Here is a 144,179-nt window from a genome sequence, read left to right as displayed (position 1 = left end):
CAGTGGAGTATTTGTTGTAAGATGGGAGGTTACTAGGGCAGACTGCAGAATGATGGAGGTGATCCAGCTAAAAGGAACAAACTAGGGATGCAGGAAACAACCTAACTTGGAGTAGTGAGAGGGATGGGAGGGGAACTGCATGTGGAGTCAGTGCTGCTGGTAGGAACAGAGGCTCTTCATCCTGATAATATGAATAGGAGGGAAGGAAGGATGGGCCTATGGGAAGGTATGACTGCTGCTTTGATGATGTGGAGGGGAAAACTTGCTATGAAGTTGCTTTTATTTTATAAGTGTAATATGAGGCCAGGTTATCTGCTGAGAGCAGAGGAGGGTGGAGGATAACGGGGCAGAGGAGGAGGCTGAATGTGTGTCTTGAGGTTTTGAAGAGAGAAGAGGAAAAGTAAAATAGTAACAGTCATTTTGGAGACTAGGGACATAAAAATGGAAGGATTGCAGAGAAGTAACTAAAATGGTCAGGTAGACATGAGGGTTCATTTGAGATTTATGGTTATGAATTTAAACTGAGACCTGTCAGCATGCTTGTGGATTTTTCTCCAGCAATATCCAACTATTTAAGTGAAGTAAGTGAGGATATAAGAGATAATAAGAGCACCAAATCATATTTTTTCAAATATTTGTATTTTTTTCTTCAGAGGCACTATAGGAGTCTAAATAAAAACAGACAAGGTATGTGTTGCAAAGCCTTTAATTAGAATGTTTGTGTTTTTCAAACATTATGCATAATTTCACATTTGTGATTAGTTAGCAATTATTTCAATACTTGTAAGCTCATCTACCTCAGATTTAATCATAATACATGAATGAAATTAATCAAATTAAGGAACAGCAATTTAGAAAGAAACACACTTTAAGAAAACAAAATTCTCAACTCAGGCAGTCTGTTTCTAGCATTTGGTATTCTACCCCTTTAAAAATTTCATATCGCCCAACAAAAAGTGGTTATTTTTACTGTTTTTGGAGATGACTGAACAGATGAAGGCATCTGATGCTGCTGGTATTTTGCCCAAGATCAAGTGAAGATAACCTTTTGTTATATTTTTTACTTAATATTGGACATACTCATATCATTCAAGATTAAGTCTGGGTTATTTCTTTGATAAGAACTGAATGTACTGGAGATGTATTTGATAACCAAGGTTTTAGATAAATTTGCACCAGTATTAGCTCTATTTGCAAACTGAAAACTGTTGTAGGCTTAATATAAAATAACCACATTAGTGAACATTACGTCTCTTAGAAGAAAGGCCATATTTTGCTCCTGCTTCTGTAAAAATATTATTTCTTTGAAGGGGAAATAATGGTAGTGTGATCTTTCACTTAATTACTACTCCCTTAATGTGAGAAAGAGACAAAATGAGCTAAGAAGGAAAATTCTGCAATTACACTCCACAACCTTGAACATACTGACTGACATCTCTGTTTTGACAGTGATTTCTCCATGCCACCCTGTAGAAAAAGATGAAGCAAATGGTGAAAGGTTAAAACATATCTTCATTGTAATATACATACTTCACACCCCTTGGGGAAACAAAATATTTTATCAATAGATAAAATAGTAAGATAGACTCAGTGATTGCTATTTATTAAATGAAGATATGTATACAAAGTACCTCACTCCTACCCAAATCTCTCAGTAGAGCATAGAATGCTGAACATAAAGATTGAGTAATGTGCGTTGTACAGCAGCAACTGCAAAGTGAATTCCACATTTATTTTATTTTATTTTATTTTTATTTTTTCGAGACAGAGTCTCGCTCTGTTGCCCAGGCTGAAGTGCAATGGTGCAATTCTCTGCAACCTCCACCTCCTGGGTTCAAGCAAATCTCCTGCCTCAGCCTCCCAAGTAGCTGGGATTACAGGCACCTGCCACCACACCCAGCTAATTTTTTGTATTTTTATTAGAGACCGGGTTTTGCCATGTTAGCCAGGCTGGTCCCAAACTCCTGACCTCAGGTGATCCACCCGCCTTGGTCTCCCAAAGTGCTGGGATTATGGACGTGAGCCACCATGCCCGGCCCACATTTACTTATTCTAAAAAGAATTTCAAGATATGACAAGGAACTGGTAGAGTGTGAAGAATCTTAAAACTCTAGAAATCCCCTAAAATAAATTGTGGAGTAAAAGAGTAAGATTCTAGATCAGTTAAAGTAGATTGTTTCTTCAAGGTGTAGGTAATACATTATTTAGCATAAGCCAAAAGCTGCAATTTTTAGGTGTCATTAGCATAATTTCGTCTTTGAAAGTCTGCTCTCATTGTATATATCAACAGTAGAGCAAAATAGTTTTCCCTTTTAACACTTAAAACATACCATGCTCTAATGCCTTGTGGATCACTGACAACCCTCTTTGCACAAGTTACAGCATCAGCGATGTTATCTTGCAGCAAAGCTGAAAGACAGGTGGTAAGCAATAAAAACTTTATTAGATATTTTATTTTAAATTTAGGTTTAGCCAGCTTTATTCTGTTAGGCTGTGGAAAGAATGCTAAGATATTATTTTCTGTAAGTCCATATATGTGTGATTGTTGGGGAAAACTTTCTCTTCATTCTCTCCCATTCAGCATGAAATGAAGTATTTTTTCCTTCATTTACCGAAGTCATTGGAAGTTCTAGAAGTATTAACGAAATGATTAAAGGTCCTCTTTGTACTAGACACTGTAAAAAAACACCTAGTGATATTTTACTCAGCAGTTCTATTACTGAAAATTTATCCAAAAGAAATAAGAAATGCACCCAAAGATGTATACACAAAACTATTCATAGCAATTTCTAAGAGGGAAAAATGGAAACAATCTAAGTGCTCAATAGTAACAGTTGGATCAGTAAATTATAGAATATTCATATATTAAAATTCTAGTCATTCTTTTCAAATGATGATACAGATTTGTATTTTTTCTCATCTGGAAAATGGAGCAAAAGATCATTAAAAACTGATTTGTATTTGCTGACATGCAAATAATTTTGTGTGATAAGAAGCAAATTGTAAAGCAGTGTGTATAATACAATTTAATTTTTGCAAAAGCACAGATTACTTACATGTTTGTATGTGGGTATATATATGTATGATGTAATTTAACATTCATACACATGATTGATATACATTCTGGAAGAATATAAACCAGAATTAGGCCGGGCGTAGTGGCTCACGCCTGTAATCCCAGCACTTTGGAAGGCCGAGGCGGGCGGATCATGAGGTCAGGAGATCGAGACCATCCTGCCTAACACGGTGAAACCCCGTCTGTACTAACAATACAAAAAAATTAGCTGGGTGTGGTGGCGGGAGCCTGTAGTCCCAGCTGCTCGGGAGGCTGAGGCAGGAGAATAGTCTGAACCCGGGAGGTGGAGTTTGCAGTGAGCTGAGATCGTGCCACTGCACTCCAGCCTGGGTGACAGAGCGAGACTCCGTCTCAAAAAAAAAAACCAAAAAAACACAAAAGAATATATACCAGATTTTACCCATGGTTATAAACCTCTGGGGAGTAAGATTATGGGTGTTATTTTTCTTATTTGTATTTTCTAATTTTTATTTAATGACCAAAGATTATATAATATACATTTTTTTTTTTTTTTTTTTTTTTAATTCTCCTGCCTCAGCCTCCGGTGTAGCTGGGACTACAGGCGCCCACCACCGCGCCCGGCTAATTTTTTGTATTTTTTAGTAGAGACGGGGTTTCACAGTGTGAGCCAGGATGGTCTCGATCTCCTGACCTCGTGATCCACCCGTCTCGGCCTCCCAAAGTGCTGGGATTATAGGCGTGAGCCACCGCGCCCGGCCTAAAAATTTTAATAACTGGATTTTTAAAATAAGATTAATGTTCTCTACTGGGAATTTTAATATTTAAAAATTTAATAATATCAACTTTGCAAGATTTCTGCAATATTTTTGACACTGAAGATTCCACATTATTTCTATTTTTATGAGTTCAATAAAACATTTGTTTCACCCTAAATAAATCCTTAAGTTAATTTTTTATTTACAGTAATAGTTCTACAGGAAATGTATTTTTTGAAGATGTAAACTAAAGAATTTAGAAATGGAATGTCGTAATGTTCCTAATTCACTTAAAAGTCTCTCAGCAGTAGCCAGGTACAGTGGCTCATGCCTGTAATTTCAGCACTTAAGGAGGCTGAGGTGGGAAGATTGCTTGAGCTCAGGAGTTCAAGACCAGCCTGGGCAACACAGAATTTGCCTGTACTAAAAATTTCAAAAAATAGCCAGGCATGGTGGTGTATGCCTGTAGTCCCAGCTACTTGGGAGGCTGAGGTGGGAGGATCACTTGAGGCTGCAGTAAGCTGTGATGGTGCCACTGCATTATAGCCTGGGGTACGGTGAGACTCTGTCTCAAAACAAAACAAAACAAAACAAAACAAAAAACTCTCAGCAAAACAAAAAACAAAAAACAAAAAAACATAGAAGAAGTGACCATGGCAAAATGTTAACAACTTTTAAAGTGCATAATGGGCATATGGCTGTTTATTATACTAATGTCTCTAATTTTGTATGTATTTAGAACATTTCCTAATAAAAAGTAAAACGATTGAAAAAGGACCATACAATTAAATTATCCCTAAACTTCCCCAAAGTGAGCAGGAGCAATGGCATTGTTTGGGACAAAGCATCAGTAAGGCCATTGACAGTAAATTAATAAGTCATTTCAGAAACTTCTGTATATTAAAAAAAGTCAACCTTTTATGATACCGCTTCTTTAATTTCTTACTCAGGGAATTATGAGGAAAATAATAATGACTTTCTGGAAGTTGAGATGTAGTTTTTCTAGGTCACTCATGAACCCTTCAAGGCTTTTTCATTTGCATTGAACCTCAATTCTTGTAAGTATAACCAGATTGGTCAAATATTAGCTGGTCTTACCATTGCAGGATATATGACAGGCATTAACTGCTCCTGGGGTTTTGCCATTATTACACCAGTAGTGGCTATTGATCTGAAATATCCCATAATCAGTGCTTTGGTCTCCAGGATTGTAGTTTGTAGCTTGTGTGTTATAATCACTCTCCCATTTGGCCAAACACACCCCTGAAAAGAACTTATTTTTAGTAATAAACAGCAACACTAAGGGACTTACACTCTATAGCAAAATCAGTTCTATTTAGCTACTTCTATTTTACTGATTTGTTTTATAAGTATAAAGATTTACTTAACTTATAAAATATCTTAACACTTTAGTATTAAGGGACTTGTAAGAGAATCCTTTTGTAATGCAAATTATCTTGTAACACTAATGAACAATATAACATACTTTTAAAAATATTAAAATACGTGTTTCTTCCATTGCTTTTACCCTTCCTGTGCTCCCATCCCTCAGGCAACATTCAGCCAAGAACAGAAAAATCAATAGAGCTGTTGAGTAGATTTTGTAAATTCATAGCAGATACATAGGCTGATGGAAAAATGCTTTTTTAAAAAATCGGAAAAACATAAGGATTTTCGGATAGAGAGAAATTTTCTTATAATATCTAAAGGTGAATTTGGATATCAAGTTAGAATCTTGAAAACAAGACTATTCTGTGATTTCATCCCTTCACTCATTCATTCAAAAATAGCTATTGAGGGAAAATATCTGAATTAAATCTGAAAACTACAGAGATTATTACATTGACAACTATGGACTAAACTGTAAAATAACTTTTCCTCGTGGCACATCTTGAATTGTGTGGGAGAAAATGAAAGATAGTCAAGTAGAGTAGATAAAAATAATAAAACATTTCATGCTGAGTTTCTGGAATCCTATACAAAGAGTGAATGAAGGGAACTAGGTTCCTACTGCCCTTGTGTAGGGAATTCAATATATTCTTTAAAAACATCACTATTAAAAATCCCATGTCGGCCAGGTGCAGTGGTTCACACCTATAATCCTAGCACTTTGGGAGGCTGAGGTGGGCGGATCATTTGAGGCCAAGAGTTCAAGACTAGCCTGGCCAACATGGTGAAACTCCATCTCTACTGAAAATACAAAAAATTAGCTCGGTATAGTGGTGCACACCTGTAGTTGCAGCTACTCGGAAGGCTGAAGCACAAGAATCACTTGAGCCCAGAAGGTGGAGGTTGCAATGAGCTGAGATCATGCCACTGTACTCCAGCCTGGGCCACAGAGTGAGACCATCTTAAAACAAACAAAAAACAAAACAAACAAAAAACAAACAAAAAAACCACATCATGGCAGGGCACTTGAAGACAAGAAAAATGCTGCATCACTCTAGGCTCTCAGAAGTTCGAAATGGGAAATAACTGGAGTCACACACCAAGGACTTGAGAGAGCTCTGCCAGGTCCTCAAATGTATCTTTCAGTCAGCTTACATGTGCCATTGAATCTCAGGCATCCAGCAAACTTCCTAGCGCTAGAACAGTACAACAGGTCCTGTTTTACTTAGAATGGAATTTTCCCCTGCCATGCTCTTACTCCTTTATTGGGTATCTCTGATTATAAAGAATCAAACTGATGTTTTTAGCCATTGTAAGTATATAAAACCACAAAGAAGTAAAACATCTATTCACTCAAAGCCCCTTCTTCTTCCTTCTCTCCTAGTGTCTGTTCCATACATAACTAATTCTCTGGAAGTATAGAGAGTAGACTTACAGTTTGCTAGGCTGATTCCCCTGTAGCCATCCAGTCCCAATCTTTTCAGAGTTCTGGCCAACTCACACCTTTCAAAGATCTTGCCCTGGACCGTGACAGAAAGGAGGACAAGCCCCAGAATAATGACAGCCTTCATGTTGACTGCTAGGTCAGACTGCTAGGTCAGGCTGAGCAGGGTGAGCTGGTCCCAGTATTTACATCTTTTAACTTCCTTCTTCCCCTTGTGTTTTGGTGGCTCCACCCTTTCAGCTATGTGGAAAACAGGAACTGTGTATTGATCTACTGATTCTAAAGAGATTTTTTAATGCTTGAAGAGAGATACTCTAATTTCCTAAGAATTAGTCTACAGGAAAATAATGAAATGGCATTGTTTAAAGTACTGGCTCTGGAAGCATTGGGGCATAGCACTGTTTACAAGACAGGAACCTTCTTCTGTTTGATTATGAATTTGAGCAATTATAAAGAAAACAATGACTATTTTGTACAGCTTAAAATGAGCTGTGATTTTTGACTGACATTCAATTTCATGAAATTTTTTCTATGCATTCACTGTTTGGTATTTATCTTTTTTACTTAAAATTATTTTACATACATTTTCCACAAAATGGACATGACACATGTGCCTGTTGTCTTACTGGGTGTATAGTGTGACACCACGTTGCTCAGCTAGTTTCTTACTCTAGACTCTTTTTGTTACTATAGTAAATGTTTTATTATTATGAATCAGTGTTTTACTATTATAAATAAGGTCCAAGTGAACAACTTTACCAACTACATTTTTTTTTTTTTTTTTTTTTTTGATAGGGAGTCTTACTCTGTCGCCAGGCTGGAGTGCAGTGGTGCAATCTCAGCTCACTGCAACCTCCGCCTCCCGGGTTCAAGCAATTATCTAGCCTCAGCCTCCTGGGTAGCTAGGACTACAGGTATGTGCCACCACGCCCAGCTAATTTTTGTATTTTTAGTAGAGATGGGGTTTCACCATGTTGGCCAGGATGGTCTCAATCTCTTGACCTCGTGATCCACCCGCCTTGGTCTTCCAAAGTGCTGGGGTTACAGGTGTGAGCCACCATGCCCGGCCGAATTTACCAACTACTTTTCACAACACTTTGCCTCCCATTTTCGTATTAGAACATAGGAGGTTATTAGAAAGCAATAGCATTTTTAAAATCAAACTTACCCAAACACATATATCCAACTAAATGCTACCTTGGAAAATAGCAATCTCACGAGGCTGTGCACAGCTTTTAAAACAATGCTACCAGAACTCAAAAAGAACTATGCTTCTGTATCTGCCTATGAAGACAGATTCTGAGCCACACAAAGTGTCATCACTTTGTAGTCACCCTTATTTCTCATCAATGGCCTCTAAAGATTACCAGATTTGGTTTTAAATGACAGTTCAAGGACCCTGTCCAAAAATCAAGAATAATCTCATTTTTCAGGCTAGGTCTAATTTTGATTCTTCAATAATAAAGAGGGCCAGGTGTGGTGTCTCATGCCTGTAATCCCAGCACTTTGGGAGGCCAAGGCAGGTGGATCACCTGAGGTCAGGAGTTGAAGACCAGCCTGGTCAGCATGCTGAAACCCTGTCTCTACTAAAAATACAAAAATTAGCTAGGCATAGTGGTGGGTGCCTATAATCCCAGCTACTCAGGAGGCTGAGGCAGGAGAATTGCTTGAACCCAGGAGGCGGAGGTTGCAGTGAGTCAAGATTGTGCCATTGCATTCTAGCCTGGGCAACAGAGTGAGACTCTGTCTCAAATAATAATAATAATAATAATAATGATAATAATAATAAATAGTGAGACAGATTTTCAAGACCCAAAGAGACAGAAACCAATTAAAAGAGTTAGTCTTCACTGGGCGCGTGGCTCATGCCTATATTTCCAGCACTATCGGAGGCTGAGGCAGGAGGATTGCTTGAGATCAGGAGTTGGAGACCAACCTGGGCAACATGGAAAAACCCTATGTTTACTAAAAATAAAAATAAAAAAAATTTTTAAATGTGCTTGTAGTCCCAGCTACTTGGGAGGTTGAGGGTCAGATGATCACCTGAACCCGGGAGGTTGAGGCTGCAGTTAGCTGAGATCATGCTACTGCACTCCAGCTGGGCAACTAGAGTGAGACTGTGTCTCAAAAATAAAAAAAAATAAAAAAAAAAAGAAGAAGAAAAAAAGAGTTAGCCTTTGGTCTTTGGTCCCCTTTATACCATTCCCAACTCAATACTAAAGATGGCCAGTTATTACATATGCTGGTTTCAGCCTTATGCTGATAAGATTAATTTTTCTTTTCAAATGTCTAGACAGTTATAACCTTATACTTTCTTGGGAGTGGAACAAGCAAATATTTGCTGCCAACCTGAACCAAAGTGACAGCATGTTATCAAGTGACTACTTCAAAGGGATCCCCTTAATTATCTCCCCTGGGGAAGAAGTTAAGGGCAGTTACCCATTTATAATCCTATCATTCCATTTGAGGTAGGTTTAATGAGCAATCTATTTAAAAATAAAATAGCAAGTAAGCATGATTTGAGGGCACAGATTATTTTTCTTCCTCAGAAATTTTGTATGTATTGCATGTTCTTTTTGATGCAATGTATGCATTTTATCTTTTTACGAAAGTTGCTTACAGACCCTAGATTACTTTGTTGTATTACAGTGGACAATAGTTATGATTTACTCATTTGTTTCTCAAGATAGAGAAAAATAATTATTTATGGTGAGTGTTGGGTGCTTCAGGCCTGGGAAAGGGAATCTGACTAAGGGTTTCTCACACTTTTGACTATTCCCCAAAACTAAAGCCATCCTGAAAAGATAAAGATTTGCCATAATGTAAGATATTCTAAACAATGTGCTATAGCCCTCTGTTTTGTTCTGTTTTTAGATAGGATGTAAGGCCAGTTTTGTTTTGTTTTGCTTTGTTTTGTTTTGTTTTGTTTTGTTTTTTTTGGAGATAGGGTCTTGCTCTGCTGCCCAGGCTATAGTGCAGGGGCGCAATCTTGGCTCACTGCAGCATGAACTCCTGGGCTCATGCAATCCTCCTGCCTCAGCCTCTCAAGTAGCTGGGACCACAGGCGAGTAGCTGGGACCACAGGCGAGTAGCTGGGACCATAAGCGTGTGCCATCACACCTGGCCAACTTTTTAAATTTTTAGTAGAAACACAGTCTTGCTATGTTGTCCAGGCTGGTCTTGAACTCCTGGACTTAAGCAATCCTCCTGCCTCAGCCTCCCAAAGTGCTTGGATTACAAACATGAGCCACTGCACCCAGCTCTGTTAGGCCATTCTTGTGTTGCTATAAAGAAATACTTGAGACTGGGTAATTTATAAGAAAAGAGGTTTAATTGGCTCATGGTTCTACAGGCTGTTCAGGAAGCATGGCATCGGCATCTGCTACTGGAGAGGCCCCAGGAAGCTTACAGTTATGGAGGAAGGTTAAGGAGGAACAGGTATTTCACATGGTGGGAGCAGGAGCAAGAGAGTTGCCGGGGGCTGGGGTAGTGCCACACTTTACAACAACCAGATCTCGTGAGAACTCACTCACTATCACCAGGACAGTACCAAGCCATGAGGGATCTGCCCCCATGACCCAAACACCTCCCACCAGGCCCCAGCTCCAACATTGGGGATTATAATTCAACAGGAGATTTGGATGGGGATAAATAACCAAACTATATCACAGGGTCTCACTCTGTTGCCCAGACTGGAGTGAAACAGTGCAATCATGTTTTTTCAGCTTTGATTTCCCAGGCTCAGGTGACTCTCCCACCTACAGGCATGTACCACCACACACAGCTAATTTTTCATTTTTTGTAGAGACAGGGTCTCGCTACGTTGCCAAGGTTGGTCCTGAACTCCTGGGCTCAAGCAATTCTCCTGCCTTGGCCTCCCAAAGTGCTGGGATTACAAGCATAAGCCACTATGCCCTCTTTTGAAAGTGGTGGGTTGGGCACACAGGTTTCTCTCTGTTCACTTTCCAAATTACATTAAAGTATCAACAAAAGGAATATGAAAAGGTATAAACCAACAAGGGCAAAGGAAAAGCAGACGAGATGATAATAGATGAGAAATGTCAATAAAATTTTATAATACAGAGTGGCTGAGTAGTAACTAATTTAGGATAATGGAGAAAGCTGACACCTGAGTGCCTGGAAAAAGGGGAATCACTACAGAGCAAACTAACTTGTGCCTTAGATCCTGGAAAAAACTAGGTAATTCTGAAGGCAGGACTGCACGGCAGTGCTATAAACAAAAAGACAGGTTGGAAATCTGTATATGAAACAGTTAAGCCCCAGATTTTCTCCCCCAGACCAGGAAACCAGGTTGCTGCCTTTCCCCAATCCTAGAAGAAGGATGAGAAGATCAGTCTTTGGAGATGATGAACCAGAGACTCTGGACTTGGGACTCAAGGCATGACTAAAGACAGAGGATAATGCCATAATGAAAATAGAGGCATTAAATACAAATCTGCCTTCTGAAGAGTAAGCCAGTCACCCAGCTCTCAACCTGCCTGAACCGAGCTCCTCGATGTCTGGCTGCCAAAACCACCTCCCAGGCAGGAACCAGTAGGATTCTCTCTGGAGTAAATATCTGAACCAGGAGAAAAGACCTATAGATATTATTATTTGGGGCCCACAGTGAAATGGCCAGTCTCGATCAATTGCTTGTGGTGAGACGTACCCAGGCTTACAGATTTTCTGCTCAGCTCTTTAGTGCTTTATATTACTCTTACATAATCAGTGGAGGATACTTGATGAAAGACACTATTGTGAAATACAGAGACATTAATATCAAAAGAAACATTTCGAGAAGAAGAACTCAAAGGAAACAGAGGCAAAACAAAATAAGACATAAGCTACAACGAATATCTCAGGGAGATAAGAGAAAATAAGAGAAAGAAAGGGAGGGAGAAAGAGAGGAGTGTGTTTTAGGCCTTGAAGGGAACTCTAAGAGAGAGGTTCCGAAAATATTTTAATCGATAGTGGAATTACTAAAGTAAAGGTGATTATTTTGAAGGCTTCCTCATTCATCTGCATATATGAACTCTGTCATATTTGCTGAGGCAGTCATGTTACTTTATAGTCATCTTTCTTCTGCAGCTCATCTCTACCCAGATCTGTGTTCTCTTAAATTTCAATGGAAATAAGTGAACTATTTTCACAGAGCTTCATGAGCAGCATTCAAATAACATATAAGCCGTGTAAAAAGTAACTAGAAAGAATATCTCAGTACAGTGTTCTTTTGGTAGGGTCATTTTTATTGCATAGTTAAAAAAAAAAAAAGATTTAAAACTCTTGCAAGAATAGCATTTGTATTTCCTGGAAGAAACACAAGTTGCCATGCTTCCAGAATGCTACCTCCTATCCAGGCTATTGTTTGGGAAACAAATTCCACTGAGAGAGAATAAGCTGGGGAGGAACTTTCTGAGGCCACTGGGTATTGACAAGGTAAATTTGATCATATCTAGGGTGACAGTGGCAGCAGATTCCAAGACTGGTAGGACTCTGCATCTTACTCCCATGTGGGATCCAGGGTAATGGCAAGAGGTCTCTTGGATGGCGCATAGCTGCTGGAGAAATTGAACACAAATTGCCCTGCCTTGGGCATCAGCAAAGCTTGGAAAAGGAGCCTCCTGCCTTTGAATGACCACGTCAGCTTGGGCAATAACCACTGTCTGAGCAGCTCAGGTATGACCATGACAGGCTGAAGCTCTAAGGTCTTCCCCAGGTTTTCGGAACTTCGTAGTTTTTTTGAGACTCCTAGAAGCTCCTGGACAGGAGAGCAGCTTAAAAAGTTTAACGAAAACTAGCATTGCCTCACCACACAGGGGAAGTGGGGCTTAGAGACATATTTTGTTAGATTTGGGAAGAAAGCAAAGTGATGTTTCTTACATCCATTTATGGTACACCAAATCTATACTAACCACACTATTTGATCTAGACTTGCTTGCTCTGATTAGAATGTGATTAGAAAGCAGAAAATGAGATGATTCTTGCGGGCTCTAGGGATTAAACTATTTTCCTGAAACTAGCTCGTTGTTGTCATGACTCAGGTCACCATTAACTCCAGAGGTAACCCTAGGTCGTTTTCTTTTCTTTTCTTTTTTTTTTTTTTAGAGACAGATTCTCACTCTGTCACCCAGGCTGGAGTGCACAACGTAACTCACTACATCCTTGAACTCCTGGGCTCAAGCCACCCTCTTGCCTCAGTCTCCAGAGTAGCTGGGACTACAGGCACGTACCACACACCTGGCTAACTATTTTAATTTTTGTATAGACGGGGTCTCACTTTGTTGCTCAGTCAGGTCTTGAACTCCTGGGCTCAAGTGATCCTCCCACCTTGGCCTCCCAAAGTGCTGAGCTTGTAGGCATGAACCACTATGCCTGGCCAGTGTTTAGATTTTCAATGGTCCACACTAGTGAGCCAGACCCCTCTGTCTTTTTTTTTTTTTTTTTTTTTTGAGACGGAGTCTCGCTCTGTCACCCAGGCTGGAGTGCAGTGGCTTGATCTCAGCTCACTGCAAGCTCCGCCTCCCGGGTTCACGCCATTCTCCTGCCTCAGCCTCCCGAGTAGCTGGGACTACAGGCGCCCGCCACCACGCCCGGCTAATTTTTTTATATTTTTAGTAGAGACAGGGTTTCACTGTGTTAGCCGGGATGGTCTCGATCTCCTGACCTCGTGATCCGCCTGTCTCGGCCTCCCAAAGTGCTGGGATTACAGGCATGAGCCACCGTGCCTGGCCGCCCCTCTGTCTTTATAATCTTGTTTGACTCTAATTTATGTCACTACTATATATTTTTTGTTCCTGCAATCTTGTTTTTGCTATTAGTATTAAGTAATTAAAATATTACCTGTGTCAGTATATCAGAAAAATCAATTTTAAAAACCTCAGAATGTCACTGATGCAGGTAAATCTAAATTGTATTAATGGAGAGAAGCATTGGCATGGCTTTTGTTAGAGGGTGCAAATAACCACTTGGTAGTGAAGCAGTGCTGCTTCCTTGAAGTTACTGAGGACATTGGGATACTGTGGTTAGGACAGCTGCATTTCACTCATGACTCAACTGAGGCTGCCCTGTGGGGTTTGGCTTAGGGGTGCAGAGGACCTAGATTCATTTCTGTTGTGGCAGCATGGCTGCTAGGAGAATATACAGGGAGTGAGAGAGTTGGGGTGTAGGGAGCAATACCCTCTGACTCTCCAGGGGACATTAGACGCTGAAAGGTTAAAGTGAAGTAATTACTTTCTCAACTAGTGGAGCTGGTATGTACCAGTCTTGTGAAACAGGACGAGCACCCCTACCAGCTGCCCCCTGCAAGTCCAGGAGCTGGGCCATGGGTCAGAATGACTTTCTGTGGGAGTAGTCCCTATGAGGAGTAGGGCTTGACCCTAATCCAAAGGTGGCATTTTGTTGGCTCCTGAGGCACATGGGTTGCTAAGAAATGGTAACTAATTTAGGATTGGCTAATTCAGACTAGCGTATTTTTTTTCCAAGTATTAGTGATCACAGTGTGTTCTTTTTTGTTTTCTTTCTTCTTGTTGTGATTGGCATGCAATCTGTTCTTTTAGCACTCAATATCCCTGTAATTTGAGGTCCTGCTCATTGCAAAATAGTTCAAACAAGTTAGATAATTTCCTTCCCGGGTTTTCTGACACCGTCTAAACTCCAGCAATCATATAACTTTAATTTATGCTATGGTTTTGCTGCTGTTGCATTTTGGGTCAGGTAACTGGTTAATTCTGAAAGGAAATAATACTATTCACCATAATTCACCATACATCACAGGGCTGGGTAATGGGGAATTATTTCTACTATATTGCCAATACTGTGCTACAACAGTCTCTAGCAAAAGCCACATGTTACTATGTTTAAAATCTGTCACTTGATCACTTGGCCTAATAAATAGCACTAGCCTAGTAGGGGTATTGCTAGGCTCTGCCATGCATTTTACCTCCAGCCACAGAGGAGAATTCACCATTTCTGGTATTTGCTGTGCATTTACTCTGTTCTTTGTTTCTCTCTTGCTCTTTCCTCAATCTGCTATGCCCTTCCCCACCTACTCTGCCTATGGAAAGCCTCTTAATTCTACAAAGTCTTCAATAAGTACAAGCCAGCCAGGGGACTGAAGGAATTGAGGTTAGGTGGGCAGTGTTCTAAATAGAGAAAGTCATATAAGCAAAGGCAGAGAACAAAGAGAGTAGGCCATATCTGAAAGAATCACTGAAAATAGTTTTTAAAAAGTAACAACATTTCAGTTAAAGGGATATTTAGAGTTAAGACTCTTTCAGAGTTATGTTTAAAGTTCAAAAACAGTTTTGTAAAGGCATCCTGGCTTTTAAGTTCTTAAGTTGCTTTTAATATGCTTCTTACAGTTGTTGCCTTTGCCATGGGTCATACTCTCATGCACTTATTGGGAAATAATTTGTTTGACAATGTTTTATCTAGCAGCTATTATCCGCTAGGCAGCACCGCGCAAGGAACTCAGGTTCTGGTAGGAACTAGGCAGATAACATCCTTGCCCTCATAGAGTTTATAGAATAGTCATGCTGATTGAAAACAATTTTAAGTGTGGTGAGTACTTCAGAAATAGAAGCACTGTATTTATAGAAGAAATTAACAAAAGTGATAAACCTGTCTAGGAGGTTCTAGTTGAGACCTGAATGATCAGTTATAGTTAGCCAAATGAGAGAGGTAGGGAAATTGTGGAGAGAGAGTGGGGCTGAAACAGCATGTTCTAAAATCCAGAGGCAAAATGCAAGAACAGGTTGATGAAGAACCTGAAAGAAGTGCTAGAATGTCTAGTAAAGACATCTGGACTTGGCCAGGCATGGTGGCTCGTGCCTGTAATCCCAGCACTCTGGGAGGCCAAGGCAGGCAGATCATGAGCTCAGGAGATCGAGACCATCCTGGCTAACACTATGAAACTCCGTCTCTACTCAAAAGTACAAAAAATTAGCCAGGCATGGTGGTGGGTGCCTGTAGTCCCAGCTACTTGGGAGGCTGAGGCAGGAGAATGGTATGAACCCAGGACGGGGAGCTTGCAGTGAGCAGAGATTGTGCCACTGCACTCCAGCCTGGGCGACAGAGTGAGACTGCCTCAAAAAAAAAAAAAAAAAAAAAAATTTAAAAAAATTTTTTAAAAAAATTAAAAAAAAAAAAGACATTTGGACTTTAAATCTGTAAGTGCTAGAATGTCTGGTAAAAGACATTTGCCACTGGATAAAGTGGCAAAAAGAAATGAGATTGAGGTCAGGGTGGGAGAGGCAGGGCCACATCTAGGCACTTAATCCCAAAGACAGTGGGATTTAGGACTTAATCCCAAAGACAATGAGAAACTATTCATGAGTATTAAAGTGGAGAGTAACAGGCTCAAAAATTTTAAAGAAATCACTCTAGACTGGCTTCAGAGACAGTTGCTAGAGAACTGACAAATAATCTAGATGGCAGGTGATGATTGCCTATGGAGAGAACTGAGAGAGCTCAAGAGATATTTAGGAGGTTGAATAGTCAGCCTACTAAACTGACGATTACTTAGACTATTTGGAGATTAAGAAAAAAGGGAAAGGAAACAATACTAGCTTTTGTTTATCACATACTTACAAAGCGCTAGTCCATTAATAAACATTACCTATAATTCTTACAGGGATTTTATAAGTATTATTTCAATTTTACAAATAAAGAAAGAAAGAAATATAGCTAATAAATGCGAGAGCAGAGATTTGGATTCACGTTCAGTTACATCCTTTTTTCAGTCTACCATACTACCTTGTAAACATTGAAATGAAAAAGGAATAAATTCTGTTGAGACCCAATTCTCATGCTTTGACAAGCTGTAACATCTTTGCCTACCCCTTGTCTGATTTCAGTTCCGATATAGTTGTGCCAACCCATTATATTCTTTTTAATTTTTATTTTAGTTTATTTTGTTATATTTTGTAGATGGGTCTTGCTATGTGGCCCAGGCTGGAGCGCAGTGGTTATTCACAGGCATGGGTATAGTACACTACAGCCTTGAACTCCTGGGCTCAAGTGATCCTTCCACCTCAGCCTCCTTAGCAGTTGGGACTATAGGCCAGACACCACCACACCTCGTTTATATATTTATTTTAAAGGTATGAGTTTTCTGTAAGAGATTGGTCTAATAGCAGGCAATGCCATTGAACGCTTAGAGGCTATTTAAAAAAATCAATATCCTTGATGTTGAACAATGATAAAATCATTCTGAAGGACTTTTGATTTCTTTCTCAGTGCTCTATTATTTCCATTATCTTTAAGCTTCCAAGGCCAAAGTAATTAGAACTTTGGCTGGATCTCACTTCCCCCTTTCCCATTATAAAGAAAACATTTTTCTTCCCACTTTGGTCAAGTTACAAAGATCTTTCCTCAATTTACACAACAACTGGGCATTCAACATTGAGAAATTATAATGAAATCATCAACTGATTTTTCAGACTTGATGAAATGCAGTCTTGTTTGCAAAGAAACAGAAGTGTTCCCATTTTAACTTCCTCTTTCTAGAAAGGCATTCTGATTTCAGTTCTGTATTAAATAAATCTTTGGATATAAGTTCTGTATAATCTTTTCATTTTGTATTTTTAAAGTTTTGTTTTTATTTTTACCGTTTTTTTTTTTAAGTTAGGTTCTGTATAATCTTTTCATTTGTGCCTATCTAATTGCATGTTTATTAAATTCCCTCTCACTGAACTAGTGATTTCAATCTGTAAATGAGCTCTGGTAACATCACAAAATGTTGATGAAAGAGGGTTGTAAATAGGATAATGGGATCACATATGTGGGTTGCATTTTTCTCCCTCTTGACAAATATTTTACTGCAAAGCAAATAAGTTAAAATACTTAACTTCCTATTAATGATGATTTGTATATACACATTTACTTGAAGAGGATGCTGGTCTCCCTTTTGGCATCACTCTAAGTTGCTTTGGGTACAGCTACACTATCTTATTCTTTTCTCCCCAACTCCCCCAACTCCAGTACACAATAGCTCTGTGAGGTGGCTGCTTGCCAGCATGGAAATACTCAATTTCCACCTCCGTCAAGTAGAAACTGAACCCACAAATGTAGTGCCATTTACACCCAGGCCTTGCAATCAAGTCAGCCTGACCCAAAGAGGATGAAGGCTGGTATCAGTGTCTCACACATCTATTTTGTGTGGGTTTTTTTAGTTCCAGAAACACTGTGTTGAGATCACACATTTATTTTAGAAAATAATTTCTTTGACTGCTGTTTCAAACTGACATGTAATTGAAGAGTAACTTAGTAAATTAGAAATGTTATTTTAAAAATAGGATGCTAAACCTTAATCTGCTAAAAAAAAGAAATGAATTTTTTTAACATCTAGGAAGTAAAGGTATTTTAAGTTTCCACGGTAAGTGTGCCATCTTCTAAAACAGAAAAGTTTTTTTCTTTTTTTTTTTTTGAGACAGAGTCTTGCTCTGTCACCCAGGCTGGAGTACAGTGGCTGGATCTCAGCTCACTGCAAGCTCCGCCTCCCAGGTTCACGCCATTCTCCTGCCTCAGCCTCCGGAGTAGCTGGGACTACAGGCACCCGCCACCTAGCCCGGCTAGTTTTTTGTATTTTTTAGTAGAGACGGGGTTTCACTGTGTTAGCCAGGATGGTCTCGATCTCCTGACCTCGTGATCCGCCCGTCTCGGCCTCCCAGAGTGCTGGGATTACAGGCTTGAGCCACCACGCCTGGCAACAGTAAAGTTTATACACACACATACACACACTTGACTACTATTTATTTGAGGAAAAAAGGTAGTAAAATAAACCTAAACACATAAAAACTACACTTAGAATTATCATCCCTACGTAAGGAATTCAATCACACTGCAAGTTAAATCTCGCCTGTGGAGTGTAGAATCTATTTTAGACCTAAAGGGTGTGGACTTCATGATAACTTCATGTTGGTACATGGCTTCTTACTAATCCCCTTAACTCCAGGTTTTCTCTCTTCTGACCCACTCCACACCCAGAGCATGCCATTCTTGAACTCAGACGACTTAGTGTTTAACACACACATATGTCATTACATGCCATCTATGACTTCATTTTCTATTGTTGTTTGCTGTTGTATTGTCTTTATAATTACTATCATGAGCTTTTTGAGGGCTTATTATGCTCCTTTAAACCTTTTCTTCTGCCTTCCCAGTAAGAAGCCTTCATTTGTACAATGTAGACACTCAACAAATTTGGTAAAATCACTGTATAAAAAATATATCCCACCTACAATTAAATTGTTGCTCTTCTCTTTTGAACATGTGTTTTAAAACAGGATTGTTTTAAAACAGGATGTGTTTTAAAACAGGACTTTACACATGATACAATGAAGTAACACAAAGTTCTAAATAAAAGCCAACCACAAACTACAGAGGGATGTGGGGTTTTTTTATTATTAGAAAATAATTACAAAATATAGCTTAGAGTAAAAAAAAAAAAAAAAAGGAGGGAGAATAATTTTTATTTATTTATTTAATTTATTGTTTTTGAGATGGAGTCTCGCTCTGTCATCCAGGCTGGAGTACAGTGGCACGATCTCAGCAAACTGCAACTTCTGCCTCCTGGATTCAAGTGATTCTCCTGCCTCAGCCTCCCGAGTAGCTAGGATTACAGGCACCCACCACCATGCCCAGCTATTTTGTATTTTTAGTAGAGACAGGGTTTTACCATGTTGGCCAGGATGGTCTCAAACTCTGGACCTCAAATGATCCGCCCACCTCAGCCTCCCAAAGTTCTGGGATTATAGGTGTGATCCACCACATGAGCCACTGTGCCTGGCCGAGAGAATAATTTTTAAAAATACACAGTTGGCCGGGCGCGGTGGCTCAAGCCTGTAATCCCAGCACTTTGGGAGGCCGAGACGGGCGGATCACGAGGTCAGGAGATCGAGACCATCCTGGCTAACACGGTGAAACCCCGTCTCTACTAAAAAATACAAAAAACTAGCCGGGCGAGGTGGCGGGCGCCTGTAGTCCCAGCTACTCGGGAGGCTGAGGCAGGAGAATGGCGTGAACCCGGGAGGCGGAGCTTGCAGTGAGCTGAGATCCGGCCACTGCACTCCAGCCTGGGTGACAGAGCGAGACTCCGTCTCAAAAAAAAAAAAAAATTAAAATAAAAATACACAGTTAATTTAGTCCTCTGGAATACATTAGAAATAAAACCATATGTTTGAGGCACAGGATTTCTCATACCAATCTAGGTAGAAACTATTTGAAGGTATGATTCAATACTTCATTTAAAGTTAATAAGGGTGTGGGTGCCGTGGCTCACACCTGTAATCCCAGCTCTTTGGGAAGCCAAGGTGGGCAAATTGTGTAAGCCCAGGAGTTCGAGACCAGCCTGGGCAACATGGCAAAACGCAATCTCTACAAAAAATACAAAAAATTAGCTGGGTGTGGTGGCATGTACCTTAGTCCCAGCTACTTGGGAGGCTGAGGCAAGAGGATTGCTTAAGCCCAGGAGGAGCAGAGGTTGCAATATGCTGAGATTGTACCACTGCACTCCAGCCAGGGTGACAGAGTGAGACCCTGTCTCAAAAAAATAAATAAATAAATAAAGTTAATATGGACCAAAAGAATTCCACTTTCATTGCCAAGAACACTATAATCTTATTATAGAATAAGGTCCTGTGTAACATTGGTTACAAAGTTTAAGAATTTATCTATTCATTAATTCAATATAATAAAAGCTTTCTTTTTTAATTGAGACAGGGTCTTGCTTTATTGCCCAGACTGGAGTACAGTGGTGTGATCATAGTTCACTGCAGCCTCAACCTCCTGGGCTCAAGGGATCCTCCTGCCTCAACCTCCTGAGTAGCTGGGACTACAGGTGCACCACCAGCACACCCAGCTAATTTCTCATTTTTTGTAGAGATAGGGTCTCACTATGTTGCCCAGACTGGTCTCAAACTCCTGGGCTCAAGCAATCCTCCCATCTCAGCATCCCAAAGTGCTGGGATTACAGGTGTGAGCCACTGCGCCCAGCCAATAATAAACATTGACTGAATATTTTTCTATGTAAGAGGCACGGTATTGATGCAGAGGATACCAAGGTGAAAAAACATGGTTGTTTTCTTCTACAGAACATGCAAACCCACAATTATAATCCAATATAATAGTTTTAATGGTGATAGCCACAAAGTGATGACAGAGCACGGAGGGAACCTGAAGTCTGTCTGGAAGAGATGGTGAACGCTTCATAGCATTTCAGCTGAATGAGAATTGGGGGAAGAATAGAATTTTGTTTAGTGGACAAGTAGGGTAGAAGACTTGTGGTAGAAACTTCCAGTACTCATATCTAGGGAACTCATATCTAGTTCCCTCTCCTTCCAGGCACAGGGGAGAATTATACTTCCCTGTCCCGTTGTAGAGTTAGGCAGAGTGATGTAGATAAATCTAGGCAATGAGCTATGGATAGAAATGTCATTTCTAAGTTGAAACATTTAATTTCTGGTACAAAACACTCCAGTGCTCTTACTTTTCCTTGGCAACTGATGAAGCTGTGTGTTTCAGAAAGTGTAGCTACTTGATGGTGGAACCTCTGGCAGCCTGAGCGTCTGAGTGACTATGTGGAGCAGAGCCACTTGCTAAAGTGTGATAGGCATTTTGGAATGAATAAGGAATAAAATGTGTGCTAAGTCATCGAAATTTTGAAATTGTGTTATTTCAGCATTCCAGGTAGAGGTGAACATATTTAAAAATAAAAGAAAGGAAGAACAGACAAATCTTCCATGCAGAAGAATTTCAAGTACTTCATGTAGATACTCTACCCTAAAGGAAGTATTGAGGCTGTACATAGTGACTTCCTTCCAAAGAATACAGTATGGAAACAAGGTAAAAGAGTAATTTCACAGGAGAGAAACCTGACAAATTCTGCTTCAGTCAGTAGATCAACGTTAACATCAACAGTGATAAGGCGTGTTGATAAGTACGCATCCTTGATATGATGTGATGAAAATGGCATTTGCCTCTGTGGTCTTTCTCTCCAAAACATATAACCCCAGTTTCATCATAAGAAAAACATCAGACAAACCTCAACTGAAGATTATTCTACAAAATACCTAACGGGTACTCCTCAAAACTGCCAAGCTTATCAAAAACAAGGAAGTCTGAGAAACTACTACAGCCAAGAGAAACCAGAAGAGATACAACAACAAAATGTTATATGCCACCCTGGATAAGATCCTGTAACAGAAAAGGAGCATTAGGTAAAAACTAAAAAATCTGAATAGAGTTTGAACTTTAGCTAATAATAACATATCAATATTGGTTCATTAATTGTAACAAAGGTACCTTATTGATGTAAGATGTTAGTAGTAGGGGAAAGTGGGTGTGGGGAATACAGAAATGAACTGTCTTATCTTCAGGATTTTTCTGTAAATCTCGAATTATGCTAAAATTAAAAGTTCATTTAAAAATAAACACTGCCTGGGCAACATAGTGAGATTCTGTCTGTTAAAAAAAAAATTGGGTAGGCATGATGTTACATGCCTGTAGTCCTAGTGTAGCAGGACAAGCCACAGACAAAACCCCTCAGACACTGAGTTAAAGAAGGAAGGGGTTTATTCGGCCGGGAGCGTCAGCAAGACTCCTGTCTCAAGGGCTGAGCTCCCCGAGTGAGCAATTCCTGTCCCTTTTAAGGGCTCACAACTCTAAGGGGGTGTGTGTGAGAGGGTCGTGATTGAGCAAGCAGGGGGTACGTGACTGGGGGCATGCACAGGTAATTGGATCGGAACAAAACAGGATAGGGATTTTCACAGTGCTTTTCCATATAATGTCTGTAATCTACAGATAACGTAACCGATTAGGTCAGGGGTGGATCTTTAACTACCAGGCTCGGGGCACAGCGCCGGGCTGTCTGCCTGTGGATTTCATTTCTGCCTTTTAGTTTTTACTTCTTCCTTCTTTGGAGGCAGAAATTGGGCATAAGACGATATGAGCGGTGGTCTCCTCCCTTACTAGCTACTCTGGAAGCTGAGGTAGGAATATCACTTAAGCCCAGGAGGTAGAGGCTGCAGTGAGCCGTCATTGTGCCACTGCACTCACTCCAGCCTGGGTTGCAGAAGGAATCTCTGTCTCAAAAAAAAGAAAAGAGAAAAGAAAGGAAAAAAAAGGTGTGTTTCACATGTCCATGTGAAGAAATCACCAAACAGGCTTTGTGTGAGCAACAAGGCTGTTTATTTCACCTGGGTGCAGGCGGGCTGAGTCCGAAAAAGGAGTCAGCAAAGGGTGGTGGGATTATCATTGGTTCTTACAGGTTTGGGGATAGGCGGTGAAGTTGAGAGGAATGTTTTGGAGGCAGGGGTTGAAGCTCACCAAGTACATTCTCAAGGGTGGGGAGTATTACAAAGAAACTTCTTAAGGTTGGGGGAGATTATAAAGAAACTTCTTAAGGGTGGGGGAGATTACAAAGTACATCGATCAGTTGGTGGGGGCAGAAATAAATCACAACGGTGGAATGTCATCAGTTAAGGCTATTTCCATTTCTGTGGATCTTCAGTTGCTTCAGGCCATCTGGATGAATACACAAACGTTGCTGGGGATATGATGGCTTAGCTTGGGCTCAGAGGTCTGACAATAAGAAAGAATGTGGTATGCTGTGGAAGTTCCTTTCAAAGTAGGAAGTGGAAGTGAAGAGCCTGGCTAGGTAAATGAAGAATCTTTTATGCTATTCAAAGGAGATTCCATTTTTATTGTATAGGTTAGGTGAAGGATCCCTATCTATGGATAGGCTTCAGAGGTGTTGCTAAACCTCCAAAATTATATAAAATTATATTGCATATTTTTCTCAGAAGAAAGTGAAAAGCTTTATTTATTCTCAAAAGTGTAAGTACCTAAAATATGTTATAATCATTGCTGAAGGCAATGTAAAAACTGAAGTCTTCTGAGTAAAAGAAATGACACAATTGTATTTTTTTGTGTGCTAAAAAGGATCACATAGCTCACTTTTTGCTACTACAGACTAAAGTGATTTTGTGCGTGGGGGTGGGTGTGTGCGTGTTTGGAGAAGGAAGGCCAAAATTAAAGGCAAGATGATAATAAAGACAGTGATCTTCAAACTTTTGAACGTGGTACATTTTGCAACGGGAGAAAACTGTTGGGATTCACTCAGGTTGGTGGCAGAAAGGGTAAAGGGAAATATTAGGGAAAATTATAGGAAATAGTCACAAACCTTTTAGAAGGCCAAAAGGTTACATAGCTTGTAAAAATTGAACAGGCCAAGGCAGCTGGCTCTTACCTTAGAGCATTAGGTCATAGAGTCAATACAAGGGACAACAGAGGCTTCCCCAGTTAAGTCTGTTTACCCTACTTCCATTAACCTTTGAGCCAGATGGCCTTCTCTGGGGAGGTCAGCCAAGGATATTGCCCCCTAATGGTGTTTGTCACGCGCGCCCGTGTGAAGAGACCACCAAACAGGCTTTGTGTGAGCAACAAGGCTGTTTATTTCACCTGGGTGCAGGCGGGCTGAGTCCGAAAAGAGAGTCAGCAAAGGGTGGTGGGATTATCACTAGTTCTTACAGGTTTTAGGATAGGTGGTGCAGTTAGGAGCAATGTTCTGTGGGCAGGGGGTGGATCTCACAAAGTACATTAAGAATCTTCATAAGGGTGGGGGAGACTACAAAGTACATCAATCAGTTAGGGTGGGGCAGAAACAAATCACAATGGTGGAATGTCATCAGTTAAAGCTATTTTCACTCCTTTTGTGGATCTTCAGTTGCTTCAGGCCATCTGGATGTATGCGTGCAGGTTACAGGGGATATGATGGTTTTTAGCTTGGGCTCAGAGGCCTGACAGTATTTACCTTAGACCAGGGTACCTGAGCTTTCATCATTCCTAGAACTACTCTCTTAACCATGTTAATTACCCACAAGTGTGTTTACTCAAAGCTTCTGTTGTTAATTGTATACTAAATAAATGCCTGGAATTCGAGCTGCTCAGGGCCGGCCATAGTGACAAACCTTTCTAGGTGTGCAGGTGGCCGGACACTTAGCTGGATTGGCAAAACAGAATATCTGTGTGTCAGTGTACGTTTTATTCATCCGTCATTTGTGTCAGGGTCTGAGGGCAGATCCCCGCAGCTAATGCCCTCATGTGTGAGGAGCAATACCTCAACTGGTGCCCTGTGTAAGGAAACCCGTGGGAGGAAAGCCGTGTGAGGCCAGTCAGGGGTCTGCAGAAACAGACTCCCCGCAGTTGGAGCTCCTCATGAAGCAAGCTGCCCAGGAAGCAAGACCGCCCTCATGAGGAAAGCTGCAAAGGAAGCCTGAAGGAAAAGCGACAGACCCCCCCGGAAAACAAAGGTGAACACAGGAACTGCGCGGTCAAGTCAGTGAGTAATCAGTAAGTCATTGATGCCCACTCAAGGTTACCAAGTTCTGGGGGAAGCTGGGTCAAACTGAGTTTTCATCATGGGACAACAGTTATTAGCGCAGCAGAACATTATATAAAAGTATTAAAACAGTTGCTTAAGGCTAGCGGAGCCTCAGTTTCGCAGGCTCCATTAAGGGACCTAATCATCCATGTCAGACAAACTGTTGTAATGCAAACTGTTGTGATCCCAAGCCCACGGTTCCCGGAAGAAGGAACGCTAGACGTAGAACTCTGGGAACAAATGGGGAGAAATCTTAAACATCATGTGCAAAGGCAATAGGTCCCAGTAACAGCTTTAATGTTACAGCCTTCAATTAGAGCGCCCTAGCTCTGTTACACACTGAAGAGCCTAAAAAGAGCCAGGAGGAGAAAACGTCACCTGCCTTATCACTTCCTCTTCCCTCGACCCTAATATCACCGGGCCGAAATAACAAAGAGGAAACGGAGGTTTTACCTGAGCCTCCTCCTCCAATAGATAGGAAAAAAGAGGATATGCTACAGCTATCAGTCTCTGTCTTAAGCAGGCAGCATGAGAAGCAGAACTCTTAGCCTGCCCAGTAATGCAGAATCAGCAAGGCAATCAGGTGTATGTTTATAAAAAGATAAGAAAAAAGGCATCAGGAGCCGAAAGAAATGCAGCCGAGCAAGGAGTAAATAAAAAGAAAGGCTCGGCAGCCCGGAAGTTCACAGAAACAGAGCCAGCACAGGCAAAAGGCAGCGCTTTTACGAGTGTAAAACAGCTACTGCCCAGGGACCCGCCGCTCAGCTCTCTAGCTCTGCAGGTGATCCAAGGCAAAATCTCATGTGCTCCTTGTTTACAAGGGACATCCCAGATTCTAATTGTCTGCTAAAGTTTAAGTGAAATGTAAGAATTTGAAAAACCTCTTTTCTGATAATGGCCACTGTTGTTGTCTCTCTCCTACCCCTGACGTAGCTCTCCAAATCCAGATTAGGTAAAACAGTAACCTCTGAAGGGAGAGAGATTACTGAAGGCCCATGAATTAAAGAGTAATTAAAAGCTAGGCATATAAAACCACACATTACCCTTTAAAGGAGACCTTTAAACCTAACTAAATCATATTTGTTAAATTAGAAGAAAAGTTGTATGTAAGTATAGTGAAAGCATATTCATGAATGACTGTCTTAACCCACTAATTGCAGATAGTCTTTGATTTGTACCTGCTAAAAGAGGCCTGAATTGAGTTCCCCAACTAGTGAGTCACTTTTTTCAAGACTGTTGGCCAGATTAAAGTCCATAAACTTGATCAGCCTGAAAACTCAATTGCAAGATTTAAGCTATTCTGCCTGTGGCTTTAAGCACATGGTTAAAGTATATTATTTAAGTTTCTGCTTCTAGAGATGCTTTCAGATTTTCTTTATAAACTTCATGTTACTTATTTCAATTTGCCATCTTAATGATTAATGCAGTCAATTGCTAAGTTGTAACCCTGATATCATCAGGATTCCTTTAAGTACATTCGAAGTGGTATTGCACTCCCCCATACCTAATGCTTTAACACTGTTTACTGATGGGTCTGGTAAACATGGAAAAGCGGCAGTGTAGTAGAGACCACACAATTCCATCATTCAATCTGAGTTTACTAGCACTCAGAGAGCTGAGGTTACTCTGTTTATTAACGAACTTTTACAGCATTAAGTTTGCTCTGGAGCCCACTCTGTGTGCTCTTTTTCTCCGACTTCAGCAGTTGCTAGACCAACGTACACATCCTATTTTTATTACACACATTCGAGCCCACAGCTCTCTGCCTGGCCCATTGGCTTATGACAATGATCAAGCAGATCTTCAGGTTATAACATCACTGCTAGACCAAGCTACCCAATTGCATCAATTTTTCCACTAAAATTAGAGAAACTCATCTAAACAGTTTCAACTTACACAGAGACTGGCTAAACAAATTATTCAACAATGCCCAGATTGCCAGCTCACAGGCACAGCGCCTCTTTCAACAGGTGTTAACCCTAGAGGATTGGAACCTAATTAGTTGTGGCAAACAGATGTTACGCACATCCCTAAATTTGGGATATATACATGTATCCGTTAATACCAACACTCACCTAATTAGTGCACATTAAAAACAGAAATAAAGGGAAAGAATGAGTAAGAAAGAGACTAGAAAAGACAGATCAGAGACAGACACAAAAAGAAAGACTAAGGAGAGAAATAAAGTAGGAAGAAAGGAAAGATATTAAAGTTAGAGATATAAGAAAGCACCTTTAGTAAGGAAGGTTATAAAACATAGAAAGTTAAAGCATGTTGAAGATTGTCTGTGAAAATCATGAAGAATGTTATAAAAAGGAATTTACGCAGGCAATGTCGTATAATTTTTTTTTTTTGAGACAGAGTTTCGCTCTTGTTGCCCAGGCTGGAATGCAATGGCATGATCTCGGCTCGCCGCAATCTCCGCCTCCCAGGTTCAAGCAATTCTCTTGCCTCAGCCTCCCTAGTAGCTGGGATTACAGGCCTGTGCCACCACGCCCAGGTAATTTTGTATTTTTAGTAGAGACGGGATTTCTCCATGTTGATCAGGCTGGTCTCGAACTCCTGACCTCAGGTTCGGGCCTGTCTCAGCCTCCCAAAGTGCTGGGATTACAGGTGTGAGCCACTGTGCCCGGCTTGTATAATTTTTGTTTTGAAGGTCTAAACAAGTTTTAAAACGTTAATTGTAAAAAAAAATTCTTTGTGTAGACATATTGGCTAAAATAGAAAACGGGATCATCCAGTTTTTCTGTAAACTAGACATTAAAATAAAGTACAACAAGTTTTTCTTAAAACATTAACCTGCTCTTTAAAGATCGTAAAAAGTCTCTTAACACAAGCGCCACCCCTAGAATTTCCAGTACACCAGCACCAGCCTGGAGACTACATCCTCATCAAAGGATGGAAAGAAGAAAAAAACTCAAGTCAGCCTGAAAAAAACCCTACAGGACCCGCAGCCTCAACAATGTGGCTTCTGCAGACAACACAGGTCGCAGGCATTATACTAAAGAAGCAAAAGGCTAAGCCAGATAATTTATTCATTTTTAATTCTCTCACTTTGCCTACTACCTATACCTGCTACACTCTATTAAGCTCATCTCTTAAATCTGCCTTTTTTCAGTCCTGTCATCTAGGCAGACACTCCCTTTCCAGCTTCTAACAATATCTATGTGTCAATGTACATTTTATTCATCCGTCGTTCGGGTCAGGGTCTGAGGGCAGACCCCTGCAGCTAATGCCCTTAAGTGTGAGGAGCAATACCTCAGAAAACTACCACATAACTTACTTTACTCCACCTGTTGCTACTTTTCTGAGGAAAAAGTACTGAGTAATTATGATGAACTGTCACTTAAAAAGTCAAGTTTTGTTGAATTACGTACATCTACTTTAGCATTATGCTTATGAATATTAATATCTGAAGCAAAATGCATATGTTAATTATAATTATAAAGATAAAGCATTGTGATGTAAATCTACACTTATGGGAAATGATCATTACAAAACAAAAAGGCAGGAACCGAAAACCATGGGACTGATAGCAAAACATCCTTTCTGAAAATTAGGGGAATTCTAACTATTTATGTACAGTTAACATTGCACGCAGCCATACTTCTTTGTAGGATACTAATTTGTAGGATACTAATTTGTAGGATACCTGCCTAGCGTCACCAACCTCCTTTACTCTTGGGTTAAAATAATTTAAACAAAGGAATTCTGTGTTTAAAAAGATCTTTGCCTCCCCAGCAGGGTGCATCATCGATGATTTATGCTTCTAACATGTACTATTCTTTCCTCAGGCAGCCACAGCTACCGCTGCAGCCTCTCCTGTGAGACAGCTGGGCCCAGCCCGCTGAGTCAAAAGTATCTCAGCCAAAGGTACAGATACTGGATTTATTGGTCAGCTTGGGACGCCTGACCTGAGAGAATGCAGGGCCACCGGTGCACCCTGGGAATTCCAATTGCCATGGCTGGGGGCCAGAGCAAAGGGCAATCAGTAAACCCTATTAATGTGCTAATTTTAGTTTATAAAAACAAATTTTCAGTAATCCTTAATAACTCACAGACAATTAGGTTTGGGAGACAACTAGGTTGGGGGGAGGAAGTCAGAGCCAATTAAGAATTCCTGAAAAAATAACAAGAGCAACTCTGTATTTATAATTTAAAATTATTCATGAAATTTCCACTGCCTAATTTCTTGAAATTATGTTTTACATATCTGTGTTTCTCCTTACCAGTCTCTCTTGTTAAATCATGGAATTTGAGTGTCCGTTCATTTATTTATGTTTTACTTTTCATTGGTGTTTTATACTTACTAAGTTAACACATTTCAAATGTACAGTTGAAAGAATTTTTACATACTCCTGTGTAACTCCTGTGTTAACCATCTATAAGAGAAATACAGATGTGTAAAACATAATATCAGCATACAGAATATATCCAGTAACCCAAAGTCTCCCTATGCCTCCTTCCAATCAACATTTCTTCAAAGGTAGGCAGTAGTTTTGTTTCTGTCACCGTTCGTTAGTTTTTTCCTGTTCTGGGTGTCATAATAATGGAATCGGACAGTACGTTTTCTTCATGTTTGCTCATCTCACTCAACATTATGTCTTTGAGATTCTTCCATGTGTTGCCACTTTGTAGCAGTGGCTCATTTTTTTCTGTGTAGTATTACTTTGCATGAATATGCCAAAATTTATAGATTCAACTACTGATGGATTTTTTTCATTCTTTTGGTAACGATGAATAGTTACTATGGATATTCTTATACGTGTTTTTGGTAGACATATGCACTCATGTCTTGTGACTATAGTCCAGGCAATGGAATTATTGGGTCATAGAACAGGTGTTTGTTTAGCTGCAGTAAATTCTGCTAGTTTTCCAACGTAATTGGGCATATTTAGACTCCTACCAGCAATGATGAAAGTTCTTCTTTCTCCACACCTTTAGTATTGCCCATACTTTTAATTGTAGTCTATCTGGTGTGTAGGAAGTGGTATGTTATTTTTTTTTAACTAGCTCTTTGAGATATAACATATATATATATATAATATATATATATATAAATAAAATAAACCGCACATTTAAAGTATACAAGTTGATGTGTTTTTCTTTTCTTTTTTTTTTTTTTTGAGACGGAGTCTTGCACTCTCACCCAGGCTCGAGTGCAGTGGTGCTTGGCTCACTGCAAGGTCCGCATTCTGGTTTCACGCCATTCTCCTGCCTCAGCTCCTGCGTAACTGGGATTACAGGCACCTGCCACCACGCCCGGCTAATTTTTTGTATTTTTAGTAGAGATGGGGTTTCACCGTGTTAGCCAGGATGGTCTCCATCTCCTGACCTTGTGATCCACCTGCCTCGGCCTCCCAAAGTGCTGGGATTACAGGCATGAGTCACCGCACCCGGCCACAAACTGTTGTTTTAAAATATGTATACACACATGAAATGATTACCACCAAAACAATGAACATACCTATTATCTCCAAAAGTTTTCTGTGCCCCTTTGTAATTCCTCCCTTTCTTTAGCCTCACTCCCCCATTCCCAAGCAGTCACTGATATGCTTTCCGTGATGATAGTTTGCATTTTCTAGTTTTATATAACAGAATCACATAGTATCTACTCTTTGTTGTCTAGCTTCTTTAACTCCGCATAATTATTTTAAGATTCACCCATGTCATCGCATGTATCAAAAGTCCATTTTTTTGCTGAGCACTATTCCATTGTACAGCTATATTACTTTGTTATTCCAGTCATCGGTTGATGGACATTTGATTTGTTTCCATTTTTGGGCTATTACAAATAAAGCTGTTACAAACATTCGGGTCCCAAGTCCTTTGTAGGGACATCTATTTTCTTTTTCTTGGGTAAATATCTAGGAGTAGAATGTCTGGATCACATAGTAGGTATATGTTTAACTCTTTAAGAAACAGTTAAACTGTTTCCCAAAGGTTTTACCATTTTACAATCATATGTGTCTCATATGTAAAACCAGCATATGAGAGTTCAGGTTCTACCATATCCTTGCCAACACATGATATGGTCAGTCCTTTTAATTTTAGCCATTCTAGTAGGTATGCAATAGTATCTCATTTTGCTTTTAATTTGCATTTCACCAATGACTAATTATGTTGAACATTTTTTTCATGGGCTCATTTGCCATATATGTATGTTGTTTGGTAAAATGTTTGTTGCAATATTTTACCCATAAAAAACATTGTTTTCTTATTACTGAGTTTTAAGAGTTCTTTATATATTCTAGATACAAATTCTTTTTTTTTTTCTTTTTTTTGAGACGGAGTCTCGCTCTGTTGCCCAGGCTGGAGTGCAGTGGTGTAATGGCTCACTGCAACCTCCGCCTCCCCAGTTCAAGCAATTCTCCTGCCTCAGCCTCCCAAGTAGCTGGGATTACAGGTGCCCAGCACCACGCCCGGCTAATTTTTGTATTTTTAGTAGAGACGGGGTTTCACCATGTTGGCCAGGCTGGTCTCGAACTCCTGACCTCAGGTGATCCACCCGCCTCAGCCTCCCAAAGTGCTGGGGTTACAGGTGTGAGCTACCACGCCCAGACTAGATATAAATTCTTTATCAAATATTTGCTTTGTAAATATTTTCTCATAGTCTGTGACCTGTGGGTTGTCTTTCAGTCTCTTAACATTGTCTTTTGAAGAATAGCAGTTTTCAATTTTGATGAAGTCCAATTTATTGATTTGTTTTTATGGTTTGTGCTTTTGGTGCTGTATCTAAGAAATTTTTGCCCAACTCAAGGTCCAAAGATTTTCTACTATGTTTAAGAAGTTTTATAGATTTATGTTTCACATTTAGGTTTATGATCCATTTTGAGTTAATTTTTATGTATGATGAAATGGTATAATGTATAGATCCAAGTTCTTTTTTTGCATATGGATATATACACACACAAATATATGCATACATCCAAACACACAATTTACATTTAGTAAACAACAAGAGACAAAACTGTAGTCTCAAAAAAAAAAAATTTATTTCTTGGTGGTGATCTCCATTAAAGACTATCTCCAGATCCATTGCCTCTTCTGTGTCAGGCTATTGGAATGGAACTAAGTCTATCTGATGTGTAGTTGAGCTGTGACTGGCTGTGTTGTGGTTTTAGTTAGTTTCTGTTCACCACTGACTTCAAGTGTTATGGAGTGGAATGAGGGCTTCTCTTCAGCAGAGCCTGGGATCTGAGAACTAACAACATCCTAGAGATCCACCTGTGCTTCACAGCCATGTCACCTGGGGGAATCTCTTCCTGCTTTACAGTCAACCTGTCAGATTATGGGTTGCTGGGAGTTTTCTTTGTTCTTCAGTCTAGCCTCCTGTTTGTGTGTGTAGAGGTCTCTTGAAGTCTTGCTGCCCACACTCTGGCCTTTGGAGGACAACTTCTCTACTCTCCATGAAGGTCCAGAATGTTTCAGAGGAGTTTCTTAGCTTTCCTACTGAGTCTTTAGGCTTTGGTAGTCGAAAGTTTGCACTGCTTGTGAGGATTCCTGACCTATCTCAATTTCACAGTTGGACATTAGAGTACCTCTGATGGATTGCTCTGCACTGCATCTGTTCCCTTGCTTCCAGAAAGAACTATGAACTTGCAGAAGAGTCCACACACCCCAACAGGGAATCTCTCTTAACTTTTCTTCTAACTTTTTACCCACTACTGTTGTATAATGACCCATGGGAAAAAGTGAATGAGTGGATGCAGACTCGCTCTGTGGCTGGGTATCCTTGGGATTTAATCTGTTTCACTAGCCCATTATTATATATTGGTGAAAAACTAGCTAATTTCTCATTATTCCCATCCATGGTGTTTTTTCCCCCCAACTTGTTCTTGCTCCAGTGATGAGAGCAGCTGTGGGTCTTATCTTTCCTAGATAAGGGTTACTTTCTGAAGTTTATGGTTTTTTTCTTTCTAGATTCCTTTGTGTCTTTAGTCCCTTCTTTATTTTCTTTCTCTTTTTCTTTCTTATAGAGATAAGAGTCTTGCCGGGCGCGGTGGCTCAAGCCTGTAATCCCAGCACTTTGGGAGGCCGAGACAGGCGGATCACGAGCTCAGGAGATAAAGACCATCCTGGCTAACACGGTGAAACCCCATCTCTACTAAAAAATACAGAAAACTAGCCGGGCGAGGTGGCGGGCGCCTGTAGTCCCAGTTACTCAGGCGCCTGTAGACCCGCCTGAGGCAGGAGAATGGCGTAAACCCGGGAGGCGGAGCTTGCAGTGAGCTGAGATCCAGCCACTGTACTCCAGCCTGGGCGACAGAGCGAGACTCCGTCTCAAAAAAAAAAAAAAAAAAGAGATAAGAGTCTTGCTGTCTTGCTCAGGCTGATCTGGAACTCCTGGCCTCAGCTGCCCTAGTAGCCACCATACCTGGCCCTTCAGTTCTCTGAAGCATTTTTAAAAATTATGTCTCGCTTGTTTTTATTTTTAGCTTGAGATTGACACCCTTTTGTGATTTTCTATAATAGAATCAGAAGAAGAACTGAGATTTGGTCTTAATAATTTGAGAATTGTACCTTTACAGATAAAACTGTTCATGGTTGTATGAGTAACTAACGTTCAGAGAGAAGTGATTGGCCAAGGTATAGAAATGAGGTAGGGGCTATCTTAGTCAACTCAGGGCTGCCATATCAAAATATCATAGACTGGGTGGCTTAAAACAACAGAAATCTATTTTCTCAGTTTTAGAGGCTGGAAGTCTGAGATTGGGACTAGCATCATTAGGTTCTTGTGAGAGCTCTCCTCCTGGCTTTGCAGACTGCCACCTTCTCCCTGTATCTTCCTATGGTGAAGAAAGAGTTCTGATGTCTCTTCTTCTTCTTATAAGGGTACCATTTCTATTAAATCAGAGCTCCACCCTTATGACCTCATTTAACCTTAATCACCTTCTTAAAGATTCCATCTCGAATACAGTCACATAGGGGGTTAAGACTTTGACATATGAATTTGGGGGTGTAGTGAAGGGGGACACAATTCAGTCCATAGCAGGGTCCTAGCTGAATTATAATCCAACACTTTTGATTTCTAGTCCCTCCAGGGTGAGGACTTACAGGGTAAATGGGGGGCCAAGGGACTCAGTGTCGTGTTGTAATTTAAAAAGCATAGGCTGTAAAGTCCAAAAAACCTGAGCTTAAATTTTGGCTCTGCGCTAAAACTGTAGGAGCTTGTGAAGGGTCTTCAGTGAGCCTCAGTTTCCTAGGAGATGTGAGAGTTTGATGGGATTACATAGATTAAGTTCCTTTGTGTCATGATTGTACTTGTAGGTTTTCACTTTTGGAGGTGACTGAGTGATTGCAGAGAGAGGCTAATGTCATTGAAAGCTTTTCGTAATTCTGTTCTCTAGAGAAGGGGACATGCCATTCCACTCAGGACCACATGTGGAAGCACCTGGGTCAGTTAGAAGGCATAAGGAGCAGGAGGAAAGCATGGCTCAAAGACTTTATTGTGATTTCCATGAGAAGGAAGGAACAAGACAGAGTAAATAGTTTAAAATTTGCTAGTTTGAATAATTTCCACAGACTCTGGATTATAGGGATGGGCTCTAGTTGTTAGGTATCTGGCCCAGGGGTGATTTAGGGCAGGACAAATATTGGCTTGGTATGTGATAGTTAGATAGATTTAGCCACGACCCCCAAAGGTTTGGGGGTGTGGCTTTGGATTTGTTGTGTTGCATATGAAAGGTGTTCTCCCAGGCAAGTTACTTACTGTGTCTAGGAGTTAACTAGCCCTGGAAGGAACAGTCCCTCCCCTGCCAGCAGGGCTCCTAAGATGTCAAACCAGACATCTCACAGAAATACAGAAAGTCATTATTAATACATTATCTCGGTTCCTGGCATATTAGTACATGCTTCATGAGCGGTGGTCTCTTCCATAATCCCGCCTGTCTTTCTCTCACATTATCTCAGTTCCTGGCATATTAGTACATGCGTCATGAGTGGTGGTCTCTTCCATAATCCCGCCTGTCTTTCTCTCACCTCAGCAGCTTCTGGAAGATTTTTCTCTCAGCAATTCTGTCTGGATAACCCAGGGTTTTTCCCTGTCATAACTACATCTTGGTGGACCATGCCTGGGTAAGGCTGAGAGCCCCATTAAGAGGCAGCCCTTCCAGATTCTGTTAGGGCAGGGGCAGCACTAGAAAAGAAGAGTCATCTGGAAGGGGCCAGCTTTGTTGGGGGTTGATATCTCTATTTTCAGGCTAAAAGACAGGGAGTCTCAATCTGAAGCCCCATGAGTGGTTGATTTGGTGTCACCATGCATCAGCATCCTGGCAACAGAGAAGACAACTAGAAAATCTATTCCCTGTGACTGGGCTGCTCATATTTAGCTACACGCTTCAGCAACAACTGTGTCCAGGCTGGCGAAAGGGCAGTATTGGCCTCTACTCAAGAAAGACTGAGGTCAGGCTGGGCGTGGTGGCTCATGCCTGTAATCCCAGCACTTTGGGAGGCCGAGGTGGGCAGATCACAAGCTCAGGAGTTTGAGACCAGCCTGGCCAATATGGTAAAACCCCGTCTCTACTAAAAATACAAAAATTAGCCAGGTGTGGTGGTGGGTACCTATAGTCCTAGCTACTTGGAAGGCTGAGGCAGGAGAATCGCTTGAACCCAGGAGACGGATGTTGCAGTGAGCCAAGATTACACCATTGCACTCCAGCCTGGGTGACAGTGAGACTCCGTCTTAAAAAAAAAAAAAAAAAAAAGATGGAGGTTAGCAACAGTTGAACAGTTGCAATAGTTATAATGAAGAGTTCATTTTTCTGAGTTGTTTGGGCTGTCCAGCTTCAGTATGCAGTAAGAGTAAACAAGATTGATACTCTGGACTGAGTAAACACCACTAGAATCTTTGAACATCAAAGAAAAAGGTACTTGTAGAAGAAAAAACATAATTTCCTGTTAACGTGGCCAAATGAGGCCTTAATTAGTTAAGCACCTCTGAATGGCAAAGCGGGACACAAAGACAGAGCACCATTCAGAATACAGGATTATGAAACCCATGGAAACTGCATAAATATCTTTTCTTTCCAAAGTCATCCTACCATAAAGAGATTATCTATGGCTGAATTCACACCATCAGAGTTCACAGTTCCTGCAAGCGATATGAACTTGGGTCCACATGCCTCACAGATACTTGCCCAAGCAACCTCTCCAAAATAAAGGTTAAGAAGCTGCACTCATCCCTATGATTCTGGCCAGTTATTCATACACTATGAAACTCAACTTCCTCTTACAGAAGATAAGGATATTAATATCTACTTTGTGGCTTTTTTGAAATCATACCATGATGACTATGGCACATTGAAACAATAAATAAATGATAGCTCTTCCTCTTCCCATTCCCAGTTTGCTCTCCTTTCTAAACAATAAACAAGTTATTATCTCAAAACCATACAGTTACATGGAAATTAAACAACCTGCTCCTGCATGACTTTTGGGTAAACAATGAAATTAAGGCAGAAACCAATACATTATTTGAAATGAATGAGAACAAAGATACAACATACCAGAACCTCTAGGACACAGCTAAAGCAGTGTTTGGAGGAAAGTTTGTAGCACTAAACACCCATATAAAAAAGTTAAAAAGATCTCAAATTAACAATCTAACATCCCACCTAGAGGAACTAGAGAAACAAGAGCAAACCAACCCCAAAGCTAGCAGAAGACAAGAAATAACCAAAATCAGAGCTGAACTGAAAAAAAAGAGACTCAAAAGCCATTAAAAAGATCAACAAATCCGGGCATTATTTTGGAAAGAATCAACAAGACTGATAGACCACTAGCTAGACTAATGAAGAAAAAAAGAAAATATCCAAATAAACAGAATCAGAATGACAAAGGGGACATTACCACCAACCCCACAGAAATACAAAAAACCCTCAGAGCCTACTATGAACACCTCTATGCACACAAACTAGAAAACCTAGGAGAAATGGTTGATAAATTCCTGGAAACACACAAGCTAGAAAATCCAGAAGAAAGGTTGATAAATTCCTGGAAACATATAACCTCCCAAGATTTAACCAGGAAGAAGTTGAATCCCTGAACAGACCAATACTGAGTTCCAAAATTGAACCAGTAATAAAAAGCCTACCAACCAGAAAAGGCCCAGGACCAGATGGATAAAGAACTGGTAACATTCCTACTGAAACTACTACAAAAACTTGAGGAGGACTCATTCCTAATTCATTATATAAAGACAGCATCATCCTGATACCAAAACTTGGCAGAGACACAACAAAAGAAGAAAACTTCATGCCAATATCCTTGATGAACACAGATGCAAAAATTCTCAACGAAATTCTAGCAAACTGAATCCAACAGCACATCAAAAAGCTAACCCACCGTGATCAAGTAGGCTTTATCCCTGGGATGCAAGGTTGGTTCAACATACACAAATTAATAAATGTGATACACTACATAAACAACTAAAAACCACACGATCATTTCAATAGATGCAGAAAAGGCTATTGATAAAATTCAACATTCATTCATGTTAAAAATCCTCCACAAACTAGGCACTGAAGGAACATACCTCCAAATAATAAGAGCTATCCATGGTAAACCCATAGCCAAAATCATACTGAATAGGCAAAAGCTAGAAGCATTTCCCTTGAGAACCACAGCAAGCCAAAGATGCCCACTCTCACCACCTCTATTCACGTAGTACTGAAAAGTCCTAGGCAGAGCAATCAGGCAAGAGAAAGAAATAAAAGGCATCCAAATAGGAAGAGAAGTCGTCAAACTATCTCTGCAGACAATATGATCTATACCTAAAAAACCCCATAGTCTCTGCCCAAAAGCTCCTAGATCTGATAACTTCAGCAAAGTTTCAGGATACAAAATCAATGTACAAAAATCAGTAGACTTTCTATACACCAACAACATCCAAGCAGAGAACCAAATCAAGAACGTAACATCATTCACAATAGCCACAAAAAGAATAAAATACATAGGAATATAGCTAACTAGGGAGATGAAAGAACTTTGCAATGAGAATTACAGAACACTGCTCAAAGAAATCAGAGATGACAAAAATAAAAAACATTCCATGCTCATGGATAGGAAGAATCAATATTGTTAAGATGGTCATACTGCTCAAAGCAATTTACAGATTGAATGTTATGTGTATCAAACTAGCAATAACACTCATCACAGTGAGGAAAAAACATTTAAAAATTCATATGGAACCAAAAAGGAGGCTGAATAGCCAAGGCAATCCTAAGCAAAAAGAAGAAACCTGAGAACCAGGTGTTGTGGTTCATACCTGTAATTCCAGCACTTTGGGAGGCCAAGGTAGGCAGATCATGTGAGCTCAGAAGTTTGAAACCAGTCTGGGCAATCTGGTGAAACTCCATCTCTACAGAAAATACAAAAATCAGCTGGGCATGGTGGCACACACCTGTAGTCTCAGCTACTCAAGAGGCTGAGGTGGGTGGATTACTTGAACCTGGGAGGTGGAGGTTGCAGTGAGCTGAGACTGTGCTATTGCACCTTTGCCTGGGCAACAGAGTGAAACCTTGTCTCAAAAAAAAAAAAAAAAAGACAAAGCTGGAGGCATCATGTTACCTGACTTAAAACTATACTACAAGGTTGGCCAGGCGTGGTGGCTCACGCCTGTAATTCCAGCACTTTGGGAGGCTGAGGCGGGTGGATCACCTGAAGTCGGGAGTTCGGGACCAGCCTGACCAACATGGAGAAACCCCGTATCTACTAAAAATACAAAAACTAGCCAGGTGTGGTGGCATATGCCTGTAATCCCAGCTACTTGGGAGGCTGAGGCAGGAGAATCGCTTGAACCCAGGAGGCGGAGGTTGCAATGAGTTGAGATTGCGCCACTGCACTCCAGCCTGGGCAACAAGAACAAAACTCTGTCTTTAAAAAAAAAACAACAAAAACGATACTGCAAGCCTACAGTAACCAAAACAGCATGGTACTGGTATAAAAACAGACACATACACCAATGGAACAGAATAGAGAACCCAGAAATAATGTCACACACAACCATCTAATCTTTGACAAACTTGACAAAAACACAACGGGGAGAGGACTCCCTATTCAATAAATGGTGCTGAGATAACTGGACAGCCCTATGCAGAATACTGAAACTGTAGCATTTCTTACACTATATACAAAAATAGACTCAATATGGATTAACGACTTAAATGTAAAACCAAAAACTATAAAAGCCCTGAAAGATAACATAGGAAATAACATTCTGGGCATAGGACCTGACAAAGATTTCATGATGAAGACATCAAAATCAATTGCAACAAAAACAAACATTAACAAATGGGACCTAGTTAAACTGAACAGCTTCTACACAGCAAAATAAACTATCAACAGAGTAAACAGACAACCTACGGCATGAGAGAAAATATTTGCAAGCTATGCATCTGACAAAAGTCTAATATCCAGAGTCTACACAATACTTAAATCTATAAGCAAAAACAACGCCATTAAAAAGTGGGCAAAGAAGGCTGGGCATGGCAGCTCACACCTGTAATCCCAGCATTTTGGGAGGCCAAGGCTGGCAGATCATGAGGTCAAGAGATCAAGACCATCCTGTCCAACATGGTGAAACCCCATCTCTACTAAAAATACAAAAAATTAGCCGGGCATGGTGGCACACACCTGTAGTCCCAGCCACTCAGGAGGCTGAGGCAGGAGAATTGCTTGAACCCAGGAGGCGGAGGTTGCAGTGAGTTGAGATTGTGCCACTGCACTCCAACCTGGGCAATGGAGCAAGACTCCATAAAAAAAAAAAAAAAAACTGGGCAAAGGACACGAACAGACACTTTTCAAAAGAAGACATACATGTAGCCAAGAAGTACGTGAAAAAATGTTAATGACCTGTCATTAAATAAATGCAAATCAAAACCACAATGAGATACTATCTCATACCAGTCAGAATGGCTGTTATTAAAAAAGAAAAAATAATAGATGCTGGTGAGATTGCAGAGAAAAGGATATACTTATACACAGCTGGTGGGAATGTAAATTAGTTCAGCTATTGTGGCAAGCACTGCCATAATTCCTCAAAGAACTCAAAACAAAATTATCCCTAGCAATGCAATTATTGGGTATATACCTGATGAGGTTTGGCTGTGTCCCCACCCAAATCTCATCTTGAATTGTAGCTCCCATAATCCCCACGTGTCATGGGAGGGACCAAGTGGGAGGCAATTGAATCATGGGGGCAGGTTTTTCCCATGCTATTCTCCTGATAGTGAATAAGTCCCATGACATCTGATGGTTTTATAAAGGACAGTTCCCCTGCACATGCTCTCTTGCCTGCCACCATGTAAGATGTGCCTTTGCTCCTCCTTTGCCTTCTGCCACGAATGTGAGGCCTGTCCAGCCATGTGGAACTGTGAGTCCGTTAAACCTGTTTCTTTATAAATAACCCAGTCTCAGGTATGTCTTTATTAGCAGCATAATGGACTAATATGGTAAATTGATACTGGGAGTGGGGCGCTGCTGTAAAGATACCCAAAAATGTGGAAGCAACTTTGGAACTGGGTAACAGGTACAGGTTGGAACACCAAAGGCAAAAGAAAGCAGTAAAGAAGAAATAGAAAAATAAAAAAAGATATGAGACATAGAAAACAAAAAGCAAAATGGCATATGTAATTCAATTATATAAATAACAACACTAAATGTAAATGAATAAAAAAATTAATAACAATTCTTCACAAACTCTTCCAAAGTACAGAAGACAAGGAAATAGTTCCCAACAGGTCTTATAAGGCCAATATTACCCTGATACCAAAACCAGACAAAGACATCACAAGAAAAGAAAGGTACAGACCAATAATTCTTACAAAGATGGATGCAACAGCCTTCAAAAAATACAAGCAAACTGAATGCAGCAACATATAAAAAGAATTATAGACCATGACCTGGTAGGATTCATCCCAGGAAGGCAAGATTGGTTTAACATTTGAATGTCAATCGATGTAATATAACACATCAATAGAATAAAAAGGAAAAATCACATAATTATCTGAACAGCTGCAGCGAAAACATCTGAGAAAACATCCAGCCTCCTTTCATGATGAAAATACTCAACAAACTAGAAATTGAAGGCCGGGCGCGGTGGCTCAAGCCTGTAATCCCAGCACTTTGGGAGGCCGAGACGGGCGGATCACGAGGTCAGGAGATCGAGACCACCCTGGCGAACACGGTGAAACCCCGTCTCTACTAAAAAATACAAAAAACTAGCCGGGCGAGGTGGCGGGCGCCTGTGGTCCCAGCTACTCGGGAGGCTGAGGCAGGAGAATGGCGTAAGCCCGGGAGGCGGAGCTTGCAGTGAGCCGAGATCGCCACTGCACTCCAGCCTGGGCGACAGAGCGAGACTCCGTCTCAAAAAAAAAAAAAAAAAAAAAAACTAGAAATTGAAGAGAACATCTTCAACCTGATAAATGATATCCATAAAAACCCACAGATAACATCATACTTAATGGTAAAAAACTAGATGCTAGTTTTTTAGAGAATCCTAGGGAATCCACTAAAACCTTTTATAAACTATTAAACAAGTACAACGAGGTTGCAGAATACAATATCAATATATAACTTTCAATTCTATTTCTAGATACTTGCAATAAACAACTCAAAAGTGAATATAAGAAAACAATTCCTTTTACAATAGCATAAGAAAGAATAAAATCCTTAGGAATAAATGTAACAAAAACTGCAAAACTTATACTCCAAAAACTGTAAGCCATTGTTGAAAGAAGTTGAAGAAGATCTAAACAACTGTAAAAACATTACATGTTCATGGATCAGAAGACTTACCATTGTTAAGATAGCAACACTCTCCAAACTGATCTACAGAGTCAAATCTCCATCAGCATCCCAGCTAACTTCTTTGCAAAACTGACAAGCTGATTTTAAAATTGATAAGGCATTGCAAGGTGCCCAGAATAGCAAAAACAAACTTGGAAAAGAACAAAGTAGGAAGACCCACATTCCCTGATTTCAAAATTTACATAAAGCAACAGTATTCAAGACAGTGTGGTACTGGCTAGGATGGCTAGAATTAAAAAGAAGATAAATAGGCCGGGCGCGGTGGCTCAAGCCTGTAATCTCAGCACTTTGGGAGGCCGAGACGGGCGGATCACGAGGTCAGGAGATCGAGACCATCCTGGCTAACACGGTGAAACCCCGTCTCTACTAAAAAATACAAAAAACTAGCCGGGCGCGGTGGCGGGCGCCTGTAGTCCCAGCTACTCAGGAGGCTGAGGCAGGAGAATGGCCTGAACCCGGGAGGCGGAGCTTGCAGTGAGCTGAGATCCGGCCACTGCACTCCAGCCTGGGCGGCAGAGCGAGACTCCATCTCAAAAAAAAAAAAAAAAAAAAGAAGATAAATAAGGAACACTGGCAAGGGTGTGGAAAAACTGGAACTCTCATACACACCTGGTAGGGATATAGAATGGTGCAGTTATTTTGAAAAATAGTCTGGCAGTTTCTCAAGAAGTTAAACCTAGAGTTAACCTATGATCCAGAAATTCTACTTGTAGGTTTCAATTCAAGAGAGAAATGAAAACACACATCATGCAAAAACTCATATACAAATGTTCACAGCAGCATGATTCATAATAGCAAAAAAGAGAAATCAACTCAAATGTTCATTATCTGATGAATGCATTTAAACAATATTTCTTTTTTTTTTTTTTTTTTTTTTTTGAGTCGGAGTCTCACTCTGTAGCCCAGGCCAGAGTGCAGTGGCCGGATCTCAGCTCACTGCAAGCTCCGCCTCCTGGGTCTACGCCATTCTCCTGCCTCAGCCTCCCAAGTAGCTGGGACTACAGGCGCCCACCACCTTGCCCAGCTAGTTTTTTGTATTTTTTTGGTAGAGACGGGGTTTCACCGTGTTAGCCAGACTGGTCTCGATCTCCTGACCTCGTGATCCGCCCGTCTCGGCCTCCCAAAGTGCTGGGATTACAGGCTTGAGCCACCACGCCCGGCCAAACAATATTTCTTAAACGTTTTTAAAAAGTAAACTGGACACAGTGGTGTGTGCCCATAATCCTAGCTCCTCAGGAGGCTGAGGTTGGAGGATTGCCTAAGCCCAGGTGTTCAAAACCAGCCTGGGGAAAGTAGCAAGACTCCCCACCTCAGAAAAATGGTCTCACTTGTTCTTTCAAAATTATTTTCATTTCTGTGATGGTTTTCCTTCTTTCTTTTATTTCCTCCTTCAGTCTGTCATTTAGTATTTCATTTCCTTCGATTATCTGACCATCTATATTGTATTCTTGCACTGTGTTCTTTCACAAAAGCAACAATTGCTTCATTGTCTATCAATTTCAGTTCACGGTAAATTATTTGGCAGCCCCAAACATTTGCACGGCCTGGGGCAAGAGTAAAACTGAAACCCCCAGCCGCTTGTCTAAATTTAAAAGGTATAAGTCAAGTTTTGGAACTACTGAATAAAATACATTCTGCTCTCTTATTTTGACCAAAATACCCTTTAAAACAACATAAAAATATGCAGAGATGATCTTTATATGATTGAAATGCAGTCAATATAAAAGAGAACTAAATTTAATTATTACTGCACATGTCTAGGTGTTCTGTTCATGGATAAGCAATATAAGAAACAAATAAATAAAAGAAACAAATATATTTTATAAATTACATTTATTCCATGAATTTTATTTTTTGTCTTCATTTTAGCACAATCACAGTATCAACAAATGTCATACTGTTTTCACATAATTTCTGTTCCATTGAAGGTAACAATCTAAAGGATTACAAAAGAAACATTTTATTCAAAGTATCCCAAATTTCCACAAAGGGGTACAAAATGTGTACACTTTAAACACAAAAGGAAGCAATAAAATCAGGGGGGTACTTAGTGGAAAACAATACTTTATTATGCAAAAATTTTTTGTTTTTGTGTTGAGAGGAAAAATATGACAGGTTAATTAATTTGTCATTTCTGTTTCCTGAAACTTCTGACACTCCAATCCTCGCAGATCCATGCAGCAGTGTCAGTAGCAATCAACCCACAAATCTGAACAACAGTTGGGCACAATTATCTATTGTTTTAAATATATTGGGTAAAGGATTTGGAGAAGCATTTCCCTGGAGTTATTCACAAAAAGTTTAGATTAGTTGTGCTGTGCTGACACTGAGCATCAAATCCAAAAGTGACAGAACTGCCTTTAATAAGTGTTCTTTAATAAGAGTGGTTTTTTTTTTTTTTGAGACGGAGTCTTGCTTTGTCGCCCAGGCTGGAGTGCAGTGGTGCAGCTCGGCTCACTGCAAGCTCCGCCTCCCGGGTTCACGCCATTCCCTGCCTCAGCCTCTCAGTAAGCTGGGACTACAGGCGCGCACCGCCACGCCCGGCTAATTTTTTGTATTTTTAGTAGAGACAGGGTTTCACCGTGTTAGCCAGGATGATCTCGATCTCCTGACCTCGTGCCGCCCGCCTCGGCCTCCCAAAGTGCTGGGATTACAGGCGTGAGCCACCGCGCCCAGCAAGAGTGTTCTTTAATAAATGTGTGTGCTTGTGATATATGGGTCCCTCTGAAGTGTGGAACTCAGAGCAGAAGCCCCTTTTTTTCTGAGTCGATGAGTGATACTGGTATTTGGTACTTTTCATCTTCTCTATACTATGTTTTTCTGGTTAGTTTTCTTCGTCTGATGCCATGTTTGACTGCTCTTTCTCACATTTTTTCCCCTCTAGTATCCTTATCTACCAGTGCAACGGCAAATACTACAGATCATATATCCTCCTTGGCTCTTTCCAGGAGCCGCTACAATCCCTCCCCAGCCCACTGTGCCAACAGCCCATTCACACTACCTGTTAACACGACTTAACTATTTTTACATTGAGGATCTTCATCTGGTATCCAGTTTTGCTGGGTGTTATGGGTTAAATCATGTTCCCACGTAAGTAAAAAACATGTTGAAGTCCTAACTCCTAGTACCTCAGAATGTGACCTCATCTGGCAGAGACTGGAGTTATGCAACTGCAAACCAAAGCACACCAAAAATTGCCAGTCAACCACCAAAAGCTGGGAAGCGGCAAGGAAGGACATTTCTGCAGTTTCCAGAGGAAGTGTAGCCCTGCTTATACCTTGATTTTGAACTTCTAGGTCCCAGAACTGAAGAGACAATGAGTATCTATTGTTTTGTGGTACTTTGTTATGACCACACTAGGAAACTAATACACAGTGTGTTTTACCCATTTCTTGTTGCTCTGGTTCATTTCTAAAAGAAGATGAAACTTTGGATCTAAGATGTCATCAAGTTCATAGTGTCAGCAGTTCTCCACATTTGCAGTAGAATTGTGAGACTAGAATTGTCTACATGATTGCCCTAAAAGAAATGGGTTTCTATTCCATCTACTAACCCACAAAAGATCCTTAATAAATAAATATATGTGAGAAGTATTTTCATATATGGAGGCAACTAAACTTCTCCATAGCATAAGTTTGACTGTAATTTGGAAAATGTTTGAATTATTATGAGATCATTTGTGTCCTTGCAAAGTTTTTGCATTCTTAGAAACAGAGGCTCCCTGTAAGTAAACATAACCAAGTCATGGTAAAACTCTCGGATGTCCTCCCAGTCCCACATGGGGACATAGGCTTATGACGTCAGAAAAACATGAAATTCTGTTTTCCACTGAGGACTCTGGAGGCCTCAACATAGTCACTATTCCATATATTTCTACACTTCCACTACTCTCCACAAGGAGTAGCTCACTGGAGAGTGAATATTTTGTAAAAATGTGTAGTTCTTGGGGTTTCAACTTTTTTTTTTTTTTTTTTTGATTCGGAGTCTCACTCTGTGGCCCAGGCTGGAGTGCAGTGGTGCGATCTCTGTTCACTGCAAGCTCCCCGTCCTGGGTTCACGCCATTCTCCTGCCTCAGCCTCCCAAGTAGCTGGGACCACAGGTGCCCATCACCACGCCTGGCTAATTTTTTGTATTTTTTAGTAGAGACAGGGTTTCATCATGTCAGCCAGGATGCTCTCAGTCTCCTGACCTCATGATACACCTGCCTCAGCCTCCCAAAGTGCTGGGATTACAGGCGTGAACCACCATGCCAGGCCCGGGTTTCAACTTTCTATCAGGAAAAGCAAGAAGTGGAAGGTGGCCTTTCAAATGTGGTTTGACCATTCTGAATCTATCATCATGATGCTTGGCTTGTGCAAATCCCAAACATCCATTGATTAATAATAACATTCTCTGACAGCTACTTTCCCATTTCTCTCCTCTTCTTTACCTGTTTATTATTTTTAAAAAATTAGATAGAGTCTTGCTATATTGCCCAGGCAGGACTTGAACTCCTAGGCTCAAGCAATCCTTCTGCCTCAGCCTCCTGAGTAGCATGGATTACAGGTGCATGTCATCATGCCCAGCTTCTCTGCTCTTCCTTAGAACAATACTCTTATTACTATTATTATTGTGGTTAAAAAAACACAGTGTTGTATTTATCATCTTTGTATTAGGCCATTCTTGCGTTGCTATAAAGAAATACCTGAGACTGGGTAATTTATAAAGAAAAGAGGTTTAATTGGCTCACAGTCTGCAGGCTGTATAAGCATGGTGCTGACATCAGCTGGCTTCTGGGGAGGCCTCAGGGAACTTTTACTCATGATGGAAGGCAAAGTGGGAGCTTGCATGTCCCACGGTGAAAGCAGGGGCAAGATTGTGGGGAGAGGTGCCACACACTTTTAAACGACCAGATCTTGTATGAACTCAGATCAAGAGCTCACTTATCACCAAGGGGATGGCCTAAGTCATTCATGAGGGATCTGCCCCCATGACACAAACACCTCCCACCAAGGTCACCTCGAACATTGGGGATTATATTTCAACATGAGATTTGAGTGGGGACAAATGTCCAAACTATATCATTCCATCTCTGCATCCCCCTTCTCATGTCCTCCTAATATTGCAAAATAAGATTATGCTTTCCCAATAGTCTCTCATAGTCTTAACTTGTTCCAGCTTTAACTCAAAAGTCCAAAATCTCAAATAAGACAAGCCAAGTCTTGTCCACCTATGAGCCAGCCTGTAAAATCAAACAAGTTATTTAGTTTCAAGATACAATAGAAGTACCAGCATTGGGTAATCATTCCCATCTCAAAAGGGAGAAATCGGTCAAAAGAAAGGGGCTACAAGCCCCATGCAAGTTAGAAACCCTGCATTAATTCTTAAAGCTTCAAAACATTCTCCTTTGACTTCATGTCCCACATCCAGGGCACACTGATATGAGGGTTGGGCTCCCAAAGCCTTGAGCAGCCCTGCCCCTGTGGCTTTATGGGTTCTGTCCCACAGCTGATCTCACAGGTTGTTGAGTGCATGCAGTTTTTCCAGGCACAGGGTGCAAGCTGCCAGTGGATCTACCACTCTGGGTTCTTGAGGACAGTGGTCCCATCCACTAGGCAGTGCCCCAGTGGGAACTCTGTGTAGGCTCCAACTCCACATTTCCCCTCAGTACTGCCCTAAGCAGAGGTTCTTTTTGAGGGCTCTGCCCCTGTAGCAGGCTTCTGCCTGGGCACCCAGGCTTTTTCATATATCCTCTGAAATACAGATGAAGGCTGGCACACCTCATTCACTCTTTCACCCTACAGTCTTAACACCATGTGGAAGGCACCAAGGCTTACAGTGGCTTTCACTCTCCAGAGCAGTGGCATGAGCAGTATCTGGGGTCTTTTGAGCCAAGGCTTGAGCCAGAGTGGCCAGAATGTAGGGAACAGTGTTCTGAGGCTGTGCAGGGCAATGGGGCCCTGGGCCTGCCCACGAAACCATTCTTCCCTCCTAGCCCTCTGGGCCTGTGATGGGGGTGCTGCCATGAAGGTCTCTGAAATGACTTTGAGGTCTTTTTCCCACTCTCTTTGATATCAGCACTTGGCTCCCTTTTAGTTATGCAAATATCTCTGGCAAAATGTTGCTCCACAGCCTGCTTGAATTTCTCTCTCGAAAAACCTTTTATTCTCTGCCACATGGCTAGGCTGCAAAATTTCCAAGTATTCTCTCATCTTTCTGTCTTCTTCTCTGCCTTCCAAACTCTTCCAACCTCTGCCTGTTACCCAGTTCCAAAGTCAGTTCCACATTTTCAGGCGTCTTTATAGCAATGCCCTACTCCTCAGTACCAATTTTCTGTATTAGGCCATTCTTGCATTGCTATAAAGAAATATCCAAGACTGGGTAATTTATAAAGTGTAGGGAAAAGAAAGAGAGCTCAGACTGTTACTGTGTCTATGTAGAAAAGGAAGACAAAAGAAACCATTTTGACCTGTACCTGAACAATTGCTTTGCCCTGAGATGCTGTTAATCTGTAACTTTGCCCCAACCTTGAGCTCACAGAAACATGTGATGCATGGAATCAAGGTTTAAGGGATCTAGGGCTGTGCAGGATATGCCTTGTTAACCAAATGGTTACAGGCAGTATGCTTGGGAAAAGTCATCACCGTTCTCTATTCTCGGCAAACCAGGGGCACAATGCACTGCAGAAAGCTGCAGGGACCTCTGCCCTGGAAAGCCAGGTATTGTCCAAGGTTTCTCCCTATGTGATAGTCTGAAATATGGCCTTGTGGGATGGGAAAGACCTGACTGTCCCCTGGCCCAACACCCGTGAAGGGTCTGTGCTGAGGAGGATTAGTAAATGAGGAAGGCCTCTTGCAGTTGAGATAAAAGGAAGGGCTCTGTCTCCTGCCTGCCCCTGGGAACTGAATGTCTTGGTATAAAACCCGATTGTATATTTGTTCAATTCTGACATAGGAGAAAAACTGCCCTGTGGTGGGAGGCGAGACATGTTGGCAGCAATGCTGCTTTGTTACTTTTTACTCCACTGAGATGTTTGGGTGGAGAAAAGCATAAATCTGGCCTACGTGCACATCCAGGCATAGTACCTTCCCTTGAACTCACTTGTGACACATATTCCTTTGCTCACATGTTTTCTTGCTGACCTTCTCCCCACTATCGCCCTGCTTTCCTGCCGCATTCCCCTTGCTGAGATAGTGAAAATAGTAATCAATAAATACTGAGGGAACTCAGAGACCAGTGCCGGTGCGGGTCCTCCGTATGCTGAGCGCCGGTCCCCTGGGCCCACTTTTCTTTCTCTATACTTTGTCTCTGTGTCTTATTTCTTTTCTCGGTCTCTCGTCCTGCCTGATGAGAAATACCCATAGGTGTGGAGGGGCTGGCCCCCTTCAATAAAGAAAGGAGGTTTCACTGGCTCATGGTTGTACAGGCCGTACAAGCATGGCACCAACATTGCTCAGCTTGTGGGGAGGCCTCAGGGAGCTTTTACTCGTGGTAGAAGGTGAAGTGGGAGCTTGCACATCACATGGTGAAAGCAAAAGCGAGAGAGAGAGAGAGAGAGAGAGAGAGAGAGGTGGAAGAGGTGACACATACTTTTAAATGACCAGATCTCATGCAAACTCAGAGGAAGAGCTCACTTATCACCAGAGGATGGCCCAAGTCATTCATAGGGGATCCACCTCATGATCCAAACACCTCCCACCAGACCCCACCTCCAACACTGGGGATTACATTTCAACATGAGATTTGGTTAGAGACAAATAACCAGACTATAGGCCAGGTGCAGTGGGTTATGCCTGCAATCCCAGCACTTTGGGTCAAGAGATTTGTAATTTCCTTTTCTGGTCAATGTTAGTGCATAAAAACACAAATTATTTTTATGTGTTGACTTTGTATCCTGCAATTTTTTTCAAAGTGTTTATTGTAATTTTTGTGGAATCTTTAGAATTTTCTAAATATGAGATCATATTGTTAGCAAATAGAGATAATTTTACTTCTTTTCCAATTTGGATGTCTTATATTTCTTTTTCTTGCCAAGTAGCTCTTGCCAGACTTCCCATATTAAATATTAGTGGTGACAGTGCAAATCCTTGCCTTAATCTTAGAGGAAAAGCTTTCAGTCCTTCTCCATTGAATGTGATGCTGATAGGAAAGAACTCACTATTGCCAGATTGTTAATTGTTTTCTGTTTGTTGTGTAGCTTTTTGCCCCTCTTTCTTCCCTTGCTGTCTCCTTTTGTGTTTTGTTGATTTTTTTGTAGTGACATATTCTGATTTCCTTCTCATTTCCCTTTGTGTATATTCTGTAGATATTTTCTTTGTGGTTACCATTGCAATTACATAAAACATCTTAACATTGTAACATTCTGTTGTATGCTGCTAATAACTTACCTTCATTCATGTGTAAAAACTCTGCTCCTTTACATCCTGCCCCTCTTCATGTTATTAATAACACACATTTTCTCTTTTTATAATTAGTATCCAGTAATATACCTACATAATTACTTCTAATTTTTTAAAATTCAATTTTATTTTATTTCAAGACAGGGTCTCATATCATTCAGGCTGGAGTGCAGTGATGTGATCATGACTCACTGCAGCCTCAACCTCTTGGGCTCAAGCAATCCTTTTGCCTCACTTACCCAAGTAGCTAGGACTACAGGCATGCACCACCATGCCTGGCTCCTTTTTTTTTTTTTTTTTTTTTTTTTGGAGAGAGATTAGGTCTTGCTATGTTGCCCATGAAGGAAGAGCAAATATAAATTGATAAGAAAAAAAACAAAAAACAACCACCCTATGAAAAAATGAGTAACAAACAGACACATGACTCAAAAAAGGAAATGCATATGGATTTTAAGCATAGAAAAAGTTGCTAGGCCTGCCCAGCACTGCGCGCCCCATGTCAGAGTCCCAGCCCCCTTCGCCTGTGTCCATCATTCCATGCAGAAGCACCACCAGCATGTCTGACAAACTGCCCGACACAGTCACTGACATCAGCCTGGACGCCTGGGGACACAAGGCCCTGGACATTGTGGAGGCTGATGTGGTGGGCCTGATGTACATGAGGGAGTTGTTCCTGGCTCCAAGCCACTGAAAGGCACTCACATCACTAGCTGCCTGAAAATGACAATGGAGACCATTGTCCTCATTGAAACCCTCATTACCTCAAGTGCTGAGATGCAGTGGTCCACCTGCAACATCTTCTCCACCTAGAACCATGTGGCAGCTGCCATAGCCAAGGCTGGCATTCCAGTGTGCACCTGGAAGGGTGAAAGAGATAAGTACCTGTGGTGCATCGAGCAGGTACTGTATTTCAAAGATAGGCCCCTCAACATGATTCTGGATGATGCTGGTGGCCTCAACCAACCTCATTTACACCAGGTACCCACAGCTTCTGTCAGTCAGCTGAGGCATCTTTGAGGAGACCATGACTGGGTCCACAGGATGATGGCCAGCGGGATCATGAGGATGCCCACCATCAATGTCAGTGACTCCATCAAGAAGAGCAGGTTTGAAAACCTCTATGTCTGCCAGCAGTCCCACATGGATAATATCAAGTGGGCCACAGATGTGATGATTGCTGGCAAGGTAGCTGCGGTGGTGGTCTGTGGTGATGTGGGCAATGGTTGTGTCCAGGCCCTGAAAGGTTTTGGGGCTTGCATAATCATCACCAAAATCGACCCACTCAACACACTGCAGGCTGCTACTGAGGGCTATGAGGTGACTACCATGGAGGAGGCCTGCCAGGATGGCAACATCTTTGACACCACCAGACTTTTTCAATATCATCCTTGGCCAGCACATTGAGCAGATGAAGGATGTTGTCAGTGAATAACATTAGACCCTTTGACATGGAGATCAATGTCAAGTAGCTCAATGAGAATGCTGTGGAGAAGGTGAACATCCAGCCCCAGCTGGATGAGGCAATGACTGAAGCCCGCCTGTGCAAGCTGAACATGAAGCTGACCAAGCTGACCACGAAGCAGGCCCAGTACCTGGGCATGACCCATGATGGCCCTTCAAGCCTGATCACTACTACTGCTTAAAGGCAGGCCTGCCCTTCACCTTCCAGTTGCTGTCCTTACCCAGGCCCCAGCTTTCCTCCCCAAGAGCAAATGACACCAACCTTGAGATGTGTTTGCCAGTGTCCCCCATTGACTCCCTAAGGTTGATTCCTCAGATTTTGACCTCTACTGCATCCCTCATATGGTTCCAAGTGTGACAGGGGAAGCTGAGAGGCACCTCCTCAAACCCTGGTCATGATGGGGGTATGAAGGAGACATCCATTGGGAACCAGCTCAGTGGTCTTGGAACTGCTAAGTCAGTCCTTCCTTAGCCTGAAGTTGGCAGTGGGGTCACAAAGCCAATGTACTTTACCATCCAGTGCTTCACTTGGCCTACAGACTTATGCCCATGGTGCTTGGTTTATAGGTTCACTGGTTCTTCAGCCCATGACAGGTGAGAGAGAGCTATATATATTGAAGGGCAAGGGAGAACTGAAGGGCAAGGAAGAACTGTTCCTGAGAGCCTGGCTTAGTGCTGGGCCTTCCCTTAAACCTCCTTACAATGAGGTTGGTACTTTTAGTCCCCATTTTACAGGGGTTAGAATAGTTAAGTGACAACCAAGAAAGGACAGGGAAGTGACAGCTTGAGGTTGAGAGAGGCCAGAAAAACATAAAAGCAGGCATAGACCTGCCACCATTTTGTAGCAAGAATGGTTCTTATCACAACTCTCAGTCAAAAAGAGAGTAATTTGGTTTATAATGTCTATGTAGTGTTTGTAATATTAAAATAAAGCAGGAGTTTGGTAAATAAAAATTTGGGTGCCTAAAAGGAAAAAAAGGATGCTTAATGACATTCATAATACAAGAAATGTGAATTAAACTGTAATCTGATGCTACTTTTGGTCTATTACATTGGCAAAAATCAAAAGGCTTGGCAAAATCCTATGTTAGCAAGGATATAGAGAAACAGACACTTTCATACATTGCTGGTGGAAGAATGTTCAGTCTCCTCAAGATCATGTTGGCTATGTTGTTATCTGTCAAAACTACACATTTCCTCAGCCAATTCATTTCTAGCATTTTGTCCACTACAGTTTCACATGTGTAAAATGACATGCATAAGGTTCTGCTTCAGCATCATTTATTACAGGAAAACATTGGAAAAAACCTACATGCACTGAAGAGCAAACTGATTACATAAATTATGTCACACATATATACAATGAGATAATATGTAGTCATACACAAAATTAAGGAAGTTAATTATATACAGATATAGTATGTTTGCAATATATATTTAAACATTAAAAAGCAAGGTACAGGGCTGGGTGCAGTGATTCATGTGTGTAATCCTAGCACTTTGGAAGGTCAAGGTGGGCGAATCACTTGAGCCCAGGAGTTTGAGACCCTCCTGGGAAACATGGTGAAACCCCATCTGTACAAAAAAATACAAAAATGAGCCGGTCGTGGTGCCCCATGCCTGTGGTCCCAGTTACTTGAGGCTGAGGCTGGGAGATCACTTGAGCTGGGAAGTGGAGGTTGCAGTGAACCAAGATCGTGCCACTACACTCCAGCCTGCATGACAGAGCGAGGCCCTGTGTCAAAAACAAAACAAAACAAACAAAAAAACCCACCAAAATTACTCAATTCTGATATTTGTACTCATCAGTACAAGTACTGATACAGGCTACCACAAGCATAAACCTTGAAAAAAGTATGCTAAGTCAAAGAAGTCAGTCACAAGAGACCACATATTGTACGATTCCATTCTTGTAAAATGCGCAAAATAGGGAAATTATTATAGAGACAGAAGATAGATTAGTGGTTGTCTAGGTCTGTGTGGGAGGAGTGTTAGAGGATAGGTGGGTAATAGCTAAAGGGTACATGGTTTTTCTTTTTTTTTCCTTTTTTTATTGTGGTAAAATATACAAAACATAAAATTTACCATCTTAACATATTGTACAATACCACGGCATTAAATACATTCATAATGTTGTGCATCCATCACGACCATCCATCTCCAGAACTCTTTTTATTTTGTAAAACTGAAACTCTACCCATTAAACAATAATTTTCAATTCTTCCCTCCCCATCCCCAGCACCTGGCAACCACCATTCTACTTCCTATGATTTCGACTACTCTAATCGAAATGGAATCATACAGTTATTTGTCTTTTTGAGACTGCCATATCACTAAGCAGAATGTCCTCAAGATTATTCCATGTTGTAACATGTGTCAGATTTTTCCTTCCTTTTTAAGGTTGGATAGTATTCCATTTGATTGTAGATGCTTTACCACATTTTGTGAACCCTTCATCCCTGGATGGACGCTTGGGTTTCTTCCACGTTTTGGCTATTGTGCCTAATGCTATGAATATGGATGTACAAATATAAACATTCTTATTCACTCTATTGACATACATAGATTTTTAAAATGTGACAGATTCATCTATGATCAAATCCTTTTGAAAATCTGGGGCAGGATAAGTACACCAATGGTTCACTATGTTGAATCTCGGTTTACCACTTCACTAATTTCGGCTGTTATCTCTACAATTTTCTTTAATTTTTAAAAAATTTGCTATTCTTTTGATATCTTATTGCAGGAAATGCTTAAATCCGGGAATCAACAAACTTTTTTTGTAAAGGGCCAGATGATAAATATTTTAGGCTTTGTGGTGGTAAATATTTTAGGTTACTTACTCTGCTGTCAGAGTATAAAAACACTCATAGAGAATAAACCTTTATTTACAAAAATTAGCAGGGGGCTGGATTTGGCTTATGGGCCACATTCTGCTGATCCCTGGCTTACATCATTAGATCCCTCATAGATCTGTTTCCATTGTTCATTGTTTCTCTTGGCTTTTATCCATGTTTTGTCTTCTGGTAAATCCAATAATTTTTTATTGAGTGTCAGAATAGCATTTGAAGAACTATAGATAGTTTGAAACTCTGTATGATGTTAATCTTCTCCAGATAACTTACTTCTGCTTTTGGTAGGCAAGTAGAACAATGTCACTAGCAGTTCCTCTTAATTCCCATAAACCAACAGGGATTGAGACAATCTGAAGCTAAATGAGTCTTTTGGGGTTCCAAATGAAAACCTGAGGTGGACACCTTCTCTTAGCAGCCTTCATCTTCAATTTTTGTTCCTTCAGCACCATGCATCTGTTGAAACCCCTATTGAGCTTCTAGACCTCTTGGCCTCCTTCAGAATTGGCAGGAAGAGGTGGCCTCAAATACCAGACTCTTTGGGGTTCTCTCCTTTCCTAGATACTAACCCCACAATTCCTCATGCATTACTTGCTTTCTGAGGCTTCAGGCAGATATATTTTCTCCAGCTTTTCTGGTTGTCTTCAGTGAGAGAGGAAGCCTAAACCATCAATTTTACCATAGCTTGAAACAGAGCTCTCTTTGTGGCAACCATTCTGGGTCAATATTTCCTATTATAGTGCACCTTTTCAATGTATACATTTGAGCCTTCAGTTTGCAAAATTACATTTGGATTTTCTACTAAGAATTTTAATTGTGACTGTTAAATTTCCTTTGCCTACCTTCTTATATTTCTGTAACTCAATGGTGCTCGGCTTACTTTTTTAAAAAGGTTTAAGAACTATTGCTTTTTAAAAAGGGATTTAGGACGCTGAGGTGCGAGGATTACCTGAGGCCAGGAAACGGAAACCAGCCTGGTGAATGTAGTAAGACCCTCCACCTCAAAAACAAAAAATTGACTCACTTTTCTTTCAATACTGTTTTTAGGCCAGGCACGGTGGTTCACACCTGTAATCTAAGCACTTTGGGAGGCTGAGATGGTCAGATCACTTGAGGCCAGGAGTTTGAGACCACCCAGGCTAACATGGCAAAACCCCATCTCTACTAAAAATAGAAAAAAAAATTAGCCAGGCGTGGTGGCACACCTGTAGTGAGCCAAGATGGCTCCACTGCACTCCAGCCTGGGTGATAGAGCGAGACTCCATCTCAAAAAAAAAAAAAAAAATTATTTTCATTTCTATGATGGTTTTCCTTTTTTCTTTTATTTCCTCCCTCCATCTGTCATTTCTTATTTCATCTCCTTCAATTATCTGACCATATATGTTGTATTTTTGCATTGTGTTCTTTTACAACAGCAGTAGGTGTCTCATTGTCTACCGATTTCAATTCATAGTAAAAATGTTTGGCGGCCCCACTATTTACATTTGCAGGGCCTAGGGCAAGAGTAAAAAGGGAACCCCCAGCCACATGTCTAAATGTAAAGGTTATAAATCAAGCTTTGGAGCTATTAAATAAACCACATCCTGCTCTCTTACTTGGGCCAATATACCTTTATGAGATTAAAATATGCAGAGAGATGGTTTTTATATGATTGAAATGCAGTCAATATAAAAGAGAACTAAATTTAATTATTACTGCACATGTCTAGGTGTTCTGTTCATGGATAAGCAATGTTTGCATAAAAAATAAACACATGCATTTCATAAATTATATTTGTTATTTTTTTGCCTTCATTTTAGCACAATCACAATATATCACAACAAATGTTATACTGTTTTCACATAATTTCTGTTGCATTGGCAGAAATCATCTAGATGATTACAAAAGAAACATTTTATTCAAAGTGTACCAAATTTCCACAAAGGGGTAAAAAATGTGTACACTTTGAACACAAAGAGAAGCAATAAAATCAGTAGGGCACTTAGTGGAAAACAACACTGTATTATGCAAAAATCTTTTGCATTTATGTTGAGGCAAAATATGACAGGTTGTCATTTCTGCTTCCTGAAACTTCTGACACTCCAGTCCTCGCTGATCTATGCAGCAGTGCCAGTAGCAGTCAATCCATAAACCCGAATAATAGTTGGGCAGAGTTACCCATTGTTTTAAAGATACTGGGCAAAGGATTTGGAGAAGCATTTCTCTGAGGATCCAATCTCTGAGGATCCAATGGCATTGTTCACAAAAATTTAGAACTATTATTCATGCTGTGCTGACACTGAGCATCAAATCCAAAAGTACAGAGCTGCCTACGTGTTCTTTAATAAATACATGTGCTTGTGATAGATGGGTCCCTCTGAAGTGTGGAACCCAGAGCAGGGGCTCCTTTTTTCTGGGTAGACGGGTGATACTGGTATTTGGTACTTTCCATCTTCTCTATACTGTGTTTTTCTGGTTAATTTTGTCTGATGCCATGTTTGACTGCTCTTTTCACATTTTTTTTCCTCTAGTATCCTTATGTACCAGTGCAATGGCAATATCTCAGATCATATATCCTCATTTGTTCTTTCTAGGAGCTGCTACGATCCCTCCCCAGCCCACTATGCCAACAGTCCATTCACACCACCTGTCAACACTACTTAACTATTTTTACATTTGAGGATCTTCATCTGGTATCCAGTTTTGCTTGGTGTTATGGGTTGAATCGGGTTCCCATGTAAGTAAAAGATATGTTGAAGTTCTAACTCTTAGTACCTCAGAATGTGACCTCATCTCTAATTAGGGTCATTGCAGATGTAATTGGTTAATATGAGGTCATACTGGAATAGAGTAGGCTCCTGATCCAATCTTAATGGTATCCTTATAAGAAGACAGTCAAGGGAGATCAGAGACACACATGGAAAATGCCAAGTTATGACTAAGGCAAAGACTGGAGTTACGCAATTGCAAACAAGGCACACCAAAAATTGCCAGTAAACCACCAAAAGCTGGGAAGAGGTAAGGAAGGACTTCTCTGGAGTTTCCAGAGGAAGCATAGACCTGTTTACACCTTGATTTTGAACTTCTAGGTCCCAGAACTGAAGAGACAATGAGTATCTATTGTTTTGTGGTACTTTGTTATGACCGCGCTAAGAAACTTATACAGTGTGTTTTACCTGTCTCTTGTTGCTTTGGTTCATTTCTACAAGATCAAACTTTGGATCCAAGATGTCATCAAGTTACTAGTGTCAATGATTCGCCACATTTGCAGCATTATGAGATTAGAATTGTCTACATGATTGCCCTAAAAGGAATGGGTTTCTATTCCATCTATTAACCCACAAAAATCCTGAATAAATATATATGAGAAGAATTTTCATATATGGAGGCAACTAAACTTCTCCATAGCATATGACTGCAATATGGAAGGTGTTTGCACTATTGTGAGATCATTTGTGTCCTTGCAAAGTTTTTGCATTCTTAGAAACAGAGGCTACCTGTAAGTAAACATAACCAAGTTGTGCTAAAAGTCCATGATGCCCTCCCAGTCCCATATGGAGACAATGTTTTCCACTGAAGACTCTGGAGGCCTCAACGTATTCACTGTTCCATACCTTTCTTACACTCCCACTACTCCCCACAAGGAGTAGCTCATTGGAGGTGACTATTTTGTAAAAATGTGTACTTCTTGAGGCTTCAACTTTATATAAAGAAAGGCAAGAAGTGGAAGGTGGCCTTCCAAATGTGGCTTGACTGTTCTGAATCTATCATCACGACACTTGGCTTGTGCAAATTCCAAACACCCATTGCTTAATAATAACATTCCCTTCTAGTTACTTTCCCATTTCTCTTTTCAATTTTTAAAAATTGGAGATGAGGTCTTGCTATGTTGCCCAGGCTGGACTTGAACTCCTGAGCTCAAGAAACCCTTCCTCCTCAGCGTCCTGTGTAGCATGGACTACAAGTGCATGACTCCACGGCCAGATTCACAGCTCTTCTTTACAATACACTTATTACTATTATTATTGTAGTAAAAAAGAAAACACATGTTACCTTTACTATCTTAATCATTTTTTACCTAAAATGATTAATTCTGATAGTGTTAAATATATTCAAATTATTGTGCAACAGATCTCTAGAATGTTTCATCTTGCAAAACCGAAATTCTATATCCACAAAACACTAAGCCCTCTTCCCCCACCCACAGCCCTTAAAAACCACCTTTCTACACTGTTTCTGTGATTTCTGACCACTCTAAATACTCCATATGAGTGGAATCATATAGTATTTGTCCTGTTATGAACGCCTTACTTCACTTGACATCATGTCCTTGAGGATAACTCATGTTGTAGCATATGACAGAATTTCTTTTTAAGGGTACATAGTATTATGTTGTATAAATATACCACACTTTCCTTATCCATTCATCTGTTAATGGACATTAGGGTTGCTTCTACCTCTTGGCTATTGTGAATAATGCCATCATAAACATGGGTATGCAAGTATCATTTAGAGACCTTGCTTTCAATTATTTTGCATGTATACCCAGAGGTGAAATTGCTAGATAATATGGTTTTTCTAATTTTTTGAGGAACCTCCATACTGTTTCCCACAGTGGCTGTACATTACCACCATCAATGCATAAGGGTTACAACTTCTCCACATCCTCTCCAACATATATTACTCCTGTTCTTTTGATAGTGGCCATAATGATATGTATGAGGTAATACCTCGTTGTGGTTTTGATTTCCATTTCTTTAATGATTTGTGATATTGAGCATCATTCTGTGCATTTATTGGCTATTTGCATATCACCTCTGGAGAAATGTCTGTTCAGGTCCTTTATCCATTTTTAACTTTTTTTTTTTTTTTTTTTTGGTCGCTGAGTTGTAAGTTCCTTATATATTCTGGATACTAACCCCTTATCAGGTACATGATTTGCAATTATTTTCTCCCATTCTATAGGTTGCCTTTCACTGTTTCCTTTAATGTGCTAAAGCATTTAAGTTTGGTGTAGTTCCATTTATCAATTACTGCTTTTGTTGCCTGTTTTTGGTGTTGTATTCAAGAAATCATTGCCAAATCCAATGTTCTGAAGACTTCCTCCCATAATTTTCTAGTTTTATAGTTTCTAGGAGTTTTATATTTGCAAGTCTTAAGAGTTCAGTCTTTGATCCATCCTTTTAAATTTTTGTATGTGGTACAAGGTAAGGATCCAACATCACGCTTTTGCATCCAGTTTCCCCAACGCCATTTAGTGGAGATACTCCTTTCCCTATTGTGGAAAAGTGTCATAGATACACTGTCAAAGTTCATGTGGCCATATGTACAAACAATTATCTCTGGGCTCTCTAACTTGGTCCATTGGTTTATATATTTATTTTTATGCCATCATCACATCATCTTAATTGCAGTTTTTGTGGTATGTTTTGAAATCATTTAAGTGTAGGCCTTCTACTCAGTCCTTTTTTAAGATTGTTTTGCCTATTTGAGGTCCCTTGAGGATCCATATACAATTTAGAACTTTTTCTATTTTCTGTAAAAAATGAATTGGAATGTTGATAGATATTGCATTGAATCTGTAGATTGCTTTAGGTAGTATGGATATTTTAACAATATTAAGTCTTCCAAGCCATGAGCATGGGCTCTTAATCCACTTATCTGAATCTTCTTTGATTTCTTTACAATGTTTTGTAGTTTTCAGTATACAAGTCTTTCATGTCCTAAGTATTTTATCCTTTTTCATGTTATAGTATATGGTATGTATTTTTAATTTCCTTTTCTGATTGGTCACTGTTAGTGCATAAAAACTCAAATGACTTTTATGTGTTGACTTTGTGTCTTGCAATTTTGCTGAAATTAGTTGTGATTTTGTGGTATCTTTAGAATTCTCTAAATATGAGAGCATACTGTCAGCAAACAGAGGTAGTTTTACCTCTTTTCCAATTTGGATGTCTTATATTTCTTTTTCTTGCCTAATAGCTCTTGCCAGACTTCTCACATTAAATATTGTGGGGAAAAGAAAGATAGATCAACTGTTACTGTGTCTATATAGAAAGAAGTAGACATAAGAGACTCCATTTTGTTCTGTATTTGAGATGCTGTTAATCTGTGACCCTACCCCCAACCTTGTCCTTGCAAGAGACATGTGCTATGGTGACTCAAGGTTTAAAGGATTTTGGGCTGTGCAGGGTGTGCTTTGTTAAATAAGTGCCTGAAGGCAGCTTGCTGGTTAAATGTCATCACCATTCTCTTAATCTCAAGTACCCAGGGATACACACACTGCCAAAGGTCGCAGGGACCTCTGCCTAGGAAAGCTAGGTATTGTCCAAGGTTTCTCCCCATGTGATGGTCTGAAATATGGCCTCGTGGGAAGGGAAAGACCTGATCGTCCCCCAGCCTGACACCCGTGAAGGGTCTGTACTGAGGAGGACTAGTACAAGAGGAAAGAAGGCCTCTTGGCGGTTGTTGGCAGCTGAGATAGAGAAAAGCATCTGTCTCCTGCCCGTCCCTGGGCAATGGAACATCTCGGTATAAAACCCTATTGTATGTTGTTTACTGAGAAAGGAGAAAACCGCCTTAAGGCGAAAGGCGGGACTTGCTAGTGCAATGCTGCTCTTTATGCACTAAAAAGGTTTATGGAGATGTTTGCATATGCATATCAAGGCACAGCATTTTTCCTTAAACTTATTCATGTCACACAGAACTTTATTCATATGTCTTACTGCTGACTTTCTCCCTACAATGATCCTATTATCTTGCCACTTCCTTTTCTTTAAGATGGTAAAGATAATTATCAATAAATACTAAGGGAACTCAGAGACCGGTCCGGCATGGGTCCTCGGTATGCCGAGCGCCAGTCCCCTGGGCCCACTTTTTCTTTCTCTATACTTTGTCTCTGTGTCTCATTTCTTTTCTCAAGTCTCTCGTTCCACCTAACGAGAAACACCCACAGGTGTGGAGAGGCAGGCCACCCCTTCATCTGGTGCCCAACGTGGGTGCTTTTCTCTAAGGTGAAGGTACGCTCGAGCGTGGTCATTGAGGACAAGTTGACGAGAGACTCCCGAGTACATCTACAGTCAGCCTTGTGGTAAGCTTGTGCTCTAGGAAGAACCTAGGGTAATAATGGGGCAAACTAAAAGTAAATATGCCTCTTTATCGCAGCTTTATTAAAATTATCTTTAAAAGAGGGGGAGTTAAAGTCTACCAAAAATCTAATTACATTATTTCAAACAATAGAACAGTTTTGCCCATGGTTTCCAGAACAGGGAACTTTAGATCTAAAAGACTGGGAAAAAATTGGCAAAGAATTAAAACAAGCAAGTAGGGAAGCTAAAATCATTCCACTCACAGTATGGAATGATTGGGTCATTATTAAAGTAGCTTTAGAACCGTTTCAAACAGAAGAAGATAGCGTTTCAGTTTCTGATGTCCCTGAATGCTGTGTAATAGATTGTGAAAAAGAGGCAGGGATAGAATCCCGGAAAGGAACGGAAAGTTCACACTGTAAATGTGTAGCAGAGCCGGTAATGGCTCGGTCAACGCAAAATGTTGACGATAATCAGTTACAGGAAGTGATATATCCTGAAACGTTAAAATTAGAAGAGAGAGGTCCAGAATTAGCAGAGCCATCAGAGTCTAAACCACGATGGCCAACTCCTCTTACAGCAGCTCAGACGCCTGTAACTTTACAACCACAAATGCAGGTTAAACAAGTACAAACTCCAAAAGAAGATCAAATAGAAAAAGATAAGAGTCTCTGTCATGGCAATGCCAATCCAAATACAGTGTCCACAATATCAGCCGGAAGAAAATAAGACCCAGCCGCCAGTAGCCTATCAATACTGGCCGCCAGCCGAACTTCAGTATCGGCAGCCCCCAGAAAATCCGTATGGACAGCCAGGAACATTTCCAGCACCACAGCACAGGGTGCCATATCCTCAGCCGCTCACCATGAGACTTAATCCTACAGCACCGCCTAGTACACAGGGTAGTGTAAGGCAAGAAAACAAGGAGATATTGAAGCATGGCAATTCCCAGTAATATTAGACTCAAGACTACCTGGAGAAGGGGCCCATGAGGGAGAGCCTCCCATAGCTGAACCCAGATACGAGTCCTTTTCTATAAAAATGCTAAAAGAAATGAAAGAGGGAGTAAAACAGTATGGACCCAGCTCTCCTTACATGAGAACATTATTAGATTCCATTGCTCATGGACATAGACTCATTCCTTATGATTGGGGGATTCTGGCAAAATCATCACTCTCACCCTCTCAATCTTTACAATTTAAGACTTGGTGGATTGATGAGGCACAAGAACAGGTCCGAAGAAATAGGACTGCCAATCCTCCAATTAACATAGACGCAGATCAACTATTAGGAATAGGTCAAAATTGGAGCACTGCTAGCCAACAAGTAATAATGCCAAATGAGGCCATTGAGCAAATTAGGGCTATCTGCCTTAGGGCCTGGGAGAAAATCCAAGACCCAGGAACCGCCTGCCCCTCCTTTAATACAATAAGACAAGGCTCTAAAGAGCCCTACCCTGATTTTGTAGCAAGACTTCAAGATGCTGCTCAAAAGTCAATTACCGATGAGAATGCCCGTAAGGTCATAGTGGAGTTGATGGCATATGAAAACGCCAATCCTGATTGTCAATCAGCCATTAAGCCATTAATAGGAAGGGTTCCGGCAGGATCAGATGTAATCTCAGAGTACGTTAAAGCCTGCGATGGAATTGGAGGAGCTATGCATAAAGCTATGCTTATGGCTCAAGCAATCACAGGAGTTGCTTTAGGAGGACAAGTTAGAATATTTGGGGGAAAATGTTACAATTGTGGTCAAATTGGTCATCTAAAAAAGAATTGCCTAGTCTCAGATAAACAAAATGTAACTACTGAAGCTACTACAACAACAGATAAAGAGCCACCTGGCCTATGTCCAAGATGTAAAAAGGGAAAACATTGGGGTCATCAATGTCATTCTAAATTTGATAAAAATGGGCAACCACTGTCGGGAAACGAGAGGAGGGGCCAGCCTCAGGCCTTGCAACCAACTGGGGCATTCCCAATTCAGCCTTTTGTTCCTCAGGGTTTTCAGGAACAACAACCCCCACTGTCACAAGTGTCTCAGGGAATAAGGCACTTATCACAATACAGCAATTATCCCCTGCCACAAGCGGCAGTGCAGCAGTAGATTTATGTACTATACAAGCAGTCTCTCTGCTTCCAGGGGAGCCTCCATGAAAAATCCCCACAGGGGTATACGGCCCATTGCCTGAGGGGACTGTAGGACGAATCTTAGGAAGATCAAGTTTAAATCTAAAGGGAGTTCAAATTCATACTGGTGTGGTTGATTCAGACTATAAAGGCGAAATTCAATTGGTTATTAGTTCCTCAGTTCCTTGGAGTGCCAGTCCAGGAGACAGGATCGCTCAATTACTACTCCTACTTTATATTAAAGTTGGAAACAGTGAGATAAAAAGAACAGGAGGGTTTGGAAACACTGATCCGGCAGGAAAGGCTGCATATTGGGCAAGTCAGGTCTCTGAGAGCAGACCTGTGTGTAAGGCCATTATTCAAGGAAAAGAGTTTGAAGGGTTGGTAGACACTGGAGCAGATGTCTCTGTCATTGCTTTAAATCAGTGGCCAAAAAATTGGCCTGAACAAAAGGCTGTTACGAGACTTGTCGGCGTAGGCACAGCTTCAGAAGTGTATCAAAGTACAATGATTTTACATTGTTTAGGGCCAGATGATCAAGAAAGTACTGTTCAGCCAATGATTACTTCAATTCCTGTTAGTCTATGGGGTCGAGATTTGTTACAACAATGGGGTGTGGAAATCATTATGCCCGCTCCATTATACAGCCTCACGAGTCAAAAAATCATGACTAAGATGGGATATATACCAGGAAAGGGATTAGGAAAAAATGAAAATGGCATTAAAGTCCCAATTGAGACTGAGAAAAATCAAGAAAGAAAAGGAATAGGGTATCCTTTTTAGGGGCGGCCACTGTAGAGCCGCCTAAACCCATTCCATTAACGTGGAAAACAGAAAAACCGGTATGGGTAAATCAGTGGCCGCTACCGAAACAAAAACTGGAGGCTTTACATTTATTAGCAAAGGAACAATTAGAAAAGGGACACATTGAGCCTTCATTCTCGCCCTGAAATTCTCCTGTATTTGTAATTCAGAAAAAATCAGGCAAATGGCATATGTTAATGGACTTAAGAGCCGTAAATGCCGTAATTCAACCCACGGGGCCTCTTCAACCCGGACTGCCCTCTCCGGCCATGATCCCAAAAGACTGGCCTTTAATTATAATTGATCTAAAGGACTGCTTTTTTACCATTCCTCTGGCAGAGCAGGATTGTGAAAAATTTGCCTTTACTATACCAGCCATAAAAAATAAAGAACCAGCCACCAGGTTTCAGTGGAAAGTATTACCTCAGGGAATGCTTAATAGTCCAACTATTTGTCAAACTTTTGTAGGTCAAGTCCTTCAACCAGTTAGAGACAAATTGTTCAGATTGTTATATCGTTCACTATATTCATGCTATTTTATGTGCTGCAGAAACAAGAGACAAATTAATTGACTGTTACACATTTCTGCAAGCAGAGGTTGCCAACGCAGGACTAACAATAGCATCTGATAAGATCCAGACCTCTACTCCTTTTCATTATTTAGGGATGCAGATAGAAAATAGAAAAATTAAGCCACAAAAAATAGAAATAAGAAAAGACACATTAGAAACATTAAATGACTTTCAGAAATTGTTAGGCGATATTAATTGGATTCGGCCAACTCTAGGCATTCCTACTTATGCCATGTCAAATTTGTTCTCTATCCTTAGAGGAGACCCAGACTTAAATAGTAAAAGAATATTAACCCCAGAGGCAACAAAAGAAATTAAATTAGTGGAAGAAAAAATTCAGTCAGCGCAAATAAGTAAAATAGATCCCTTAGCCCCACTCCAACTTTTGATTTTTGCTACTGCACATTCTCCAACAGGCATCATTGTTCAAAATACTGATCTTGTGGAGTGGTCATTCCTTCCTCACGGTACAATTAAGACTTTTACATTGTACTTGGATGAAATAGCTACATTAATTGGTCAGGCAAGATTACAAATAATAAAACTGTGTGGTAATGACCCAGACAAAATAGTTGTTCCCTTAACCAAGGAACAAGTTAGACAAGCCTTTATCAATTCTGGTGCATAGCAGATTGGTCTTGTTGATTTTGTGGGAATTATTGATAATCATTACCCAAAAACAAAAATCTTCCAGTTTTTAAAATTGACTACTTGGATTTTACCTAAAATTACCAGAGATGAACCTCTAGAAAATGCTCCGACAGTATTTACTGATGGTTCCAGCAATGGAAAAGCAGCTTACACAGGGCCAAAAGAGCGAGTAATCAAAACTCAATATCAATCGGCTCAAAGGGCAGAGTTGGTTGCAGTCATTACAGTGTTACAAGATTTTAAGCAACCTGTTAATATTATATCAGATTCTGCATATGTAGTACAGGCTACAAGGGATGTTGAGACAGCTCTAATTAAATATAGCACGGATGATCAGTTAAACCAGCTGTTCAATTTACTACAGCAAACTGTAAGAAAAAGGAATTTTCCGTTTTATATTACTCATATTCAAGCACACACTAATTTACCAGGACCTTTAACTAAAGCAAATGAACAAGCTGACTTACTGGTATCCTCTGCATTCATAAAAGCACAAGAACTTCATGCTTTGACTCATGTAAATGCAGCAGGGTTAAAAAACAAATTTAATGTCACATGGAAACAGGCAAAAGATATAGTACAACATTGCACCCAGTGTCAAGTACTACACCTGCCCACTCAAGAGGCAGGAGTTAATCCCAGAGGTCTGTGTCCTAATGCATTATGGCAAATGGATGTTACACGTGTACCTTCATTTGGAAAATTATCATATGTTCATGTAACAGTTGATACTTATTCACATTTCATATGGGCAACCTGCCAGACAGGAGAAAGTACTTCCCATGTTAAAAAACACTTATTATCTTGCTTTGCTGTAATGGGAGTTCCAGAAAAAACTAAAACTGACAATGGACCAAGATACTGTAGTAAAGCTTTCCAAAAATTCTTAAATCAGGGGAAAATTACACATACAACAGGAATTCCTTATAATTCCCAAGGACAGGCCATAGTTGAAAGAACTAATAGAACACTCAAAACTCAGTTAGTTAAACAAAAAGAAGGGGGAGACAGTAAGGAGTGTACCACTCCTCAGATGCAGCTTAATCTAGCACTCTATACTTTAAATTTTTTAAACATTTATAGAAATCAGACTACGACTTCTGCAGAACAACATCTTACTGGTAAAAAGAACAGTCCACGTGAAGGAAAACTGATCTAGTGGAAAGACAACAAAAATAAGACATGGGAAAAGAGAAGGTGATAACCTGGGGAAGAGGTTTTGCTTGTGTTTCACCAGGAGAAAATCAGCTTCCTGTTTGGATACCCACTAGACATTTGAAGTTCTACAAAGAACCCATCAGAGATGCAAAGAAAAGTGCCTACACGGAGATGGTAGTGTGCCAGACTACTCAAAGAATCCTGCGTCAAAATCGAGAGAACGAACAAGCCTTCGTCGCCATGGCACATTTATATAGATGGAAAGGGAGAGAGGATGTTACGGGAAGTCAGGGACCTTGAACGGAGGGACTGGCTGAAGCCATGGCAGAAAAAAACATAAAATGTAAAGATTTCATGGACATTTATTAGTTCTCCCAAATTAATACGTTTATAACTTCCTATGTCTGTCTTTACTTTAATCTCTTAATCCCATCATCTTTGCAAGCTGAAGAGGATATATGTCACCTCAGCACCCTGTGATGATTGCATTAACTGCACAAATTGATTGTAGAGCATGTGTGTTTGAACAATATGAAATCTGGGCATCTTGAAAAAAGAACAGGATAACAGCGATGTTCAGGGAACAAGGGAGGTAACCTTGAACTGGCTGCCGGTGAGCCGGACGGAACAGAGCCATATTTCTCCTCTTTTTAAAAGCAAATAGGAGAAACATCGCTGAATTCTTTTTCTCAGCAAGGAATATCCCTGAGAAAGAAAATGAGCTCTGAGGGTAGGCCTATAAACGACCTCCTTGGAAGTGTGCCGCCTTTTCCAGTTGAAGCCAAAGGGATGAAATAAGCCCCGGTCTCCTGTAGCGCTCCCAGGCTTATTAGGACGAGGAAATTCCCACCTAATAAATTTTGGTCAGACAGGTTGTCTGCTCTCAAACCCTGTTTCCTGATAAGGTGTTATCAATGACAATGCTTGCCCGAAATTTCATTAGCAATTTTAATTTTAATGCCATCCTGTGATCTCATCCTGCCTCCACTTGCTTTGTGATATTTTATTACTTTGTGAAGTATGTGATCTCTGTGTTGGTACCAGAAACTGAGGCAATTGCAGGAGTTGCTGATGGCCTCGCAAATCTTAACTCTGTCACTTTGGTTAAGACCATGTAAAGTACTACTATTGTAAATTTCATATTAATCCTTGTGTGCCTGTTTTGTCTGCTGTTAGTCGGCAGTAATACCCAACAGTTCCAAAGAGACAGTGACCATTGAGAACGAGCCATGATGACAATAGTGGTTTTGTTGAAAAGGGGAAAATGTGGGGAAAAGAAAGAAAGATCAGACTGTTACTGTGTCTATATAGAAAGAAGTGGACATAAGAGACTCCATTTTGTTCTGTATTTGAGACGCTGTTAATCTGTGACCCTACCCCCAACCTTGTCCTTGCAAGAGACATGTGCTATGGTGACTCAAGGTTTAAAGGATTTTGGGCTGTGCAGTGTGTGCTTTGTTAAACAAGTGCCTGAAGGCAGCTTGCTGGTTAAATGTCATCACCATTCTCTTAATCTCAAGTACCCAGGGATACGCACACTGCCAAAGGTCGCAGGGACCTCTGCCTAGGAAAGCTAGGTATTGTCCAAGGTTTCTCCCCATGTGATGGTCTGAAATATGGCCTCGTGGGAAGGGAAAGACCTGATCGTCCCCCAGCCTGACACCCGTGAAGGGTCTGTGCTGAGGAGGACTAGTAGAAGAGGAAAGAAGGCCTCTTGGCGGTTGTTGGCAGCTGAGATAGAGAAAAGCATCTGTCTCCTGCCCGTCCCTGGGCAATGGAACATCTCGGTATAAAACCCGATTGTATGTTCTGTTTACTGAGAAAGGAGAAAACCGCCTTAGGGTGAAAGGTGGGACTTGCTAGTGCAATGCTGCTCTTTATGCACTAAAAAGGTTTATGGAGATGTCTGCATATGCATATCAAGGCACAGCACTTTTCCTTAAACTTATTCATGTCACAGAGAACTTTATTCATATGTCTTACTGCTGACTTTCTCCCTACAATGATCCTATTATCCTGCCACTTCCTTTTCTTTAAGATGGTAAAGATAATTATCAATAAATACTAAGGGAACTCAGGGCCCACTTTTTCTTTCTCTATACTTTGTCTCTGTGTCTCATTTCTTTTCTCAAGTCTCTCGTTCCACCTAACGAGAAACACCCACAGGTGTGGAAGGGCAGGCCACCCCTTCAAAATATTAGCGGTATTAGTGGTGACAGTGGACAATCTTGCTTTATTCCGAATCTTAGAGAAAAAGCTTTCAATCTTTCTCCCCTGAGTGTCATATATGACCTATATATACATATATATAAAGAGACAGGGTCTCACTATGTTGCCCAGGCTGGGGCACAGTGGCTATTCACAGGCGTGATTCCACTACTGATCAGCACAGGAGTTTTGACCTGCTCCTTTTCTGACCTGGGCCAGTTCACCCCTCCTTGGGCAACCTGGTTGTCCCCCACTGTGGAAGGTCACCATATTGATGCCCAACTTAATACAGACACCTGATCAGCATAGCGCACCACAGCCCAGAACTTCTGGGCTCAAGTGATCCTCTTGCCTCAGCCTCCGAGTAGCCAGGAATACAGGCTTGTGCCACCATGCCCAGGTGACCTTTATTCGATTCAGGTGAACTCCTTATCTACCTATTTTGTTGCTACTGTATTAATCCAAAATGTTGGTCCATAGTTTTCTTGTTGTATTTTTGTTTTCAGTATCAGGGTACTGCTATAAACCTCTCTCTCACTTCTACTTTCACTGCATTCCATAAGTGTGATATGTTGCCTTTTTATTTTCATCTATTTCCAGATAGTTTCTAAATTCACTGGTGTTTTCTTCTCTGACCATTCATCAAGAGGGCACTGCTTAGTTTCCACAAATTCATGAACTTTGTTTTCCTTCTGCTATTGATTTATTGTTTCATTGTGATTGGAGAAGATACTTCGTATGATTTCAATCTCCTTAAATTTGTCAAGATTTGTTTTACGGCCTAACATGTGGTCTATCTTGGAGAATGCTCCACGAGTACTTAAGAATGTGTATTCTGCTGTTATTGAGTGGACATCAGTTAGAGACAACTGATCTATACTGTTGTTCATGTCTTCTGTTTCCTTGTCGATCTTCTGTATGGTTGTTCTGGCCATAAATGGAAGAGGAGTATTATGTCTCCTGCTATTACTTTGTTGCTGTTAATTTCTTCTTTCAGTCCTGTCAGTGCTTCACCTATGTGGGAGTTCTAACATTAGATATGCATATATTTATAGTTGTTATACGTTCCTGATGAATGGACCCTTTATCATTACATAACATCCTTTCTTGTCCTCCTGACAGTTTCTATTTAAAGACTATCTTGTTTAATATTACATATGGCTACCCCTGCTCTCTTTTAGCTTCCTATTTACATGGAACTGTTTTCCACCCCTTCACATTTAGATTTTGTGTGTCCCTAAGTCTAAGGTAAGTCTCTTGTAAAGAGCATATAGTATATAGTTGGACCTTTTTTTTTTTTTTTTTAAATCCATTCAGCCAATCTATATCTTTAATTAGTGTTCATCACATCTACCTTTAAAGTAATTGCTGATAGGAAATAACTCACTATTGCCATTTTGTTGTTTTCTGTATGTCATGTAGCTTTTTTGTCCCTACTTTCTTCCCTTGCTGTCTTTTTTGTTTTGTTGTGTTGTTTCTTTTGTAGTGACATGCTTTGATTCCCTTCTCATTTCCCTTTGTGTATATTTTGTAGGTATTTTCTTTGAAGTTACCATTGCAATTACATAAAACACCTAAACATTGTAACATTCTATTTGAAACAGCTAACAACTTCATTCATGTATAAAAACTCTACTCCTTTACATCTCTGCCCCCCTTCACTTTGTAATTAATAACACAATTTCCTTTTTTTTTATAATGAGTATCCATTAACTCAAATATATAATTACTTTTTACACTTTTGTTTTTTGTATTCAAAACCGGTACCTGGGCATGGTGGTGCACACCTGTAGCCCCAACTACTCAGAGGGTAAGGCAGGAGGACTGCTTGAGCCCAAAAATTCAAGACCAGCTTGGGCAACAAAGCTAGACCCCACCTTTAAAAATAATAAATGATAAATTCTATGCTAGAATTAAATGTAATTTACACACCTACATTACAATATTATAGGTCTGTATATATTTCTATGCATTTACCTTATCAGGAAGTTCTGTGCTTTGAATATATCATCCCATTCCCTTCTAGTCTGCAAGGTTTCTGCTGGGAAATCTGCTAATAATTAAAAGCCCTCTTGTACATGAGTGCTTTTCTCTTGCTGCTTTCTTGATTCTCTGTTTTTGATAGTTTATTATGATGTGTCTTGGTGTGGTCTCTTGAGATTTATCTTTGCTGGCATTTTCTTAGTTTCTTTTATATGTTGGTTTCTCTCATATCTAGGAAATTTTTTTGCTGTTATTTCTTTAAATAGGTCTGTGCCTTTTTCTCTATTTTCCTTCTGAAACTCCCATAATGTGGTTCTATTTGATGGCGTCCCATAAGCCCCTTAGGCTCTCTTCATATGTTTTCATTCTCCTATGCCTCAGCAATTTTGAAAGTCCTGTCTTTGAGTTCACTGATTTTTTCTTCTGCCTTTCCAAGTCTGTTCATTCCCTATAGAGATTTTTTTTTCCATTCAGGTATTCTTCAGTTGCAGAATTTGTTTGGTACTTCTTTACAGTTTCTGTCTCTTTGATGATACTCTCAATCTGTTTATCCATGATTTTCTTGGTTTTGTTTAGCTATCTATGCTCTATTTTAATTAAGCATTTTTATAATGGTATTTCTTAATTCTCTGGCACCTCATTTACCTCCATTTATTTCAAGTTGGTTTGTGGAAATTTAATTGGTTTCTTAAATGTGCCATGTTTCCATTTCTTTATGTCTCATTAATTTTTGTTGGGATTTTAGTATTGAAGAATCAGCCATCTCACCCAGATTTTCTCATCTCGTTTTCTATATCAAAGACTTTCTCCATTCAGCCTGGCTAGAGATTCTAGAGGCTTCTTAAGCCTTTTCTGGGAATGCATCCTCTTTAGGCTTGTGTGCGAATTCTGCTTGAAGAGGTTTGCGGTTCTAATCAGAAGTTCCCCTGCAATACCGTGGCATCTTGGGTGCTATAGCAAGTCATGGAACTGGAGCTTCGCCTAGTGTCTGTCTGTGGTACTGCAGACTCCAGAGCAGTTTGCTCCCAGAGATTACAGCTGGTGCCCCGTTGCTGTTAGTGCTCAGATTCAGGCAAAAATACAGAAAGCAGTCCCTCAGCCAGGCCCCCAAAACTTAGAATGTTGGATATATGTTCTATATATATCTGTTCTATATATGTATGTTCTATATATACCTTTCCCTCTGCAGATAGAAGTTTGAAGGTTTCCTCCCAATTGTTCCACGCTGTGTAGGGGTTGGGGGGCTGGGAGGCTCTGGCAAGCGACAGGTCGCTGAATTTACCTACCTGGATTTGATGCCGTTGATTTTAGTCTCACCTGTGGTAAAGCAACCTGTAACTGGTTTCTGGACTTCTCACAGAGGAATCTGGTCTATCATTGTTAAATTCATTTATCCATGACAGAAGAAGGGTCTTGGGCTTCCTGTTCCATCACCTTGCTGACATGCTACAGTACTCTTTTAAAGACCATTTCTGGGATGGGCACAGTGGCTCACGCCTGTAATACTCACACTTTGGGAGGCCAAGGCAGGAGGATAACTTGAGTCCAGGAGTTCAAGACCAGCCTGGGCAACATAGTAAGGCCTCATCTCTACAAAATTTTTAAAAATTGCCAGGCTTGGTGGTGAATACTTGTAGTCCCAGTCACTTGGGAGGCTGAGGTGGGAGGACTGTTTGAGCCCAGGAGGTTGAGGCTGCAATGAGCCATAATCACATCACTGCACTCCAGCCTGGGTGACAGGACAAGACCCAATCTCCACAAACAAGCAAGCAAACAATAAAACTGTTTTCACTATCTCCCCTCTTATTCCCTCCTCAGTTCACTCAAATCATCCTTTGTCCTCACCACTCCACTCAAACCATACTACTCAGCCACTAATGAACTTAATTGTCAAATCAAATGGTCAATTCAGTCTTCATCTTAGTCAATCCTTCAGTAGTATGCCAGACACTTAATGTTTCTCCCTCTTTTATGAAACTTTGCTTCAAGGCCACTCAACTCCCCAACTTTAAATTTTTTTCTCTTTCTCTCAGCTCTCTTACCTCACAGGTTGTCCCCTCAGTCTTCTTTATTGAGTCACTCTAATTTTCTCTATCTTAAATATAGAACCCCAGGGTTCAGCCTGCTGACCTTTTAACTATCATTCTCTCAGTGAGCTCATCTGGTCCCACTGCTTTAAATACTATTTATACACCCATAGTTGCCACAATTTTTTTTTTTTTTGAGACGGAGTCTCACTCTGTCACCCAGTGGCGCGATCTCGGCTCACTGCAACCTCCACCTCCTGGGTTCAAGCAATTCTCCTGCTTCAGCCTCCCGAGTAGGTGGGACTACAGGTGCCCGCCACCACACCTGGCTAATTTTTTTTGTATTTTTAGTAGAGACGGGGTTTCACCGTGTTAGCCAGGATGGTCTTGATCTCCTGACCTCATGATCTGCCTGCTTTGGCCTCCCAAAGTGCTGGGATTACAGGCTTGGGCCACTGCGCCTGGCCCTATACTTCCCACAATTCTACCTCTAGCCCTGACACTGACCTTGAATTCCCAATATGTATATTCAAAGGACTACTTGATGTGTCCACTTGGTGGTCTGTTTTCTCAAACTCAACATACCCAGCATGAAATTTTTGATACCTACCCCCTCAAAAGTTTCCACCCCATTCCCCAGTCTTCTTTCAGTATTAGATGACTTATTTTTTCCTTCATTTTCCTAGTCAAAAACTTTGGAGACCTTTTTTTTCTCATATTCACCTATACAGCAACAGATGAAGTTAGTTTTACCTTAAAAATAAACTCGGAATCTTTGTTTCCACTGCTATTACCCTAATCTAAGAAACTATACTTTTCTCTCTTACCCATATTAAAGCCTTTGCTTTAATTCCAATTGGTCCACCTGCTTCTGGAATTGTTCCCTAACAGCTTATTCTTCAAATAGTAACCAGTGATAAAATATAGGATTATACCTTATCTGCTCATATGCTTCCAAATTTTGTCATTCCCATATAAAGCCCTACAAAATCATGTCCCCAAATATCTTCTTGAACCCGTTTCTGGTCATTCTTCTTTTCCCTCATTCTATCAGCCTTTTGCTGCCTCAATTACACTTTAGGGCACTTGCACTATTACTTCTGCGAGAATGTTTTCTCTGGCTGGCCACCATGGCTCACACGTGTAATCCCAGCACTTTGGAAGGCCAAGGTTGGTGGGTCACCTGAGGTCAAGAGTTCGAGACAAGCCTGGCCAACATGGTGAAACTCCATCTCTACTAAAAATACAAAAAAATTAGCCAGCATGGTGGCGGCCACCTGTAATCCCAGCTACTCAGAAGGCTGAGGCAGGAGAATCGACTGAACCCGGGAGGCAGAGGTTGCAATAAGCCGAGGTCGCGCCATTGCACTCCAGCCTGGGCAACAAGAGTGAAACTCCATCTTAAAAAAAAAAAGTAGCCGGGCGCGGTGGCTCAAGCCTGTAATCCCAGCACTTTGGGAGGCTGAGACGGGCGGATCACGAGGTCAGGAGATCGAGACCATCCTGGCTAACACGGTGAAACCCCGTCTCTACTTTAAAAAATACAAAAAAATTAGCCGGGCGAGGTGGCGGCGCCTGTAGTCCCAGCTACTCGGGAGGCTGAGGCAGGAGAATGGCGCGAACCCGGGAGGCGGAGCTTGCAGTGAGCGGAGATCGCGCCACTGTACTCCAGCCTGGGTGACAGAGCGAGACTCCGTCTCAAAAAAAAAAATAAAAAAAATAAAAAAAATAAAAAGTGGTTTTCTCTCTGATAGCCACATGACTATCACTCCCTCTCTCTTTTCAGTTCTGTTCAAATCACACCTTATAAGGATCTTCCATGACAAACATATATAGTAATACCTTGCTTCATATTGCTTAATAATTTTTAACACAAATCGATGTATTTGATCACTGTCTGCCTTTCCTGACTATAAATAATCTTCAAGAGATGAGGGATGTTATGTTATATTCACAGCTATGTTCATTTTGGCACCTGGATATGCGACCAGAATATTTGTTAAATGAATCCTACCTGAAGAGATACTAACTATATCTTATCTGATTCAGATCCCATGACCTCACATAAACTCTTCTTCCAAGACATAAGACATCCTGAATACTGCAGCACCACCTCTTTTTGGCTAACCCTGAAAAGTGCATATATGTGAAAGCCCAAAAAATGAAATTCCTGAGCTACATCTTTTCTAAGTTATCTCTATAAGATTCAACAAGATCTCAGACATAGCAGATTGGAAGCCCTACAGATTGAGCAAAATAGCTGGGTTCAGTGGCACGCACCTGTGGTCCCAGCTACTCAGGAGTCTGAGGCAGGAGGATCACTTGGTCCTAGGAGTTCAAGTCTAGCCTGGGCAACATAGTGAGACCCTGTCTCTAAGAAGATTAAAATATTCACTGCTTCATGCAAATATTAGCTAATCTTCAAGTGGAGTTTTTAGTTTGACCCTAGCACAGTGCCTGACATCTAATGGGCAACTCACTAATTCTGAATGAATGAATACACAGAACCCAACAGTACTTAAGGTTTCTCAAATGCTGGAAGACACTATTCATCATCACCAAAATCCTGGCTTCCCCAACACATCTTGGCAAGCTGTCATGTAATGGTAGTTGCTTTCAACAATGTTAAGGTTTAATCTGTCCTAGAAAGACTATGGTTCTGGTAATCTCTACCTTGGCCAATTTCTCCAGGAAGCAGGCTCCAATTGAGGTCATCATTCTGAGATTTGAGAGCTGTTAGGACTCTAAAAAGTATTTGGAAAAACGAGATACCACACCACCACAAGGGCAGAAATGGTTTGGCACAGGTAGATTACCACCAGGTGCAAACATGTCAGGAAGATATACAGGCTCAGCAGAGTGGTCCCAAGTTGCATGGAATTCTACAGCTGTCTGCTTCATAAGGGAGGATGACTGTTAGGTCCCCATTCAGGTACATTAATTGTACTGATCACTATGTCCCAATCAAGACAACAAATAGAGAAATTTTTGTGTGGCATCAACTGCAAATCAAAGTTTCACACTGTTTACCTTGTTGTGGACCTAGAGATACCATAATTGGTAACTGAAGTCCTCCCAACCCCCAGTCCAGTACTTGGGATGCTGGTGACCAGGCCCTTGGCTTTGTCCACCTGGTGCTGTATGAAGACTAATTTTATGGCTATCTGGAGAGAAGTGGTGTTATATGCTCACTTCTGATAAATATAAGCCTTATACTCTCCTTTGATATTATTTGAAAGAAAATATATCAAAGCAGTAAGTTTCAAAATATGCTTTTGCAAACTACATGTTCCTCTCTCTCATGTTGAGATTCTCTGATAGAGCAGAAGACTGTTTATAACATTAACTATTTGTTACTTCCATGCGCTCACTGGACTATCATCTCCTACTTTAAGTAAAATGTACTAAAACAAAATTTCAGATAATATAAATAGAAAATTATTTAAAAGTAGTATTTGTCATGTTTTTGGAAAAATACCTAAGCATTATTTTAAATATTTATTACTACCACCTTCTAGGTATGATGGTCAAACTCTAGAATTCAGCTAGACATACAATAGTAAGCATATTTCTATCATTTTATTGATTATAAAATACATCATACTTGTGTATTAAAATACATACTGTCCAAAGAGTAAAAAGGCTTGGGTGCCAGCCATTCTGGTTGGTTACGGCACATTAGATGCCCTATGAGACCTCCTCCTTGATTACATCCCTGTACCCTCCTGCTCCTAGAAAACTATGCTGAATTTTATTAATGGTTTCTTACGTTGCTTTTCTAATATGTCTCTAAATGTTAGAATCTCTAATATAAATGGAATACTGTGTGAATTCATCTGTGACTTGCTTATTCCAGTAAAGAAGGTTTTTTTTTTTTCTTTTTTCTGAGAGTTTCGCTCTGTTGCCCAGGTTGCAGTGCAGTGGCGTGACCTCGGCTCACTGCAGCCTCTGCCTCTTGGATTCAAGCAATTCTCTGCCTCAGCCTCCTGAGTAGCTGCGATTACAGGGTGCCTGCCACCACATCCGGCTAATTTTTGTAATTTTAGTAGACACGGGGTTTCATCATCTTCGCCAGGCTGGTCTTGAACTCCTGACTTCGTGATCCACCGCACTTGGCCAATGTTAAGATCTTTTTATGTTCATGTGTATAACTAGTTCTTACATTTTCAGGTTCCACACTATTTTATTGTATGAATGTCCTACTATTTATTCTATTGGTGGATATTTGAGGTGTTTCCAGTTTTCTGCTATTACAAATGGTGTTGCTATAAACATTCTTGTAAATGTCTCCTAGTGTAAAGATATGAGTTTCTCCTGGGGATATATGCACATTTACTTTACCAAGTAATGTTAAACTAGATTCCAAAATCGTCGTATGAATTTATACCCCTTCCAGCAGTATTTTCCCTTGCATCATATACTAGCCAATAGATTACATTTTGAACATTTTTTTCCCAATATTGTAGGTAAAAAATGGCACCTGTGATTTTAATATGCACTTTCCAGAATAAAATTAAATTTTATTTCATGTATTTATAAACTTTCTTCTGTGAAATGTCAGTTCATGTCTGTTGTCCATTTAAAAAAAAATTTCTTTGGGGCAGATCTGTTTATTACTAACATGGTGCAGTATAGTTTTAGCAAATTTAATTGTTTTAGTTTCTCAGTGACAATAATAATACAGATGGTCAAAAACAGGCAACAAAATCTCTTTTCTAGTTCCTTTACCTGGCCACCATTTTAAAAACACAAATTCTTCATATATATAGATATATTTATGTATTACTTATGAAAACACATTTTAACAGACTTCACAGGTCATTTAAAGCTTCAGTTTATAGTCATTCATGTGACAAATTTCTCCATGGAATGTTCACTTAGAATTCCTCACTGGGATTCCAGTGTTCTGTTAGAAATGCAGAAGTCCTTCTTCAGTGCAGTGCTAGACGTTTTACCTTTGTTCATCACAACTTCCATTCAAGGGTTTCCTAACCTCACTTTTGTATCTTCATTTTTGTTTGCTTGACTAATTTCCTTTAGTATATTTTCAGGTAAGGTAGGTTGATACCTGTATAAGTAATTGTATACACGAAGATGATAAACAAGGTATCCTAACTCATGCATAGTTGTAGAATCAACATAGTGAAAAGAAACTGCAAGATCAGAACAGCAACCAGGACTCTCTCGAGGAGGGTAATAGTTGTAATTCCAGTGCCAAAAGGTTCTGGGCAGATAACCTTTAATTAAATGTTCCGGCACAAAGGGATGAAAAGTTTCTTTTCCAGTGGTATCTCTGGAATCTCCTGCTTCTACATTTATAATTTCCATGCATCTCCCCGTGCTGTCTTCAACGGAGGAACTAAATGTACACTTGTCTTGTTTTAAATGCATCAACAAATCTCTTCAAGGCTTCTTTGCTTAGTACATATTCTGCACCTCCACTCAATGTAGTCCTGCTTTACATAGGGTTTTAATTTTCTCCCAAAGTAAATGGGTCCTTCAGGGTCATATTTTGAAAGAAGCCATCTCAAATTGTCTAGTATGACATACGTGTCATCATCTGCTTTCAAACACCAATCAGCATCTTCTAAATAATGTTCATGAACATACTGAAAAGCTTTGTTTTCCAGTATGGCTGATCTCTGCCTTCTTTGGTTTTCAATCTCACAGTAGTGAAGTCTTTATTTTCTTCTGAACTCATAACAACACTTTGTGACAATGCTAGGCCCACGTAACTTTGAGGCCTTTTTCTCTAGGTTTTAAGGGCTTGTCGAAACCCAGCAAAGAATTTTAACTTTCTGATAGAGGTTTTCAGCGATGTCGGTGTTCTCATCTTTATGTTGGCTAGAATCTGCATTGAGGTTCATTTGTCCTTCTAGATGATTGTGTCATTATCATCTGAATGCCTCGCATGAGAATCATTATGAAGCGTATTAGGCTGAGTGCCACCCTATTCTCCCAACAAAATACTAAATAGCTGAGAACACTAAAAAAAAAACAAAAATTCTATTGCCGATCCACAGAGGAAGGCTAACAAATTCAGCTAGGATTTAGAGGCCATTTCCCGAAAGTCTATTTCTCATATCAGCCGTGGCTCCCTCTCGCTCCTCCTGGGGGGCGGAAAGGAAGACGACTTGAGATCGCGACCTTTGGTTCTCTGGGCAGCCGCAGAAGTGGCTCGCGGCCAAGAGCCGAAACCGCCCGCTGCAGCCCAAACAACTCAGCAGCAGCGGCGGCGGCCCGAATTGCCCATTTTTCTATTGGGCTTCTATTGTTCTCATGTATGTATAGTTTATTACCTATTCTTGATAAAAGTCCTTGTCAATTATCTGTGTTCCAATATCTTCTCGCAGTCTGGGACTTTTCGTTTCACTCTTTTAATAATCAGTTCTTAATTTTATTCAAATTTATCAATCTTTCCCTTTATAATTTGTACTTTTATGTCTTTATTGTACTTTTACGTCTTACTTTTACGTGAACCCAGCATGATCACAAGGTCAGGAAATCGAGATCATCCTGACTAACACGGTGAAACCCCGTCTCTACTAAAAATACAAAAAATTAGCTGGGCGTGGTGGCAGGCACCTGTACTCCGGAGGCTGTGGCAGGAGAACGGCGTGAACCCGGGAAGCGGAGCTTGCAGTGAGCTGAGTCTTAAGAACTCCTCCAATCCAAGGTCATACAACTATTTCCTATATTTTATTCTTAAAAGAGTCTGGTTTTGCCTCTTACATTAAGTCCACATTTAATCCACCTAAAGTTGACATTTACATATGAGATTCCCATTCTATCATAAATCTAGTTTTCATAATATGTGGCTTCTAGTCTCTGTATATTGTTCCATGGTCTATTCCTGCATCAAGTCTGTATTATCTTACTTACAATACAGCTTAGTATCTTGGTAAGGCAAGTCTCACTCCATCTCCCTCTCGGTTATCATTTGCTTTGGAGCTTCCATATAAAATTTAGAACCAGACAGTCATATTCAGTAACAAAAACAAACATCTTGGGATATTATTCTGATTTGCATTGATGCTATAGATTTGGGCGGAGCTGTCACATTTAATGATACTGATTCCTCCTGCCCAACAACAGAAATACTGATGTCAACAATGCCAGTCTATAGAACATACTTTCAGGAGCAGATGTCCATTGATTTGGGTCTATCTTAATGTCTTTCAGTAAAGGTTTAAAACTTTCTACAAAGAAAACTTTGCACACCTCTTATTAAACACTAGTTACATTATATCTGGCTTCCAAATTGACTTTATATTAATTGATCTTGCTAAATTTTTAAGTCTATTAACATTATATGTAGATTCTTTCACAATATATGTATCACCTCATATCTTCAAATAATGACCTCTAAGAATCAGTTCTACTGTCATATTCTCTGGGTTGGCTTTTCTGACTCCTAACGTGGATCAATGCTCTGCTACTGAATCTTACAAGATATCTTACCTCACCTGTAAATGAGGAACACCAATAGTACTGTTTTTAACACTTACATGAAACAACATATGGGAAAGTGACCAGCATATATTAGTCTCTTTAGTTCCTTTCTTCCAGACAGTCAATTGTTTTTTCTTTGTATGCTCAAGGTATTTTGCACATTGCAATCACTTTGAGTTACTCACTGAATGAAAATTATTTCATTTCCTGGCTCCTAAAAAAACAGAAGTAATATTCATTGGCTTTATATCTCCTTCCTGAATACCACACACATAGACATTCAAATGCTATATATATATATATAAAATATATATATACAGCCTATAATATGTTTTGACCTAGGGCTAAAAACAAAAAGCAGCATTACACAGCTAAATAAAATTAAGACCACTTTCTTACACCTACCACAAGAATTCTATTCAGAATGTTAAGATACTATAAATTTCCTCAAAAAAAAAAAAAAAAAAGTTAAATGTATTCTCAGGCCAGGTGCAGTAGCTCATGCCTGCAAACCCAGCACTTTTGGGAGGCTGAGGAGGGTGCATCACTTGAGCCCAGGAATTTGAGACCAGCCTGGGCAACATGGCAAAATCTGCCTCTACAAAAAATACAAAAATCAGCTGGGTGTGGTGGTGCACACCTGTAGTCCCAGCTATGCGGAAGGCTTGAGCCCAGGAGGTTGAGGCTACGATGAGCCATGATCATGCCACTCTACTCCAGCCTGGGTGACAGAGTGAGACCCTACAAAAAAAATAACTATTATCTAAGGATTCTCTAAGGTGACAATCTAAATGCAAAATAACTTCTTTTTAAATGACTCTTATTGTGTGCACTAAGTAAACTTAGAAACATTTTCAGTATAAGAATGGAAATAAAAAGGGTTTGATTTGATTAGCTGACTCCACCATAATAGTCAAAATATTATTAGGTTAATTCTGGTTTGATAGATTAGAAAAGGATCTTTCAAATCTTTCTTGGTTCCTATATCAGATCTTCAGTTCCTGGGTCTGCCCTTTACTGGTTGTATTACTGAACTATTTCTTCAATTATTAAAATGGAATTACCAAATCATTATTTACTGATTCATTTTATATATATGCCTATCTCTAGATGGAAGCACACAACATTTAAAAATATTTCAGCCACTGTAACAATCAAGAAATAGTTAAAAATAAGATACCCAATTTCCACCACTAAAATAGATTTTTTTTAAAGCACTAGTTATTGAAAAGAATGTGAAGAAATACACATTTTCACATACATTGAGGGTAAAAGTAAATCGGGGCAATTTACTGTGTCAAAAAACTCAAATATTCATACTCTGAACCAAGCACTCCAAGAAATTCATTATTGGAAAACAGGTATTTGCACTAAGATTTACCTATAAGGAAATTCATTGTAGCATCCTTTATAATACTCAAAAACCTAGTGAAATAACCCGAACACCCAGTGGCAAGAACTGGTTAAAATTATGTTACAAGTTGAAACAGCAGGTAGCCATTAAAAGTAGTTTAAAGGCACAATCTGTCAATCTTTGATGTGCATACAAATCACTGGGGATCTTGCTCAAATGTAGGTTTTGATTTCACATGGTACATTCTGCACTTGTAACCAGTTCCCAGACCAGGTGATGCCAATGTTGCTACCCTGCAGACCATACTTTCAGGAGCAAACTTAAGAGCATTTAAGAAAATGTCAATACTCTAAAAGCCCTCAGTTGGCCCCACATAACCTAACTACATTCTCTCTATAAAACTGACTTAGTCACACAAAATACATCATATCCAAGAACTCATGCTACTAGTAATGTTTAGAGCCAGCTGTGTTTATTTCTAAACAATGTCAATGTAATTTTGTCGTGATTTCATCACAATATTATGTAAACCAATGAAACACTGAGTGCAAAAGAGAATTGGTTCGATGAAAACTAAGTTTACTCTGGCTTTTCTTTTCTTTTTTTTTTTTTTTTGAGACAGAGTCTGGCTCTGAGGCTGGAGTGCAGTGGCCGGATCTCAGCTCACTGCAAGCTCCGCCTCCTGGGTTTACGCCATTCTCCTGCCTCATCCTCCCGAGTAGCTGGAGTTTTTTGTATTTTTTAGTGGAGACGGGGATTCACCATGCTAGCCAGGATGGTCTCGATCTCCTGACCTCGTGATCCGCCCGTCTTGGCCTCCCAAAGTGCTAGGATTACAGGATTGAGCCACCGCGCCCGGCCTGGCTTTTCTTTTTGAGACAGGGTCTCACTGTCGCCCAACCTGGGGTGCAGTGGGACAATCTTCACTTGCTGCAGCCTCGACCTACCAGGCTCAGGCGATCGATCCTGACACATCAGTCTCCTGAGTAGCTGGGACCACAAGCCTGTGCCACCACACCCAGCTATTTTTTGTATTTCTGTAGAGATGGGGTTTCACCATGTTACCCAGGGTAGAACTCCTGAGCTCAAGCGATCCACCTGCCTTGGCCTCCCAAAGTGCTGGGATTACAGACATGAGCCACTGTGCCTGGCAAGTACTTTGTGAAGTCTCAATAAAAATGAGCTGCTTTAAAAACTGCCATTGACAATGAAATAACCACTTGTCCCCATTAGGATGACTACTATCAGATAAAAAGAAAAGCACAAGTATTGTTAAGGATGTACAGAATCTACAATCCTCATGCACTGCTGGTGAGAATGTAAAATGGCATAGTGGCTGTGGGAAAGTTTCACGATTCCCCAAAAAGTTAAACATAGAATTACCATTACCCAGCAATTTCACTCCTATATACCCAGAACTGAAAACAGGGACTTAAAAGATAGTTGTACACCTATGTTCATAGTAGCATTATTCACAATGTTCAAAAGGTAGAAACAGGCTGTCCACTGACAGATGGATAAACATGTGGCATATATGTACATAAAACGGGATGATATTCAGCCACATATTGACACATGCTACAACATGAATGAATCTTAAAAACATAAGTGAAATAGCCGGGCGCGGTGGCTCACGCCTGTAATTCCAGCACTTTGGGAGGCCGAGGTGGGCGGATCACGAGGTCAGGAAATCGAGATCATCCTGGCTAACACGGTGAAACCCCGTCTCTACTACAAATATAAAAAATTAGCTGGGCGTGGCGGCAGGCACCTGTAGTCCCAGCTACTCTGGAGGCTGTGGCAGGAGAATGGCGTGAACCCGGGAAGCGGAGCTTGCAGTGAACTGAGATTGCACCACTGCACTCCAGTCTGGGCAACAGAGCGACAGTCCGTCTCAAAAAACCAAAAACATACTAAGTGAAATAAACTAGACCCGAAACACAAATATTGTATGATTCTATTTATACGATGTACCCAGAACAGGCAAATTCAGAGACAGATGTACAATAGAGATGATCGGGGGCTGGGAATAGGGTGGGAATGGGGAGTTACTGTTTAATGGGTAGAGTTTGTTTGGGATGATGGAAAAGTTCTGGAAATGGATAGTGGTGATGGTTGCAAAACACTGTGAATGTATTTAATGTCACTGAATTGTATGCTTAAAAATGGTTAGAATGCCAACTTCCATATGCTTTACAATTTTAAACATGCTGACACAGCTCTTACAATAGTTGCTAACAAGACAGTGAGGCAGAACTATAATTCAAGATCACTCATTCAAATATTAACATTTGCTTGCCCCACACTGATGCAGACATTTGGGATTTAACAGATATTACAATAAGATCCTTGCTTTCATGGGACTTTATACTTGAATGAACAAGCAAAATATATAGTTAGGTTGTAAATGCTTGTGAAGAGTAAAGAATAAAACAGAGTTAAGGGAGGTAGCAGTTTCCATTCAATAGAATGGTAAAAACAAACCTCACTGAGATTCTTCTCAGGGAGCTATCTCCAGCATTCCAGTCAGGGAAAATGGCCCACACAAAGGCTCAGACACAAGATGATACCTCGCCTGTTTGAAAAACAAAGGCCAGAGTGGCTAGAATGGAGTGAGCATGGGGAAAGGTACTGGCAGATCTGGTCAGAGGTAAGAGGAGCCAAATTGGTGCGGCAGCTCACGCCAGTAATCCCAGCACTTTGGGGGGCTGAAGCAGGAGGAGCCTGAGTTCAGGAGTTTTGAGTCCAGCCTTGGCAAGATGGCAAAAAGCCCATCTCTACAAAACAAGACAAAAATTAGCCAGGCGTGGTGGTGCGCACCTCCAGCTACTCAGGAGGCTGGGGTGGGAGAATTGCTTGTGATAAGGAGATGGAGGTTGCAGTGAGCCTGAGATTATGCTACTACACTCCAACCAAGGTGAGAGACTCTATCTCAAAAAAAAAAAGGGGGGGGGGGGAGAGCAAATCATGAACTTTTGTCAGGACTGCAGCTTTACTATGATAGAAATGAAGAGCAGGCTGGGTGAGGTGGCTCAAACCTGTAATCCTAGTGCTTGGGAAGTTGAGGTGTGAGGATTGTTTGAACCCAAGAGTTCAAGGTTGCTGTGAGCTACGGTCACACCATTACAATCCAACCTGGGTGACAGAGATCTTGTCTCTTAAATGAATGGGGAGCCACTGCAGGATTTTTAAGAAACAATATAGATTGAAAGCTATACTGACAACAGACTGTGCAGTGGCAAAGACAGAGAGCAACCCCAGCATTAGTAAGAGGTCCCAGGTATCTTCTGGTGGTAGAGACAAAGTATTTCCCTGTAGATGTAGAGTGTGAGGAGTCAAGAGTGATCTGTTTTGGGTCTACACAAACGAAATGATAGTATTTATATTCGCTGTTGGGTAAGACTGTGGGTTGAGCAGGTAGGTGGTACGGGAGAGGAGGGGCTGAAATATTAGCCCATCTGAATTGGAAATATAAATTTGGAAACTGACAGCATATAAATCCTACAGTCATGAGACTGGATAACAGAACCAAGTGTAGAGACAAGTCCCCTGGAAGTGCCCTCAAAATTAAAAGGTTAGGAAACTAAAAAGAATATAAATTTGACTCCCTGCTTTTAACCTTTTCTATTAACCGATCAAATAACTAGTCTTGGCCAAATCTAATTAGAGGGCACGTTCTGTCCGTGTGTGTGTAAGCGGAAGAAACAACTATTAGAAGATAAATTACTGTAGATAACTTACTGCCCAGGTACGCATAATAGAGGTAAGAGAAGTTGGGCCATTCGTCTTTTAGTGTTCATTCATAGATGTAGTAAGTCAAGGAAAACATAAAATGGACTGCTACAGAAGTTTATAGGTAGGCAGTCTCTCACTGTACACAGACAAACATAGCATGTGTTTACAATGTGAAATATAAAAGGCTCAAGTTTACATACTTGGAGTAGAATGGGCTTCCAGTATCCTTGGATCAATTTCTGAGTTGTATAAAAATGATTTCATCAGAAAAGTGTTTACAACAGATAATCTAAGGTACACCATTGTGAAAAGGCAGCCATCACTAAAATCCTTTAATAACTTATTAGCTCCAGTTTTCACATTCTGCAAATCACTTTTGACTGTATTCTTAGGTTAGATGCCTAGGAAGATTCTTGCACTTTGTGTTAAGGTAATTTTTTCCCCTCACTTGAGGAAAGTTGAAGAGGTCATGATGTAAAAACAATAATCTATTTCAGGGGGAATAAAGAGCTAAAGTGGTACACATGGCTGGTTCCTATACTGTACTGGGGAGGGGTCCAATTTCTAGATCAGTGCCAACATTTCCCACACGTTATACCCACCTACCTCATATCTAATATGACAGCCATAGTAATTGCGTAGGTAGAACCTGTAGAAGTATTTACAGGAGACTACAAGATACCACACTAAAATGCTATGGCCTATCTTACACAAAAGTATCTAACACTGTATCTTGTAGAGTAGGTACTCAACATTTGTGCAAATGAACATTTTAAAGTCATGTGTTCCTAAATGGTTAGTTTGGGTATCAGTAAAGCTTAAAATCTTATGGTGGTGGCAGCTTAGTATCATGACGTTCAGTAAATAACTGAAAAATCATTCTAACCTCTACTCACTATATTCTGCTAGTCATAACCTTTCAGAGCCCACTGCCTCCCTTTTAAGAGTAGAACACTGGCCAGGTGTGGTGACTCACGCCTGTAATCTCAAAAATTTGGGAGGCCAACGCAGGACGATAGCTTGAGCCCAAAAGTTTGAGACCAGTGTGGGCAACAGGGCAAAACCCCATGCCTATCAAAACTGTAAAAAAAGCCAGGCATGGTGGCATGCACCTGTGATCCCAGCCACTCAGGAGGCAGAGGTAGGAGGACTGCTGGAGCGTGGGGAAGGCTGCAGTGAGCCATGATCACACCACTGCGCTGCAGCCTGAGTGACAGCAAGATCTTGTCTCAAAAAAAGAAAAACAAAAAAAGAATACTGTCTTACAGGATAATTAAGAAACTAATGAAGCAATAGGTACAAAAACTATTTTTAAAAAACACTGATGGGTGACCAGGCAGTGGCTCATGCCTGTAATCCCAGCACTTTGGGAGGCGAAGGCAGACGGATCACTTGAGCCCAGGAATTCAAGACCAGCTTGGCCAACGTGATGAAAAGCCATCTCTACTAAAACTACAAAAAAAAATTGGCCAGGCGTGATGGCTCACACCTATAATCTCAGCTGCTCGGGATGCTGAGTCTTGAGAATCACTTGAATCTGGGAGGCAGAGGTTGCAGTGAGCCAAGATCACACCACTGCATTCCAGCTTGGGTGAGAGAGCAAGACTGTCTCAAAAAATAGTGTTCATGGCAATCCCTTAAAAACAACAGGACAGCATCAGTGTGTTCTTCAGCTGGGTTGACAACCGTTAAACTGAAAACTGAGGAAGACAATTACTGCCGTCTCCGTCCCATAGCTTGATCCATCTACCCTCTCCCAGGGGACGAATGTGTTACTAGGTGGATTGCCACCATAAAAATGGGCGCTGAATCTTAGATAGCAAATCCTGACAATCTCACAGATCAACACTGTTACTTCTAAACTAAGTCATGCCCACACCACAATGCCCTCAATTTCCATTTCAAAGAAAACATAAGTCACTAAATATGACATCTTAAAATTTCTACCACGCACCTACAGCCCACAAACTTCTATTTTTATCTACCCTTATCTTCTCTCCTGACAGGAAGGGGTGTTTCTCTTTTATCTGTTCTTTTACCAATTTAATCTGCAGCCAAGAAGCTTTTTGAAATGCTGATTGTGACAACTTCACACAATTCAGTGATTCCACATGACTCTTAGGACAATCTTTAATATGACCTACAAGCTCTGGAGAGCCTAGCCTTGCCAACTGCTTGAGCTCCACACATAAGGCTATGTTCCTCACTCCCTGCTTCAGCCAAACTGGCATTCTTTCAGTTCCTACTAGAATGCTCCTCTTGCCAAAAGCCCTTTTTGCAAGTCTGTGCTTAAAAGGTACTTCCCTCTCCCATTCACCAAGTAAAGTCATTTTTTCCCCTACAGATCTCAGTATTACATTAAAGCAGTAAATTTTTAAAAAGTTTTTCTATAAAATGAATATAGGTTTTTGACAGGTAAAGTATATATCATTTATCTGAAACTGACAATAGCTTATCAGAACTGATATACCATACGAAAATCCAAGAACTATTAATGAACTATGAACGACCAAGAACAGCATTGGAAATCACTTCTAATAATTATTATTTCATGGTAATGGCTCTGAAACAAAACTAGGAAGACTGGGAAAAATCTGTCCACAAATCTTTTGTAAAAAAAGCATCTCTCTTTCACTAAATCAGGTCTTGAACTGAGTCTTACGTACTGTGGCATCTGGCCAAAAAATATTCCTAATGATCTTCTCTTAAAGTTAAATGCCCTCACAGGGCAGAGACGAGAGTCTCAACTAATTCAACACAAATGGGGATTGATCAATGGAAAGATGTAACAAACAGTAATAGGAAATCTAACAAAAACCTGAACCATAATTTTAGTGGAGGCATGGAAAGGGATCCCAGTGATGGTAATATTATTTCTCATTTCATATTCACTTGTTTATAAGTTACCTTTAACATACTCTAAAAGCTTGCAGGTTGAAATCTGAGACCTGATATTAACACCTGAAACAGAAATATCTATTGAAATCACAAGTCTGTTACTGTTTCAAAAGTACCCCATAATGTTTCCAAGCTAACTAGTAAAATATTTTTGCTGTAAACATTTCTACTTGATTAAACTCTAGTGAGGTTAATGATCCTCTAAAACTAGACAAATGCTTTCTGAATCTTTGATTTAAAAACAATATAACAGCCTGGAAATCTGTCAGGCCTCTTAATCCTAATTTTAGCCCAATTATCAGTTGCTTTAAAGAGCACCAAAATGTCAATACACAAGAAAACAACCACTATCTAGGAGGCTGGCTTAAAGACAAAATACAGACAACAGTCCAATTTCTGTTATACTGCATACTGCCAATAAATATTAACTATTTAAACCATACACAATGGTTACCAAATCACAAATCAAACAAAAAGGACAAACTGCAAAGTCTTATCAAAAGTTTATTTTATTTTCAACACAAGATAACACCATGCTTGTTACCAGTGCAGTTTAAGGCCGACAATGGCCATATATCAAACTGCCGAACAGTCACCTAAATGCTAAAGAAAGGAAAGACAAAGTAAACATTAAACACAAAATTGCAATTACAAACATTTTAATAAAATGGAATGAGCTTTTTAATAGAAGCTAATATGAAGTCTAATTCTCATGGACAGCAAAAAAAAAAAAAAAAAAAAAAAAAAGAAAGAAAGTCTATTTGATCAATTATCACCTTACCTTTTTGCACAGAAATCTTATTGTGAAGTCACCATAGAGTCAATAGCTAAAATTTTAAGACTTTCTTTGGCCTTCTGATATTAAACAAATTATTTACAAACTGTAATCAGTAATTCACGGATATTGGTAATATGATACAATTTTTTTTTTTGTTAAGGGCTTTCCATTAAAAATTGTAAAACAACTTTGTAAGGCTGTACAGGGCTGTAAACTACTTTGCTAATGTACCATGGGATGCAGAGGAAGGAATAATAGACCTTTTTTTTAAGGCTAAAGTTATCAATATTATAGATGCATTCCTTAAAATACATTATGATTTATACCCAAAGGATCCTTTCCCATTAAATACCACCTGAGTACAATTTTCAAAGTAAAAAAATAAACATGAATTCACCATAGTATTTTAAAATAATTTAAATTACAGAATGTTGAGAAGTGTTACGCAGTAACAGTGCGACAAAAAGAACACACTTTCAAAATAAAATGTTTTTGCTAAATGCAGGGTCTGTCCAATTATGAAATTACTGTAAAACATTTACACCCATGGCAGAATTTTAGGATACTCCCACATGAATAAAACTCTTGGTAGTATTTACTATGCACAGTTACCACTTCAAGGTGTGTGTGACTTCAATTAAATTCAACCTAGTATTTAAGACTCCCATTACAATATGTTAACTAATATAGCAGGAAGTCTTTAAAGACATTAAAATGTATATAATCAAGTATACGTCCCATACAAAAACCATAGTAGCTGCATACTCAGTGAATGCCAACAACCTGAAATTCTAAAAAAAGAACATTGGTTAAGACAAACCTAAATCAATCTGAACAGTGTTGCCTGAATATTTAGAATATTCACAAAAATTCCTATTGCTTCTTTCTAATGCCAAGAAAGAAGAGTGTAAGAACTTTCTCCCAGAAGCCTAGACATTTCAATACATTTTCTATTTCAACTTACAATGAAACTTTAATCCTGAATCTTGATTTCTCTAAATCAAAAATCTCACATTACGAACACAAGGAATGCCATATGTAAGGCCACATCTTAATAAATTTATAATTTTTGGTTGAATATTTATTGAAAAAAATCAGTCTAAGGCTTCTAAGAGTCAAGTTGCTAAAAAAAAATAAATACACCAGTGTTTAAACTGAAGGTTAAGGTTAAAAAAAAACGCGTGCGCACGCACACACACACACACATACACACTGTAAGAACAGAAAAATAGAATGCTTTGCTACAAAAATCCCACTTAATATATTTTAGCACAAAAATGTCTACTATACACAGTGGATAAGCGTGCATTTACGTACATACAACATTTACAGAGGGCTATGGGATGCAAATGAACTTAATGAGTAAAATTTAAAAACCAGTTATCAGTAAAACAGCGAGAATCTCAATACTGTATTCTCAGTCAAGAATTAGAACATAAACTTCCTCTTAAGCTGAAGCTTAAAACACAAAATTGGAGCCATTGTAGAAAATACAGAAAATGCAATGATCATTCAGGTATGAAAACCAAAATGTCGAGAGCACTCCAACAGAAAAGTCTTGTAATGCATCTCATTGTATAAAACAGTATGTATTTAGATTGGCACAGTTAAATACATAAGGGAAAGAGAAAGTCTTTACCCTTTCAACAATTTTCCTTCACTATAAAATATTATACAACATTCATTAAAACCTCCACGTTTATTTTAATAACTGACCTGAACTAGTAAAAAATAAAGCAATATTCTCCACAGGAGAATTAAATGAAAATAGTATCTTAAGCTACAAGTTATCTGTATATTCCAAATTGTCATTAACTGCTTAAGAACATTCTAGGTAAAAGGACCATTAAACGGGCTAAACTATGATCAAAAGCCACTGCAACTTACTCCAAATCTTATGAAAATTGACAAAATAAAATGCACATCTGCAAATTTACACTGGAATATGCTTTCCACAACATAGTTCCTTTAACCAAAAGCAGCACTTTCAATCCAAAGTGCTGTCTGAGAAGCAGTACCATTCAGATACCGTATCACTCATCTGTTTACTACTGGCTGAAAGGAATGTGACTGTATAGCACTAATAAATGCTATGTTTTAAAATTCAACTCGTTTGTTTTCATATCCACTACAGTTATTAACTAAGGAAAAAATGAAAAGGTCTCTGAGACACTGTTTTTGGTGTCTATGCAAGGATTTATCTCTTTGGATTGTTTTTACACATAAAAAAACGGAAGAGTTTTCAAATAACATCAACCCATAAACAACTGAAGGGGGTATGAAGAATGAAACAAGGCTTGCAATTTTCACCTTTACTGCTATACATTCATGTGTTATCAGGTAGAGAAGGACTTTGCAAAATTACTTGGTCAAACCAAGAAGTTATTTCCTTCTGACAACACTTAAAATAACAGATTAGCAGCAAACAAATCTAGTACACTCACACTGTCTGCAACAAAGTCACGTAATGAGATCAGCCAAGCAGGGAGAAGAGTAATATAGAAGGAGCAATTAAAAGGTTCCACTGATAAAAAATGAAAAGGTAAAGGATTTAATTAGTATAAAATTTCCAGTTTCATTTCAAGTGCAGTTAGATTTTTGTGATTACATTTTCAAATTGTTCAAAGAAATTTTATTTTCATGGACATTTTACTTACCTTTTAACCTTACTATTAACTAATTTCTCTTGTAATATTTATATGTCCATACTTCTTCACATTACGGTATTGTAGTCAAAATATTAAAAAGCCAAGAAATGACAAAAACTAACAATATACAGAAAACAGGAAAGTTTTGATACAACTGTAAAATAATGTTAAAAAAGCAACTGCATTTTCAACAAAATGCTTAAAAAATCATTTCTGAAAGGGAACAGTTTTGATAAATATCAATGATCCCATGCAGATAACTTCAAACACAAAATATTTTAAAATAAAACTGGCAGTGATATGGGTAACTCAAAACAGCTAATTTTGTCAGAAGTGGTTTGATAGCAGACAAGATGAAAGTGAAGAACAGCAGTGGAAATTTCTGGAGGGTTTCTACAGTTGCACATAACATAGTATCTAGGGTATTTTAACACTTTAAGCATTGTCCTAGAATTTGGGTATACTTTAACAACCAATGTGTATCAACAGAAGATCTCTCAAAGATAATCAGATCTTAAAAATATATTAACGTGCTCAAGAATTTTAACTCAAATTTCTGAAGTAGTGATTTCAAATTACATTCCCATAAAAACACCTAATCAAGTTGACACCCTGCCTCTGCCAATTTTGCAATCAAGAACACATGCTAGCCAGGTGCTTTTAAAGTGGGCCTGTATGTAAGGCAGGTTTGAGAAAAATCTTTGATTACATAACTATAGCAAGAATCAATACACTGCATGAATACACATAGTATTCCTTAAACTATGCAGACACGGTTTATCTGTAATTTCCCATTACAAATACTGGGGAATACAACCGAATGTTAATGAACATCACATCCTTCAAAAATTTATACCAATTGGAAAATAAAACTAAGGCTCTCTTTACTCACATTTATCTGCTGCAGGGCTGTATTTACACTGCCTATGGCTTAAGAAATAAACCATAAGATCAATAAAAACAGCAAGTAATTGCAGCATCAAATCAGAATTGTCAAATTTTCTTCAATGTTAGCAGTTCACAATTAAGTGTTTCAGTACATCTGTATTGTAATTAACCTGCATTACACATCAAATATGTATGGGTTTTTACTTATGTATTAAAACCTCTGCTTTTTTGACCCCTTTACACATTGACTGGATTGCTATGTCCGTCAAATTTCAATTTTTACAAGTTTACATACCATTCAGCAAAGTCACAAGCTAACTAGGTAAAAACAGCTAGAAAAGCAGAATATAGAAATATTAAATATCCATGTAATCGCCTATGCTAATACCAAAATCAAGGGCAAAAGACACTTAATTACTATGTTTAATTCGCTGAACGCAAGATTAGATTGATGCATATCCAAAAACGCTATTGCAATGCTTTAAAGGACAGTAAAAATGTTGTCATAGTAACATTATCTTTAGATATTGCTGAACACAAGACTTTCCCTGAGGTGTAAACATCAAATAACTTGAACAGCTTTACACATCAGCCCCATTAAACAGTTTATTACAACACTACATCTATTGTAATCAAAGTGATGCTGTTTACAGACATTATCATATAAACATTTTTAACAAGAACAAACTACTACAAAAACAAGCATTTACTTGACTTTTTTTCCAATTGCTTGCACATTATAATGGCCAAATGTATATAACCAGTAATAAAGTTGCAAAAGCTATAACTTTTTAAATCACACAGGTTTCCTTCAAATAAAACAGTTAAGCAACATAAAAAATAAAAGTAGAGCTACTGGTTACCATTTATGCAGATTTGCTTTATTCAGATCTATTCCTGTTCATTTTATCCATGAATCCTTACAGGTTCAGTTCAATCACAAGAAGCAAACTGCTGGACAAGCGTCATTTTTCCCCCATGAAGACTGTTTTGTCTTGGAAGGTGATCCTCTTCCTTCAGCTGTAATGTGTCAAAATTTGTGATGTAGATTTTGCTATTCCCCAAAATACACAGAAAAACGCTGGCTTAACTATACATACACAAGTCGTGCATCTACTTCACTGTTACGTATTCTAACACAAAGTAAGAATTAACAGAAACAGTAGCTGCCTTTGTGGCGGTGAAATGTTCCAATTTACCTGATGATTAAACTGAGACATTCTGATTTCATTCTTCTTAGGTATTATTGCCTTATAAATTTAATGACTGAAGCAGTAATGAAAACATAGCAGCTACTGTTTCTGTGATGATGGAAACATTCATAAGTCATTTTCTAAAATATGCAAGCTACAAAAATAAATGGAAAATGTTTGGATGATTTTAATGTAAATATTTTTCATTCACCCACATTATCAAGTCTATAAACTCGTTTAACAATTAAATGCTGAACTAAATATAAAATTCAAAATTATTTTACAAATTAATTTATTTAACAGCATACAGGAACTTCTGCAAGTATTATAAATCAAATGGTGTTCCATGTTACAAAATTTATAAATAAGATTTATAAATAGAGTATGGACATTTAAATTAATGACATCCACGTACAAATCTTTAGACATAATACAAATTTAAAACATTTACTTTACTTTTACTCTATTCCACCTATATAGAAATACCTAATGTAGTATTATAAACTAACCAAAACAAGCTAAATGGGAATCTACAATGATAAAGTTCATTTAAAACTCACATAAAATTAAAAAAATAGAATAAAGTTGATAAATTAAAATTGCAAGAATACATATATATGCAAACTTCAGGTAGAGGTTCACAAGAAACATTCAATTAACTTGGATATAAGTAACCATTGAAACATTAGGTAATTAAAGTATAAATGACAAGAAACCACTTCAATAATAAAGTGATTTAAGAGTCAAGAGGGCAGAAGGTTTTTCAAAAAAACTTTTTTCAATTTGAACATGTTCATAGGGCACAGTTTAGTGATATTTTGCCATAAAAATAACTGAAAAATACTTTCTGCTCTACAATTAAGAGTTATTTCTGCCACTGTTATAAATTTTTCTTTTATGTCCTTTCCTCCCCAACTAGGTTGTAAGTATCTTAAGAACATCAGTACACAGATGAATGCATACTGCCTAGCAGTAATAACGTAAAATTTTAAAACTGCAAAAGAAAAAAAATAGATGGTACAATCCAGGACTTTCTATTTTATATATAATAATTTCTATATACCCATATTTTTCAGATAACTTCAGCCATTGCTATTGTTATCTTTTATTGCATCTTCATCTTATATTGATGAAGCTATTTAGCAAAATTATTTAGTGGGAAAAAAATCTAAAATGGCAGCTTTCAAATGTTTTATTTTTATTATGTGCAATATGCTTTTAAAAAACTGGTTTATGTATTAAAAAAAGACAAGGCATATGTTCTAATCTTAAATAATAATTACTGGGAAATTAATAAATTTAACTGCAAAAGAATACTATCTCCCTAAATTTTCTGTTGCGCTGGAAGGGATAAAAAGAGATCAGGTCATTAAGAGGGAAAAACTATTTAAAGTCATAGCAAAACAAAAATATTCCATTCTTCCATAAAACATATCACATACACTGCATCTTTGTATCATTATCACTCCAGTGGAGAATTAATACTATTTTTATATAGAGAATCCTGTTTGTAAAATTGCAACACACATCTTTTTCCAGGACTAATGCACTCATTTGTTTGATTATACTTTATAGATAGATCTTTTCTATTAATAAATCTAATTTTCACCATACAGACATAAAATATGGGGGATAGTCTAGCCATTTTTATTTCTATTTCTAAACACTTTACATTTATGCACTTGGAAATACAAATTTTACAGTCTTAAATGAAAGTGACTTTGAAGGCAATACAACCCATTTCCAATAATCCAATTCCATATTATACTCTCAAATGTCTAAGTAGGCAACTACATCAACAAAGATAGCAAAAACCAGCTTAAAAGTGACAAATACATTCAATGCCCATGTTTTCAACGTATCATTTGGTAAAATCTGTAATGTCAAAGCCACACAATTACTTGCTTTAGCTATTAATTATAAAATAAAGGCCTATGTAAACAGATGTTAAAACAACTAAAAGATAAATGGAATCTACACCTTTTTAATAAAGTCTGTAAACTAAAGTGAACACTAAGTAAAATTTCAACACACAGAGAAGTACCTGTATTTTAATATATCAAGCCATTATTAACAACTCAAATTATAATTGTTTCTGTTAGAAATTTACGTACATTTGCTAGAATTAGTATTTTAAATTAATGGTAAATTCATCTTCTAAGATTCAAATAAATACTTGATAGGGCACTTTTATAGATTTTCACATTAATATACTGAATTAAAAGGATTCTCATATAATTTTAGAGATGCACTATTAACTCAATGAAATATAATTCACTTTTCTCTATCTGAAAACTTCTTAAGAGGAATGGAAATGAGGTGGGCAAGAGAAATAATTATCTACACACGAGTTAACTCTAAAATTAAAATTCCTTCTGGTGTTGACTAGAACATATTACATAAAAACAATTCTAGTTATTGTAGATATTTACAAGTTCTCGCTACCCAAACATTCATATTTTCATCTTTCTACCTCTGTACATAGTACTTACCTCATTTTAACTAAGGCATTTTATTACTCTATAAAACACATACATAATTGTTGCTCTTACAACCCAGTAAAATAGTAGAAATAAACTTAATCACATTCAAAGAAAAATGAGCTTTGTTTCCAAAATATTTACAAAATGAACATCCCAAAATAACCTGTTATTTATAATTCATGAAGAGTTAAAACATGCTACCACAAAAGAAAAATTCTTAAAATTTGGATAGCATAAATGGCACCCTTACCCCTTTTTGGTTATTAGGTTTCTTTAAACAACGTTAACTAAATATTCATTCAAGACAAAATTTATTCAAAACAATCTATTTTACAAACTAAAACAATGGTAGTAAATTTAACACTGAGATGAAGGTGAGAGAGCAAGATGACTCACACTGGCATTGAATTTTTTTTTCAACAGGGAACATTAATCATTTGTAAACAAAACTATATTCTTAAACCACAGTGAGCAAAACACACTATACATCCATTCAAGGGATCACTTCCTACTCCCTCTTGTAACTTCAATTAAGTCAGCTGTGCAGTGAGACAGGTTTTGTAACACTCAAAGCAAGAAAAATCAGAGCTAAAGCAATGAAAGCTAGCATACATATCCAGATGAAGCAGAGTAGTTAGGCTATATTAGAAAACATATGGAAACAGGGCTGGGAGCTATAAGGCAGACCTCACATAACCTAAGAGCTGCAGAAACAATTTTAAAATCTTATTACAACCAGTATCATTCACCAGGTAATTAAGATAATTTAGTTTTCACATAAGCCTCAAAGCAACACTAAGAAGAAAATGAAACATCTTCAACATGTAAGACTTTTTTTTATTCTTTTGACGTTTTTTGGTTGTTTTCAAATTAACACAAAGTTAATAAGCTGAACACACAATGCAAAGCATCCTAAATCTTGGGCAATAACAAAATCTACGATCCTAAGATCATATTTAAGGTAGTAGAAAGATAATCAGACGAGGCTGGCCGTGGTGGCTCATGCCTGTAATCAATCCCAGCACTTTGGGAGGCCGAGGTGGGCGGATCACCCGAGGTCAGGAGTTCGAGACCAGCCTGACCAACATGGAGAAACCCTGTCTCTACTAAAATTACAAAATTTGCCAGGCATGGTGGCACATTCCTGTAATCCTAGCCACTCGGGAGGCTAAGGCAGGAGATTTGCTTGAACCCAGGAGGCGGATGTCGCGGTGAGCTGAGATCGCACCATTGCACTCCAGCCTGGGCAACGAGAGTGAGACTCCCTCTCAAAAAAAAAAAATGTAATCGGACAGCAAAGGCAAGTTATTTAATCCAGACCCCATACCCAATGCTTAAAAATTGTCATGGATAATAAAGATGTGAGAATTGTAAAACCTCATAAAATAGGGAGAGGAAAAGCCTGAATAAAGACTATTAAAAAAAAAAATTTGGTTTCAGTAAACAAAGAAAAGCTGAATTGTTAACACAAATTTGCTGAGCAGAGATGTTCCAAAGAAGTAACAAGAGGAATGCAACCTTTTAAGTAACTCAACTAGGAAACTAAAATTATTTCAGTAAGAAATGTACAATCTTAAAGCACTGAACTACTTTTATTTTGCTCAGAGTGGTCTGAGAATAGAGGCAGAAATTACAGAATATGAAGCACAATGTATTTACATACTGAAATTTACAATATTCGTATTTTCTCATTAAAATATTATCTATTTGAACTTAGATATTGAATACTTTTAGAAAAACCAATACATTTTAAAATGAGAGAATGCAATTAACATTACCAACAGTTCAAACACAAAAAAAATTAAGATGGGACAGACATTAACAGCTTGCCAAGATCATTAAGTTTCCAGTTAAAAAAATAAGAACTTGCCCTTTTAGCCATTCATCATCACTTTAATAGATTACATTAGTATTTTATTTGTATACAGCCTTACTAGTGACATTCACTTTAGCTTTCAAATCACTCATTCCATTTAGTCCATTTAAGATTTACATGAAAGCTCAAAAGGACTCATATTTTAAAACTTCTAAAAAGGTCAACAGACCTTATTATGATGGTGATCAAATTTGCAGATAGCTTTTGTTTTTATTAAAAAGTTTTACTTGAATATATTTAATCGCAGTCCCCACCCCTTTATTCATGTCTACATCCACAATAAATACTGTTTGATATAGCAAATGTACAATAATCCAGGATAACAGAATTTTTTGCACTAGAAATGCTTATGTAAAATTTTGCTTGGATGAAGGCACATACAGTATTACAACTCAATTCTGATTAATGTACAAACAAAACATGGAAATTCTGGTATGGTACATCAGTGATTAAGAAAAATGTCAACAATAGTTTGCACATTAGGAATTTGTAGCTAATGTCTGAATGTAATGAAACTCAAGTCATGATATAGTTAGGTGTACCCATTACTAGAAAGTAATGTTAGCTAACTCAAATACTTTTAAGATTAACAATGGATTTTGTTTACTTGGCTGACTATGCTAGTTTTACTAAAACCAGTAAGAAATTTAATTAGTTAACTTTGGGTTTAAATTGGTTTGGAGGCCCCTTGATGGGCACATCCAATTTTGCAGATGAATTCGTTTCATTATCATGTCTTGACTAACTAGAAGCTTGCTGATAACTTATAAAGTCTAAAAAAAAAATAGGTAACTTACAGAACCTGTACCTTTCTATAATGGAAATGAGTGACATAGATAAGCATTTCAACTAATAACCCAGTCACAATCCACCTTAAGCAACTGATGGATATTGAGAATTTTTTTCATTAAGATGGGATCAGATGTATTTAACTCAGGGGAAAAAAGTGCTACATCTTTAAAATTTAGTGTTTAGATTTACATAACACAATATTCAATTTTTACATTCAAAAACAATATCAATTTCAATAAGCTTAGTTTTAAAAGTATAAGATATGTTTTGCCTCATATTAAAAAAATGTTTTGAGTTTATATTAAATTTTGTAATACATGGAAAACTATATAAAAATCAAAGTTTTGATATTCAATCTGCATATTCAAAATGCAAAGTATCAAAACCAGCTTTTTAACTTAAAAAGTCCTTAAAACTGTAAATAGTGTTAAAAGCTTATTTGTGTTCCATAAAAATAGCATGCTTATTTTCTAGGCATTTAAGGACCTTATTTGCATATCTGTTATGGTTAAAGAAATTGCTATTCTGTCACAGAATTACATACACTTGATAAAGCCTTTAACTTTGCCCATAACAATTTAAATACTAACAATTACCATGACTGAATTTTCAGTAAGTTTCCCATGATTACTGAAAATAATCACATAAAGAGTATTTACCTATGAGGGGTTTGCTTAGCCTTAATTTAATTTGAATATGCCAACCAACATATAAAGAAAAAAATATTTTAATTTACAGAATAACCTTTGTGTCACATGCATAAGCCTTATAGTGCCCTCCCCCCAGCTCTTCACATGAATAAATGCTGTTAACAAATATAAAAAATAAAATTACATGTGAAAATGAAGCATAAACAGACAACTCTTCCCACTTTATGAAAAATGTACACAAGAAATAGTTTTAAAATACAGAAAAAAAGACAATGATTATGATTTATGAATGAAACATCAAAGAAAATTATTTCCAGTTATTCTAAACTTGGGTATATGGCTTGACACGATTTAAAATTTTTTAGATATGGTTGCACCCTGAACCCATTTTAATTGAATAACTTTTACATCTTCTTTGCAAATTAAAGGATACTGTTTCTTTTAAAAACAAAAACCAGATGTCAGGATAGTGTCTCTTCTAAAAAAAAAAAAAATTTTCTTTCTTTTTTTTTTTTTTTTAAAGGAAAAGTCTCTTTGAATGTTGAGAAAACATCCTCCTGTATCATAAACTATTATTGTGTCAGATTTTCTCATAAATTTTTAGGGACAAATAAAACTAGTTCAGGAATAGTAACTTTCCATTTATTTTTAAAAATCCAAACACATAATATATATGTGAAATAACTCTATTTTGTATTCTAAATTACACGCAACCTAAGTATGTGATTACAAGAATCCCAATTTTTAGATTTTAGAAGTACACAATGAGTCCTCTTGATTATTTCCTTGCTTTGTTAAGACCATTAACTATTTGAAACCTAAAAGTAATAACTCAGCAATAAAATATTCAAAGATAAAAGGGTCAAAAATTTACCTGTCATTACTTACCCATAATTTGTTTCAGATGTTTCCAGAAGATTACATTCACAAGTAGTTGTACCATTTAAAATGTAGGTACATACTGTACGAACAGTAGCCTTGGAGTTATAGTTACTGTTAAGAATACACATACATTTAACAGGAACAAGGAATACCCACCTTCTAACGATGACGATACTCGCGCTCTCGGTCACGCTCTCGGTCACGGTCTCGGTCACGATCCCGGTGCCTCTCTCGTTCTCTGCTTCTCTCTCTATAATAATCGTCATGACGGTCTCTACTACGGGATTTATGACGCCGACTCTTTTCTCGTGATCTACTATGGTCCCTCTCTCTTGATCGTTCACGTCTTCTAAAAGAAATTACTGGATTAATGCTCTCCATAATTAGATAGCTTAAAAATATTCAATTTTGGCCGGGCGCGGTGGCTCAAGCCTGTAATCCCAGCACTTTGGGAGGCCGAGACGGGCGGATCACGAGGTCAGGAGATCGAGACCATCCTGGCTAACACGGTGAAACCCCGTCTCTACTAAAAAATACAAAAAACTAGCCGGGCGAGGTGGCAGGCGCCTGTAGTCCCAGCTACTTGGGAGGCTGAGGCAGGAGAATGGCGTAAACCTGGGAGGCAGAGCTTGCAGTGAGCTGAGATCTGGCCACTGCACTCCAGCCTGGGTGACAGAGCGAGACTCCGTCTCAAAAAAAAAAAATTCAATCTTTTGATGTCTAAAAAAATCTAAGGGAGCAAAAAATTCTTCGTAAATCTGGTTTAAACTTACTATCCTGAGCTGCCAATAATGATTTACCAACTCACCAGTAAGCATGAACCAGAAATTTCATTATTAAAAACACTACCAAAAAATCAGCAACCGAACACATCACAGAAATGCATCACATCATCTATTTAAGCTAGTAGCCTAAAACAGATGTGTAGTATTTACTGAATGAACAAATAGAAAGGTACAGGGAAAATTTCAAAGCACTCGTGTTTTAAGCTAAAAAACATCTACAATACGACTTTTTTAGATATAAGAGTCATGAAGTCATAACATACGATGGGGCTTAAATATATGAAAATGACAACCTATTAACATACGGTTCATGAGGAGCAGCGTCCAACACAAAGAAACTTTCTAATACGCATGTTATATTTAGGGAAGGAGAAGAGGCACAGGAGAGGGCTAACAATTGCGACCAGTAAAAAGAATTGATACAGTATTCACACTGTATTTAATATGTAGAAATGTTTCATGAACTGCCATTTTTTAAAAACAAATAATTTAACCAAAGCTTACTGCCTAAAAGACTTCTACAAATTCTGCTAAATTTACAGTAAGGAAATAATAACTGTCTATTAAATAATATTTATGTCTTATATTTCTACACCAGACAGCTAAGCTCCTTGATCAAGGCCTAAGTTATTACTTTTTTTTTCAAGATAGGGTCTCTCTCTGTCACCCAGGCTGGAGTCCAGGGACACGATTACAGCTCATTTCATCCTCGACCTCTGAGACTCAAGCAACCCTCCCACCACAGCCTCCCAAGTATCTGGGACTATAGGCATGCACCACCAGGCCCAGGTATTTAAAAAAATTTTTTGTAGAGATGAAGTCTCCCTATGTTGCCAAGGCTGGTCTCAAACTCCTTGGGCTCACGTGATCCTCCTGCCTTAGTCTCCCAAAGTGTTGGGATTTAAAAATTATTACTTTGGACTTTAAAACTTAAAAAAATGATACAAAATACCTATATCTATGACATATTTGTTCAGACACAAAGATTCTTACACTGGGTCAAAAAGGTAATAATTACAAAATTGGGGACCATGTCAAAGGCAGGCTCCTTTCTCTTAACTTAAAGAAGACTACTACCAGATACAGTACACTAAAGACACATCTAAGAATACCAAGTGAAGCTTAAAGGTCTGCCTTTCAAAAATATATAAAATTTAAAAGTTAGCAGTAATGCTTTAAAAAAAAAAAAAAAAGGGAACTACCTATAAGATAGATCAGTAATTTATTCAGTCACTCCCTCATTCAAGACATTTTTATTTAGCACTCATTCTATACCAGACACTCTGTAGGCATTAGGAATATTATAACGAGCATGGCTGAGCACAGTGGCTTATGCCTATAATTCCAGCACTTTGGGAGGCCAAGCTGGGAGGATCACTTGAGCCCAGGAGTTCAGGACCAGCCTGGGTAACTTAACAAGACCGCATCTCTTAAAAGAAAAGAAATACAGTGAACAGGATAGATAAAGCCCCTGCTTTATCTCATTAGAGCACATGTTTATTCAACATGTGTTTATTCCACATGTGCTCTAATGAGGAAAAAATATGCCTCGATAACGAGCATTGGTTACGGTAAGTACTATGGAAGAAATAAAAAGAACAATATAACAGACTAACTTGGGAGAAGCCCCCTCCTAAGAAGTTAGAATGAGACGTGAAGAATAAGGTGCCAGCTATGTGAAGAGACAGGGAAAACTGCTCCCAGGAGAAGGAATATAAAGTGAAGTGGTCAAACATTTGATGTATCTAGAGAAAAAGGAGAAATATGGCTGGAGAACAGTAAGGAAGAGGTACAAATGAAGCTAAAAAGATAGGAAGGGGCTTTATCACACAGTCCCTCAATCTTTAGTCTTGCTTTAAGACTGAGTAGAAGTCTTTGAAGGGTTTTAAGCAAGCAACTAACATTTAGAGTTAAAAAAGAAAAAACACTCCAGATGCTAAATAATAAGTAAAAGCAAAGTCCTCTTTTTAAAGTCTCAAACACAGTATTCTTTCCATTTGTAAACTAACAGTTTTTTTAAATGGAAATGAGACAGGAAAGTTTTACCTTGATCCAGAACCATAAGACTTGGACTCAATTCCATGAAGGCAATCTTGCAAAGAACTAATAAGAACTTTGCAACGATCATCAGCGGACACTTTGGATTGTTTAATTAAAGAAATTGCAGTTACCAATGTCTCAATAGCACTCCCATAATCACCTGTGAGGGAAAGGAAAAAGTTTCAAGTCAAACAAATTTTGTTTTCAAAATACCATCAAACCACTTGAGATAAGAGTGATAAGGCATTTTACAAAAGTACTGTGCTATAAAATAACTATGCAAGGCAATGTCTTCTTTTACTGTTTCACCATTTGCAAAAGACTTTCATGGTCATGATACTAACTCAACTTATTATTACAGGTGTGTAAAGCACATTATCATTTTGCAAATATAAGAATAAATAAGCTGTCATAAGGCCCCGGAACCTTTAAATGTCAAGGGTAAGACTTACATCTATACCAAATAACCTAAAAATTTGGATTTTCCCCACTACACTGTGACACACAGCTTTTTTCAATGCTTTTTAAATAAATCACAGGTAATGATTTCGGAATACAAAAAGAACATGTAAATGACCTATCTTCTAGATTGTACTTACATTTTTAGGTCATTCCTAATAACATAAATAAGAAATATTAATACAAGAAATATACAAACCAGCACTGGCATCAGATACAGCTCTCGAAATAGCACTGCTTGAGATTGCCCTATTTCTATTCATGATTTCTTCAAATTCAGCTTCACTCAATGGCGTTCTTGCAGTATCCATTTCCCTGTAAAATAAAAACACAAACCTTAACTCATACTCAACAGATTTCCTAAGTTAGTCACAATAGTGTATAGCAATTCATACTAGCTGCTTCTGACAAAGCAATAGTAGTTACTTTTCCATATTGAAGCATGCTACTTTTGCTACAAAGAGAATGTCTAAAAATTCTCCTATACCAGTATCTTTCAGCTAAAACAGGGTAGCAGCTTAAACACCTCATCTTCTTGGAAGGTAGAAATAACATATTTATATAGCTACAATCTAATTATTTACAGTCATTGTTCCTATCTTTTATCATCAAGTACTTGCACAGATACACACTAACCTACCTTCCAGGGGGGCCATAGTCACCCCTATCATATGGTGGAGGTCGACCATATGGGTCTGTTGGTGGTGGACCTCGGCTATCTGATGTAGGCATGCCGCTGTTAGTTGGTGGAGGAAAGAAAGCTGGGTTCACATGCGGAGCTGGTGGTGGGGCACCTGGAGGTGGTCCAGGAAGATGCGGAGGAGGAGCTAGTGTAAGGGGTGGCCCAAGTGGACCGGGTGGACGAGGTGGAAAGGGGCCTGGAGGTGGAGGTGGTCCCTGTTGTGGAGGTGGTGGGCCAGGAGGGGGGCCGTAGCCTGGAACTGGAGGTGGAGGGCCAGGAGGAAGTGGACCCAATGGAGGCTGCCCAAAAGGTTGTCCAGGAAAAAGAACTGGTGGTGGAGGGCGATCTCCTCGATTAGGAGGCCCAGCTAGAGGAGGAGGCAGAACCTGACCAGGAGGTGGAGGACCTGGTGGACCAGGTGGGCCTGGAGGACCTAAGGGTGGACGTGGTGGAGTCTGTCCAGCTAAAAAACAAAGGAGAAAGAGAAAAAAAAACCACTTCACTAATAAGATATTTTCTTTCATATGCCAAGATTATACTTTAAAAGCATAAAGCATACACCAAGTCTTTGTCTTTAAATAAAACCCATATGGTAAATATTATACTACCAACTACAATGAAGTATATCCTTACAAACTTAACTAGCTCCATTTATGCTTAAGAAAAATTACTGAAACAAAAACTTTAATAAAAAAGATTACAATGCCTAGAGATATTTTCCATCTTTCAGTGTACACACACTTCTTACAGTGAAATCACCCACCTTATATTCTACTCTGATGCCAAGCTAGAAAGTGAAACAAGGAAAAATGATCTTGAAAGGATTTTTTAAGAGGTAAGAAAATAAGACGGATGTAAATATTCTATATATAAGTCAAGCAAGTTTGGAGAAAAATAAAGACCTTTTAGGCCAAAAATGGGTATTTCCTCTATGCTGTGCCCCATATGCCATGGAATCCTAGTTTCCAGGAACAAAGGCCGAGTTCCTTTAACAAGATGCTTGATCAAATTTCCTGGATTCCAAAAATAGCATAACAAGGAGAGTAAGTCACATTAATAATGCATTACTTGAAAAAGAGAGAAAAGGAAAAGAGGTATTAGGTAGACATGTTTTATACATGGTAATTTAAGAAAAGTTTTACCTGGAAAAGGTGGGGGTGGCCCTCCTGGTCCTGCTGGCCCAGGAAATCTGTCCCCACCAGGAACAGCCCCTGGAAAACGGCCCCGTCCTCTACCACCTTGTGGAAATGCTGCACGGGAACTGCCTCCTGGAGGACCAGCTTTACCTTCCCCAGACATTTGTCCTGATTGTGTAGCTGCAAATATCCAAATACTCATAAATAGCAATTATTAAAAACAGTATTCTGAAATGCAACCATTATTATTAAAAACAACTCTATTTCTAACATATTAACTTGCAAATGCCTTGTGCCTATGCAAACTACATAAGGAAGTATGGGTTAGGAAAAACATTCACATCTATATGGGTACTTTTAAAGACTCAAATTTTTCAGGTTTAAATATATTTTCCATAAGTAATCATGAGTTACTTTCAAAATACCAGCACTCTGCAGCAGCCAAGACCGAAATTCTTCAATAGATATCTTAATTTCAGTATTACATCATTTAAATTTTGTAACATACTTCTTCTTAAGTCTTAAGTGCTAAAACATTAAAAGAAAAGGAACCACTTGAATTTCTGTTAATTACATAATCATCCATCTTATCTCTTTATATGATAACATCCTTAAATGTGTAATGACAAATCTTTTCTATATTCAGTTTACCAAGTGGTGAAAGGTCTTGTTGCCAAGCAGAAAAATCAATGAACACTTTCTGGTTATCAGTGATCTCTCCCCCACCATAATACATATCCACATAGTTTTCCTTTAATCTAAGAATTAGAATGTAGTTTCCTTCTGTATCTAAGATGGAAATAACAGGACAAGAATGGCAGGGCTACAGAACTTGCACATTGTTGTGTAGTATTGGGTCTGTTATATCTGGAGAAAAATGGAACAAGAGTAGGTTTCTAGTACACAGGCCCACAGTCATAACCAGTGATTAAATCTAATTCAAAGCATGGACTTTGTGAAATGGAGTTTCTAGTGAGCAAGTATTAAGATGACTTCTCTAGTATAAAACGCCTAACAAATGCACTGGTTAAAATGTACATATTTTAATAAAAGCCTCTGAGGACTGCTTACTTTTCCTGGACTGCATTTCAAATTGACTCAGGAACTGTTTATTGCATGGAGTTACAACAGGATTCTGACCATGAAGTTCTCTTTTAGGCAACAGATCCATTAACTTTTTTGAAGACGCTTCAGATCCAACACCAACAAGGGCAAACCTAAAAGGTGTTTAAGGGGCGAGGATACAAAGTAAAAAGAGATGAATATTATTACTGTTATCCTTCTGTAAAAAGGTCTTAATCTGCTTTTATTAAAAAAAAAAAAACAGCTGGGCACAGTGGCTCATGCCTGTAATCCCGGCTGCTTAGAAGGCTGAGGCAGGAGGATTGCTTCAGCCCAGCAGTTTGAGGCTACAGCACATTATAATCACACTACTGCACTCCAGCCTGGGCAACAGAGTAAGATCCTGTCTCTAAAAATAAATAAATAATTTTAAAAACTGAAAATATTTCTTAAAACTATATAAGTACACATTTTTGTTCATATTCTATAACATACCATAGAATTCATCATTCAAAATATATAATTTGGTGGTTTTTAGTATTTCACAGTGTTAAAACCACCACCACAATCAATTTTAAAACATGTTCATTACCCCAAAAAGAAACTCCATATCCATTAGCCAACGCTTCCATTTCTTCCCATCCCTGTACCCTATGGAACCACTAAACCTAATTTCTGTCTCTGGACTGGTCTATCCTGGACATTTCATCTAAATGGAATCATACAATAGGAGGTCCCTTATGACCAGCTTTCTTTAGCATGTTTTCAAGGTTCACCCATTGTTACAGCATGCATCACCATTTCATTTATTTTTATGGGTGAATAATTTTCCATCATAAATATACAACATTAAAAGAAATCTATCCATCAGTACACGGACATTTGGGTTGCTTCCAATTTTTGCTACAATAAAAAGATGTACAATACCACTAACCATTGGGGAAGTGCAAATCAAAACCACAGATACCATCACATTCCCACTAAGATGGCAAAAATAAAAAAGACAACAAGTATTAAAGATGTGGAGAGGCCGGGTGTGGTGGCTGGCCTGTAATCCCAGCACTTTGGGACGCCAAGGCAGGCGGATCATGAGGTCAGGAGTTCAAGACCAGCCTGACCAACATGGTGAAACCTCATCTCTACTAAAAATACAAAAACTAGCCGGCCGTGGTGGCACACGCCTGTAGTCCCAGCTACTCAGGAGGCTGAGACATGAGAATCGCTTGAACCTGGGAGGCAGAGGTTGCAGTGAGCCGAGATCCTGCCACTGCACTTCCAGCCTGGGCGATGGAGTGAGACTCTGTCTCAATAAATAAATAAATAAATAAATAAAGATGTGGAGAAACTGAAACCTTTGCACATTGCTGATGAGCACGTGTTAATAAAATGGCACAATGGCTCTGGCAAATAATCTGGTAATTCCTCAAAAGTTTAAACACAGAGTTACCATATAACCCAGTAATTCCATTCCTAGGTACACATCCAACAGAACTGAAAATAACACATTCACGCAAAATGGGTACACAAATATTCACAGGGGCATTTTCCTTAATAGCCAAAGGTGGAATTAACCTAGACGTCCATCAACTGATAGATTAAAAGAAGAAAGTGCTATATCCGTGTAGTGGAGTATTATTCAGCCATAAAAAGAAATACTGATGCATGCTTCAACATGGATGAACCTTAAAATCATTATGCTAAGGAAAAAAGCCAGTCACATAGGACTACATATTTTATGATTCCATTTAGATGAAATGTCCAGAACAGGCATATCCAGAGCACATTAGCAGTTACCAGCAGATAGGAAATGGGAGTGACTGCTAATCGGGTACAAGGTTTCTTCTTGGGGTGATGAAATTTTCTGGAATGAGACAGTGGTAATGTTTGCCAAACGTCATAAATATAATAAATATCCTGAATTGTACATTTTAAAAGGGTGCATTTTATGACATGTGAATTATACCTCAATAAGAAAAATAAATTTAAAATAATCAGAATGATTACCAATTTGTACAGTTACAGGATATTCTAAATTATTTGAGGGAGGGAGGGTCTTAGTAGCTTCAGAAGCTTAAGCTCTTTTCCCTCTAATGTTCAATATGATCTTGTAAACTATACCTCTTATTCCAGTCAACAAGTTCTGCTGTTTGCACCAGGATTATCTTGGGTCACAGCATTTAGAAACAACTAAATTAATTTAACAAATATTTATTAAGCACTTCTTATAAGCAACGTACCATTCTAGAGCTGGAGATGTAATAGCGAACAAAAAATCTCTGCTCTCATTAAGCTTAAAGTCTTGGAAGAGACAACAAACAAGTAAAATATATCAGAGTGGAAATAAAGGAAACAGGATAGGAAGGTGCTACTTTGCACAAGGTGGTCATGGAAGAAAACTCTTGAACATTTTGAGTTCTGAATGAAGTGAAAGAATAAGCCATGTAGATATTTGAGGGGGAAAAGTAAACCAAGAAGAGAAAACAGCTAAAGGTTCTAGGTAGGAATTGGTCTGGCAAACAGCAAAGAGACTAATGTGGCTGCAAGACAGTGGTAGGATAGGGTTAGAAAGGTGGTGGGAAAACAGATCACAAAGTACTTTGTAGACAATGGTAAAGACTGAGACAGACAGGAAGCCATGAGAAGATTCTGAGCAGAAAGAATGTCATCTTTTTTTTAGAACTTCTATAATGTGGAGAATAGACTGTAGGGGGCAGTCTATACTTCCAGTTAGAAAGCTACTGCCAAGTTTAAGTGAGAGATGATAGTGGCTTTGACCAAGTGGTGTAAGTGAAGTTAGTGAGAAGTGTTCAGACTCCGCATACATTTTGAAAATATTCTCAGTTTAGTATAACGTGGTATAACCTTCTAAGATAACTAAGCAATATATGAAATAAGCACATTCTTTATCATTTTGCATCTAACAATTTATCCTTAAAAGAAAATCCAAAATCTGTACCAAGACTTATATAAAATGAGGTCTGCTGCAACATTATTTACAATAGGCAAAGGTGGAAACAACCACGATAACCAAAAATAAGAGGTAAATTATGGTAGCATACCAGGTATGATGCAAAAGAATTAGACATTAGAGATGTGTATTTATTTTTATTCCTTATATCAAACATATAAACACATGAATTATAATTCCATTAATTAATTAATTAATTTTTAGGAAAAAGCCCAAAAGAATCTTCACTAAAATGTTAAAAGTAAATATCAATGGATGGTAGGATAGTGGCATTTTATTTTCTTACTTTTGGATATCTATATTTTATAATGTTCTCATTCTGATCCTATCTCACTTGTATAGTTTACTAGTGAAATACAGCAAAACATTCATGTAACACACGGTATTCAGCTGCCCATCTTCTCCCATCTCTTAATCACAGGGAGAGTAATGGTTCCTAAACTGTGATTTCAACAACCATTTCAACCACAGATGGAGAAAACTTGGGAAAATTAGAAAATAGATCTGTCCACATCTCCATTCTATTGGTTTTAGTGTGCTAGGTAATAGGGTACATAAAGTGAACAGTATCAATCTCTGCTCAACAACCTCCTTCCAATGTAAACAATCATGTGTTGTATGCACGTGTAATTAACATTAACTTAAAGGAAAGTTAACTTGTTAAAAACTGTATCACTAGCTACTAAATCAAAAAGAAAGAAAAAAATCTTACCCCTTTGACTGGCCGTTTGCCCGATTTTCAAAAAATTTTATCTCCAAAATATCATTTACTCCCAAAGAATGAACTGCTTCAGTTAAGTCTTCATCTGTTGTCCACTGCAAGACATTTTTCCCCTTATTAACCATTAAAATATAACCAAGATTTTTATTATCCCAGTTTAGTTTTTAAGGGGAAATTTGGGACATACAAAATAAATGCTGAGTGCAAATCTAAGTCTAGTTACGGCCAGTCAGGCTCCAATTTTTTTTTTTTTTTTTTTTGAGGCAGAGTCTCGCTCTGTGGCCCAGGCTGGAGTGCAGTGGCCGGATCTCAGCTCATTGCAAGCTCCGCCTCCCGGGTTTACGCCATTCTCCTACCTCAGCCTTCTGAGTAGCTGGGACTACAGGCGCCCGCCACCTCTCCTGGCTAGTTTTTGTATTTTTTAGTAGAGACGGGGTTTCACCGGGTTAGCCAGGATGGTCTCGATCTCCTAACCTCGTGATCCGCCCGTCTCAGCCTCCCAAAGTGCTGGGATTACAGGCTTGAGCCACCGCGCCCGGCCCCAATTTTTAAACAGCACAAAAAACATCCGGGAACCTAACTTCATTCCCTGATACATATTTCAGAAACTAGACAGTACCCTTGGGGTTACAATAGGATTTGACTCTCAAGAGTTGCTGGTCCCTTACAGCTTTAAATTGCTATGATTTTAAATTGTGAATAAAACCAATTTCACTTCCTCCCATTAAAGGAAAATATTTTGAATTTCATCTTGTTTTTGAATTAAAACATAGACAAGAAAAAACTAACATGTATTTAATATTTACCATACACTTTATGTATTAACTAACTCTTATAACAACCCTATAAACCCTATTATTATCCTCATTTTACACATGATACAATAGAAGTTAGAGTTTGCCCAAGGTGACAAAACTAATAATAGATGGTGGAGCTAAGATCCGAATACTTACTTAGCAACCATACTTACATAACTACACTGCTACTGTTTCCAATACTATAGAATACTCAGACTGGGTGGTGGGAGATGTGTTACAAATTAGTTTTAAAAGAAATGTGAATAGGCTGGACACCATAATGCCAGCACTTTAACAGGCTTGGTTAGGAGGATACCTTGAGGCCAGGAATTTGAGGCCAGCCTGAAGCAATATAGCAAGTTTTTGTTGTTTTTTTAATTAGCCAGGTGTAGTGACACATGCCTGTGTTCCTAGCTACTTAAGAGGCTGACACAGGAGGATCACTTGAGTCCAAGAATTTGAGGCTTCAGTGAGCTATGATTACACCACTGTCCTCCAGCCTGGGTGATAGTTTTGCAAATTCTGTCTCCCCCACCAAAAAAAGAAATGTAAATAAAAAGGTTAAAAATACAGTGTTATTAAGGAAATGCAACGGTGCCAAATTTTACTGATTTTGGGATATACAAGTTTTTAACTTTCAAGTATACATAATAATTAAGTAGAGATACAAAAATTCTATAGGACTATTTTAATGATATTTAAAATGTAATGTTAATAAAAATATAAATATACATATGTGCATTTAATGAAGCTCTAAATCAATAATCTTAGTCTCATGACAACCCAAATTAAAATATAATACATATAGCAGTGCTTCTATAAATCAGATTTCAAATTTAAGAGCAGAAATAAAACTCAAATTTGTAATACAAATTAAATGGACACTATTTTTAAACCAGGAGTGACACTATGTCTCTTGCCTTTTACACTTGAATCCTGGTTTGAGACTCCATGTGAGCATTATTTTTAGTGAAATTAGGCTATCTGAAGCAAGGTAAAGTGGTAGCATAAAAAAGGTAACTGAAGACAAAACTAATTTAACTATATTTAACTAGTATCTCCACCAAGAAAAGCTGAACGACCACAAAACTCAAAACTAGAAGAATTGGAATTAATGATGTTGCAAAGATATCTGTATTTCTCTCCTCACTGGACAAGCAAACACGTATAGAAAAACAAACACAGTAACTTCAAACTTATAAAAATCTGGAGAAAAACATTAATTACTAGAGCAGTTCAAAATCAATTACCAATAATTTAATTCATATATTAACTTCACTCACCCATGTTAGATTTCCAATATATAATGCAATCCTCTTTCCAGTATACGTATAGACAACATTTGGTGCCGCTCCTTTACCGACATCATCACCAACTGTTGGTGGGAGAGTATCCATGTAATCCCGGTCTTCTGGGGCATCTCCATTATTTGCAGATGGAGATATGACATCGTCATACAAATCTATCTGATCATGCCCACCATATTCAGCTTCCTGAGATACAGAAATAATGTTCTAGATTATACAAAAGTCAAAATACTACTAAAACAGATTTGAACACAAATTCAATTTTTTGTTTTAAAAATCTGATAGAAAAAGGTCAAGGATTTCAGTACCAATTTTTTTCCATTTTATGCAATAGATGTATTCTTGAACAGGCCTAAAAAGTAAATTTCTTGCCGGGCATGGTGGCTCATACCTGTAATCCCAACACTTGGGAGGCCAAGGCAGGTGGATCACTTGAGGTCAGGAGTTCGAGACCAGCCTAGCCAACATGGTGAAGCCATGTCTCTAGTAAAAATACAAAAATTAGCCAGGCATGATGGCTCACGCCTGTAATCCCAGGTACTCAGGAGGCTGAGGCAGGAGAATCGCTTGAACCTGGGAGGCAGAGGTTGTAGTGAGCCAAGACGGTGCCACTGCACTCCAGTCTGGGCGACAGAGAGAGAGTTCATCTCAAAAATAAAAAAGTGAATCTCCTTTTTTATTTTTATTTTTTGTAGAGACCAGGTCTTGCTACAATGCCCAGGCTAGTCTCAAACTCTTGAGTTGAAACAATCCTCCTGCCTTGGCCTCCCAAAGTGCTGGGATTATAGGCTTGAGCCACGGCACCCAGCCTAAAGTTAATTTCCATATAATGAATCCTACTTTTCCACTGATACTTATAATATAAAAAATAAGTTCTTTTGGAAAAAGAAAGACATGGAGACAAACAACACGAAACTTTCCTTGGAAATACTCTTAAGTAATAACACATAAAAATGCAAATAGACAAGTTTTTTTAAAAACTGACATTAGAAAAATCACCCCCAAATCCAAAGCCATTATATCTTTAATATTTGATCACAGAAAAATAGTTATTACGTTCTATAGTATTCAGATCTTGTTTTCCAACCTTGAGGAATCTACTAATATTTTTTTAAAAAGCATAGTGAGCTGAGGCATCGGAAAGAAGAAATATGGGCACATAAATAATTCAAAACATCATAATGAACAAGGGAAAGAGAAATAACAAATGAAATACATGTAGAACTATCCAAATTAATTATCTTCCAAGTTGAATCATTCTCAGTGAACAAAGAGCTAATGCTTACCTGAATTCTTAGTTATCTAGTCAAGTAAATTAGCAAGAGAAAAGCAACAGACCACAAAACAAAGAGTAAAGCCCTGGCACTATCACCAACGAATCAAAGCAATGCTACTGGGTGTCACATACCTAAATGATAATTAGGGAAAAGGAAAACTAAAATGAAACAGACATAGGAGCAGGAAAAAAATAGAAAAGAGGGTTCAATTTGTGACTAAGTACATGAAAAACGAAATGTAGGTAAAAGCAGAATACTCAACACTATTTAATTGCCTTTGATAACCATTACTAGACCATAAGCTGGACTGAGCCTGTAGCACAGGAAAATTTCCATTTTTATCTTCTACTCTCCCTTTCCACAACTAAGTACCTGTATTGGTGTGAACCATTTTATTCTTATGACGTAGAACATTTGACATAAGGAAAAAGACAATTACAAGACAACTTAAAAGTTCAGATATAACTTACAGATTCTCCCATTAATACAATTTACTACAGAAATATACAAATGGCACATATGGAGGAGCTAATGGTTTTAGGTACCATGAGCCAAAACAGTCCCTAAATGGATAGAGAATGACCCAGAGAAAAGCATTTGTTATATGATGGTAAACAGAGCAACAAGATATTATTATGGGCCCGGGCTACTGTTTTGTTATTTAAAAGACAGCCAGAATAAGATCTTTTTAAAAGAAAAAGAAAAAAGCCTAGAAGGGCAAATATCATTTATATACATAAAGGGACCTCAAGTAATCATCAGGTAATCTATGTAATTAAAGACTTATCCAATTTACTAGTTACAGGATCTTTACATACCAATTTTACTTGTTATGAGGTAGAATATCTAAAAGACTTATTTAACAAGGGGTCTGGGATCTCAAGGTTAACTCAGAGAACAAAGCTAAATTTAACAAAGGGCAGAAACTAAGACCACAAGTCACCAAATAATGCCATAATTTTATTGTTTGTACAGCAATCTAAAATCATCTTTAAGAAATGAGTTTTTGTTAAAGTAACATGCTCAAATTTCAATGACCACAGAAACTAGGAAAAAAGAGGGTAAGTTTTGTTATGAAGTTTCAGTGTAGCTGAAGCTTCAGGCGATGTGGCTGCAGCAGTAGTTCCATGCACTTAAGATACTAAAAAGTTTCCCACAAGGGGTGTTGGGCACTTTAATCTCTCTTGAAATCCGATTCTGTACATCAAGTAGAATTATTATTATTCAAAGGGAGTTGAGTTTCCATCCTCCTCAGCAGAAACTATAATCACAATATATGGTCTGAGGGAAAGTAAAAAAGAATGGAAGGGTTATTAACAGCAGTACTAAATGTATTTTTAAATTTACACTTTCACTTACATAAATAGGTGAACAGATTATTTTTCTTCTATTAGCTACAAACCTGTGAAAATGTTTACATAAGTAGACAAAAAATTTATAAGCATAATTGCAGCTACACTAACCTGGTACACCACAATCACTATTTTTGTCCATCCATGAATTCCTATGTTGACACAAACCAATTTTCCATATTGATATGATTCTACCAATATTTAGGATCAGCCATTTTGTCTGGCAGTTGTACTGCTTCCAAGTGGTTGTAGTATGATCCTAATTAAGACCATGGTCCCGGGGTCCATGTGGACTAGTTAGCTTCTCTGTTCCAAGGCCACAGCCTGTACACTTAGCCCCAATGGTATACATTTAAACTTTGTGAAAAAAATATAATGAATCTGAATACATTTGCTGCCATTACTAAAAATGAAACTCAAAGCACACTCTTATGTAGTATCAGTAATCTTCCTTTTAATCAGCTTCATATCACATCAATCCTCCAGAGTAAAAAAATACAGAACACACTGAACTTTGTTCTTACTTCAGAAAGTGAGAAAACATGCATGATGTTTGCATGAGAAATTATGGAAAATGTATATCACAGGTCATATAGAAATAGGGCTCTGCAAGCCTACTGAACAAACTAAAAAAAAGGTTTCCAGTTTTAAAGAAATATTTAACAGTATCATTTTTTATTACATGAAGGGTCTTTTCAATTATTACTTTTAATTTTAATGACATTCAAAAACAAGAAAATATCATCATCCCTCTAGTTATCTCTGATTCCAAATGCTGCCCAATCTTATTTGCTGTTCATAGTAGCTAGCTAGCTACATTACATAAAGATGGGAATAAACAACAGCTCTTAGGGTTTGTTTAAAAAAAAACAAAAAACAAAAAACAAAAAACTCACTAATCTTTTTCACTCCCTACCATTCTAAATCACTACAATCATTCTAAAGGCAAGGTATTTTCTCAACATTTTACGAAATAAGATTACGTTCTACATGACATACAAGTATCTGTTGCCAAGCCAGAGAAAATGGATGGTAAAATGACCAAAATCCTATTAGTTCCCTTAAAGTAAGGCTTCTCAACCTTTTCATTATCCCTGTCTACTCCTTCCCTTCAACAAGTTACTTTTAGACATTTTTTTTCCCCTAATTACCCGTCTTACAATTTTAATATCACAGATACATGATACATATTGTATACCACTATTGGGATGAACTTACTAGCTGTCAAAATATTCATCATTCTCCCTGACAGGCCTGACATTTTTTTGATGGTTCTAAAATTACAGTAACATCATTCGAGGCTAGGCATGGTGGTTCATGCCTGTTAATCCCACCACTTTGGGAGGCCAAGGCAAGAGGATCCCTTGAGTCCAGGAGTCTAAGACCAGCCTGGGCAACTTACAGAGATCCCATCTCTACCCGCCCCTCCCCAAATACACACACACACACACACACACACACACACACACACATTTCGTGCATTACATGATACTATCAGTAAATACACAGCAAAGGCCACTTGTTTCAAAGCTTATTTTAAATTATTTCCATTTAAAGAAATATATGAAGGGGGGAAAGTTACATTTTACATTTACAAAATATATCCTGTACCTAGGAAAAGAAACACTAGTATGCAAAATCCAATAGCAAATAACCTAATGCATATATTTTTAAAGAAAATATATCATTTTCTGGTTTTATCTAATTATGTTCTGAGTAGGCATTAAAATTGGCTAGTAATCCCTGTAAAAATCCCTTCCTTAACTAATGGTAAGGAAGCCAATTTGGTACTAAAAATATGCCACATAAACCACAGTGGACAATTCATAGGCAACTAAATTAACTGTACCCATAAATAACAAAACAGAGAAGAGTTCTAGCTTCCCTGAACATTCCTATCCATTTTTCTGAATCAATTCTAACTAGCTCATTCTCAACCTGACAGCTTTATTTCAGATGGTTTCCTAGTAAACATAAACAAATCATAAACGACATTTCTCTGATATTTGTCCAAGAAACTTATTTCATTAACTGGCTAAACAATTGGCTAGAATACATACATAATGACTGAATGTGAAGCAAAATGATTCATGACATAAAAACTGACTTATCGGATGTCCAGGTCCGTAACTCCTAAGTGAATTTTTTGTTTCAACTACCACCTCTATACACCTACATTTTTAAAAAAGTAATTATTTCTGTGTATGACAAAGTCTTGCTCTGTTACTCAGGCTGGAGTACAACGGCCTGATGTTAGCTCACTGGAGACTCTGCCTTCCAGGTTCAAGCAATTCTCCTGCCTCAGCCTCTGAAGTAGCTGGAATTACCGGTGTGCACCACCACGTCCGGCTAAATTTTGTATTTTTAGTAGAGACAGGGGTTTTACCATGTTGGCCAGGCAGGTTTCAAACTCCTGACCTCAAGTGATCCACCTACTTCAGTCTCCCAAACTGCTGGAATTATAGGCATGAGCCACCACATCTGGCCTACACTTCCATTTTAAAGTTGGGTGGTCAGATTACTAAATTTGTGCTCAGCGACTAACTGCCTGACAGGCCAGAAACTAAATCCCACATTAAGAGTTTTTGACTCCCAAACAAGCAACAAAATACACTACTTCAATGAACGCAGTGTAAAGTTCACAGAATTTCTTTGACTTTCCTCTCCAGATCAACAAAACTCTATAGATTAAACATAAAGGAATGGTAACTACAATATAGGACCTGTCAGTGTGCTATAATTACAGTAGTCCCCTCTCATCTGAGTGGGATATGTTCCAAGACCCCCAGTGGATGCCTAAAGCCAAGGAGAGCAAGGAACCCCACATACTATGTTTTTCCTTATACATACCTATGATAAAGTTTAATTTATAAAGTAGCCACTGTAAAAAATAACTAATAAAAGAGAACAATTATAGTCATGCATGACGAGGTTTTTGGTACAGGTGGTCAGATTAGAATGGAACTGAAAAATTACTATTGTTTAGTGATCTTGGCCCAATGCATTACTCACATGTTTGGGCTGGTAATGCTGGTGTAAACAAACCTACTATGCTCCCAGTCATATAAAAGAATAGCACATGCAATTATGTACAGTACATGATACGTAACAACAAGCGACTGTGTTACTGGTTTATATATAGTATACTTTTTTGTTTTTACTTTTTTTTTTTTTTAAATAGAGATGGGGTTTCGACATGTTGGCCGGGCTGGTCTCGACCTCCTGGCCTCAAGTGATCTGCCACCTCAGCCTCCCAAAGCACTGGGATTACAGGTGTGAACCACCACACCAAGGCCAATTATACCATACTTTTTATCATTATGTTAGAGTGTACCCTTTCTACTGTAAAAAGTTAACTGTAAAACAGCCTCAGGCAGGTCCTTCAAGAGGTATTACAGAAGGCATTGTTTTCCTGGGAGGAGAGCCCATGCTTCTTACTGCCCCTGAAGACCTTTCCAGTGGGACAAGATGCAAAGGTGGAAGACAGGGATATTGATATTCCTGACCCTGGGCAGGCCTAGGCTAATGTGTGTGTGTGTCTTCAGTTTTTAACAAAAGTTAAAAAATAAAAATAAAAAAGGCCAGGTGTGGTCGTTCATGACTGTAATTCCAGCCTCCTTTGGGAGGCTGAGGCAAAGGATCACTTGAGGCCAAGAGTTTGAGACCTGTGCAACACACTAAGACCTTGTCTCTTCTAAAATAAAATTAATTTTAAAAGTTTTTTTTTTTTAATGTAATAGAAAAAAGTTTAGGCCAGGTGTGGTGGCTCACACCTGTAATCTCAGCAGTTTGGGAAGCCAAGGCAAGAGCATTACTTGAGGTCAGGAGCTCGAGACCAGCCTGGCCAACACGGTGAAACCTCATCTCTACTAAAAATACGGTAGTTAGGCAGGTATGGTGGTGAGTGCCTGTTATCCCAGCTACTTGGGAGGCTGAGGCAGGAGAAGTGCTTGAACCCAGGAGGCAGAGGTTGCGGTGAGCCAAGATTGCGCTACCGCACTTCAGCCTGGGTGACAGAGCGAGACTCCATCTCAAAACAAAACAAAAAAGAAAAAAGTTTATAGAATAAGGCTATAAAGAAAATATTTTATATAGTTATACAATGTGTTTGTGTTTTAAACTGTTATTATTGAAGAGTCCAAGAAGTATATAAAGTAAAAATGGGCCAGTCACAGTGGCTCACACCTGTAATCCCAACACTTTTGTAGTTCAAAGCAGGAAGACAGCTTGCACCCAGGAGTTGCAGACTAGCTGGGACCACATGGTGAGACCTCATCCCTATAAAAAAATAAAAATTAGCCAGGCATGGTGGCACACGCCTGCAGTCTCAGCTGCTCTGGAGGCTGAGACAGGAGGACTGCTTGAGCCTGGGAGATAAGGGCTGCAGCAAGCCACAATTGCACCACTGCACTCCAGCCTAGATGACAGTGAGAAAATACTCAATCAACCAATCAATCAATCAAGTGAAAACACTACAGTAAGCTAAGGTTAATGTATCATTGAAGAAAAAAGTTTAAATAAATTTAGTGTAGCCTGAGTGTACTGTACAGTGTTTATGAAGTCTACAGCAGCGTACAGTAACGTCCCAGATCTTCACATTCACCCACCACTCACCTGCTGGCCCTCCCAGGGCAACTTCCAGTCATGCAGGTTCATGATGAGTGCCCTATACAAGTGTGCCACTTTTTATCTTTTATACCAAGATTTTCACTTACCTTTTCTATGTTTAGATATATTAGATACACAAATACCACTGTGTTACAACTGCCTACAGTGTTCAGTACAGTAATATGTTGTACAAGTTTGTAGCCTAGGAGCAACAGGCTACACCATATAGCCTACATATGTAGCAGGCTGTACCTTCTAGGTTTGAAATGCAAAAGCACTCTATGATCACATATGATGAAAGCACCTAAGATAGACTTCTCAGAACATATCGCCATCATGAAGCGACACGATTGTATAAGTTTACTGTAATAAAAGTTACCTAAATATAGTATCTCTCAAAGTACCTTACTGTATGTAATATTTTCAGCCCTCAGAACCACGAGTAACTGAAACCACAGAAAGTGGAACTGTGGATACGTGTGGACTACTGTATGTAGGTATCTCTCAGCTCCCCTACAGTGTACTCTAAGGGTAGAGACTACCTAAACTTTGTATCCCTTGTTGCTGGCACATAACAGACACTCAAGAAATGTATTTTCAACATTTTTTTTTTGAGACAGGGTCTTGCTCTGTCATCTAGGCTGGAGTGCAGTGGCCTGATCTCAGCTCACTGCAACCTCTGCCTCCTAGGTTCAAGCGATTCTCCTGCTCAGCTTCCTGATTAGCTGGGATTACAGGCAGGCACCACCATGCCCGCCCAATTTTTGTATTTTTAATAGAGATGGGGTTTCACCATGTTGGTCAGGCTGGTCTGGAACTCCCGACCTCAAGTGATCTGCCCACCTCGGCCTCCCAAAGTGCTGGGATTACAGGCATGAGCCACCACACTCGTCCTAAACAATTCAACTTTTAAATTATTTAGTTTTGGCCAGAATTTTAAAATCTACAATTACTAAATATTGGGCTAGTAATTACTACACTTGAGTATAAATCCCAGTTTAAACTGAATTGACACACTATTGAGTGTGAGACAGAATCACTTTCTTCTCAACTTCAAGTAATATGGAGGTTTGGAAGACGTTCAAATTGCCCTTCCAACTGTTCTCAACTTGGTGATATCCAAAGACCTCTAAGAATTAGAGAATCCATAAGGATTAGTCAGTCCCTTGTGCCTCCTCCCCCTTCATTCTCCATTCTTAAGTTCACCTGGTGAAGAAAAGAACTCTATTAGAGCTTCACTAAATTATTATTCTCAATCTATCCCCAAACAAATTAGTTTCTGCTAAGACTGTTGAATGCCTCACTTTTTTCTACTTCAATAGATGCAAATCACGTTTTGAAATAATACTGTGCCTTACCAAAATACAAACAAGCTTCATAAAAGTATGACATTTAAAATATGAGACTCAGCAGGATACAGACAAAAAAATAGTAGAAAATGGAAATTAAGACTATGCCGAATTTCAAAGTACACAAATCCAAGTAGAACTGCAGTTTACACTGGAAAACAAAGTTTTTTTTTTAATGTTTACAACAGTTTTGAAGCCAAAATAAGTCAAAACTGGCTAATACTTAGGAAAGTATTTTACTCAACAATAAAACAAGAGGTCAAGTCTACTATAGCAACTAGTAGAAATAAGGTCACCAGCTAGTAAAGATTAAATAAGTTGTAAATTATTTTGTGGTTGCCTCTAATGGTGGCAAAATTTTGGAAAAACATTTCAATGACAGTAACATTTTTAAAAGCAGGATAAGCTCTGAAAATAACCAACTATCCTTTTGTGACTTTTTTTTTTTTTTGGTACAGGAACTACCACAGCAAGCAGTGGTACTGCAAAAAGATATACAAATCAATCAATCATTGATTGGCCAACGATATGCAAAGTAGCAAAAACAATGCCTCTATGTATCCTCGCCATCAATCTATTCAAACATATAAAGATCTTACTGGCAAAATTATACAACTGTGTTAGATATGTGGTACGTACCTTATACAAATCGTTGAAAAGTTACATTTAAAAGGAGTCCCTCATTGGGTCCACAAAACTAATCTCTTCTTACCTCCCGCCCAGTCAGCACTTGCTACTGCACAGGGATAACAATCCACCCAGCTATCCGGAAAAGGGAGATGTCCCTCTCAAATTAAGAATGCAGAAGCCCAAACATATTTCATTAAGAGGTACTGAAAAAAGTTTAACTTCTAAAATTGTGTCCCAATTCTTCTTTTATTGTGCATAGAAAGGTGAAGCAAAGTATTCTCTTGTAAGAAAAGCTAACAAGGGCAGCCTTGAACACTTAATCGTTGTTCCTTGCAGTTACGGCCCTCTTCTAAACGCACTGTTACATTCACTTGATAAATAAAAAGAAAAAAATTTCCTAGAGGTCTTATAAGCGTTAGAATCTGTGTTGCACTCGAGGAATGTATCTGATTTGTAACTGACACAATTCAAACATTATTATTTAAAACAAGCACAATTTTAAAAACACAAAAATTTAAAAACTTAACCTTTGATTACAATATATTACATTTAAACAAATCCAGTCTTCAACGGAGTAGCAAACATTTAAAGCCAACTAGTAGTTTTCTGTTTTCTAATATTTAAACCAGAACAAAGTCATTCCTGAAAAATAAAACAGTAAAGAGCTCTTGAGTTTCCTTGTTTTTAAAAAGCCTGAGCAACTAGTCACGAATATGACGGTTAATGGAGGGGGAAAAAACACATTAAGCCAGTATTATTTTATTAAGCTTCTCATAAGGACCTGGGAAATACAAAAAAATAAAGCTTTTAGGAACACGGCAGTTAGGCACAATTTGTTTTAAATGTGTTACTACATAAAATGCAGTAAAGATACGACCAGTAGGTTCAAACCTTAAACGTCACTACTCTAGCAACAAACGACATCTTTTGCAAGGATGCCCATTATCAGACATCACAGCTCCGCGTTACCTCTAAGCAACGTCGTTCAGGAAAACCTTGCATTCTCACTTTCGCTCAACCTTTCAAAAGGTAATGCAGGGCCGGGGGATTTAACACTTTGTTTTCGAAAACAGGGTCTTATCTACAACTCTATTTTTAAACCACATCATAGGATTTGGGGTGAACGTTCTTTCATTTTAATCACTATGAGACCTGTGGGTGAGCTAACAACTTTTTGTTCCATCCAAACATCGCGCTTCCAATCTTCCTTTTGGTCCCCGGCCACCCATCTTCACAGGTATTTTCATAACAAAGGCCAAAAACGACTGGGCTTCAAAGGCACTGCAAGCCCTGGATTAACAAGGCAGGACCAGCGCACCGACTTTTATCTGTGGCTCCAAAAGTCAAATGACTTGTTGCAAACAAGCCTGCACCTCAGCCGCCTTCAGAAAGTGTGAAGGGAGGAGGAAGGCGCCACGCCGAAACCTGTCGCAAACCCGAGGAGAGCCCCAGGGACTGGGCGCGCGGGATACAAAGGGCCGTGAATGCGGCCTTCCATGAGGCGATAGTGCGCGGGCAGGGAGACAAAATGGAGCAATGGGAGGAATCTGAGCCCGAGCGGCAGCGGCGGGGAAGGGGCGGCGGCGGCGGGCGCGCGCCCTGCCGGGGCTTCCTCCTCCGGCCGGCGACGGGGGAAGGGGCGCGGCGGCGGCCAGTTCTCTCCGCCGCTTACACGCGGCCCCACCGCCCGGGCCTAGCGCGGCGGGAAGCGCCAGCCGGGTGCCGCCAACAATAGGGAGCGAGGCAGCGCCGGCGAGGGAGGAGCCGGCGGCAGCTGCACAGCGGCCCGCATCCGCGCTCCGGGCCCCGCGACGGGTCGCCGCGCCCGCGGCCCGTGAAACGACGCGGTAGAACGAAGGGCGGGGGGGGGGGGCCGCCACGCCGGGGGTCGGCGGCGCGGCCCAGAGGCGGCAAGGGCGCATAGTCTGCAGTCGCTTCGGCTCGCGGCCGCAGCGGGCCCCGGGTCAGCGTCCCAGCCGCAGCGCCGCCCGCGTCGGCGACGGGGACCCGGGCTCTCACGTACCTGGTTGAACTCTTCGCCCACATCCGCGTAAATGTCTATGTGGTCCACGCCGTCCGCCATCTTCCCTCAGCCTCGGCCGCCACCGCCGCCGCCGCCGCCGCCTCCTGCAGGTCCGCCCGCCGCGGCAGCAGCAGCGGATCTAGCGGCGGTGGGGGGCGCTTGCGTCACTTCCGAGGCCCGAGGGATGGAGGCGGGAGCGACAGGGGCCGGCCGGGGGCGGGGACTGTGCAACCCAGCCGCTTGGCTGGCTGAGGAAAGGCTGCTCCTCTAAGGGCAGAGGGCGTTTCTTTTGTGTCTGGATGAGGCCCGGGAGTGGGGGGCAATTTCTTTGTCCTACTCGCGCATCCAGCTTACCAGTGGGTCCCACCTGTTTCCACACACCGTCTTTTCACGTGGCCTCTGCCATACTCAAACGTTTTGTTAATATTTTCATTTATCCGTTTTTCTTACCTTTCACACATGCAGGACTTCTAAAGGTGGAAGTTATATGTTCATGGTTAAATACAAAGTGTAACCCCCGGGCATTCTGTGAGCGGCCTAAGACCAAAAACAATGTGTTGTTTCTGCATCCTCAGAGACAAGCAGAGTTTTATTTGCATGTAAACGCTAGATACCCGTCAGTGGTTATATTTGCACGCTGTTTATGTTGCCATTTCCATCTCTAATCTTCATGGGCTTCTTTCCTCTCCCCTTCCTCTCGCATTCATTGCCCTTCATTTTTTCTTCCTTAGATCTACAGTAGGTTGTCTCTGGCATAGTTCAGATGCTTCTAAAATGAATGCAGTCATCTTAGAGCACACCCAAGAGTGGAGGTCTCTTGAGGCCAGGGGCTTCTTTCTCAGAATCCTAGAATGTCCCAGCGGGAAGGGAACTGGAAAGGTGTCGTTAGGTCCAAACATCTCATTTTACAGAGGAGAAGACTGAAGCCTAATAGAACCTAAGTGATTTAACCAGGTCACATGGTCAATAAAGGTAGGAACATTCAGCCACGATACTTTACTCAAGGATGTCTCTCCAGTTTGAAACTTTCCCCTCCGTTCTTTATTTCTTTTTCACTCATTAAGAAATATACTATAGTAGAGCGTGTTTCCTGAGAAACTGGCGAGAAATCATCCATAGAATAACCCAAACAACATCTGTAAGGTTGGGCATCTCTAATCCAACAATTTGAAACGCTCCAAAATCTGAAACTTTTTGTGCACTGACATGATGCCGCAAGTGAAAAATTCCACACCTGATCTTATGTGCCAGGTTGCAGTCAAAATGCAATCAAAACTTTGTTTCATGCACAAAATAACTAAAAATATTGTATGACATAATCTTCAGGCTATGTGTGTAAGGTATATGTGAAACATAAATGAATTTCGTTTAGACTTGGGTCCCATCCCCTAGATATCTTATGTATACACAAATATTCCAAAATCCACCAAAATCCAAAATCCAAACACTTCTAGTCCCAAGCATTTTGCATAAAAAAGACTCAATCTGCACTTGGTATGGTGGAAAAAGCTTGGTTGCAGTCATGGAGACCAGATCTGGGTACCCATTTCTAATCAGACATTTTATCAGCTAAATGACCTCAGTCAAGTTTTCAACTCTCATAATCAATCTCAGAATCTTTAAAATCCAGGCAATAATATCTACCTCACCAAGGCTGAAGGTTGGTGATACTTTAAATGAGTTAATATGAGTTAATATGCAAAGTGCCCTGTCCTGTTCCAAGAATCAGTACTTAAATACTGATTCACTTTCTTTCATAGGGCGTTATAGAAGAAAAGAGACACTGAAGTTTAAAGATGAGAGCATTTTCTAGATTGGTGGTATGGTAGAATGATGGCCCACCATAGATGTTCATATTCTTATCCCTGAAATCTGTGAATATGTTACCTTTGCAGATATGATGAAGTTAAGGATCTTGAGATAGAGATAGGGATACCTTGATTGCCCAGTAGGCTCAAAGTAATTGCAAGGGTCTTTAGAAGTGAGAGAGGGAGGCAGTAGAATCAGAGAAGATGCAAAGATTTCTATTGCAGTTTATTTTCTTTCAATACAATTAAAAACCATTCCAGCCAGCATGGAGGCTCATGCCTGTAATCTCAGAACTTTGGGACGCCATGGAGGGAAAATTGCTTGAGCCCATGAGTTTGGGACGAGCCTGGGCAACATAGGGATACCTTGTCTCTACAAAAAAATAAAAAAATTAGCCAGGCATAATGGTGTGCACATGTAGTCCCAGCTACTCGGGAGGCTGAGTTGGAAGGATCACTTGAGCCTGGGAGGTTGAGGCTGCAGTGAGCCATAATTGTACCACTGCATTCCAGCCTGCGTGACAGAGTGAGACCCTGTCTCAAAAAAAAAAAAAAAAAAAATTATTTCAAGGCTCTGACTTCTATTGTTGTCTGTAAAAAGTCAGCTGTCAATTGACTATTGCCTCTTTGGAGTTAATTGGTCCTATTTTTTCTGGTTGTTAAGATTTTTCTCTTAGACTTTAGTTTTCTGTTCTCTTACCATGTGTGCTTGGAAGTGTATTTCTTGTTATTTGTGATGCTCAGGATTCACTGAACCTCTTGAATATATATAGATGTGTTTCATGAGTTCTGGAAAATTCTCAACCATTATCTCTTCAAATTTTGTTTCTGCCCCCACTCTCTTCTCTCCCTTCCTGACTCCAGTTAAATATATGTGGCCGGGCACAGTGGCTCATGCCTGTAATCTCAGCACTTTGGGAGGTCAAGGCAGGTGGATTGCCTGAGGTCACGAGTTCAAGACCAGTCTGACCAACATGGCGAAACCCCATCTCTACTAAAAATACAAAATTAGCCAGGCATCGTGGTGCATGCTTGTAATCCCAGCTACTCAGGAGGCTGAGGCAGGAGAATCACTTGAACCTGGGAGGCAGAGGTTGCAGTGAGCAGAGATTGCACCATTGCACTCCAACCTGGGAAATAAGAGCGAAACTCCATCTCAAAAATATATATACACACATATATATGCTATGTATATTAGTATATATTATATATGCTATATATATTTTAGTATAAAATGTACATATACATACATATGTGTGTGTATGTTAGATCTTTTTATTCTATGCACTATTTCTCTTACCCTCTTTTTAAAAGTTTTCCATCCATTTGTCTCTCCATGCTTCATTGTAGGTCTCCATGCTTCACTCATTTTTGTGATATATTTTCTAGTTTACTAATTCTTCCTCCTATGGTGTTAATCTCATCTACTGAAACATTAATTTTGTGTTTTTTATAATTTTCGATTCTAGAATTTCCACTTGATTCTTTTAAAAATCTCTTAGGTTCGTTTTTATGGCATCTAATTATTTGCCAAAATTGTCAGTCTTGGCTTTCATCTCTTTGAATATAGTAGGCATCATTGGTTTACAATCTGGGGTCTCTGATAATTCCCATATCTGGAATTCCATTGGGATTGCTATGTGTTATATATTCTGACTGTGGCTCACTTCCAGCAATCAAAATAATGTAAACTCAAATATTTAAGAAGAGCAGGAAAGAGGTTGGAAGGCAAGCAATGTTCTAAGGTTCTCCATATGTCTGCTTTTTCTCTGTGCAGAAGAACTTTCTCTTCTTTTTCGTGTGCATGGCAATGCAACGATGAAACCTCAATGCAAGTTCCAGGGTTCAAACAACCACTATTTAAGCAAATATTCAGCAGTCTTAGTTTCAATTACAAAATCTAAGGAATGTCAAAGTAAGGTTCTCTGTGCTAGAAAAAAAAATCTAGGGAAAAAGGAACTGATTAACCCAATTTTTATGAGATTCTACTCCCATGCCAATCGAGGTTTTTAAAGGGAGTGGAGTCCAGAGTAAAAACATGGCTGACAAATCCTACCCTGTAAGTCAGGAAATGGTGGAGAATTCTCCATAAAAGATGGTAGCTTTGAGCCAGACAGACATCTCAAAGAATGTCTAACACATTCTACTTATTAGACAACAATATATAAAGTCATCATGGTTAGGGAAGACAAATGCAAATCCATAAATATTTTACACTTGCTATCATTCCAATTTACACCAAACAAGTCAATGCCATAGTATCCATAGGAACAAGATTTGCATTCCCATATACTACGGGCCATATTTTAGCCCAGTGGTCCCCAAACTTTAAAAAATACTTACCTGTAGTCAGGCGCAGTGGTTTGCACCTGTCATCTCAGCTGCTCAGGAGGCTGAGAGAGGAGGATCTCTTGAACCCAGGAGTTTGAGGCTGTAGTGAGCTGTGATCACACAATTGCACTCCAGCCTGGGTGACAAAGTGAGACCTCTTCTCTAAAAACAGAAAAAAAAAAATTTTTTTTTAAAATCAATTGGCCGGGTACGGTGGCTCATGCCTGTAATCCCAGCCCTTTGGGAGGCTGAGGCAGGAGGATCACGAGGTCAGGAGTTCGAGACAAGCCTGATCAACATGGTAAAACCCCATCTCTACTAAAAATACAAAAATTAACCAGGCGTGGTGGCACATGTCTGTAATCCCAGCTACTCATGAGGCTGAGGCAGGAGAATCTCTTAAACCTGGGAGGCAGAGGTTGCAGTGAGCCGAGATCATACCACTGCACTCCAGCCTGGGTGACAGAGCAAGACTCCATCTCAAAAAACAAAAAAAAGAAAAAAATTTAATTAAAATACCTGTATCAGTATAACATTTGAAAACATGCAGCCATAATATATGTAAGTGTAAACATTATTTTATTAAAACTTTTTATGCTAACACCATGAACACAATACAAATATAAAATTTTAAATCATGAAATGAGATTTTTTAGTATCTTGCCATGCATAAAGGCCTTAGATTATTATTAGTGGATTTAATCCATATTTCAAATAGTTTTCATTTTGATTTTTTAACATTTTAACATTTTTAATTTTTGTGTGTACATAGTAGGCATATATATTTATGGGGTACATGAGATGTTTGATATAGGCATGCAATGTGAAATAATCACATCCTGGAGAGAATGGTCAAGCATTTATCCTGTGTGTTAAAAACAATCTGATTACATTCTTTCAGCCATTTATATATATACAATTAAGTTATTATTGACTATATACTCACCCTAGTCAAATAGTAAGTCTTATTCATTCTTTCTATGTTTTTGCACCTATTAACTATACCCACTTTTGACCCCCAAACCCTCATTACCCTCCCCAGCCTCTGATTACCACCCTTCTATTCTGTATATCCATGAGTTCGATTGTTTTGATTTTTAGATCCCATAAATAAATGAGAACATGCAATGTTTGTCTTTCTGTACCTGGCTTATTTCACTTAACATAATGATCTCCAGTTCCATTCATACTGTTGCAAATGACAGGATCTCATTTTTTTTTGTAGCCGAATAGTACTTCATTGTATATACGTATCACATTTTCTTTATCCATTCATCTAGTGATGGACACTTAGGTTGCTTCTAAATTTTAGCTATTATAAATAGTGCTGTAACAAACATAGGAGTGCAGATATCTCTTTGATAAACTAATTTCCTTTCTTTTGGGTATATACCCAGCAATGGGATTGTTGGATCATATGATAGTTCAATTTTTAGTTTTCTGAGGAACTTCCAAACTGTTGACCATAGTGGTTGTACTAATTTATATTCCTACCAACAGTGTACAAGTGTCTCCTTTTCTCTACATCCTTGCCAACATTTGTTATCTCCTGTCTTTGAGATAAAAGCCATTTTAACAGGGGTGAGATGATGTCTTATTGTAGTTTTGATTTGCATTTTTCTGATGATCAGTGATGTTGAGCAATTTTTCATATACCTGTTTGCTATTTGTATCTCTTCTTTTGAGAAATGTCTAGTCAGGCTTTTTGCCCATTTTTAAATCAGATTATTGGATATTTTCTATGGAGTTATTTGAGCTCCTTATATATTCTGTTTATTAATCCTTGGATAATAGAGATGGGTAGTTTGCAACTATTTTCTCCCATTCTGTGGGTTGTTATATTAGTCCATTCTCACACTGCTATAAAGAACTACCTGAGACTGAGTAATTTGTGAAAAAAAGAGGTTTAACTGACTCACAGTTCCACAGGCTGTACAGGAGGCATTGCTGGGGAGGCCTCAGGAAACTTACAGTCATGGCAGAAAGGTGAAGGGAAAGCAAGCAGGTCTTCACGTGGTGGCAGGAGAGAGCAAGTGAAGGGGGAAGTGCCACATTTTTAAACAACCAGATCTTATGAGAACTCACTCACTATTATGAGAACACCGGGGGGAAATCTGACCCCACCAGTGATTCAGTCATCTCCCAGGTCCCTCCCCCAACATTGGGGATTACGATTCAGCAAGAGATTTGGGTAAGGACACAGACACAAACCATATTATTCCACCCCTGGCCCCTCCCAAATCTCATGTCTTTCTCATATTTTGAAACCAAACATGCCTTCCCAATAGTCCCCCAGAGTCTTAACTCATTCAAGCATTAACTCAAAATTCAAGTCCAAAGTCTCGTCTGACACAAGGCAACTCCCTTCCACCTATGAGCCTGTAAAATAAAAATAAGTTAATTACTTACTTCCAAGATACAAAGGCAGTACAGGCATTGGGTAAATGCTTCCATTCCAAAAGGGAGAGATTGGCCAAAACAAAGGGGCCCCATGCAAGTCCAAAACCCAGCAGGTCAGTCATTAAATCTTAAAGCTCAAAAATAATCTTGTCTGATTTCATGTTTCACATCCAGGTCACACTGATGCAAGGGGTGGGCTCCCAAGGTCTTGGGCAGCTCCACCCCTGTGGCTGCTTTCATGGGCTGGTGTTGAGTGCCTACAGCTTTTCCAGGTGTACAGTGCAAGCTTTCTGGGGACTGGAGAACAGTAGCCCTTTTCTCACAGCTCCACCAGGCAGTGCCCAGTGGGGACTTTGTGTAGGGGAGCTCCAACCCCACATTTCTCCTCTGCACTGCCCTAGTAGAGGTTCTCCATGAGGGCTCTGCCCCTCCAGCAGACTTCTGCCTGGACATCCAAGCATTTCCATACATCCTTTGAAATCTAGGCAGAGGCTCCCAAACCTCAACTCTTGGCATCTGCATACCCAAAAGCCTGACAACACATGGAAGCTGCCAAGGCTTGGGGCTTGCACCTTCTGAAGCAATGACCTGAGTTGTATCTTGACCCCTGTTAGCCATGGCTGGAGCTAGAGCAGCTGGGACGCAGGGTGCCACGTCCTGAGGCTGCAGAGAGCAGCGGGGCCCTGAGCCTGGCCTGCAAAACCATTTTTCCCTCCTAGGCCTTCAGACCTGTGAAGGGAGGGGCTGCTGCAAAGGTCTCTGAAATGCCCTGGAAGCATGTCCCCCATTGTCTTGACTATTAAAATTTGGCTTCTCTTTACTTATGCAAATTTCTGCAACCTTGAATTCCTCTCCAGAAAATTTTTTTTCCTACTGCATGGTCAGGCTGCTGCAAGTTTTTCAAACTTTTTTGCTCTAAGCCTTTTAAATATAAGTTCTAATTTCAGACTGTCTCTTTGTGAACACATATGAGCATATGCTGTTAGAAGCAGCCAGGTGGCACCTTGAATGCTTTGTTGCTTAGAAATTTCTTCCACCAGATACCCTAAATTATCTCTCTCAAGCTAAGTTCAACAGATCCCAAGGGCAGGGGCACAATGCCATCCATCTCTTTGCTAAAGCATAGCAAAAGCAGCTTTTACTCCCGTTCCTAATAAGTTATTCATCTCCATCTGAGACATCCTCAGACTGAACTTCACTGTCCATATCACTATCAGTATTTTGGTCGCAGCCATTCAGCAAGTCTCTAGGAAGTTCAAAACTTTCCCTCATCTTGCTGTCTTCTTCTGAGCCCTACAAACTGTTCCAACCTCTGCCCATTACCCAGTTCCAAAGTTGTTCCCACATTTTCAGGTATCTTTATAGCAATGCCCTGCTTCTCTGGTACTGATTTTCCATATATTAGTCTGTTCTCACACTGTTATAAAGAACTACCTGGTACTGGGTAATTTATGAGGAAAAGAGGTTTAATTGACTCACAGTTCTGCAGGCTGTACAGGAGGCATGGCTGGGAAAGCCTCAGGAAACTTACTATCATGGCAGAAAGGCAAAGGGGAAGTGAGTATGTCTTTATATGGTGGCAAGAGACAAAGAGAGTAAAGCGGGAAGTGTTACACACTTTTAAACAGCCAGATCTTGTGAGAACTCACAAGTACAAGCACAGCAAGGGGAAATCTTCCCCCATGATCCAATCACCTCTGATATGGTTTGGCTCTGTGTCGCCACCCAAATCTCATTCAACTTGTAATCCCCATGTGTCAAGGGAGGGGCCTGGTGGGAGGTGATTGAATCATGGGTGGCATGATTCCTGAAACAGGAGGCATGTCTGGGAAGGCCTCAGGAAACTTATCATTCATGGTGGAAAGATGAAGGGGAAGCAAGAGACATATTACATCGCAGCAGGAGAGAGAAAGAGTGTAAAGGGGGAAGTGCCATATGCTTTCATCCAGATCTCATGAGAATTCACTTGCTTGATCGTATGGACATTTTAACAATATTGATTCTGCCAATCCATGAACATCAAATATTTTTCCATATTTGTGGTGTCCTCTTTAATTTTTTTCATCAGTGTTTTATAGTTTTTATAGTTTTATTTAATTAAATACCCAGGAATTAACTTAACCAAAGAAGTGAAAGATCTATAGAGATCTTTCTATATTTTATGTGTGGCTATTGTAAATAGAATTACTTTTTTATTTCTTTTTCAGATTGTTCACTGTTAGCATGAAAAAATGCTACCGATTTTTACATGTTGATTTTGTGTCCTGCAAAATCCTGAACTTGTTTATCAATTCTAATACTTTTTTGGTGGAGTCTTTAGATTTTTCCAAATATAAGATCACACCATCTGCAAAGAAGGATTTTTTTACTTCTTCCTTGCCAATTTGGATGCCCTTTATTTGGCTGATTGCTCTAGCCAGGACTTCCAGTACTATGTTGAATAACAGTGGTGAAAGTGGGCATCCTTGTTGTGTCCCAGATCTTAGAGAAAAAGCTTTCAGATTTTCTCCATTCTATATAATAGTAGCTGTAAGCCTGTTATATATGGCCTTTATTATGTTGAGGTATGTTCCTTCTACACACAGTTTTTTAGGGTTTTTATTGTGAAGGGATGTTTAATTTTAACAAACACTTTTCCTGCAACTATTGAAATGATTATGTTTTTTTGTCCTTCATTCTGTTGATATATCACATTGATTGATTTGTGTATGTTGAACCATCTTTGCATCACAGGGATAAATCCCACTTGGTCATGATGAATGATCTTTTTAATGTATTATTGAATTTGGTTTGCTAGTATTCTGTTGAGGGTTTTTGAATCAATGTTCATCAGAGGTTGGGCAAAGTGGCTCATGCCAGTAATCCCAGCATTTTGTGAGGCTGAGGTGGGCAGATCAACTTGAGGTCAGGAGTTTGAGACCAGCTTGGCCAACCTGGTGAAAACCCATATCTACTAAAAATACAAAAATTAGCTGGGTGTAGTGGTGGATGCCTGTAATCCCAGCCACTTGGGAAGCTGAGGAAGGAGAATTGCTTGAACTCAGGAGGTGGAGTTTGCAGTAAGCTGCGACTGCACCATTGCACTCCAGCCTAGGCAACAGAGTGAGACTGTGTCTCAAAATAAAATATATATGTGTGTGTGTGTATATATATTTATAAAATATCTATGTATATATGTTTATCTCATATATATTCATCAGAGACATTGGCCTATAGTTTTCTTTTTCTTTTTTTTTTGATGTTTACCTGGTTTTGGTATCAAGGTAATACTGGCTTCATAGAATGAGTTTGGAAGCATTCTCTCCTCCTCTATTTTTTGGAATAATTTGAGTAAGATTGTTGTTAGTTATTCCTCAAATGTTTGGTGGAATTCAGCAATGAAGCCATCAGGTCTTGGCCTCTTCATTACTGGGAGTCTTTTTACTGTAGCTTCAATCTTGTTATTTGTTATTAATATGTTCTGGTTTTACATTTCTTCTTGGTTCAATCTTGCTAGGTTTTATTTATCTAGGAATTTGTCTATTTCTTCTAGATTTTCCAATTTATTGGCATAGAGTTGCTCATAGTAGCCACTGATAATCCTTTGAGTTTCTGCCATATCAGCTCTAATATCTCCATTATCATTTCTGATTTTATTTATTTGTATCTTCTTTCTTTCTTAGTCTAAAGGTTTGTCAATTTTGTTTAACTTTTCAAAATACCAATTTTTTGTTTCATTGATCTTTTGTATTGTTTTCATTTATTTCTGTTCTGATCTTTATTTCTTTTTTTCTACTAATTTTGGGTTTAGCTTGCTCTTGCTTTTCTAGTTCTTCAAGATGCATTGTTAGATTGTTTATTTGAAGGTTTTCCTCTTTCTTGATGTAGGCACTTATAGCTGTAAACTTACTTCTTAGTACTGTTTTGCTGTATCCCATATGTTTTGGTATGTTGTTTGTGTTGTTATTTGTTTCAAGAAATTTTTCAATTTCCCTTTCAATTTCTTCATTGATCCACTGGTCATTCAGGAGGATATAGTTTAATTTTTTTGTATTTGAATAATTTCCAAAATTCCTCTTATAAATTTCTAGTTTTATTCCATTATAGTCAGAGAAGGTGCTTGATATTATTTGAATTTTTTGAATGTTTTAATACTTGTTTTGTGACCTAACATATGGCCTATCCTTGAGAATGATCCATATGGTGAGGAAAGGAATATGCATTCTACAGCTATTGGATGAAATGTTCTGGAACTATCTATTAGATCCATTTGGTCTCTAGTGTAGATTAAGTCCAATGTTTCTTTGGTGATTTTCTGTCTTGAATATCTGTCCAATGCTGAAAGTGGGGTGTTGAAGTCTCCAACTATTATTGTATTGGGGTCTATCTCTCTTTTTAGCTCTAATAATATTCACGTATCTTGGTGCTCCAGTGTTGGATGCATATCCATTTAAAATGAGTATATCCTCTTGCTGAATTTACCCCTTTATATGCCCCATTATATAGTGATATGGTTTGGATTTGTGTCCCCAACCAAATCTCATGTCAATTTATAATCCCCAATGTTGGAGGTAGGGCCTGCTGTGAGGTGATTGGATCATGGGGGTGGATTTCCCCCTTGCTGTTATCATAATGAGTGAGTTCTCATGAGATCTGGTTGCTTAAAAGTGTGTGACACCTCCCCACTTGCTCTCTTCCTCCTGCTCTGGCCATGTAAGACATGCCTGCTTCCCCTTTGCCTTCTGCCATGATTGTAAGTTTCCTGAGGCCTCCCCAGAAGCAGAAGCCTGTACAGCCTGCAGAACCATAAGCCAATTAAACCTCTTTTCTTATAAATTATCCATTTTCAGGCATTTCTTTATAGCAGTGCAAGAACAGACTAATACATATAGTGACCTTGTTTCTTATAGTTTTTGTCGTAAAATCTATTCTGTCTGATATAAGTATAGCTACGCCTGCTCTTTTTTGGTTTCCATTTGCATGGAATATCTTTTTCCATCTCTTTATTTTCAGTCTATGTCTGTCTTTACAGATGAAGTGTGTCTCTTTTAGGCAACAGATCAATGGGTCTTGTTTTTTATACATTCAGCCACTCTATCAAATAGTCTTAAAATTTTGATGTTTTGGGACCAAATCTTGTTAAATCTGATTACATTATCGTTTTCGTCTCATTATGTAGATCATAAAAATTCTTACCAGAAATAACACAGGCATTGGCCCTGCCATTTTTTTGTCTTTCACTTGTACTTTCATTATTGGTATTAGCTTTGAACCATTGTTTTTTAGGAATCTTCATAAGGCACTTGGGCATGGGTACTTTGTGATGGTTAATTTAGGTAATCTAGAAAATATGGTCTGTAAGTCTAAGTATGTGAGCTCTCATAAACTGCCATGTATCATACTACACTGCAAACGAGGTGTGTTATGTGCCTGCGTGAGGGAATCACCTGAGAATCCTCTGCATTGTAGAACTTCTCCTCTTCCCTTGTAATTGCGCAAATACCAGAGGAGGGATTACTGGGCAGCTAAAGTAGTTAATGATTCAAAACTCCTCACTTTCATGAGTACCTTCCACAATTTGTTTAAGATGACTGTTTCCTTTCACTCCACTTTCCTCTTTCATAAATCCTCTCATGTAGGGTAGAGTTGGAGGGGCAGCAGCATCTTTTTGTATTTAAGTGGAATTTGAATAAGGGATACATTTACTTGGGTTTAATAGGAAATATCTGTGTTATTGTTAGCCATCTTGGTATAGTGATAATTCCCAGAAATATTTTTACTGCCACTGTGCTGACTCACACAGCTTCTGTGATACAAAGATACAAGGCCAGGGATCGTATTGTGATCTGAGTATGTCCAACATGGTAGACTCTAGAAGTATGTGTGCAGTGGAGGAGAAACAGTTGAAAATGTCTAGAGCCAGATATTACTAGGTGAAAAAGTAGTTTAATCACGAGACATAAAATTGTAAGTGGAAGATATGGTTTTCATTAATGCCCACTCAAAATGGAAATCTCTAGTGGAGGGAGTACACTAAATAATGGGGCACATAAAATAATCACTTTTTTTCCTCTTTGTGATAAAATCACATGAAATTTCTGTTTTTCCTTGTAAAATAACTATTTATATTCATACCTTATTTTGTATTCATTTAAAAAATTATTTTTCTTTAAGAAAGCCCCCAAAGGATAGAAATATTAGGCCCCATAAAACCTAGATTCATGTCTGCCTCATCCCTTAGCAATGTGAAACCATTTGACGTCAGTGAGTGAGGACATCAGTGTCAATTCATATATTAAATATTAATTATTTAATATTTTTTTTGAGGTGGAGTCTCGGTCTGTCACCCAGGCTGGAGTGCAGTGGCGCGATCTCAGCTCACTGCAAGCTCCGCCTCCTGAGTTCACGCCATTGTCCTGCCTCAGCCTCCCGAGTAGCTGGGACTACAGGTGCCCGCCACCACGTCCGGCTAATTTTTTTGTATTTTTAGTAGAGATGGGGTTTCGCCGTGTTAGGGTGGTCTTGATCTCTTGACCTTGCGATCTGCCCATCTCGGCCTCCCAAAGTGCTGGGATTACAGGCGTGAGCCACCGTGCCCGGCCTAATTATTTAATTTTTAAAATAAAAATATAAAAGTATATAATCAAGTAACTTTCATTATTCCAATGAATAGATGTGTATACCTCACTTCGAGACAATTGATTAAACCAATTATTTTACTATGGCTAAATTTGAAAAACATTCTAAGCTCAGAGAAGTGTATCATATGTTCTACTAACCCTCCTTGATTCAGTCAATCCCACATTTCAAGCACTACAATTCCTGTTACCAAATTCTGTTAGGTTGAACCATATGAGAGAGCAGCTTTTTGGTTGGTTGTTTTGAGACAGAGTCTCGCGCTGTCACCCAGGCTGGGGTGCAGTGGCGCGATCTCGGCTCACTGCGAGCTCCACCTCCCAGGTTCACACCATTCTCCTGCCTCAGCCTCCCAAGAAGCTGGGATTGCAGGCACCCGCCACCACGCCCAGCTAATTTGGTTTTTGTATTTTTAGTAGAGACAGGGTTTCACCGTGTTAGACAGGATGGTCTCAATCTCCTGACCTCATGATCCACCTGCCTCAGCTGCCCAAAGTCCTGGGATTATAGGCATGAGCCACCATGCTTGGCCAAGAGAGCAGTTTTTATATATATATTTACATATATATAATATATAATTACATATAATATGTATAATATATAATATATAATATATAATTATTACTATAATTTATAATTTGTAATTATAATTTATGATATATAATTATATGTTATATATAATATATTATAATTTATAATATACAATTATATGTTATATATAATATAATTTATACTATATAATATAATATATTATAATTTATAATATATAGTATAATTTATAATACATAATATAAAATAATATATTATATATAATTATATATAATTATACATACTACTGTTTATTGTGCTTTTATATTCCTTCCTTATACATATATATTATATTATTATATGCATATAATATAATATATACTATAATATATATAATATATAATATAATACATAAATATATATTATTATATATAATATATTATACATAAATATATATTATATATAATATAATATATATATTATAAATATATATATTATATTGATAAAAAATATATATGATATATTATATATATGATATATATTAGTATATAATATACTATATATTATATCACATATATTTATTATATATATTACAGTATATATAATATATACTATAATATATTATATATTATATATAATAGTATATATATTCACTACATTATATGTTATATATTATAAATTATATATTTATATAATTATAGTACTCATGCAAATTTATAAAATTATATAAAATAAATTATGAAATTTATATGGTATATAATATATAATATATACTATATATGCTATATGTTATAATGTTGTATAAAATATTATAAATTATATTTTATATTTATATATATAAATATATATATAAATATTTATATTTATATAAAATAAATTTATAATTTATATATAATATATAAGTATATGCTATATATGCATTTATATTATTATAAATGATATATTATATTCTATAGAGATAATATGTTATATCCTAATATATATTATGACTTTATATATCATATACATCTGTATGTATATAATATATATTATAATCTATTATAATGTATCTAATATAAAGTATTATACTATATGTATTTATGTATGGTATGTATACTATAATACTATATTCATATATTATAAGAGTGTTATATATTATATGTTTTTTATGTATATTATATTGGATATATTATATGTTATGTGTTTATATTGTGTGATTATATATAATATATAAGTATTAAATGTGTATAGATTGTATATGTGTGTTATATGTGTATACAGTATAAGATATATTATATAATGTATACCAATGTACATATTATATTATATATTATATTATACATGTGTGTAATGTCGTATGTTATGTATACATTATATTATGTATTATGATATCTTTGCTCTCATCTCTCTTCATATGATTTTATATAATATATTATATATTTTATATAATATATTATATATAAATATATATTATATATTTTTATATAATATATTATTTATCCTATATTATATATTTTTATATAATATATTATATATAATATATTATATATTTTATATAATATATTTCCTAATATATAATATATATTTATATAATATATATTATATAATATATTTATACATATAAATATATAAATATATTTATATATTTTATATAATACATAATAAAAGCGTATATTATATATTATATATTTTTATATATCATTCAGCTGCAAGTAAAAGAAACAAGACTCAAATTGATATAAACAGTAAGGCGATTTATTGTGAGACTATCAGTGAACTCACAAAATTAACTAAGCAGCTTGAGAACCAAGCTTGGAAAACAGGCAGAAACTAAATGAGGCATAATAGAGTCAAGATCATGCCACAGAGATAAACTGCTTAGAAAGCTACTTGTATCACGTCACTGGACTCTTGATGTCACTTTTTTGTACTCCACTACTTGTGGTCACTCACTGCCAGACTGCTGCAACTTTGACAGCTGTAGCCACTTCATATAACTCTGAATTTGGTTCCTTCACACATTCTCTCCAGATTCTAAGTTGGAGGCTGCACATTAAGCCCATTTCACATGCTCTTGTACATACTACCAGGGTGATCAGATACTGGCCAAAAGAAAAGTTTTTCTTATAAAGAAAATATTGAATAAAAATACATCCAAATGTTAGTATTAGTTTTGGGCAGTGTGATTATAGGTATTTTATTTTCTTATTATTTTTATTTTTTAAAAAATTCTTTTTAGAGATAAGATCTTGCTCTGTCACCCAGGCTGGATTGCAGTGGTGTGATCATAACTCAGGGCAGCCTCAAACTCCTGGGCTCAAGGGATCCTCCCACCTCAGCCTCCCGAGTAGCTGGAACTATAGGCTCTCACCACCACACTCAGCTAATTTTTCGTAGAGACAGGGTCTCACTATATTGCCCAGGCTGGTCTCCAACTTCTGGCCTCAAGGCATCTCCTGACTCAGCCTCCCAAAGTGCTGGGATTACAGGCATGAGCCAACATATCTGGCCTTATTTTTGTATTTATTTACACATTTCTATGCTTTCAGTATTGTTACAATATATATTTATTGACTTTATAATTTAAACATTTTGTAACTTTATTTAAAATAAAAAGGCATAGACTTGGTATGTTATTATGCATTATAACCATACATTTGGACTCAAGATGGAGCTTGGCATTTAAAACTTGTAATCATAAGTCACACGCCCGATTTAAAAAATAAAATAATCTGAAAGCTACTCTGTACTGTACCATAAGATACTTTTTCAGCACTTGTATGAACATGTGTTTGAAAAATAAACAGTTCTTAACATAACTTTAAAGCATATTGCTTGTTACAAATGGTCATTTTGTGCTTTGTAAAATTATACTTGTCTTTGTGGTTTTTAATGATTTATTTCTGGAAATTACTGAAGGTGAAATTGGAATGTAAAGTCCAAGTGAAGGGCTGGACATCAGCAAACACAGTAACATTAATAGGAGTGGGACTATTTTTCAACATCACCAATTGACTTTTATTTGCTAATGAGATTCAAAACTAGTAATCATACTGTTTATTTTTTCCCTCAACATATATAGTAACTAAATAAATGTGTAAGTGATGACAGAATGTATTCATTCCACTATTCAACAAATATTTTTAATGTGCTACTCTGTGGGGGCCACTGTAGGAGGCAGTGCAGAGGGAAAGAAATGTAAATAAGATTCCATCATGATGTGGTGAGAAGTGGTGTGATAAGGGTCCACGTGACAGATCTTAGTTTCAGATCCAACTCTGTCACTCTGTTCCTGTGCATTTTGGGCAAGCGTTACTTAACCTCAATGGGACCTGTTTAAAAAATATATATAGGGATAATAATACCTACCTCAGCTGGGTGCGGTGGATCCCACCTGTAATCTCAGCACTTTGGGAGACTGAGGCAGGAGGATCGCTTGAGCCAAGGAGTTGGAGACCAGTCTGCGCAACATGGCGAGACCTCATCTCTACAAAAAATTTAAAAATACAAATAAATACCCTAAATCGTGTATTAGGTTGGGGATGACAGGAATGGAAAGGAGGTAACAATTATCAAGTATATAGTAATATCTACCAGCTCCTAAGATAAGTGCCTCACAAGCACCTACTCAAGTTACAAACTCTATGTAGTGTGGGAGATGAGGGAGCTGGTGATCCTTGGAAGCACAGATGCTACTTTGAAATTCCCTGGGAAAATGTATCAGTCAGAGCCTGGCAGGAGCCAGATGGCACACAGAAGAGGGAAAATGGAGAATTTGAAGGAGTAACCATTTATGAGGATGAGGGCAGGATTAAGAGAAAATAATAAGGGAGGATAAGGCTCTGTAGGGTAAGTAAGGGCCAGGAGCCTGAAGAGACAAAGGGAACAATCAGTTACCAAAACCCAGCAAGAGAACTGTAACTGTAGGAGAAGGATGCCTGACTCAACCTCAGCCTTCAGTAGAGCCCCACAGTCAGGAGAACCTGGGAGGTAAATACCTGACGTTACTTCCTCTTGACCTTAGATCTCCTGATAGGCATGCCCCTTGGTTGAACCCAAGTCAGAAAGGACGAGGTAACCATTGATAGAGTTTATAACGATCACCCCCTGGGGCAGAAAGCAGGCTGGAGAAGCTGGGGAAATGAATCTGGAGAGGCAGAGCAGAATATCTGGCACAGAAAATAGAAATGAGAAAATGTCACCTCCCATGTATGTTCACTTGTGGGATCAAGGAGCTTTAATCCGCTTTTGGAGACTAAGAACTTCAGAGAAGGGATCATTCCAGGCTGGGCTTTACCTCAGTACCTGCCCTATTCTAAATTCTAACTCAGGAGTGATGTGATTAAAGTGGTTTATTCAACTTTGGTGAAACCTTCAACATGGCCTATTTAGTTATTATATTGTTCAATAAACAGGGAGCACTTAGGCAAGTTTAAACAAAAAGTCTCTTCCTCACTCAGAACCAAGAAATGTTTCTTCTCAAGAGCTTGCTTGGTAAGCCATTGTGAAGCATGAGTTCTAACTAACAGGCTATTGCATCCCCTATTCCACTGCATTTTCATGGGCTCTATCAAAATGAAGCAGTCTTGCCACTCCTTTTTTGTATACTGTCTCTCTTCTTCCAAAAAACTCTTAACCTCAATTACATGGAGGCAGAAATGGAAATAGCTAGGGTCAAATTACAAAATGTCTGTGCTCTAGGCGCTAACAATGTTCACATAGGCTTTGGAAGTGAGCAGGCCTGAACATAGTTGATGATTATGTGGATAAATCTTTAAGTCATACTTATTATACTGTAAACTCCTTGAGGTCAGAGTACATATCCTATCCATCTTTATACACCCATAGCATCTGGAAGAATGTCTTAGGTGTATAAAGTATTTCATAAATGTTGGCTGAATTGAATTGTTAAAAAGAATCAACCAACTTCAGATCTAAAAAGGACATATAATCCCAGCCCCCCCTTTTTTTTCACAGAAGAGGAAACTGAATCCTAAAAAGGTTGATGGTAAAGCACTGCTGGTACAAATTATTGAAAAGCCTGGGTTCACTCAGTTTATGTTGAATTTTCCTTTCAGTATTTCTCAAATACGTTCTATTCTGCTATTATTATTCTGATCCAGGCCCTCATTACCATGTATCACCAGCAAAGATAATCTAATCCAATGTGTTAATTTTACAAGGGAGGGAGGTGACTTACTGTAAGACATTAGAAGGGATGTATTTTGTTCCGTCTTCAAGTTTTACTCAGTGGGAGTGGAATTCTAATCTACTGGCAAACACTTTCATTGCCTTTCCTTTCCTAGGCTTCTTTGCAGTTAGGGTAGCCATTTGATTCGGTTCTGACCAATGCAACCTAGTTGGAATTCTACTTGTAGCATATAAGGACATTTTTGCTTTCATAATCAATGGGATGGATATGACTTTTATCCTTTCTTCTCCTTTTTTCTGCCTTGCATGTAAACTTGATACCTAAAGGAGTTATAGCCTCCGTATTGTAACTGTGAGGCAATAAACATCTAGGCAAAAGCGACCACGCTAAAGAAAGTGCAATAGAAATAGTCTGTGCTAAGGTTCTGTTCTGGAGTATGACAGAACTATTGAATAATGTCAGACATCGTTTAAAAATATAAAGTTAAATATGTTCTTTAAAAATTAAAGGCAACGTGCAAAACCAGAGATATAATTTAGAGCTTTTGACATCAGTGAGGATAAAAAAATGTGGGCTAATGGAAACCTTTTGTTAACCTAACAGGAACCACAAAAGGAGAAAAAAAAGAAAAACAAAAATGTGAATAGAAAACACAAAATAAGATGGTAGTGTGTCCGAAAACATCAGGACATAGCAAATGCATATCAAGCTAAACTCACCAATTAAAAGACAGAGATGATCAGAATCAATATGATCTTGAAATTACATGACACATGCCCAAACAAAGGCTCACAGGGGGTTAAAAATAAAGGGTGTAGGAAGCAAATATCAGCCAAAATGAAGGTGACGTAGGCATAGTAATATCATATAAATGAAAATTTAAGGAGTAATTATTAATAAAAATATATTTAAGATAACATTTTTATTAATATTTCTTTTCTCTTTTTTTAAACCATATTTACATTGAAGAACTAAATGTATCTTCTTTAAAGAAATGTTGGACAGGCACAGTAGCTCACACCTGTAATCTCAGCATTTTGGGAGGCCTAGGTGGGAAGATCATTCGAGTCCAAGAGTTTGAGATCAGCCTGGGCATTATGCAAAATCCCATCTCTACAAAATATACAAAAATTAGCCCTGCATGGTGGTGTCCACCTGTAGTCCCAGCTACTTGATAGGCTGAGGTGGGAGAATCACTTGAGCCCAGGAGATCGAGCCATGATTGTACCACTGCACTCCAGCCTAGGAAACAGAGCAAGACCATTCCTCAAAAAGAAAAAAGAAGGAAAGAAATGTTGGCATGAATAATATAAAAGTATAAGGTAAAAGAAAATAAATTACTGTATAGAGACAACTACTGTTAACATGTTGGGTATTTTGTTTCAATATTTTCTTTTGCTTTTTTCTTCTGACTGGAAATAACTATATATTTTTAAA

The 144,179-nt window shown here is 38.8% G+C and overlaps 2 protein-coding genes and 2 pseudogenes across 5 annotated transcripts; 1 reads left to right on the top strand and 3 right to left on the bottom strand.

The window, feature by feature from the left end:
* Positions 1 to 1,400: 1,400 nt before the first annotated feature.
* Positions 1,401 to 6,752, bottom strand: LYZ (lysozyme). Its single transcript, NM_001112642.1, is given in 4 exon segments — positions 1,401 to 1,467; positions 2,331 to 2,409; positions 4,891 to 5,055; positions 6,617 to 6,752. Coding segments are annotated over 4 exon segments (447 nt in total).
* A 43,751-nt stretch (positions 6,753 to 50,503) lies between these two features.
* LOC101020376 lies at positions 50,504 to 52,011 on the top strand (annotated as a pseudogene).
* Positions 52,012 to 77,691: 25,680 nt separating this feature from the next.
* LOC101019337 lies at positions 77,692 to 81,049 on the bottom strand (annotated as a pseudogene).
* Positions 81,050 to 89,034: 7,985 nt separating this feature from the next.
* On the bottom strand, positions 89,035 to 124,099 carry CPSF6 (cleavage and polyadenylation specific factor 6). 4 transcript variants are annotated; one of them, XM_009181190.3, is made up of 11 exons: positions 123,930 to 124,099; positions 112,667 to 112,876; positions 110,578 to 110,681; positions 106,907 to 107,052; positions 105,842 to 106,015; positions 105,602 to 105,712; positions 104,658 to 105,162; positions 104,217 to 104,332; positions 103,565 to 103,718; positions 100,890 to 101,082; positions 89,035 to 93,877 (listed from the first exon to the last, which is right to left on the bottom strand). In XM_009181190.3, the coding sequence occupies exons 1-10, from the start codon at positions 123,987 to 123,989 to the stop codon at positions 100,893 to 100,895; spliced, it is 1,770 nt and encodes a 589-aa protein (XP_009179454.1). In that variant the 5' UTR covers positions 123,990 to 124,099; the 3' UTR covers positions 89,035 to 93,877; positions 100,890 to 100,892. The 4 variants fall into 4 exon arrangements, with proteins under 4 accessions (XP_009179454.1, XP_003906807.1, XP_009179455.1 ...); XM_003906758.4 differs by having other exon boundaries at positions 100,890 to 101,079; XM_009181191.3 differs by lacking the exon at positions 105,602 to 105,712.
* Between the last annotated feature and the right edge of the window lie 20,080 nt (positions 124,100 to 144,179).

This window comes from Papio anubis, chromosome 9, assembly GCF_008728515.1.
Source record: "Papio anubis isolate 15944 chromosome 9, Panubis1.0, whole genome shotgun sequence".
Classification (NCBI taxonomy): domain Eukaryota; kingdom Metazoa; phylum Chordata; class Mammalia; order Primates; family Cercopithecidae; genus Papio; species Papio anubis.
Note: the sequence above shows the minus strand (reverse complement) of the source record. Positions and strands in the feature narration are given on the sequence as shown.

Coding starts and splice junctions, on each gene's coding strand:
- CPSF6 (XM_009181190.3), bottom strand. CDS start 123,989: ATGGCGGACGGCGTGGACCACATAGACATTTACGCGGATGTGGGCGAA. Junction 107,053..110,577: donor GCAAACGGCCAGTCAAAGGG/GTAAGATTTTTT, acceptor AACACCTTTTAG/GTTTGCCCTTGTTGGTGTTG. Junction 103,719..104,216: donor TGTATCTGATGCCAGTGCTG/GTTTGTATATTT, acceptor TTTCCCTCACAG/GTGATTATGGGAGTGCTATT.